The 107441-nt window shown below is 33.3% G+C and overlaps 2 protein-coding genes and 1 long non-coding RNA gene across 3 annotated transcripts; 2 read left to right on the top strand and 1 right to left on the bottom strand.

The window, feature by feature from the left end:
- Nucleotides 1–3292: 3292 nt before the first annotated feature.
- On the top strand, nucleotides 3293–5451 carry LOC135117743 (uncharacterized). The gene is made up of 2 exons (XR_010277109.1): nucleotides 3293–3430; nucleotides 5231–5451. It is a non-coding gene; the product is annotated as an uncharacterized LOC135117743 (long non-coding RNA).
- A 4035-nt stretch (nucleotides 5452–9486) lies between these two features.
- Nucleotides 9487–11882, top strand: LOC110378411 (uncharacterized). Its single transcript, XM_021337646.3, has 2 exons — nucleotides 9487–9587; nucleotides 11590–11882. The coding sequence occupies exons 1-2, from the start codon at nucleotides 9576–9578 to the stop codon at nucleotides 11809–11811; spliced, it is 234 nt and encodes a 77-aa protein (XP_021193321.3). The 5' UTR covers nucleotides 9487–9575; the 3' UTR covers nucleotides 11812–11882.
- An 8315-nt stretch (nucleotides 11883–20197) lies between these two features.
- On the bottom strand, nucleotides 20198–96387 carry LOC110375089 (orexin/Hypocretin receptor type 1). Its single transcript, XM_064037939.1, has 3 exons — nucleotides 95572–96387; nucleotides 20259–20358; nucleotides 20198–20207 (listed from the first exon to the last, which is right to left on the bottom strand). The coding sequence occupies exons 1-3, from the start codon at nucleotides 96116–96118 to the stop codon at nucleotides 20198–20200; spliced, it is 657 nt and encodes a 218-aa protein (XP_063894009.1). The 5' UTR covers nucleotides 96119–96387.
- Nucleotides 96388–107441: the final 11054 nt, after the last annotated feature.

The raw sequence follows: 107441 nt of genomic DNA, 5'->3' as shown, positions 1-107441 counted from the left end.
ATTCTAGTAACCTAATTACCATAAAACAGTTCTATGTTCTTCTATCAGATTCCGTAATTAATTAATACTGCTTCATATTCAGGAAAAACTGTTTGAAGCAAGACTAAAAGAAAATTCAACTCAAAAGAAAATGTGTTATTTCTTTCGCAAAAATATTACTTTGGGGCCGCATTTCTTATTAAAAATCTTTCTTTTTTTTTTGCGAAAATGTAGGTATGTATCTTTTGTAACAATTTTTATAATCTATTTCTACAATGTACACACTATACATATATACAAACTTAAACTACTTATCTTTATAAATTTAAAATCTTTCTTGAATCTAGTTGACATTGAAAAATACATTAAGAAAACAGGAAAAAACAAAATATGAACTTGACGTTTACTTTTCACACCTAAAATAAAAAAAGATTTTAAAACACTGATTCTAAGAATCACTACAAATTCATACTAATAGGAGGGAAAAAAAATTTTTTTTTAATCATTGCAGGGGTTTTGACTACTCTAAAATGTACATACATATCTAAATCGGATATACTTATCGTATTAATAAAATTCACAAAAAAACCCACATTTCCATTAACAAAACTAAAAATATCGAAACAGAACAAAATAGTGTGCTCCAGGCAATTAACAAACGATTAACACTAGAATGATTTATTGTGTTTTCCACGACAATGATTGCTAATCAGATTTGTGTTGAACAAACCGTATTACCGTGGTTTGTATTGTAGTATAATTAGTAGTTGTTGGTAAATATAGGTTACTCATTATACCTATGAGGATGTAACAATTTACATTTGATATTACCTTTGATTTCTTTTCGAGTGCGTGCACAATACAAACTTTTAGTCGGTCATTACAAAATGCATGGCTTTTTGGTAGTTCATATTTTTTAATAGCCCACAGTTTTTTTCTGAAAACAGTAATCATAACTTCTCATTAAAATTAAATGTTTATTATATTAAGCCACAAAAACCAACATTAAAACAAAGTATAATTTAATTTAAAACTTAATTAAAAATTATCCTTAGTTATATAAATAAATGTGGTTAATGAAAACAAATGTAGTCCATCCAGCAGATAGCATGTTGTATAGACATATATGGGCAACACTGCCGCCACCGTGTTAGTACTTGCCATTGGAAGTAATGAGAGGATGAGCTAACATATCAGTATTTACTAATGTTGTAAAGGTAAAGAGTTTGTTTGTTTGTTTGATTGCTTGAATTTGAACTATGGGTACGATTTAAAGAAAAAATTCAGCCTTAGATTGTAAAATAGAGGCTTGGGTTTATCCGGGTGTGCGTAAGCTTGTCTATAATAAAATATATAGCAGGTAAGATATTTTACAACTGCCAAAACTTGAGGATAATATCCTGCCAAATTAAAAATATTTACTTGCACGCATTTCGACGGAACACCATACCTATGTGTATTTTCTGCATCCAGTTCGAGTTAAATAACCTCAACCTCAACTCATTTGCTCATCGCATGACATTATGCGAAACAAAAACAAAACACTAATATAAAAAATAAAAAGGTAATACCAAGAAGCCTAACCCACTCAAATAGATAATCAATACTTAAATATTAATCAACCGAGCTGTGACCGAGTGTACCGATAAATAATTGTCCAATGCTAAGTAAATCGATCGTGACCGCATTAGTCAGCCTTATTAGCCTGACATTGACTTTACTGTGCAGGACATAATGTGAGTCGGATGTAGGTGAAATATACACTAATCGTTATTAGATGGATAGAAAGAATCTAATGAAACGTTGGATGGATTGGAAAATCTCGTTTTGAGTAATCGACACCATCATTTTGACAGATGACCAATCCATCTTTAGATTATGTTAGGTAGGTACTCTAGAACCTAAGTTTTAATCGATATATGTAGGATATTATCTCAAAATTGATTTTACTGTTTTGGCCATATAGGTACGTACCTATAGACGTACTGAGAAAATCTGGTCCCAAAAAATTGCAAACTGATTTGAGAGTTCAAAATTTGAACTAAATACATCTTGGAGTAAGTTTGGATCTAAAACAGAGTGGTTACTGACCGAAAGTCATGGAAAAAATTCTAATTTACTCGTACCTTTCAGTCGAACTTACAATGTCACCCAGTCACCTACTACTCAAATAGTCAATCAAGATTAACTAATACACGTACTTACATTTGAAATAATTAACAGCCTTATCTAAGCAAAGCTTTAATACAGTCACATGTTCCATTGACCTTGGACCAGAAACTATAAGCGTTACGTACTGTGGGATCCCAATTGGTTACGTATTTGATGACGCGATAAAGACCATACATAGAAAATCTGTAGGTACAGTATGATTGTGATATACTTAATAATTACAATAGGTTGATATTGGTATAAGTTTAGGCAGATTGGAGTAGGAGAGCTTAAATGACTATGTTCGCGAAGTGCCGTGGATTCTAGTGAAAAATGTAGAAGAATGTAAAAATATTCTCAAGCTGATTTTATTTACTTTTACATTTTGCTATGTGAACTTGGCATAGTAATACAGTTAACCCAATTCGTCCTAAAAACCAAAATCCTGAAAATATCGCACATATGAAACTTTCTTGGAAGGCAAAGTGCAGACCAATTTATTTCGGTTAACCCCAATAAATAACATTTGTCCTTGATCTGGCAAATGAGGCCGAAAACTAGTCCAATAGACATACAAAGAGACTAGTTTTCAATAAAGGAGATTGTGTAACAAATGCTGTAATTCATCCTGAACAACCTTATTTACATAGATTCCCTTCTAAATGTGTTGGTCAGCCAAAAATATGTGGTATACATATCAAAGGAAGGAAGGAAAAGTAGGACACAAGACAATATCTTCGATTGAAAAAACTTTTGTTGGTTCCTGTGGTTTTATATCACATCCTGAGAAATTACATCTTCTATTAGGTTACGGTCCACTTGTGTAACTGTACAAAAATCTGTGATTATTAGGTAATATTTTAAATTGCTTTTGAAATGCTTATTATCAGACTAATTTACAGGTTCATTACTACGCGTCAAAAAAAAATCCTCCTCATCGCTGTCAACAAGGCGCGTGCCCAAGAGGCTGGCATCACCGCCTCAGGACTGCAATTTTTTAATATCCTTTGTCTAAGGTAATAGCCGGCCTTTTGGAACCGGGAAGCATTAATCAGCTCCTTAGATAGTTACCCATTATCAATTATAAGTTATGAATAATTACATACTATTACACTTCAAGTAAATTGTTAACAAATATAAGGAAGAATGAAAACAATGCAACATAATACTCTATTGGTGTCAGATGTATTGTCATTAGTTAGGTAATCTATTGTTGTTTGTAGAAACACTGCTCATATATAAAGGATAGATCTTAGTTCAGGAGATATAAGGAAACAAGATGGACAAACATATTATCGTGGTAAGTTTATTAAAATTTGTATTAATTCAATAATCTTCTTATTCTGTTAGCTATTAATACTTCTGCAATTACGAATCTTTATCGCTTGCTTTTATTGCAATGACAAGTTCACTATGTCCGTTCATTCACGACCAGTGAGTTTTTGTTCATAAGACTGCATTCCGACCTCAGGCAAGTAAGATTTTCTAGTGTTACTATAACGTAGTAAATATCAATGTCCAAGACTATCGTAGGTAATATTTGATTCATCTTTTTATAACCTCCGAGATAAAAGATAAACCAAAATAAATATAACTCTTCCCACACCAAAAACTTTAATCTTTTAAAAAGTACAACAAAAATAATTTGAAGAACGTCAGAAAAGATAATAAAAGATTGAAAAAGATGTCTGTCTTTTAGCTAAAAAATGTCCAACAGTTTTGAGACCCTGACAACTTGGTAATTTATTGAAGATAACCCACGCTTACAAGTTGACAGAATAAAAATAACTGCCCATGATGTGAAAACTATGAAAATATAATAAAAGTATAGAAAACATTCTATCAGTGTTTACTTTGTAAGAAGGTTAAAGGTGAACATTACACTATAGTTTTTTTAGAAAATTGGTCTAATAACACAATGCCGTAGTTACTAGAAAATAACAATAAAAATATTTGAAATTAGTTTTAGTTAAAAAATACCAATTCGGTTTGTTGAAAACAAATTATTTTCTACTCGGTTTTATATTCATGTTAAACTTTTTAATGAGCTTTTTTAATCGAAATTTTACAAAATTAATAATTATTCATGACGTACTAATTTCAGAGCAACTACAACTGTTTTCTAGTTTAAAATTACAATGCGCCATTATCTCTGTGAATACAATTACTACGACAAGTGTATTCACAAAAATATTTAAAAAATGTTTTATTTAATTACGATATGTATAAAAAATGTAAGTATTAAAATGCTGTCACAAGTTATGAATTTTGTTTCGGATTATTTTTAAAAGGACCTTAATTTCCCTTTAAAAATATCTATAAAATAAAGCTTATAAGTATTCATTCATATTCTATTTTCCTTTTCATGTTCATTCAAAAGCGTGGAAATACATTATGACAAAAACAGTCTTATTTCACAATTCGATATACCTAAAGACAATTTATTTTTCCACTATTTTGTACTGGTTTCTTTGAGTTTTTTGAAGCCTAGGCGTTCTCTTTTATCACAAAGACATAATTTGACCAATAAAACTAAAGTAAATATAGGCACCAGACACTTTTGTTCGCACCTATACCAGACAGTTGATGATCCAGTATATTTTTTCAGTAAATCTATAAATATTATTTATTATTGTGCGTCCGTCTGTGACAACCTGTCATAACAGAATGACATGGATTTGTGGTCGTCTGGCAACAGGTCAAACTTGCTGGTTTTAGAAATGTTTTTACGCGATAGGTATACGTTTATGTTTTACGCTGTTTCGAATGTAAATATTTTTTCGTATAGTATTATTTATTTGCTATCATTTATTGAGCGTGCTTTTGTTTGTGTTTCGAAATTACTCTTTGGAACTAGATTTTTGACGATTTTAGACAATAATGTTTAGGATCAGCGTGACTGAAGATTGAGTTTCTGTGGGATTTATTACAATATTTTTATTTTGTGACAATTACGATGCGAGAATAGGACCTAACATTACCACCAGACATAATTTTACTTCCCCAAGAACAAGACACCTACTTAATAGCCTGCACTCCATCGTCTATTGTCCTTCCAAAGTACCAGGGCACTATAAAACAAAAGAGCTCTTTGTTACAGGTGCTCGCCATACTCGCGGTCGCAGCTGCACTGCCTCCCTACCATGGAGAGGTCATTTCTTACCACGGGAGTCCGCCAGCTCTATACGCAGTATCTGTTGGGCCCTCCGTACATCCCATACCGATGATACAACAGCCGATTGTCAAGTATCGGGTGAAGACGCACTATCAAGTTGTTTGAATAAATAATATTCGTTATTGACTGTTAATGAATTTATTATTTTATTATCTGTGTCTTTTTATGTTCCTTAAAACAATGCCTAAACTGAAAAGGAATCCGCACACTCATACTAGAGAAGTTGGTGCTTTACCCACTTGGCACCTATCTGTGAATCAATTAGTTAAACTAAGTAAAAAAAAATATTTTATCTACAAAAATGCCTGAAAGCAAATAGACAGTACTTATACATAATATTCTATTAATTCTTTTGCAAAAGATATCCAAGACGCAAATAAAACTTGACAAACAAACGTCCAGATATTTTTTCGCGAAAGTCACGTGGCAAAGGTATCTACGTGGTATTCTGATCACGATTTTCAGCCGACTGATATTTCACAAATGACACGTACTGCAAATGATACACTTACTTATACTCTGGAGTATACAGGTAGAATGTAAGACTGTCTATTCAATATGACAGTATCTCTCTTAAATTATAATATTGTATGACTCATATATTTTTAATCTTTTTCCTTCTTCAATGTTAGAATGGATATAAGTCAGTCTTTAAACAGGTTTATCGGAAGTGTTATTTTGTTTCAACGAGCTAATCTTAGGAAGTACTACACTGAATAAAAATATTTCAGAGTTAGAAAGCAAGGCTATAGGATATTTTTATCCAGATGCGCAAAGTAATTCCCAGGGAGCACGGATGAAACCGCTGGCTGAGGTAGGCTGCACCATACAGTAACAACATTTTTCCATTACCAAACAATATCATTAATTAAATCTAACCTTTAAAAACTTACATCTTAACTACCAAAACTTTAAGATTCGAGCTGAAATTCATGATTTACCCTGAAACTTCCCAGAACTCGTTATTTTGGCCTGTCAGCGACAAAAGTGTAATTAAGCCAAGTCTTAGAGGCTGTTACACCTAACTGATAGTTAAGTATGGAGTCAATGAACTAACCAACAGTTTAAATAGATGGTTTAACTTCAATAGCTTGCATAATGTCACTGCGTCTATATTTTGTTTAGAGATTTATTTTCTTAATTGAGAATTTGGTTGATATGGTCTATAGTGAGGTGCTTGAGAAAATTTATAGTTTTTCAAATTGAATGGCTGTGGATTCTAAGGCTATTGTAGCAGTTAATTGTGCAGTTTCATTTTAAATAAGATGCAATTTTATAAAAGGCCGTTTGCGTCTGGTTAAATGGCATTTAATTTCGTGTAAGTAGTTTTAGAACTTCATGAATGTTTCGAGTTGCAAATAAAATAATTTACCTGAACATAGAAAGCAATACTTATTGAAGAGCAATCATCCTCTAATTCATCAAACATTTGCACTAATTGAAAACTTCTCGTTTTTGGAGTCGATCAACAAAAGCCAGACGTATTCTAGACAAGGTTGTCATAAAGTATCCACCAGTAAGCAGGTCTATCACGCTGGAGTGCACACAGTTGCATCGACTTCTCAAACTTGACACGTTAATTGTGTGGGTGTGTGTAGGGTTCAGCGGATCACACACTAGCACACGCGATGGAAGAGCTGTGCCGCGCGTAGTCGCGGTAGTGTGTTGTCGTAAGTATGTTTTGTACGAAAATCAGTCGCAAACTTTTTCAGTGTTACTATCAGTGTAAGGATTTATTCCAATTCAAACAATGAAGACTTCATAGAATCGCAAATGTCTGTTAACAGCTGAAGATGATAACTTACGTATAGCGTATATAGCCCTACATACTACAGAATTTCAAGCAAGTTAGTCGGGTCAACCTAGCACGCACGCATTTTAAGGAGCACAAGATCAATTTAACAGTCACACATAAATGGTATCAAGAAGTCAAGGACACATGTAAGCGCACCTGAATGCGTCACATGGTAGTGTGTGATCCGCTCAAGGGTTGAACCTTTCAAGTTCATTTAATTACCGGAGCTGCATTGTCTTGACTTATGAATAAAATTATAAGAATGGCGAGATAAGGAGATGGTGACTTTGAACCCTGAAAGATATTTTTGGTTGTTCCACACATTTAATTGATTCTAATGACTTTTACTAAAAATACTATTTTAGATGTCATTTAATTTAAAGATATTTGCCTAAATAAACAAATAAACAAAATTTTTGGCATTCAAACATAATATAGTTTACGATAAATCCCTTTAGGTTATGTTTTTAATTGAACTCTATCTTAACAATAAATAAAAATATACATTTGAAAAATTCTGTGTGTTGATGAATTATTCGCATTTTATTTTATTTCAAAGTTTTACTACACAATATAGTGATGGCAAGTAAGTAGGAAATTGTAACATCCGCGTTGGAGACGACAGCAAGCAACCTCCACTTCCCGGTTACAGTAGTTACAAGTTTATTGTTTATTTTATATCTTTTGTTTAAATTACTTTTGGAAAAATAAATATTTTATTTATTAATTATACTATTTGTATCTCAGGGCAATATTTTATGAGTTCTAACTATGGAGTATTCAAGGTAATTACTAGGTATAGGCAAGAAAATTGTGAATTATTAATAAAAAACATTACGGTTCAAGATCAATCAGAAATTCTTTTTTTTTGACACAAGTCTTTTTATATTTGGAAATATGTAAGTCTTTTCTTCTTGAATTTATTCAGATTTTAGTAAATAAATAAAAATAAATCTTTTAGTAATAACAGTAAATATCTCGTGTATCAATTAGAATCGTACACAAGAGTATAGCGATCGGATCGGCGACAACGCAATACTACGTACACACTCACTTACCGTGGTGTACTTGTGTCTGTATAGTTCGCTTGTTGAGGAGTGGCGGTTATTGCTTAATAATGAATTTCGAAATCCCGAAAAAAAAAGAAAGTAATACACCACATTTGCAAAAAGTTAAATTATTTTTTACTATGTAATCTATACTTAACATTGTATTCATAAAACCTCGAAACTACTGAATCGAATAGAAAACATCTTTCACAGTTGATAAGCCGTTTGTGTAAAATTAAATTAATGTTCACCACGCTCTCAAACAGTCAATATTCTTTACGATGTACTACTTATTCACCACAAGATTGAATTATAGTTCATTTTTTGCTACAAAAACTTAAACTAGTACAACATTCAATAACCTCAACGATTTCGTTCATCGTAAGAAATTATAATGTTTCCAAGGAGCGCCCCTAACCTTAATTAGATAATAAATCTTAATTGTTAAGAGGACGATGAAAGACAGATGCTGGGAAATATGCCTATTTTTCTCACTAAACATTCCTTTAAAAGTGGTTCTAACTTTTGATGAAAATTCTTGCAATTAGTCGAATTTTTGTTACTACACTAACTTATTATTGTATAAATGTAATGTTTCTGTAATGTCTAAAGCAATACTTATATGTATTTGTCAAGAAACAGTTAAATCAATCTTAATTAATTAGAATTAAAAGCTAAATTACACGAGACACATTATTATTTGTCTGTTAACTTAATTTTAATTCGTAAAACGAGAAGGCTTTTACAGTCTGAAACATGTTTCATTGAACACAAATGACAGTTGTTTGTAGAAGTTTGAATAAATAAAGCGAATAGCCATTTGTGATTCAAATTACTACAATGATTAAAGCAAATTGTAGTTTATTAACCTGTCTATTTTATTATACCCCATTTTGTCTATTTAGAGTTTCTATTTACTATTTTATACAATACAAATAAAAATACTGTTCAAAGCCTCTCAAATCTAATTTGGATGCTCTTAGAAATTTTATTTTGGTACATTATTGTGGTTACTCTTCCAATACGTTATTTTTTAAATTGCTTGTTTAGTAACCGAAAATGTCAAACGTATTTTTCCATTATAGGTATTTTACTTAATGAAATCGCAAAAAAATATGTATAAACTACTCCTCTATAAAATTCAGCAAAAACTTTTTAGTTTGTTTTCTTATTTTTAATTTTCTAAAAATAAAGAAAATACTAAAAAACATTTTTAATATACGTTACGCCAATCATCCACACACCAAGTATAGAACAGTGCTGCACTCAAGTTGCATATTGCCAAACGGTAAGATTTATTACAGTAGATGCATATAGCCTAGACCGTAGGCCCTAGGACTATAAAAGGACTAAACCTAGGTGATCTAGGTACACAGTCACACAGCATCTACGGATTAACAGACAAGAAATCTCATTGTACTGCAAAATGTTCAAACTGGTAAGATAATTTTATTTAGATCTTAATATTTTAATTATTACCAGTATTAGGTATATTAATATCGTATTTATTTTGCTGTCAGTTTGCATCTTTAAGGTATGTTTATCAATTTCATTTAACTGCATTTCTATTTTTTTTATCGATTTGCGACTGTATTTTGATGTCAACTGAAAAATATATATTTTTTCCATTTAAGTTTTTATAGCTCTGCAATCTGTCTATAATGTTGAAGGGTCGATAAACAAGTTTATTTCGAGGAAAACTTACAAGAGTTTAAAAAAAAAATCAATTCTAAAATAAAAAGTTTTTAATAATGACTTCTTAACTAATTAATTGGAACAAACTTACTGTTTTATTAAAATTGAGTGTTAATTGAAAAGTTAATGCCACATGAATAGTTTTACTAACGAAAGAAGCTTTTATTTCTAATTGAAATTGGATTATTAACAACTTCCATTCACCTGGGGACCTAAACTATGAATTCACAAAGTTAATTTACTTTAAATTATTTCTTAATAATTTAAATTAACAATGTTTTAATTTAACTCGTTTAGACTGTATTATGATTAATTAATGTCAAAGTATTTTTTTTAGTTTCCTCCTGTACAAGTTTATATACAACTACACTATTTTCAATAATATAATCTTCTAAGATTTACGAAAAGGCAGAGTAAACGCGTATCCTATATCTGTTCCCAAGTAGGAAACAGTCGTTATAATCTGGTCCATTTTGAAAAAAGATTTTGTCCCTTTTTTTATAACTATTGACAGTGGTCCCAATAATAGCTTTTCACAAATGATCCACCTACGCAATAACACAGGCTGCTATTTTTGTAACCCCACGCAGGATTGATAACTTTTATACCAATATATACAATATACCTACATATTGTTGTTCAAATAACATCACACACTTTCAATTTCAAAGCACTTATCTGTCACTTAAACTTGTATGAAAACTCTAAGAATAGACACATAGAATTTTCAGCATAGTATATTATATTTGACAACTACGCATATATAAATATGTAGGTCGTTCTATGAATACGTCTTTCTATGCAAAAATGAGGTGATTTTTACAGCCTACACTTCCTGGCAAGTTTTCAACAATGAATTTATACTACGTAGTTATTTTAATCGGCTATTAACAAGATAACGATAATCTTAACTTTATGGTCTAAATGTTACACAAATCAAACTATATAGGTAGGCAATCGGTAACTAATAGGCATGAAATCGTTGTTATTCACATTCTATTCCCGGTTCATTGAACCGCTTTATAATAATCGATTCTAAAATAAATGGAAAGTCGAGAATATCAGGAAAAACTCGTTAAAACTAATTACTGTACCGAATAAGTTTGTAAACGTAACAAATGAACTAAACTTTAGTTCAAAAATTATAGTACTAACTACGTTTCTAGTCATTTTGATACTTGGTATAGGTATGAGTTAAGTACACATTTTTTTTTTAATTTACTAATATTATGTTATCTATTTGCCCGTTCATCAAAAAAGATCATATTTTTAATTGAATACAAAGACTCGTGTCAATTTATCTTGAGCTACATCACTCACAATTCAACGAATTACGCAGACTCCGTCTAAACTATTCCGCCACTCTTGATTGCCTATCTATTCTCCCACAACTTTAAAAGTATTTTGCAAACGATGCTATTAGTGGCTCCGATCGACTAAATACCTCCAAAAGTTTCAGGACATAGGTGTATGAACCTGTAACTTCTAAATCATGTATGAAGTTGTTTGAAACACTGATTAAATTTAGAACTTTATCTAGCTAATTCCCGTAGTCCTGAGGGAACTATTGCACGGCCAAAAATATTTTCTAACTTTTAACTGCAAATATTTAAATGCTATTTTAGCAGTTTTAACTCTGTTGTTCGATCGATCGAATCGAATCGATTCGAATCGATCATAACAATACATAATTTAAGTGGTACAATCTACAAAGTCATTCTAAATACGATACTCATTTGTTTCAGACACTTTTCTTCGCCTTTCTAGCGGTCGCCCACGCAGGCATCATCGCCCCCGTGGTACCAGCTCACCCCGTGGTAGCTCACCACGTGGTAGCCCCAGTCCACGCAGTGTCCCACAGCGCTGTGGTCCATCCCGCCCCTATTGTCCACGCGCCCGTGGTACACGCCGCCCCAATCGTACCAGTAGTCAGACATTCCCCGTTGATTGCCGTCCACCACGGCTAAAGTATCAAGTTGGGCTCGTCCAAATTCAGTGATGTGATTTTGTGAATTTGATTAAATTATTTTTTTATATATTTTGTTTGTTTTCTTTTATTTACCACAATCGCGTTCGACTTTTTTCTACTTTTACGTAATAAAAGACGACTTGAATATCAAAACTGATAAGATATATAATATTTTGTAATGTCATAATGCAAATAACATTTGAAATGCAGCGTTAATTTCTAGAAAGTTTTATTTCATACACTGAAACTATTTATCTGACACAAACAAGTTTACGACCACCGACTAAACTGATTCAAACACTTAAATAAAGATTTTAAATTACGTATTTTACCTATTAAAAAGAGGCTCTCAATAATTTGTATAAGGAAGGAAACGGAAGATTAAACTATTTTTGGACAGCAAAAAATTCCTACACTTCAACGTTCTCATGACAAATACTCAGAACCTTTCTGAAACCCACAGATTTTTTCAGACCATTATGAAAAAGTACAGTTGTACATCAAAGGGTGTAATATAAGAGATTTATGTACCGTTTTATTTCAGTCGAGTAGGTGTCAACGACATGGGATGTAAATAGTCGCGCCGACTCATCTGCAGAACACGCTTAGCATAAACACCTTTGTCATAAGCCCATGGCGTTTTTATGGGAAAATAGGACTATAGAATCATGTGGTACATAAAGTTTATTCAAAAAAATATTTTGAATAGCCTATCTTATCTATAAAATCACATTTTTTTTCAAACTAGAACTATGAGAAAAAGCTAAGTTAAAAGCTACATCGACAATAAAAATCTTGCCAATATTCCAAAATTATGAAGCTATAACTTAACATGGATTTTCATTCCATTAAATCAACTTCATATACACAAAATCTCTGCATGAAAGTCAAGAGATGCAACTCCAGACTATGAGTAACATTACCATCCTTAAATCCCCTTTATTACCCAACCACCACGAACGTCGATCGCAATCACAGCAGGACCTTCAGAAAGATGCATTGTACCCCTCGTCAGAGCTTACTCCCTAATAAAGTGTATCTTCAAGGATAATTACCTACTTAGGGAGCCGGCAGTATTCGCGTTAATCCCCTCTTTGTATAGACTTCTTTATGGACCTCCTTGAAAGTTAATGACCCATAAGGATTCGCTCTGATTTTCTGCATAATACCTCAAACCATTTTGGGGGGCGAAAAGTACCAATTGATCGATTGCTTATTGCTTGTGTCTATTCTGATCAATGCATATTTATGAGGTCATTGACCGTTAAAGCGCACGTTATTGATATCATAAATATCAGGATTCATAATTTATTTCGTCCCCTTTTGTTTTGTGAGTATTTATTTTCCGAGCGGTATCTGTACTTACAGTGATTTAGTACGAGGAGAAATTAATTACTTTTTGTCATTGTGTTTTTGATATAACATCGTATATACGAAATATAGGCCTTTTAGTATTATATACCGATTTAGTGTTATACATAATTGTAATCTGCTTTGCTGAAGGAAGATGGAAAAGCCCTTATTAGCTAACATTTAATGAACTTCATTTTCTTCCACGTTATATTAACGGAAATTTATAATTCCCTTTCGAGGTCCTAATTAACGAGGGCCTTGATTCTATAAAAATAAGAACAACATTAAAATCTTCGGTACTTTTATGAAAAATCTCTGGTTTATTTATATTATCTGAGGAAGTTATAAAACGACCTTTGTTTGGTCAATGAATTAACGAAAATTAACATTTTGAATTGCTTATTTCATTTGCATATAAGTTCCGGCAAAGCGAGCTATGATAATCCAAAAATGTTTATGGTACATTGTATTTCTAACTTCCTTACAATAAAAAAATAAACAGGTATGTAGGTGTGGGTTGAATTTGAAAAACAAATGAATGTAGGAAACTTTTCGGTGCCTACGTTTGATTAAGTTGTTTTCTGTACAAAGTGAACCCTTTACTTTTTCGAATATATTATCTTCCTACGAATGCTTTGATAAGGTAGTTTGTTTTGGAATGTTTTTATTAAGCCGCGTAAATGTCAGATCTGGGTGGATATGAGTTAAAATAAACATAAATACATAATATGAGTTATGATATAACAAACTTCTGTTACATACATAAAACTCCTATAGACTAATATTCACCTTAGCTATATTCCAAGTAAAAGAGCTTATCATTAATTGTGAATACTAATTATGTATTACGGACCCAATTTTTTGTGAGACATCTTGCAATTTCAATTCCACAATTAAGTACATAGTAGCGAAAATTTTATCACACACTTATCATTTAGTTTATACCATAAATGAAGTCCTAGACTATACATACCAGGTTGGCACAAGGCGAACTATAAATACCAATGCCTTGTACAGACTGAGGCGCCATCACGCTATGTCGTGCGCTAAATACTTTAAATTACTTAATATAACGTCATATTACTCATAATTTTAAGGTTAACTTCGGTAGTCAGTAAGCAACTGTTGGTAGTTGGTTGGAATGCTTGCTCTACACAGGTTTTAGGACAAAAAAATCTTTCTTTGATAAATAGTTAAAGTCTCTAGGGATAAAAGAGTGATAACATATTTGAATTGACTTCAAAACGATTAATATCGTAACTGAATTGTTTTAAATAATAATTATAGTTTGAAAAATCACTAACAGCTTATAACCGTATTAAGTAAGATAAACCTATCAAAAGTTACAAAGAATGGCATGGATAAGATAATTGCAGCCAAAAATATTGAACTACAAGAAACCATAACAAGAAATAACCACAAAAACCGTTTTCAAAATTCAACCCAAATAAAATCAACATAAAATAAGAATGACCTTGAAAAAAACTGATAAAACAATTGTTTCCATAATGGAGCATTAAGTTTAACCTTGATTTGACATGGGATCCCCCAGGGCAGTATATTATGCCCACCCATGGATGAAGCAATGATATCGAGAGAAATGGCTTCCGGAATTTAAGGGTTCTTTTGAAGGTCGCGGAATATTGAAAAGAAAATTTATATGCCTTTCATTTATAATGATTTAGAGATATTTGCGGAGGCATTTGAATAAAAATATTGCTTGTAATCAAAGACTTAATAATAAAAAATACATTCAGTTAATCCCTTCAAAATTAGTTTTATGCTTATTCTGAAATATCAATCAATATTAAGATAAATCAAAGGAATAACCATATTTTAAGCTATGTCTCTTATAAAAATAAATCCAAAAATACTCATAATTATTTTTTACGGAACCAAGCTCAATAAACAGTTCATATTGTTAGTTGATCCTACTAAACAAAAACAAATTCGGTACTAGGAAATAGCTACTATCTGTAAAAGATGCTTACCAAACAAATACAACATACTATCTTAATAATAAAAAGGACATAAACAAGGCAATCTAAGGGATAGTGAGCAAATCGAAGGACCATTGCTTCACAATATATCTTGGACTCCAAGGACCAACTCTCTTCCGTAATACAAGATGTTATCTTGTATTGCCTTGTACGCATGTTTTGTTCTAAAAGGCTGTGCTAGCCTTTTGTCATATTGGCAGGATATAAGAAAATACCTTGTACTCTTCTGCAGAAATAAAAGACTTTTTATAAAAGTTTGCAATGACATTACGAAACTTAATCAAACTTCAAAATAGTTTACTATTGCCAGTTTTTATGTCACCCAAATAACCTACTTAAAAACACTGCTTTATCAAAAACTTTGCTTATAAAAGGACCCATATAATAATATATAAAAAATAGCAAAAAAGCTCAAGGCCACAAAATAAATGTAAATACATCTCGCCAAGGTTTCACAGACCACCCCAGTTCCCAGATCTTGGGTGTTAGGGAACATTTTAAATAAGCATCAATCATTAGCGAAAATGGGAAACAAAGTAGTTATGATTTAGTATCTCAAGGTCACAAAGCAGAGAGAAAAGCTGTGGTTACTGAAAATGATCTATTAGATAACGATAGCATTATGAAGATGTATTACGCAGATTCTTAAGTTAAGTAATTGTTGTTTTCGTGTAAATGGATGATATTATCTAATGGTGGTGTTTGATCACAAACCACGGTTGCGTCATTGTAGACAAAAACCATTTATCTATTGCATTGTATGCTTGTCATGCTCTTAGAGATGAATTCGATGATTCATCACTTTCTGTATGTTCTTCTTTCTTCGTAATTAAGATTACAGTGTTTATTATGAAAAATGTTTAATTTAAAAACTAGGTCATTTGTAAGACACTACTGAGCTTCAACGGTTATTCAGAACGTCACGATTAACACTAATTTTAATAGTGTATGTAAAGCAATATTACATTAGCCAATTAACTTCGACATTCCAAACAATATTTTCCTGGAAAGTCTGTACATAAATAATAAAATCCGAAGCCAAAGTTGTCATTATTACGAGCTTAATCATTTAAAATATTTTTAAAATTTAAAATATTTTTGCCTTAAATCTTTGACAAAAATATCTGACATTACTCCTCGGAGAATCAACAAGACTTTATATAGGTATTCTGTAATATTAATCAATACTCTCCCACAATTTCAAAGGACGCTTAATTGAATTAACTTCTAGAATAAATTGGAAATTTCAGTCCGTTTGCAGTGAACGATTTAATTCATACAAGAAGCTTTGGTAACGTCACTTAAGCGTACCCCCACACTACAGAATAAACAGTTGGCCGACAGTTGGCCCAGCAGTTGCAAAAAAATATATTTTTAAGAAAACCGTGAATTTTAACAAAGTTTTTAGTCGGTCTTATACCGGTCAAATGACTGCTCGTTACAACGAACGTACTAGTATTCATCTCCATACTGATTTATGAGCCCAAACAAACTGTTGGCCGATTAAAAGTTTGCAGTTTGCTGGTACGCTAAAACAGATTATATATACCTCTGTAATTTCAATAGTCTTTAGGTCTAGAATCAATGTTTTGGATATACTGGTCAATGGTTAATTGGATAAAGGTGTTGATTCATTCGTGAGCACAGGAATTAAGCGTATTGTTACCTCCGATGAATGGCAAGGTCGGACAATTGTGTAGGGACGTTTATTATAACCCATTTTAATACAGATAAGGAGATAATATAAGCCTCATTAATAAATTAAATTATGTTATGATCTTCAATAAGTTTTTTGGCGAATTTTGCATATGCATGCAGAGACATGTTTACTTTCAGATTTGAGAAGTGTACACAATATTTAAATATCATTTGGGGATTTAGACAAAAACAGTTTCAAGCTGTTCAAAATGCAAATAAGTTCAATGGCTCGTGAATGAAATTGTCAACATGTATGTTGGTTTATAAGCGTTTTTAATATAAGAGAAAAGCAAAAGTAATTGAGCTTTTATATGATTTTTGTATTTTCGGCAGTTATTTATGATTGATGTTTTTAATCTAAGTGTTGCAGTACTTATAGAATCAGTTGAAATTGAATATATGTATTTTAACCTTAAAAAAGTTTTCAAACTCCTACTTTGCGACCACGGCAATGACCGCTTCCATTATTTACTGAAGAAAAAACAATGATTTAAACATTATCTCCTCAATTTTACCTTTCGTTTCCAAAAATAGAGTCCCTCAGAGCATTAAAGTTTTATTGTAAGAAAAAGAAATCCTTCGGGCCGAGACTATCTGTCTTGATCAAGTTAAACATGTTTTCTAAGACAATGATACTGAAGTCAGCTGGGAAAAACGGATCAAATTATTTAGAAATAATGTGTGGGTTTAAACCACCTACAGTTTACAAAATAGCAAGCTTTATTTGTGGTAATTTGTTATTTTAATTAGCAAAGGTTTCCACCCACTAATATTTGCAAACACCTCTGCTTAAATTGTAAACAAAATTGGTATAAGCATTGAATTTCTCGCCTATTAAGGATAATAGAAGAGGGATAAAAACATTACAGTTTTCTACTTCCAGTAGCTATTTCCAATACCGATTTGTACGCCTGAAATTCCTTCTGAATTTTAAAAAGGGCCAATGAACTCTAGAAAAATAACTAAAGGACATTTAACAAAATATTTAGCTAATACGTTAGAACCTGATTATAAGGAGCAAATAATATTTGCCTAATTCTTCGAACGAACAAATTACAACAGAAACCTTTTTGGAAAATAAATTATCTTTAACATGACAAAGTCAATATTTTTCTTCGGCGAAATTTTCAATCGTTTTATCTCTATTTCTCGTGTAATAGTGAAGATTAAGATGTTTTGTATTTAGTTTTAAACAGATTATAAGATAATGTTTAAATTGGTTTAATGGACATTAATTCCTTCAGGGAATCGGCTTCTCAATTTTAGATATCTACTGATTGAATGTTATGTTATAGCATTAAATCTTCGTGTGATGTAATAGTTATAATCTCCATGAGATCAACAGGAAGTAAACCTTATTAATAATAATAATTTTTTTTTTTTTTTTTTCTTTACATAGAGTATATTAAAAACTGCACCTACCACTGCTATTTCCCCACCACCCAAAGGTAGACTGGGAGAAAACGCCTAAGGCGTTAAGTCCGCCATTGTACTGTTTGTGCAAAAAGTTTATATAAATAAATAAATAAATAAATAAATAAATATTAACATTGTATGTAACTTATGAAATGTTGGTTTATCCGTACTTCCCTTTGGGGAAAATCCATGGTAATGTTATCTTGTAACATTATCATGGTGTTAATAATTAATGGAAAATTTCAATAAGACATAAAGCTGTTTCAGGTAGACATTTATTATGTAGTGTAGTATGAGTCATGTTTTTTATTCATATTTAAATATTTAATATTTAATCTGAATATAAAAAAATCTTCCATTCAAAACTCAAGGTTCTTTATCAAAAGAAATGCCCCAAGCTCTATCAGACCTCAGCCCCATCGATCAAAATTCTTGGCGAAATTTTTTGTCAGTTTGGGGTATGTTTGACTAATTTTGGCTCGAAGGACCTTGGAGTTTGGAATTCTGGTCCTTTTGCATTATAGGCCCGATATTATAATAAGGCCTAGTGGGTCAAGGTCCCAGGTATTGTTGGGTCGTCGCGACCCTTTTGGCGCATTCCGGGTAATTTGGAAGCAGCTGCATTTTATGCGGGTAGTGTTTTATTTAGTGGAGCTGAAAAGAGAGGAAATTGAATTTTGTGTTGTGTTGTTGTGAGACACAAAGTGAATCATAAGTGTATGCAACGTCGAGTAAAATAACTTTAACAAATATTAGTTTTTTAGATGTTAAAGGGAAATAATAAGTCTTTCTAAGTTTTAAAGTTCTATTTCAGAGACAGTAAGCTATGACAACCTAAAAATTTTAACTATCCAGATCAAAATCTATACCTACCAGTGAACCAACTTAAAATTTTTGAACAAAATTCTTTAAAAAGTTTTCCAATTTGCTGTTATCTAAACTCGCTTTTAATGGTATTCACAAAAGTTACACTAATATATTGGCTCAACTTATTTAGTGAACGAGCACACTACTTAGGCCCAGGTTCACCGACACCATAAACATAAGTTTTTAAAACAGCTGTTTTTTTTCTTGTTCAGTTTACAAAGTAAATAATAATTGTTTAAAATAAAACGGACGTTCGAGTTGTCGGTGAAAATGGTCCTCAGAACGAAAAAGTTTTTCTTAAATATTTTATAGATTTTTTTATGAATAACAACTGTGCTTTTTTCATCAAGAAGTTTTAAAAATAAATAAAATGTACAAGATTTATTCAGTTTATATTTTCAACTCAGTAACAGAATAAATAAGCATAGAAGGTATGTAGGTTATGTCACACAGTTATATGGGTTAGATAAACTTCAAAGTAAAGAGATATCATTGGTTATTAATGGTATCAGATCGTAATATTATGTATTACGGCGAATGAATCCTATATAAATATCCCGATGAGATCACGTCAAAGAAATATTTTATGTCATAATAAAATTTCAGTTAGTACCAAGTTTTTTGTAGCTATGGTTCTTTAGAAGGATAACATTAATTTAAAATTTTGGTACTATGTAATTTAGGTATATGTTAGGAATTTTATTTTCTTTTAGTACCAAAGTATTAAATAAACCTTTAGAAAAAGAAACCAATTCTTAATTTCGGCTAATGTGGCGGATAATGTAGAAAATATGTATTTAAAAGACGGATAATAACTACTCTCCAAGACGGATACTACGCACATTCTGGATTGATCTAATGCAAATAAAAGTGGCTTAGTAGCTCAACAATTAGGCATGGGAGAGAGACTAGTTTTTCCCAGTTTAGCTACAATAGAACCTAATGAACACAAATATATTGTCAATATGAATAGTTAACTTTTTAGAGGTTATCACACATGAAACAATCATTTAAGATTGCTGTTAAGATTAGCTATTTTTCTTTTCAGCTTCAACAGCACCTGTACAGTAAACATAAAGTCAATAAAAGCCTCTTTTAGCTTATTTCTTACCTGTCAAGTGAGACTGCCACCAGGCTGTAGACTGATGCGGCGACGGAGAGCCCCTGCACGTACGGCACCGTCTTACACATCAGCCAGCCGAGCACCCACGCTGTAACAAACATAAATAAATTGTTACAAGAGATAATTCAGGACAACAGAAGTGTTATGTCGTAAAAATAAACCTTAAGTGCTAATGTTATAAAAGAAAAAGTAACTCTGCAGTCAGGGCAACACTTTTTAACCTTGTGAATGACACATAATCTAGCTAGAGGCAAAGAAACAACATTAAGGCAATTTTTTTGTCCAGGTATAGTTCCCTTGAGACAGGCTTGGAATCGGGGAGAATAACTAGTTGCTAAAATACATCAATAATTCTCCTTCTATTCTGGCATAGCTTTTCGGGAGCTTATTTATTTAAGTGGTAAAAAATCGAAAGTGTAAGAAATCAAGCAAAGATTTTAGTTATTTAAAAATTAAGTAATTTGCTAGAAGAGCTTGCTTAAGCAGCTAAAGCACAGTATAAAATATTTATAATGCTCAATCCTTCTCCGTGTGAGAGGAGGCCTGTGCAAAGCAGTGGGACGATAAAAAGGCTGTAACTATGTTATAGTTATGTTGTGGCTTAAATGTAAGATCAAAGTGTTGAATAATGTTACGTTTGCTCAACTTGAAGAGGGCTTGTCATCTCACCGTCATACAACAATGGGAAGGAATTACACCATCTGTCATATCAAACATTGTATTTACATACACCATAGAACGTATAGACTTTGATGGCCACCATGTTTGTTGCGAAATACTAAGAAGGTCATAGAATTATTAATTAAATTCAATGAACATTATAATAAAATTAATCATTGGTCTATGTAGTATTAATCTTATTTACAGGTAATTTGTAAGTGGGACTTTATCTAAAAGAAGGTAAAATTATGTAACAAAAGTTACTGAGGTTTCCTAAGAAGAATTCTTCATTTTTGGGAAGCAGCACTATCTGTGCTGAATATGGCTATGTAAATTTTTTAAATTTATCTACGAGTGGTCTCAGTTGCCGGAAACCTCTGTTTAACCAGGTACGAAAAGGAGCAGCTAGTATGTGAATTTATGTTCATAACCTTGCCATGGTTATTCCATATTATTTCTATACGCCACACCGATAAAGATAGGCATATAAATTATTTAAAGCATATTTCTAAACTAAAAAAAAGGATCTTTTTTTCACTTCAATAACCTAATGCTCTTTTACCATAAAACGGTTGAAACCCCGTGGAAACGTCTTGGAACATACAGCAACAAGTGGAAAAGGTCACTAAATCAATATTTACACGGCACCCTGCAACCGAATGTAGGTCAGGTCAGTGTACTACCTGCGACCTCTTAGCCTTGCATTCCACCCCACCCCTCCCCACCCCTCGTACACCCGTCTTCTTCCCTCCTAACCTTGTACCCACGCATTACAATACAAAAGTCGGAAATGACTATACACTCTCCAATTAAATGTGAATCGTATTGTTTCGCCCTAAGTCTCAATTTCCTTTAAAACTCTATAGGAAGTTGCATACAGTGGAGATCGATTTGAATAGTAACAACTGATTTGATATTAATGATGCCTTAGTTTTTCTTAACCTATATTCGAGGCCTTGGCCTGGAAACGATTATATTTCGATAATTTTAAACAATGACAATTTGGAAAGCATTACCGTGATTATTTACGAAGGCTGGGGTAATGGAGTTGATTGATAGTCCCACGTGATTTTTGATCGTTAATTTATCAAGGGTCCTTTATCTAATATTATAAATACGATTTTGTCTTCTGTGTACGAAGTTCTCTCTCTACAGTAGATAGTATACTTTTTAGTCAAGTTTTTTTGTTCCACTTTTGGGTATACTTTAACACAATGCTGCCTAACTGGTAATTTACCAATTATAGTACAATATAACCTTACATTAAATGGCGTAAAATCTTAATCTAAGTAATCATAACTTCTGTTAAGTACACAAAGCAATCAATTAAGCCCACGTTAAAGTAACCTTTAGTAAAGTCGTGACTACACGTCGTGATTATATTGTTTGTGTAAATATCTAAACACCTGCGATGAGGTCTGAGGTCAAACGGCCTAGTGAGACCTACGCTTAATAAGGGCTGGTAATACGTGAATGGAGAATTTCAACTAATTAACCAACGCAAAAAATAACGTTTTTGTTTAAATTGAAATTGATGCATGTAGAGTAAGTATAACATTTTTAATAATTTCGTCAATGGAATACAGTTATATACTTCAAAAGAAAATCATTTATCATATTATAAACTAGTTTTAAAAGCAAAACATCAATATTTATAATGTAATTAGAAATTGATCTAATGCACTTGTTTAAATTTCATAAATAAATTTTCTTTGTATAAAATATTACGCTAAGTATCCAGAATTTTCACTAAAGTTTGAATAAACGAAAGAGCACCTGTTTAGTCTAAAGTGATTTTGAGAAACTTGATTGCCAAACAGCTTAATTTAAACACATTATTTTTTACTAAATAAAAAGCACATTTTTACTAATTTACAAAAATGATCCAAGCTTCAATGGTCCTGAAACAAATCGTGCGTACAGATGCGTGTGGCTATGAATAAATACGAACAAATGTAGTGATACCCTTAAATTATGTAATTGGGACGCACGACACCCAATACTGCTGGAGGTTTTATGATGCAACTCAATTTATTGGCTTTGTGCATGTGAGTTTAGTTCCTTATTGATTTTATATCTGAATAGGTAAAGTTCAAACGCCCCTTTTCGACTTAAGTAATAGTTTTCCCAGCTTTATTGCAGAAGAACTTCTTTTAAGAATTACATTACACCTACAATTGAACATACAATATTACAGGATAATAGCAATGAAATAAAACCTAATATTTAAAGCTTATCCTCTCCATTTCAGGGACAATAAAATTAAAGAACGATTTAAACTTAAAATAAAATAAAAAAGAAACCAATTCAACAACCCCACAAAATAATCTAAGTAGAAAATAACAGCTTAAAACACTCCAAACGGTTGTTGGCACTAATTCCCCCTTACCGAGCACAAATTGAGACAAATTGCTGCCCAGCCGTCGCACCAGACAACCAATTACGACCATTTCTAAGACCATGCTTATATCTAAATCTTTTTTCGACTGTGGGACCTTTTTTTTGGTGGGAAATCATCAAATAACTCCTACTGCTTGAAGAGTGTTTTACTGATTAAAACCCACCATGTTCCTTCTGATGGCTTAAGTGGATCTGGGATGCAGTAACTCTTTGAAACAATCTCACAGTCCCGGCAGGCTTTGGCGTTATGGGAACAAGGAGGCTTATTTGGTGGCTGAGTGGCAAATTATCAAGGTCGAGCTTCACTAAGTACGTTCGGTCATTAGGTGGGTGATCAATTAATTATAAATATTATAAAGAAAAGATGGGTCATCCTTGGCCAGCCTCAGTGTTTTATTATACAACAGCCATGTTTTATTATACAACCTCCTAATCATCATCAGCCTAATTTTGAAGAACTGAACCCATGAGAGGCAATGGCATGAGACCAATAGTGGAAGGAACATTACAGTTGGTTGTTTTAAACGTTTAGCAAACCACCTATGCTATATTCTTTCAATGTAAGCCAATTACATAGTAATTTACCTACAATTATAGGTTTGCTAATATGGTTCCTCATTAACAAAACTGTTTGAGCGGACAGTTAACTAATAGCAGCGTAGGTGTTCTCTTTGTCCATCATTGTAAGTAGGCTGGCCGCTTTGATCCAAGATTAATGCCTGGGAAAACAAACACCTGACACGTACAGAAAACTGGTCATAAATCAGCCTGTTCTACTTTCTGGATCTGGTCAAAACCCTCTGGTCAAAATGGATGCCTTCGAAGTCTTGCAAAAACTTATAGCTATGTGGCTGTCGATTAAAAGGCGCAAGAGCTATGAAAAAACTCTGCTTACTAAGAAAGCTGTGTTCACTTTGAAGCTGTTAAAGTCTCGAGCTTTAGCTGCTAGGCAAATATTGATGCAATTCTCTGCAACAATGTTGATAAGAATATGACTAGATAAGTAAATTGAGTTTACCGACTGAAAATTATTAAAGCATAAACCAAAACAATTGCCTGAAACGACAACCAACTAGATCAAACTGCAAACTTAGCCCAACGTACCTTGTTCAAACTTATCAATTGTCCATAACCATCCAAATTGTAGGACTAAGTTTATTTCAATCGCACAAACAGTGGTTATATATTAAATAGCTGAGAATGACCGGGTATCGCGAACAATGCTGTGTATAATGCAAAAGAGGATTGTCCAGCGAAGTGAGAGCTCTCCCGCCGCGGCCTTGAACAACTCATTTTATTGTCTGTATAGCTGTCGCGGATTAAATTTTCCTTTTTTTCCTACTTTAGCTGAAGATTTTAAGAATATTTGAGTGTTGTTTTTAAGTCTTGAATGTTTTTTATGAGATTTTTTATGGTGGTTAAGGAAGCGTTTGTGATTATGTTGTATTTTTCTTGTTTGTAAAGTTCAGTTATGATAATTTATTTGTTCTCTTCAATTTTAACAAAGAAAGAGCTTGAAAGAAAAATGAGAGGAGACAGAGGAAACCGAGATATCAATAAGTCTTCAAACTAAATTTATTGAAAAACTGAAATTCTAGAATCTTTCTGCTTATGAAAAGCAAATTGAAAACGTTACTTAAAGTAATGATACTTACACAACAGTTTAAAAAATGTTTTCATTTCAGAAATACTATCCTATCGACCACTTATGCTACGGTTTTTTGCCTAAAAACAATAACTATAAAAGATACGAGATACGTATTATTTTCACACCATCGACAGCCACTCTGACATCCTACAACTTGCAGACACTATCAACTCCAAGTTTAATGCCAAAACACAGCAGGGGGACCACGTTATCAGTAGACATCGTATAAAAATCGCAAAGACATGGTGGCACGACATGTCTCAAGGCACCTTCCACTTCCTTTTTCATTACGATGGTCCGGGGCCAAGTTACGCTGGTCGTTCGCTGGGTCAGGGAGACGCGGGGCGAAGGGAAATGTAGGTCAGGCCGATGAACTAGGCCGCCGGGTCTCAGACTTGTTGCGATCAGAACAGGTGAGCAGGATCATACGGATTATACACGAGTTTCTTATTAAGCAGATAAGTGTCAGAATTTTTGAGACTCAAGTTTATGGACGAAAAGGCTTAACTTGAGATCCTTTTCAAATTTTGGAGTCCTGCCGCTCCAAGTTATTGTGGCATAACCTTGAATGTCTTCAACAGAGATCAGAGATTTATTATCTGTATTGTGAAGCCTGATCTGAATTCTACAGACTGACTTAAACATTAATTAATTATCGTAGCACGTCATTCAATTGTTGTACGTTACTTTGATTTTCTAAAAACGATAGTACCTAAATATAAGTTTAGAGAAAAGCAAGACTAAATAGCCGTTAAGTTTAAAAGTCACGTAATTAATTAATTAGAGTTTGTTGTTGAAAGGTTTTGTCCAATAATTCACGAAGCCGCAAATCTGATAACAACATAACTCGTTTTGAACTTAAGCAAAGAGTCAAAAGGTTACTCGATGATACAATAACAAGTGCAGTTAGAAACTTTGATAAATAGAAATTTATTTATGTTGAACTCATCGTTAACAAACCACAGCATCAAACAATTTGAAATACGATTATGATTCATTGGGGCTCCTGATAATTGATATTACTTGAATATAATAAACAGTATTACGTGTCAAAGGAAGTCATAATGTGGTTTATAAGCCTTAATATGATTATACCAAAAGTACTTATAGCTCTTGAAAATGAGATGGTTCTTAAAGGGCAAAGGTTAATATGTTTCTGATATAAAATTATTGGAATCAGGAATACATTGTAGAATACATATTGGAAAAAGTTATCTACTTTGAGTTTTCTACTCTAACTATTCAATTTTAATTCCTAGTGGTTTATAAACTTTTTAGTTTTAATACAGATTCATTGATCAAAATAAATGACGAATAGAATCTGTTTTATTGATACTGACATTACCGGATGAATTCATCTAAGATTCCTCGAATGTATAATATATCTGTTGTTCAGAACATTGGTTAGTTTTCAGTGTTAGTCATGAACATAAAGTATACAACTTTTACGTGAAAATTACGAGTGACACTTTTAATCAATTTAGCACCAAAACCAGACCTATTTTCTAGAGCTACCAATTCAATTTCCCTACCAATTCCAATGGCCCCAGATATTCTGTCGTTGGTTAAGTGAGGTCCAACAAATTGGGCACAGGTCTCAAATATTGGAACACTGAATGTCCCACTTCCAGCACCTAGTTTAGGAGCTTAGGCCCCGACGCTAACTGTTTTCGGGGGTCATATAATCCTCTTAGGACCTTTTGGGGGTTTGAGATGTCGTGTGTCAGTGATTTAGTTTATAGACCCTACAACTCAAGAGTGTCTTAAGATATTATATTTTTTTAGGCAGCACTTATAATTTAATTTAATATTTTTTTTTGTAATCATTGTGTTTTACGATATATTTTTTCTCTAAATGACTGTCGTGTTAACCAAATAGAATATATTGAAAGACGACTTTTATTTCAATGTCACCGAAATATCAGTCGATAGTAAGTATTATGTTGAAATGTGTAAGTATGAAATAAATTCGTGAGTAATAAATCCTAAAAAAACCTTTCTATAACAAAGTAATTTTGTTACACGTAACAACTGAGCCGTCATCAAAATCTGAACGTTCCTCACAATTTTCTAGAAGAGTAGGCTTCTTTCTTAATAAGACATTTTTGTCCACACTTCATCGGTTTTATTATATTAATACCTTAAACACAGAGAAGTCACTTTCAGAGCGTACATTTAACCTTTCAAAATGATGAAGCACTGGAATTTTTGGATCATCATTGTACCTCAGAAATAACTAATAGTAAGACCGAGATTTTAATCTAATAGTTTAGAAAACGAATACGCGACTGAGTTGAAGTCATATTAAAAACATCGTATATGACTTACTTATCTCCTGCTAAATGAAATGTAATAAAATTTTAAAATGCATTTCTCTCAGTAATTTTCATTATAAACATTTTTGTGAATGTCAATTTATACTGTTATTTTATGCCATCCCACGCATACATTAGCGTTCATACTCCATTTGTTATTTAATCTGTGTCCGTAATACTGATTCGGTTTTTATGAAAGATTTTAATATTATAGGAACTCAAAGAGTGCTCATATATAGACTCTGTGTGGGACGTAATATTTTCTGTATAAATATTCATTAAGTATATGTTATGATGCTTAAGACATTTCAAGTCAGAAATTATTAGATTTTCAATGTTGCTTATAATTTATAGCTAGTCTGGTATATCTAAAGTAATATGTTTCTGACTTCTGTTTATATAGCCCTCATATCCAACAATGGCTATATTTTTTTCTATTTATAACTTCTGCCAAAGTCACGTCTTGTAAGGAATCGATACATAAAATACAGGAAACTATTTCCATACTATATTCACAACACAACACTATCGTTGCACGTGGCGCTATCTATAGGAATTTTCACGGCATTACACAAATTCCCTTTCTAGTCTTCCATATTCAAGTTCTTTACAATTTTTTCCTTTCAAAGTTTTGCCTTTTTCCTTCAATATTCACAGGTTTTTATTTTCGCACTTTCTCCAATATTATTTGCTATAAAATGGCGCTCATTCATAAAATTATACGTCCTTCGAACACTGAAATCTTTTTCAATTTACGACTGGCACATAAAGTTTTGTAAATATATGTTTTATTTTATGTTCTTTCTTATGGACTTGTTATGCGAGCGTTTAGAGATGTTCACTTATAAAGTGTTTTATTTATAGATTTCGGAATATTATCGTTCAATTCAATTGTTTTGTTGTGAAGATTTTTATTGCTTTTGTCACACGTGTCTGTTTATCGGGTCATTGGACATACCTACAAAGTGAGATATTATGCCTAAATGGATTTTATATAAAATGTTCCAATAGTATTTTCTCATTTTTAACCACAGTTCGATTTAATTGTTCCTATGCTGTTTCAAAATTAATTAGGTACTTCCAATGTTTCCTTTATTTAAACAGAAGCCAATATAATAATGGAAATCTAAACATTATCATTACAAAAAGAATCAATCAGTTGAAAGGCATCCATCATACACAAAATCACAACACAATAAAACGAAAACGAGCAAAAATCAGGAACGAGTCAAACATCTGCTAGAACATACTGACATTACGTCAGGGAATCTCGCGCACATTTCACACAACCTTGAGGGTACGAATACGTAGAGAGGCCAAAATTCCAATATGGCTCGAATAATGCAACCTTCACGACTGTCAGTGAGCTGCACAAGATTAATACCCGGGCCTTGGGAACGATGGGCTCGAGGTCCCACTGACACAAGCCGGAATGTGCCAACATAATGATAAGGATATGCTAAGCGGAGCGTAATGTAAATGTGTTTTTATAATTCGTGAGCTTCACGAATAACGATGCTATCGAAATAATGAACTTGAGAAACTTACTTAAAATAATACAAAAGGGGAATATTTACACAATCTAAGAAGAAGAAGTATTTCAATAGATGTTATTTCAAGATTGTTTCGAAGTTTAGAAAAGTTCGTCATTGGATTGATAGGTTCATTGGTCTCTCAAACTTCGCGTTGACATCTGTCCCATTACTTTTTTAACAAAACGTACTTTAGAAATAATTTCGAGATTTTCAATCATTTTTCCAACTTTCAAACCTAACTGACCGAAGAGACGTTGACCTTTCTATATAATCCTTAAAAAAATATTTTAACTTCAGTTTCGGAGCTGATTATTTTGATTTTAAGAGACAATTCAAAAGTTTCTGGCAGCTTTTCCATAAGGAAACAATTTTCCATTTCAGTATAACCCCAGCCTTACCCTGAAGGATTACAAGCGAAATATGAATCTAATCGAGTGACTACCAATGATAAATGATCCGCATATTCTTCACATATACCCTGGGATGGGGGTCAACCGTGACTGGGCGATTATGTAATGTGATCCCATTATGTACGTGTAGATACTTTTGCTTTCATTAATAGATTACGTATGTTATGTGGGTATTTGGGCCAAATACTAGGGTTATTGTATATTGTTTTTTCATTGTAGATGAGTATGCTTCCTTCTTAGAATTAAGTGGAGGCTTTTGGCTTTTGATTCGGTTTACATGGTAGGGTAATAAGTTTAATTTTAATTACAAAACTAGTTTAAAAGTAGCCTGTAACCTTTCTCGATAAATTGGCTATCTAACAACGAATACATTTTCAAGTTGGACCAGTAGGTAGTTCCTGAGATTATTACGTTCAAACAAACATGCATTTCAACTTCATAATACTAGTAAGATACAAAATTAAAATTGTTATAAGGTTGATATATGGTTTAAAGTATAAAACATCATTATTTTCGCGGCACACAATGCTACTCTCTTCACAAACTTTTCAATTTCGTTGTTAACCAACTTCTCAGAATTCCAAGATGAACTTCAGATTTCGGGTTTACAATATAACGATATTTCTTGTCGTGTAATATTACATTATCTTCAATCATTGTTACAAATAATTGTAAACACAAATCTGTACTTATCAATCTTGTAAATAAACCCTTCAAGATATTATTTCCTAAATATTTTAGGTTCAATAACACTTTGTTTATCTTCATTGAATTTGTGGGGTTCTATTATTAGGTAGTACGTAAATGTTTAAGATCTAATTTTACGAGAACTGTTTTTGGCCTGAAGCAGTATTCATTCAAACAAAAACTTGGAATGAAAAATACCTAACGTTAGTTTTCATCTCACGTAATGACGCACTAATTTCCATTATAGTTAGTAGTCTTTAGTGTAAAAAAAATTAAATGAATGTTTTAGGACACTCTCACACAATAAAATATCATATTTCACCCTATGTTTTAACGGACACTAAAACTTAGGATCATTAACGGCCAGTTTCTTCATCAAAAGTTAAAGTTATGGCTAAAGTAATGTCTAAAGTAAAAGTAACGGTTAAATTCAATTTTTCTATTAGTTTTGCTGTCACTTTAGCCTTGAAAAAACGAATTTGACCGTTACTTTTACTTTAGACATTACTTTAACTTTAACTTTTGATGAAGAAACTGGCCGTAAATAAGATTTATCTAAAATATTACTAAATACAATTTTTTTAATAGTTATCCTTGACAATATACTTATTCATCCAAATCTTCAGGGCCACCAACCGACCTTATCTTCGACCAAAACAACATTAATACCAATCCGTTCGTTCCCACTGAATATGCAATCCCCGATAAAGTGCTGGGCAAAAGTCAAGGGACCCGACTGCTCATCAAACACCTATTTGTCTCCCTTTGTGGCCTTCAGCACAAGGACTGAGAGAATCTTTGACTTATAATTTTGAGCAGTAAAGGAGAATGATGAAAATTGTTCACGTTATTTAGCTATGGTTGTAGTGGAGGAAGGAATTTTCGTTTAATGTGCAACTATGCGGTACCATGTTTGGTAATGTGGTTTAATTTTAGATATGATGATGGCACAAGTACTGCTTAGAAGATGCCTTATATTGAACAAATTTATATTTCGAGGTGAAGTTTGTGAGGCTGTAGGAATCTTTGAATCATTGACAGACTTGAATTTCCTTTCTTTAATAGCTAGCCACGTTTTTTGTGTCATATTTTTTCGGGTTTTCCAGGATGTAGCTGAAACCGTGAGAAATAGCTAGTCAAAATTACTTACAGTGAAAAAAACAGCTTTCTTAACTAAAAACTAACCCAACATGAAAAACAAAGACACAGTCTAACAACTTAACCATATTCAATAATCTATTATCTCCAGTTAGTACTCTCTTGTCATAACTCAGTCGTCAAACTGTGTCCTGGGACCAAAACCTTCTTAATGAAATCTTAGCAGACTGCTGTTAGGTACTTAGTTTGTAAACTTTAATACCGTCTGTATGGCTGGAAGGTGGACAGAAAGCCCCTGGAGTCATTTTGTCTGGGACAATGATAGGGGTGATATTACATTTTAGTTTTGTGTTAGTGTTTGTGTGTCCTATGGACTATTTTTTATGCATGTAAATAGAAGACTACATAGATATTTGGTACTATTATTATTTTGTAATGGTAAGTTGCTAATTTCAACTATTGGATTGAAGATAATTATGGAAACCGAACCTATAGATGAAATTAGATTGACACCATAAGATATAAATCTTATATCACATCATATTTACTCCACATATTTATAACAGCATATCTTTGATAACTCCATATACAAATAAAATAAAGCATTACCATTTAAGAAAATATTTGAGCTTTAGATTAAACAATTTCGATGAAAACAACTTCAAAGTGCGCGGTGCTAAAGTATGTGAAAGGGTTCAGGACCTTACGAGAGGATTTCAAAGGTTTATTAAAAGCACATACTTCTGTATGTTATCGCACACTTTTTATGAAAGGTATTGAAACACTCCGATTGTTATTTGCCAATATTTCAAGGGATAAGGTATGAAAAACCTTGCGAAAGACGTACCTACTTGAAAAATAATGTTTTATTTACAAGCTGTATTTATTGTGGTTTTCTGTTGTATTAAATGCTTAGTTTTTTACTAAAACAAGTGGTAAGAAATATAGGTATCGATGGATATTCGTAATCCATTGAGATTTCATAAACTTTCAGTGGATTCTTTCAGGTTTACAAATTTTTTAAAATGTAAATTATGAACAGTGTCTAGTGGTTAAAATATTCATGTCAGCGATTGAATATCCATAGGTTATAGAATCCATATGAATCTTCTTATATCAAAACTGGCAGCCAAGTCCCAATTTTCATTTTTAGCTCAGTGCTAATACCTAATATTTATCAAACGTCTCCGTCTAAAAAATGATCACACTTAACTTCTGAGAATATTTTGCTCCGAATTCTCCAGTAACCTTCGTTCGACTAATCTTTCTCTTTAATACGAAGATCAGGGGAGCCAATCGAGAGATTTTTAAGCGTCTCGTAATAAGTTTCTCTAATTGAAAAGAATTTTGGAATCCCCGAAGATTCTTTAAAGATATTTGCCAACTTTTGAGTTCCTTGTCTTGTCAGCGGCCTTTCTTTAAATCTCATTATGAAAATCTTTTTCATTTACATTCTTTTATAATTGCTCTAAATTGCGTTGATTGTTTCATAACTTTAAGGAAAATCTTTCTTCTTACTCATCTATGTAATTATATTATTTAAAACATTTTGCGGTTTCTCCTCCATTCTTATGGAGCTATTTTGTACATTTGAAACTTTTCATCATCTCTATAACAAATCAATATTGCGTGTGCTTTGAAATGATACAAGAAGAAGGTGTTTATTTTGTCTCAATCTATGTACATACAAGTACCCTTTTTCATGCTAACATTTTCAATTGTCCCACTCAAAATCCCCTAAAAACCAAATGACCACATCCCAAAAAGCCGGCAGTCTGATTAGTGAACTTGGAGCAATAATTAGATCATTTGGATAGTCGTTTGAGATAAGAAGTGGCCTTACGTAACGCACTGTCAAGGCTCCGCTAGATTAAGGGCAGATCCTCATTGGGAGGTCTCGGTCACTGAGAGGAATTGGAATAAGTATCTACGATGGATTTGGAGATATTAAGTGGAAGATTTGCATTTATTTGTTTCTCTGTCGTATATTTTGGTAGATTGCTTTTGCGAAGTTTGCTTAGGGAATGAAAATTATATGAATTGTCGTAAATATCACAAACTATCTATATCTATCTGTCTTGTATGATTGTGAAAGCACGTGGTCATGTGATGTCTGAAAATTTTGTTCTATATCTTCCCCTATCTTTCTGTTGAAATTGTCCTAAGAGGTCCTATTACTCTAGTACTTTAATTGCTATATTTTCCCTTTTATTTAACAATTAAGAGTCACCTAGATATCGCTAACGTCTACAAAGTTTCCCTAAAGATTTAATGAGCACACTTATAACAGCGACAAAAAGTTTAACAAGAGTGGCAAGTTTGCCACATCCTGCTAACTAGGTCTCGGTTACAAAAGTTCTCATCCGACAAATAGGTTAGCGGGATGACATTTCTTGTTACGCATTATTTGGAACACGACCAATATGTCCGTCTGTCCGTTCGGTTGGACATCGGAACTTTTGCTCTTATGGCTGGTGTGATCGATTTTTGTGGTCTGTGGTTTTGGACGTTATGTTGATGTTGGTTTGTTCATGGGGTTTGTTTGGGTTGGGCTTTGTAGACAGGCAAGTTTGTGTTTTATACTTAATGGGACTGATTTACATTCCTACGTTATTTTTATAGTTGCTACAATAATTGTGTACATTTTATTTTATAGATAAAAATAGAAGTAGATTTTTGTTTTTCGGATACAAATACTTCTTTGATCAGCTACAACTTATGTTACTACTATCAACATTCTTGATAGAGTTCCCAATCACAATCCCGACTCGGAATTAGTTAGCTTTCACTGTATGGTTTATTTAGAAGCTATCACAAGGTATTCTCTCTAAATAAATCTCTTCACAAACTTCTAAATGTCGCCACTTCAACGCGGAACTAAAATCAAGTACAGCAATGATTCTTGTCGATTGACCTTCCTAACTTTTACTGCAAGAGGGTAATAAAACGAAGTGTTTCATCCCAAATACTGTGATATCAAATAAAATAAGCCCACATGGCTCTCAGTCGTCAAGGATACGCTTTATGACGTGCAAGTAGATCAACATTGGTTTTCTTAGTAAATAGTATGGTGGACCCATTCGCACGGGATTTGGTTACAAACGAGAAATATTTTATGGGTTGATAGTGATTATCATGGATAAAGATTAAATTGGACAGAATTGATAAACATTAAAATTGAACGAATGAATGATAATGCTCTTTGAAATTTGAAATATGCTTGTACTTTGAATTTCAGTACTTTGGTGAAAAAGGGTTGAAGTATTATATATTTTACTGCTGATTCTGAAATATAAGGATACAATCCGCATTTCATTTCTTTATTCTAACGATTTATAAGAAAATCTTTGAACCAATATATTTATCATGCTTTTGATTTGGTCTGAAAATTCGCTTGATAAAACTCACACTATTCTTCAGTCTTCAAAGAAAGCTCTTACTTCAAAATAAAAATGGTAGTTGGTTTCTTTGAAATATGAGCAAATATCGTCGACCGAAGAATGATTTTTTGTTCAGCGACGCAATAAGTTAGTATATTGTTTGTAAAGGACGGACAGACAAACAAATATTCGCGCGATATGTATCCAACGTGCGTCACTCATGGCAATAACATATCGAGAGTGATGAGTTCACTAACTCGCCGCCAATAATATTGTGGAAGGGTGTTTACTATTGTATTGTTTTTTTGTACCTAGACAGCAAGCGCTGAAATTGTGTAAGGCGTAAACATTATTCTATATCACGTGAATGACGGAACGACGATGAAATCAACAAACAATCATTATGCGACATACAACAAATAAAACTGCTGCATTAAAAAATATATATTTAAGTTAAGGGATGCATATGCACAAATACCACTAAGTAAAACATGTTTAGGAACCGTAACTCTAGGAAAACTCGCATTCCTATACATTTTCTATGACACGGAAACTCTCCAAACTACACAAACCTCAAACTGAATTCCAAGAAAGAAAAACCAATTATTTGATCCAAAAACACAATTATCCGATCCCCTCTCCCTTCCTCCCCCATTTATCCCGATTTGTCTACCTCAGTATATACTCTGATAACAACTTCCTTATAACCTCGAAAGTAAACAGAAGAATATAGAAGACCTCATAAATATATGAACCAGGAATTTTGGAAGACTAAGGAATATTATTCTGATGAATCGGGTCAAGTTGTGATTGGTTTTGGCTTTGTTGTGGATGATTTGCGATTATCGGTTGAATATGTGGGATATTGTGTAGTATACAAATATGTATGTAGATAAGCATTGAAATCAAGAGCATAACTACTAACTCCATATTGCTTTATCTATTTTATCTTGAGAAATAAAAGTTCTAGCTTGTCGTTTCATGAGGCTATGGACCCAATCAGGCATTTATCTGGCCTTAATGTCATTGACATAAGATTACTAATTTGCATTATTGAAAGTCTGTTTTTCATTCCTTTTTGGACGAAGAAACTTATAAAACAAGCATTGAATAAATATTTGAAAATACTAGATAGGTACAGAAAATACTCAGTCCCAGATCCTTTTTATGACCTAAATATAAGATTTTTACTTATACTCAAGGTAAACACGTAGAAAAGGTAAACATAGCGCGCACCTATACAAAATTACCGTCAATCGTAACCCAGAAAACACTGTTCTGAGCACAGGTCCCCAGCGACACGGCCGTATTAAGTAAAATATCGGGAATAAACTATTTGCAAAGTGTGCCGTACAAATGAGGGGTTGTGCTACTAATATGACCGGGTTTCCCATCAGATGCAACGAACGATATTTGGTCCTGACCACTGGAGAGTGGAAGAGTCACGTCCGCGTTATGGTGAACTTTCGTGGTCCAGATAGGAGTTAAACTGTGGCAAACCAAGAAGTAGGCCTGTCTTTAACAAGATTTTGTATAAGGCATCTTCCTAATCTACCTCTAAAAGTTCCTGTTTTAATACCGCATAACCTAAAATGTTCCTCCAAAATTAAAATTGTAGAGAAAAAGAAAATACTCCGCCAGTTTACAAACGCAACGTTTAACAGTGCAAACCATCCTTTTAAAGAACACATACAAGCTTAAAATTGGTGAAAATATATGTCTTTCGGTCTGATATTGAAATACGCAGTAGGCCGAATGTCGAGCTACTCAACACAAAAGTTTTCTCATTGAAAGAAAATTTTCTTAACAATAATAATCATTTTGCATTTGAATATCCAATGAGGTTACATTTTGGTAAAAGGCAAAACATCTTTGTTCATATAACTTTCTTGTGCTTTTGTGTTTCCAAGTTCAAAACGAAATTAGGGCTTTAGTACAGTTTAGCATTGACGTAATGTAGAGAAATTATGTAACGATAAAATAATACTTGATTGGTTTCAAATTACCATAATTGTATGCCTTTCAAAACGAATATAGGTGAACTAACTTGTTTCTCAGGTATTTAAGTTGAACTGAATTACATAAATTAAGCCTCTTTTGCGAGAAACGAAACATTGATAGAATTTGAAAAACTTTTAACTAACTAATACTTTTCTTTCAGTTAAATCAGATTTTATTAACTACGCTAGAGATATAAAAAATCACATCTCTTTCTACTACATAATATATGTAAGATACTATTACAGAAAAGGTGTGCGTGACTGGTAACAATCTGGGCGGACATGGGTCCTTTAGATATCAAGTTACATCATCAGTTAACACAACCTAAATGTATGTTCGAGTCACGGTTAGTAGGGCCAGTAAAGCAGGTAAGGGGAAAATGAGCATAAAATGTTTTTTTTTGAAGCACCCGACGTTATACAGTATACATTATTTTATCGAATTTAAAAACTGATGATAAAACAAGAAAAGTATAAATAAATGTTTAATATTTAAGTATTTATTAATTTCTAGCAATGAAACAAAATAGCATAAGTCTTTATCTCCCTAGAAAAAGGAACGAGTGGTTAAAAAAACTTGGAGAGAAGCAAGTGGTTCAAAAGCACTATGCGTAAAATGCAGTGACAAAGCTCACAAAAGCTGACAATTAGAAGAAACCCTTACAAACGAACAATAATACTAAATATTGACAATCAAACTAAACAAGAGGTGCTACATATTGTCTCTCTGAAGATAATACATTAATTAGCGGCTTAATGAATCAATACGTCAGAGCCATGTGCGGCCAGATGGAGAAAGGGTGGATATAAATAGTCACGTATCTAGAACTCAGACGACATTGTAAATGTATGGTATCTCCAACTTACATAATACCTAATCTAGAAAATTCTAGAATTACCCAATAGGGTTGATTCTTGGAAAATTATTAATATTCAAAAGAAATTCGAAAAAATGTATTAAACAGAAAATCAGAACTTAAAGACATGCCAGAGACTAGGTTTTTGACTTTGAGACATACTTACATACTTTTGAGGCTTTGTTATAATTTCGCCTAGTTATGCCTTGAATCTTAGTTCAAAGTTCAAGTTGACATAAATACGGATAGAAAAAAATTGTACACGGGTACACAACTAATACTGAAGTTGCTAAATCTACAAATCATAATAGAAATATAACACGATCCTCCAATCTCAAACTACAGCCACATAATAATCTTGCCATGAATAGTTTCATTGTAAAGGTATTACAATAATCCTGTAAAACCATTACCGAATAGATTGGATCCAGTTCAGCAAGGCGACTCGCTAAATGGCAGGGCTGTGCCCCAAATGTTTCGCAGTCAAGTCATTAATTTGATATCTTGGAAAACATCAGGGCGTTTATTTTGGACTGTATAGTTTCTATAGTGGTTGAATTCTAAAGCTTTTCTAAAAAACTAGACAGAAATGTATAAAAAATGAACAAAAAAAATGTTTCATTAGAAGCCTAAAAGAAGTTAATAAGTCGTTATCATTGTCGGATTATTTTTCGGAAAATTCAATACCTAAAAGCATTACCGTTCTGTATGGTCCTGTATATCTCATGAACATAATAGATGCATAAATAAAAAGACCAGAATAGTTACACAGGATGATAAGACATGGCCACGAAAACGTCCAAATTATTCCGTGCTTCCGCTTACATTTGCAAAAAACTTTTTACTTCAAAAAACAGGAAGACAATAAGTCCAAAATAACCAGGATCAGCCGCTCCCGGGATGACCTTTGAAAATACTTTTTTCCACAAAGCTCAAACTTTTGCAACAACTACTATAAAAAACTTTATACAAACTTAGATTAAGCTGGAGCAGATAACTTAGTTCACTTCATAAATTGGGAATCGAATACTAATAAAAGTATGGTACAGTCGTAAAAAAACGTCAAGGCGATTCCACTAAATCTCTTCGCCTTTTATTTGCAAACAATGTGAGTCCCACTTCTAGCAAGGATTCGCATACAAAAGTTGTAGTTTCGCGAACATTTTAAAACGTTTACACGCAATTAGTTACCTAGAGCAAGTTGGCCAGAAGAAACATCCATGTGCGTTACAGTGCCTTATAAAAAAAGGATAAACGCCCGATTTCATATCAAGCAAACAATTCAACCCAAGGTATCAAAAATATTCATTTCTGCTTTCAAACATCGTGGCAGTATTGTAACAGCTAGAATAAGCTTACGTAACCGTGTATCTTTGAAGGTCAAGTTCGTTAAAATAACGAATTTGAGTAAAATTGTGTGACTTGTGACTATTTAACAACCCTGTAAATAAGTCCTAGCAAGAATAGAGGTCTACCAAATTCAAAACCTCTTTATTCATACCCACATAGTCATATTAAAAAACATATCTGTCTCGACTTACCCATTTAAAAAATAAATAACGAATTACCATCTAACTAAATCCAAAAATATTGAGGTCGGAGTCATCTGAATAATTTAGTTAACTGCATCAGACTAGACTAGTTAATTACATTAGTTAGCCACGATAACTGAACCTCAAATAAACCAATTGTTTACAAATTATGCTTAATGCATGCCTGTGCCTAATTTATGCCTTATGCCAAATGTTAGGCACTATGCTTATGTATAATTTATTGAATTATTATTGCAAATTAAGATTTAATGAACCTTTGTTGTGAAAGTAAAATTTATTCTGTAAATACTAATAAAAGTATCTTATTGTAATCTTATACTTATTTTATTTCAGGGTCTTATTGATTAGATTAGTGACAGAAGATTTTTATAACCTTTTCAGGTTTCCTCATTATTTAATCCAACAATAATATTTTTTGTAAACTTAAATAAAAGTAAAAATGATAAAAGTCATATTCAATAAGTACTTTTCAGGTTTCGAATCCAAACAGTAAAATTTGTGATACTAAAAGCATGATATTCGTATCACAATACATGTTTAATAATTTATATTATTACATAACAAATATAACTCTTTGCGATAATACACTCGTAAACCGTTTCAATTTCAAAGCAAAAACCCATTCAAAACTAAAAGGTTGGAACTTCTCATATAAATTGCACACGGTTTTCCCTAAAACCACATTCATTATAACTCTTAACCTTAATATGTAATCCCTAAAACAATTAAAAGGTCTTGCGTAAGTCATTTGAATTTAAACTAAAGTGAACGATAACCTAGTTTTGTATTTAGGGCAGTCCTATTAATTAGGTTATTTAATTCGTGGAAATAAACTATAGTTAGTGTCGTCTGGAGATATTTCAGATAAATTGGTTTTGGTATTTTGTCGTATTTATTTATAAAGGGAATTAAAATGATTAATACTATTACGTGTTCAGTGTTAATTTAAAAGGCAATGAAGTGAAAAAGTTAATATCTAAGAAAAAAAAAACTAAAAAACTAGTAGTCTCTTGTATCTAGGTTCATTGGGAAAATCAGTTGACAGTCACTTGAAAATGATTTTAAATCTGCATCATGCCGTATTTAATTAAAGATTATTCAATTTACTAGGCACCTGGTAATATAATAATGTAAAATATAAGATAGATCTTAGTTGAACTCCCAGTCAATATTGTCTCAACCTTGTAACAACATTTTATCCAAACTATAGATTAAACATACAAACAGTAAAATAACTTATCTTAGTATGAAAACAGTATGTGAATCACTGAAGCAAATGGTTCTGTAGCCTACATTCTAATGAGGGCAACACTGCCTGACTGAATATTTAAAGGATTTACTGGCAACCCTTTGACTCTGCTGCTAATGTGTGTGAGGTTTGTGTACTAATGTGGAATCTAAGTTGGTTTTCTATGTATTCATAAATTATAATAAAGAAACTATACTCTTTAAAGATTGAATATACTGTTCTCATCATTTAAAACGATCAAAAACTAGAAACTATTTTTAGTGACTTACAAAAAAACTACATAAATAATATATACATTCAAACGTAACTTTACCGAAATCTCCAATGGTTTCGGAGTTAGGAAATTGAAACTTGTTTGAAAGTTATGTCGTATTTTAAATCCGTATGTTTAGCCCCTATACTTCTATGTAATATATTGAATTGGTTACTGAAATGAGTTAAACGACAATAAACATCTTGTATTTACTCTCATTGTATCACCTCGTCACGTTACAATTAGACAAAACAGTAACACAGTTCTACTTAACAAACATAATCTCACATTACATAAGATTCTGCACATACCATTACTTGATATTAACTAATTACCTTAACCTTTAGCCTAAGATAATTAGCAGCCGCCCCAATTAACTGAGAGACAAGCGAGCTTACTTAGAACTAACTTGGTTAACTTAACAAAGATGTTACAGCTGTGTTATTGAAGTCACGTTAACTTACTTACGGTTTCACTGAACTTGATGGCTTTATAATCAGAGGGTCGCAGTTAAGTTAGATTTTAATAAAGGGGAGTTAACTTTGACTTCCTTATTCTATAAAAAAATTGAAAACCATGTATTGGTTTGATTTATGAATCAATATAAATAAATGGTCTTATTTTCTTCCTATTTTTGAGGAAAGCAGGAAAGGTAATTCAATAATTTGATCAACTTTTTCAAAGTTAAACTGCTAGAATTTCACAAACGATAAATGATAGTGAAGCCATAATGATATAGGTCGTCTATAAATATCATCAATTTGACTAAGATTGTAGGGGTTTGAACAAAGGTTTTGCATTTAAAAAGACCTTTAGAATTATTATTTTTACTAACCATTGGATATTTTGATAGAAAATAAATGGTTAAAATGGTTTAAATGGTTTAAAATTACTAAATAATAAAAAAATCGCAAGAAGTTGTAGGACTGAACCTACTGGTGATGTCGTAAATTTTTAAATCAGTTCAAGCAAAACCCGTCCTTATTGACACACAAACATCTTAAGCTACTGCTTAGCAACGGGCGAATGATCGAAGGGCCAATCTCCCGTGGCACTTGACACGGTGACCGGGTATCGTGGAGGGCTATCGAGATGACTGCAACTGGGTTATTTTGCTGCTAAGATAGAGACTCGTGCGAGCCTTGTAAGGCGTTTGCTTATTAATAAGATTTTTTCAAAATTCAGTCTTTGGCTAACTTCAAAAGTTTGATTCTGTAAGATAATAAGATTGACTTACTTAGATTAAGTCTGTCTACCTATGTATACTACCTACGTCTTTTCGAAACAGAGGTCTTGCAATTAATTGTTATTTTAAAGGGCAACAATCAAACATTTCTTATTGTAGGTAAATAAAAACATACACCATGTTACCCAATTATATCAAAACTGAAAAAAAAAACTACAGTTTTTATCTAATTTTTCCATTACTTTTTCCTTCACACACTTCATAAATAACCGATCCATAATTTACAAATACCATTTAGGTCACTACAATTTAGACTTCCACTTCAGTATTGACTAAGTAAACCTGATCATTAAGGCTACATTCGAAGCCTCTTAATAAAACGGCGGAAAGTAGGCCAGTCATATGGCTCGTCGATATAACAGCCTATCAGTATTTTATCACCTAGCCTCGATATAAAGGACATTTCCTTTCGAATAGGGAGTGTAAAAAACACACTTTTTGACTTTATGGCTCTGGAAGGGACAGTGGGAGAAAAGATTGGCTGTTTAGAGGATATCTCTTTATTGAATTCTTGGACTACATAGACTAGAAAAGTATTCAAAGGCTATTGAAAACATTCTTCTATTTTAAAGAGTATGTATAATTTATTTTTGTTAGGACTTTGATAAGTTGCACATTTGTAAACAAACCCCATCGAATCATTCTATCAATCTAAGGTTGGCAGTAAAAGAACTCAATACTGAGTTAAGTTCGCAAATGTGTTAGTGTGGAAAAAGTATAAATAAATGAAAATATACATGACAATATCAATCTAACAGATTTAAATATCAAAACTAACAACAAACTGAATCGTTATCTCATTATCTAAAACTCTAGTGATGGGCAAAGGTCGATTGTCACAAGACATCGAGTGTTCGCTCCGAGACACATTGCCGAACCCCCACGGGACCAGTCCCGGGATAACTGGGAATATTGTATAGTGATGTAACGATGATAGTGGTTAGAGCTAATAGTAAGTAGTTTTTCTAAGTTATTAAGTAAGTAAAGGGGTTTTAAAGTAATATGTTTATTGAATGTAATTTTAAGTATACCAGAGACTCACAAAATCATGTTAACATTGTAAACACAATAAGTAAGTAATTATGTAATTTATAGGCAATTGCAGCGCTATCAGTCTACCTTTCTAACATACAGCGAGCGACAAAAACCTGTCGCGCGTTTTCAGGTGTCATCGTCCAAAAAGGTGGGGACAACGCCCGTAAGATCCGCGCGGAAAAATCGAGTGGAAAATCCAATAGTGTGAAAGCATAGTTTTTGTTTTCCTGCCCTGGAATTTTTTGAAATTAAATCTGAGTACTCAAAATATGCACGATTAAATCGACGCCGAACTTAAGTGAACATGCTCATTTATTATTGTCGTAAGTCTGTGAGCATTATCATCGTAATCATTTACTTTTTCTTTTCCAATTAATTCATTACCATACTTTCAACAATACAACCAGTGAAAGTTACTAATACTACTCACTGTTACTAAGTGTAGTGTAGTATCGATCGGGTGCAGCAACCATCGGTGGGAAGCGGGTCACTTGGTCGTTCACCGGCGGCGACCTCGCCGGTAGTGCAGCGCCAACCAACAGCCAATGTTGGGCCAATGTTTGTTGTGGTGGCGGCAGACGGGGCGACTGTGTTACGACTTTTTTTTAAGCTGGGGTAAGTATGAATAGGGAGTCAGGTATTGCCAAGAAATTAACTTAAAAAATTACATCAAATTGCCAATATTTATTTGATTCCAACGTATTCTTGAAATCCGAAAAAAATATCTGCGAGTTATTTTACTATTGTGACAATTTAAAGACACGAGACTCTTAATAACTCAAAATTAATGCCACGTTTAATCATTTCATCAGCTCAATAAAATAGGTGTGAAAATAAACAATATAACTGTTACGAACACTTCTCCAAGAGGTTTTTATTCAATAAAACCTCTATACGCTGGTAACAGTAACAATATTGTTATTCAAGTAACAACCGTTCAGAGCAATTTATCTGGATTACTTTAGATATGTATTCACGAGGTCGCCCAGACCCGAACAAATTGATTTGCCTATCAGACGATGGGATCAAGTCATCTCGCACGAAAATCTTGTGCCAGACAGTAGAAAAATATACAAGATTGATTCATTATCAAGGCGTTGATTGAACCTAGATATTCGATGGGTCTTTAAATATTAAATTAAGAACTATTGCCAGGAAAAAAATGAAAGGACCTGATGGTCTTTAAATGGTGAAAAAGCTCCTTGAAAAATGATCTGAAGTCTATTTGCTTTTATTCGATATTTTTGGTTACTAATCGCTTAGGTATTCATAAGATCCAAACTTATATACCTATATAGCAATCATGAATATTGCTTAGCGCTTTACAAATGTTATAAAACCCTAGAATCAATAAAGCACTGTATAATTCACTTTTTACACACTTAAATTCTTCATTAAGTTACAAAAAACGTATAAGAGCCATTTTTAAAACTTTAAGATAATAATTTGTTCAATAAATCAGCAAAACGTAAACCTGAGACGATTATTCGAAAATTGAACCCGAGATAAAATGCCAATTTGTGATTTTAATCTTTCATTGAACTCAGTTCACTTTCAAATCATTCAATACTTTGAAATATTTCGTCGTCAAAATTGAAAAGCAAATGAATATCGGAATTATCATGATTATTATCCTAATTTCATTAAATTGAAGTTGTTTCAATCTCAGCTGATTTCTATACGGTATGTAACAAATATTGTAGTTTCTGATTCATCTACATATAGGTATCTTCGCGACAGACAGACATTCTGATAGTGTCTGATCGTTGCTCTCACAATAACATCTTGAACATTGATTTTATAGGAAAGTGGTGAGACATCAGGACTTTCTTATTCCTATTATCCGTATAGGATGCTCCTCAAAGTATGGATCAAATGGAACAGAGGAATGGAATGGATCATTTACCAACTTTTTGACTTCAGAATCATTATCTATTATTATTTTCCCAACTACATATGTTGAAGTCAGATTCCAGTGTAACCGTATTTTACAAGGAGCGTTTTAAACTATTTAATTTTTAACTTTTGACTTCAGAATGACTGTCACATATACCCTTATAACAAAGTTAACGTTTTTACGTTTGTCTTATTGGTACCCACCGAATCTGAAATACAGGATTTTGATCTAGATAATACCTAGAATTTAATGTTAGTATTAAGCTTACAATTTATTCGCATGTGGCTCAGACAAGTAGGCGTTCAATATAACGGATGGCTGATCTTATTCCAGACACAACTTAATTATGACAATCGTTGTTCTAGGCCTTGTCTAGAATAAATACTAGAAAAAAAAAAAACAATTTTTACTCCTTGTTAAATGCTCATGATTTCAACAGAAATCCTATTTGATTTATACAGATATTTTAGAATGGGTTTGAGGGTAGAGGGAGATAAATCATACATCGGGATAAAATTGATCCCATGTCCTTTCCCAGGATTCAATCCGACCCCACACATATATCATCTGAAATCTGAAGGATATAGCCGTAGAAGCATTTTAGAGGGACATCTTTACTTCGGAATTAAGAAATCATTCATTGCCAAGCCTTCTATTCGGCTTCCAGTCTATCCGGATGTAGCTGAGTACCAGTATTTTACAAGGAGCGACTGAATATCCGACCTCCCCATTCCAGTTACCCGGGCAACCCAATGCGCCTTGGTAAGTCTGGTTGTCAGACTTACTGGCTTCTGCCTACCCGCAATGACTGCCAAAAATTGTCAATGACAGCCGGGACCTACACCTAATCGTGCCCTCCGTAACACAGTATGGCAGACATGCGACACACAAAAAAATCGCAGGGAAAAAGTCGCACCGTCTATCTTCAACAATAATGCACCAACACTGGTTAACATTCAAGGAAATGGAACAACATAAATTATTACAATAGCATTCTCGCGAGGTCGCTAGAATTACGTCCATGGACAAAATTATAGATAGCATTTCATTTTCAATGTGATTTTGTAATGCCGTGATTTAAAGTGATACCTTTATGAATATTGAAGTTAATCGTGTAGTGAGTGAAGGTAACATTTCTACTGCTAAGGGCACTCATCGTTGTACTGTCGTGTATAATGTCAAGGCATGTGTTATATTCCTACTATTTATAATGAAACATTTGCATATTTTGACTTGAATAATGCATATTTGCATGCCTATTTCGGTACTCGGTATAATTTGATACATAATTGTATTTCCATACAAATCCTCCAAAACCCTTAACTCTCACAAAAGTATCAAGAAAAGGAATCAAATGATTAATATTATATCTCTGTAAGGCTTCATTAGTTTTGGTATATTTTCACGTAGGTAAAGGAAAACCCACACTTAAAGCATACACAGGTAACTTCATTTACTATTCATCGTTATATTTCATTCATCATATAAATTAAAATAATTATTATTATGGTAATGAATCATCTAATAAGACAATGGTCACCTACCTAAATATTAATTAGTATAGTAATTATCTACATAGAATTGAATGAAACCCTTGATTGCTAATCCTAAATGAGATTTCTAGATAAATAGTTGTATTTTACATGATGAAACTAATATTTTGTTTTCAGCTCAAGTCTGGTTATTTGGTTTTAATTAAAGAAACATTTTTGTAAAGGATTATGTCACAGATTCGTTGGTATAAGTGGTTATTTCTTTAGATTTGAACGTAAGAAATGATGACTGATTTTCATCAATCATGCATAAAATTAGACTGTAAACTGAATAATGACTTACAGAAAAACTGAAAAATACTTGCACTTATAAGACATTTAGATAAAGATAGATTAAGTTTCCAATAGCATGTCGCAAAGAAGACGCAAAATTGTTACCTAATGGTGCGTGCAGACAACTGCTAGCAAAAAAATTACAGAAACCCCGGGATTACGTAAAAACTATTGATAAAAGTAACGTTAGTCAGTAGATAATAGTTTTTCAGACTTATATAATAATACATTACAAAAAGTATACGCAATTTTGTTTAAAGATATAAGTTTTTCCTGATCTCTACCAAATTAAATGATAAACCAATGTGTCATGTTTTAAAATAGCAAAAGTAATTACACACGTATGTATATTTCCCTTACAAGTAACATTGGCCCACACGAGCCTGAAAATTCGAAAATTAAGTTTAATTTTAAAAACCGAATTCCAATAAAAAACGAATTAAAAACTGATCAATCATAAGAAGTAATTTATTTTGATGATATAACGACAGATGTCATCTGGTGGTGTGTCCCAATTTTCCTTTTCACGAGTTCATCTTAATCCAGCTCCCGGGCTATGATACTTGATATACACCACAGACTATAGAATTCTACAGAAGGTTCATTTAAAATGCGTCAGTTTTTTATTATTTTATTTTTATTCAAGTGATTTTTATGAAGAGATTACATAATCTTTAACCTAGATAAACAAAATGCTGTTTCACACAATAATGTGTATTTAAGTGATCGATTATATTTTCTTCTAGAAGTAGTAGCTTAAATTAGTAATTTCTTTAATAAGTAAAACTTTTTGCTTATCTCTAGTGAAAACCATCATTAGACAATTGCTCACCCACTTCGCAAATAAAGCTTTATTCTTTTAATATCTTGCCCTTCTCAGCTTTCTGCTTTGTAATACTGGGTGTCTATAAGAGGTATTCTAAAGCAAAAAAATAAAGCGTCTTTTTCTTCAATCTTCTCAGTAATAGATTCAGTTCGTGGTAATGCTGTTGTGTAATATACTTAATGTTTCAACCCTGGTCCTCTTTCAGACCATGTTTTTAAAATAAATGTTTTTCTTGACCATCTTTTCTTTGTAAGTACCTTATCTATTTTTATAAGATTTTAAATTGAGGGGAATTTTCCGTTGCGTAATGTCAGATGGTTAATTTAGTTTCATTAATAGCATTCAATAATTAGATGACAAGATCTGAGTTGTTAATTAGGGTAATTTGTACCACTCGTCTAGATGCAGGGTTATATTGTTTAATCACTGTAATAAGTCTTCGCATCTGTCAGAATTTGTCTTTGAGAATACTTTGGAAAATAGCCCTTATCTTGAGTGTCAGTGAGAAAACTATTTTGGAACGCTCAGTGGAAACGCTCCAGGCGGATTAATTGATAGTGTGTACTTTTGAAGCAACTTGCAACTAAAGTCCTTATGTATGTGTTTTGTGATTTTTTATGTTCCCTAATGATTACGTGTATATTCCAAGTAAGCAAACTCTTCAATAAATACCTATTAGTGATTTTTAAATATTATTTTATGTGTGTAGTGATAATTATATGTTCTCAAATAAATGTTTGTCAAATTAAAAATTCAAGACTTTCGCTATTTAAATACATTTTTTCATGCGATGTTTGTTTTACGTGCGTACGTGATTTTAGTCGTACTTAAACTGTTTTTAGTTGGCAAGTAAAATTCATCTAAGTGGATTTAAAATATGAGTGCATGTATGTCTGTAGGCTGATTGCAAATTCACACACATTAGTGCATGACTTTTGAAGTTAATTTGCTCAATTCTGGAGCTAAGTTAGAGTGCTTTTAGAGCGTCATAACTTAGTTTTTCAAGCACGTTTTGGAGCACATACTTTTGTGAATGCATTTTTTTATAAAGATAAATTATGTACGCACTTATGTGTAGGATTATAAAATATTATTGCCTTTGCGTATAAGTAATGCTGTAATATATTTTATACTAGCTTTTGCCCGCGGCTTGGCTCCCGTCAACTGACTTCTAAAAACCTTCTCCTGACAAAAACAAACACAACAAAAAAAGAATTAGCCAAATCGGTCCAGGCGTTGTTGAGTTATGCGCTTACCAACTCATTTTGCGATTCATTTTTATATTATAGATACCTACTTACACACTTCTTTTATCTGCGTATATAATAATTACTCATTTTCTAACTGATCATTATCATCATCTGACTAGCCTTTTCCCAACTATGTAGGGGAGAGTTAAATTGATAATTCGCAGAAATATATTACCTACATATTTCCAAAAATACGTCACTGAACAGAATGTAATATTTATGTAAGATATTAATATTTATGGAAGTTTTTTTCTCTTGAACCAACCTGAAGCCTATTTGCTCCGAGAGTGATCCGCTCAAACGATTCAAAGGAACTACTTAGTTGCTCAAAGCAAGGTTTAATAACATTTTAGAATAAAATATCTAGTTTTCTGTCATCTTGAGTAGGGATTAGAAGTAGTTATCCTTACTAATATTATAATATGCGAAAGTAGCTTCGGCTGTCCGTCCAGATTTCACAAAAAAACCACTAAACTACAACTAAATAAAAAATAAAAACTCAGTCTGTAGAATTCACGGTTCAATGCACCAACTATGACTGGACACCAATAAACGACACACGTTTAGTAGAACTTTTCCTAGACATAACGACAGAGAGACACTGATATATTCTAGAAGAAATACAATTTATTTGTTTATTCATACTTAGAAGTTATTGACAATTATTTATCTATTAACAATATATATATAGTACTAGCTATTTTCCGCGGTTCCACCCGCGTCCATGGGTAAAGCTCCCATGGTAAAGCTCGAATAAAATATCGACCTTGTCATCCGGGTATAGTTTATTTTTCCAACAGTGAAATAACTTTTCAAATCGGTTCAGTAGTTTCGGAACCTTTAGCGTAGTAAACAAACCGACAAAATGTTTCTTCTTTATAATAATTAGGTACCTAGTAAGAAATTGGTATAAGCATAAAAGATACTCTAGCTATAACATGTACCTTTATCCTGTCCACAGACTTCGATAATTTATTTGTCTTGTATTTTCCTTAATAATATGCAACTGAATATAATTTATAACTAGCCATAAATATTCTCAGGAGCCTTTTGACAGCACTGGTTCCAGAGAAGCTTTTGGTACCAAATAAATTATGATAATATTCGTGTTACCATCGTGATACTTGGAAGTAGATAAGCCTCAAAGAGTTTAATGCAGTTTTCACCAAAATGCATTTCGCAGTAAGCCTTTTGACGTCTCATGAAAGAAGTATTTATCAATACTTTTTAACATTATTGTAAATTGAAAATAATTTATTTCAGGTTTCTCCACATCTATTTAGAGGCCAACTTCAGACATACGAACCTTCCCCGACTTGTCACGAATGAAAAATGCGTGTAGAGTTTAATGACTAACTTCAGAAATGCCAAGTTATTTAATGCTAACTGTGTAATCCTTTATCTCAGATACCTAACTTCTTTGAAAAAATACTCAAAATCTTCATCACAGATTATTCCCTAACAGAACGCCAAAATATTGAACGTCAAATAACCGTACAAAGTGCACGTTTTCACCCCTCAAAGAGTAATCATAGCGACCTTAAACTAACGGCCTCAATCCGAAGCATTCCGAGTGTTTGAAAGTGCTCGCCGAGTCAAAGCCCGCCTTTCTAAAGGTGAAAAAACGGTGGAGATGTGGTGTGGAACGGCTGAGAGTCTGCTATAGAGCTTTGAAGGTATACAGGTGGCTTTGGTATAAATAAAAGAGTAAATTGTCGTCTTGTAAAAATTTGAAGTCTTTTTATAATGTCGTATGAGATGATTGGAAAAATATCTTTGATATAATAATGAGAGCACAACTCGACGGACAATAAGAATAACGAAAAGATCAATTCAGTTTATATGACATGATAGTCATTCGGCGTATAGTTTACAGATGTGACGTGTTTTATTTTTTTAATTTCACTGTCCGAAACCACTCAAATAAAAAAAAATATAAATACAAATCATTCTTTCTCGCAACTTCTATGTAGACAATAGCATGATTCTGAGGATGGTATTGCTTTTATTATAACCTAATAGCGTAGAATAAATGTACTGTCTATACTTTACTAAGTCTGTGACATACATCACCCTGTTTCTTCGCCTTGCATATTCACAGCTTGAGGCACATTTCTTTACTTACGCCACTAAAACAAACTTCCACACTATATATTCACTGTTTCGTGTAACATCACGTTTTAGGGTTCCGTGCCCAAAGAGAAAAACGGGACCCTATTAAAGTCAGTCAGTCTATCCGTGAGTTTGTCACCAGACTATATCTGATTTACCATGATCATAAGACAGTTGAAATTTTCACATATGATACTGAGAGATGAGACTGTATGATTTTGTCGGTATAATAAGAAATATTGAAAACTAGAATAGGATTGATATTTTAGGGGCCGTCCTGACAACAAACGTGTTTTTAGGTGATAAGATAAAAACTTGACTCCCGCCCTTCACCTCTTTCCATGTGGTTTTACTGGAAAGAAGAAATGGTGGAATTCTATTTGTATGAAACCTTTCTGCGCAAGTCCGACTTTGTCTTGGCCGGTTTTTATTTAGTTTTGTACCTACGTAGGCATATTCAGTTATTGCTCGACTTTTTTATGCTAAGTTAAAAGATTGCGCGGGATTTACCTACTGCCTTTTTTAGTATATATCTGCTTTATTTTTTGCTTTTACTAAAAACGTTTGTTCTATTCTTGTATGATAATGATCCTTCAGTTAGATTTCTTCTAGTTATGTCGCCATATTTTCTTGTAAAAGGATCTTATGATTTCAGAATCGTTAATATTAAAAATCTTAGATCAAACTATACCTTAAACTTTTCAGTGCTAAAAATATTGGGGTCTTTTCTACAATTATTTTAACGTAATATCTAAGTACCTATTCTAGATAAAAGCAACGTAAGACTGAATCTTAATGAAATCAAATCCATTTCTTATTTTTGCCGTTCTTTAATCTGTTGTAAGTGGATATGTTGCACGATAGGAGTTTTCTTATACACATCATAGGGTTACCTATCTACTTTCTAAATATAACCGCGTACAATCTAAGACCCACCTTCAGTATTCAAATGAACACAGAGAAGACTTCGAACAACAATTTCAATATCTTGAGCAATTCAACAGAAATGTCAAGTTATCTTGCATAATCTACCAGTTATAGACAGCTTGAGAATACCCCTGATTGCGAGGTAGGCACGTGTAGCGACAGAATGCTGCCTGATCTCCGCTTGTGTACACCGTGCCTGTAGTACTGTTGAAGGTTGAGTCCACTGCCTAATCAAACTTTGTGGGGGTAGGTATAGATGCGTTTACTGATTGCAGGTGGATAATTAAGTTTGCTTTTGTAGGAATTGAAGATAAAGACGTTGAGAGATAATGGTGGGAAGAATAGTCTGCTCATCGCGTAATTTTTAATAATTGTTATTCCTCAATGACACGTTTCATGAAAAATACTTTTATCTAAGTGCCGGCTTTTCAGCCGTACGTAAGTAGAGGGTATTGCTGTAAGAATAGGTATAATGTATGATATAGTAATGCATAAATGAAAAAAAGCAAATTATGCTGACCCTACATTTTTACTAAATCCACTAGCTTGTCACTGCAAAGACTTCGTGAATCAATTTTACTTATAGGTACTCCGATTTTATGAATCGAGAAGTTTATATTTATACTTTAACTGATACAATCTATAGAAAATTGTACCTAAATGGGTAAGTCTTCTTCCTCGTGCCTTCAGTGTTACGGAAATAGCACAGGACAGTCATTAGGCTAGCCAGTATAATTGAACTGAAAAACGACAATAGGAAAACTGGAGGGTAGAATTATTACACGTTGAAATTGAACTTTTATTATTTAATTAATTCGATTTTATTGTCTAAATGAACCAGGAAAGTTACAATAACACTGGTAACACTTTGAAAATATTGAAGTACATATAGTTGTAAGGTATTTTTACAAGCCTATTCTGTATGTCATCTGCACTTCTATATTTATATTACAGAGAAGACATGTTTTTGTTTGTTTGTACCCTAAAGGCTCCGAAACTACAGAACTGATCTCAAAAATTATATTGTGTTTATATTAATTATAGTGTACTATAAGACACCGCGGCAAACAGCTTGTTAAATAATATAATGCTATCATAGAGTTTTTGTCACAGCCTGTCGTCATGTCGCCACAAAGATTTATCTCACAAAAGATAAACTAGTTACATTAGTTTCGGACACTACGCCGTCCATTACCGACTTAGTGAGGAGAGAGGATGCTGTGTAAACACGCAATGGACTTAACTACAATGTTGGAGATACTGTATTTACTTTTGGTGGTTACATTTTAAATGTTTTTATGTGAATTAAGATTGCATCTTCGATATTGATGCTGGGACCTATTTGAAGGATATTTAATATTTTTCTATTATTAGGTAACTACCTATACCCGGGAGTATGATTTTGGGGCCAGGTGATTATCTAAAGGGTGTGTAGGAAAATTAGATCCAAACTACACATAAGCTATAATATAAATACCTACCTACATATTAACCAAACAAATCAAATAACTTTTATATAAATTAGAGCTATCAATCTTAAAAAATATTAAAATGACCTCTTTACATCAAAGAAAATTAAATGTAAAGATAAGAAGAACGCAAAGGCGAATAAAGTTGCCAAAACATTTTAAGAATTTAATTACATTTTAGTGCTTTTTAAACTTTTTCATACAAATTCGTTTGAAGGTTGTTACAAAATAGCGATCGAGGCTTTAGAATTCCGATCTCTGAGAGATCCCAGTGGATGCTGCATCAAGGTTACATACTTGACAAGTTTCAAATTGATAAAATGTCTCTGTGTAATACTGCAAAGTGTCGATAATAAAACTTATGTTTACACATTTATGTAAACGTTTTCGGATCATGCTATGAATGTAATGTAAATATAACTTTTGAGAAAATAGTTTTTATTACGCGTAATTTTTCTTATTTTATGTTTTTTTTTCAGAGGCTACATTGCAAACATTTTTCAATGTAACGTAGATATACTGCAAATTAAAACTCAAATACCTTTTAACTTCTCTTCGCCACATTACATTAAATGTAGCTTACATCGACCCTGGCACGGCCGCACCGGACATACATTTAAGTGTCATACTCGTAGACACAACTTTACTACCTAAAAGGCACTCGATTTTTATGAAATACTTTCATTTTGAAATTCCCACTAAAAACCTTTTATCCATAAAGTTCACGAGTTACGCATTCAATTCCACTTTGGAAGTATTTAAGCTGGATAAAGTTTTTTTGGGATTGTCTGAACGTTATAAACTCTGTGGGCTCTCGGGCGCTCAATAAAATTGATCAGATTTTGTTCCACGTAGATTTTTGGTCACCCTTTTTGTTTCTTGCGAAGTGAAAGCAAATAGTTATAACATCTGTTTTTTATGAGTTTGTTTTTGTTTTCAAACGTATTTATGCAATAAAGTTACATACGCAGACTATATAGGTACTTATTTCACGTTGTTTATTCACCCTGAACTTATATTGTAAATACAGTTGGATATTTAGTAGTTTCGTGTAAAACCTTCATAGGCATTTCTCTACACACAGGCGTAGCTTAAGTAGTTACTGGGAAAAGATGACTAAAGAGCAAATGCTTGTGTTGATATAATAAGAAATTGATAATTCCACATAAAGCAAAATCAACAAACGGACCAACAACCTTAACTAATTTACTATTTTTTAACACAATTGGTATTTCAACTTCTACAGTTTCTAAGAATTGAATTTTCAGAGTCAAGAAAGTTCAGAGTCAAAGCTAAAGTAAAGTATTGTGTATCAAACACTATTTAAGACTAGAAACGACAAGAGACAAAGATGTTTCCATTAAAATAAAATCTTTTCTTGTCTCAATCTACAGTATCAATGCCACTTCCAGATTGTCATCTCAAAGACATACCTTTAAAAAAACTCAATTTCCAAGTAACACTTAGAAAGCTTATTCTTAAGAAAAGTTCAAAAGTTCTAGATTTATATCTGGTTACAACAAAGAAACAGTTGGAAATAATAAATAGAAAAAGTTGATTGTTACCCTTTTGAACTATTTACGTAGGAAAATCAACCTTAGATGCCTTACGTTAAAGTTGATATTCGCTTGTGTTAGTGTCCCTTTTCAGCTGTTAACACATTAAAGTCGCAAATGAACGAGCTAACTGCTTAACTTAAATAAGCGGAACCGAAGTTTTCAGTATTGGAGACGAAATAAAAGGAAAAGTTTTAAGAACATGTTACCTTTAGTTTAGATAGTTTCAAAGGTGTATGACCTGGTACGCATATTGTAAGTACCATGATAAATCTGTCTATGTGTTCCATTTTGACGGCTGAACCGATTATTTAACTAAAATGTAATAACATTTGAGAGATAGATTGCTCCTGAGATAGAATGTAGGACTTTAATACGTCACGTTTTTTTGAAAAATCATCACTTTTAAAAATCACAAACTGTATGTTTATATACATCCACCAATAACTGAATAAAAGCAGCCTATGTCCTTTCTCAAGCTCTGAACTATCTGAGTTCTAATTTTAATAATTTCAATCAGTTGGGCAGCTTTGCCAAAATGGAGATAGACTTTAAATCATTTGATAGTTTACTTTAGAATTTTTGAGCAAAAATGCTGAAAAAATGCACCAAGTATAAAATACACGTCTGGATACATTTTTGATCCCGTAAAATATTGCTCAACTGCAGTTTTTCTGATCTATCCACTTAAGGGATTTAGACTGCATTAAATGGATTTTTGTAAGAAACTCGGAAAACAAAAGAAAAGTAGAAGGGAATCTTATAACGATACCTTAAGGGATTTATCGATAGCCCGTTAGATTACCTGTTTCATGAATCATAAAATGTTAAAATAATATGTCTGCATCGCGGATGAAAAATGTTTTTTTAACGATATCCTTATTAATATTAGTAAGTAACGAAAGTAACTACGACTGTCTGTCGAGCTTTCAAGCTCAGACTAGGTACACAAACGAAAAAAACAGTTTTCAGTATTCGTTGTTATAGCGGCAACAGAAATACATATATCATCTGTGAAAATGTCAACTCTCTAACTATCACGGTTAATGCGATACAGCCTGGTGACAGATGGACAGACGGACGGACGGACAGAGGAGCGAAAACAATAGGGACCCGTTTTACCCTTTAGGTACGGAACCCTAAAAAGAAATAGGCTACTTCTTACTCTCTCACTCTAATGATGGGGGCAACAAAATGAGAAACGTCATTCTTAGAAATAATTTAATGGACATTATTAGCAAAACATAAGCATTAATTCGTGGACAATAGTGTGGGTTACATGTATGTATAATAATACTATTTTCCATGAAATTATGAGTATTTGTGAAGAAAATATGTAAACATAAGGATCTGTTTGTATTTAAGCTAAGCATGTAACTGTTTTTTGTCCCAAATAAATAAAATTTAAAAAGTTAAAAAAAATACGAAATTAGGAAAGTTTCACAACATACACATTTATTATAATGACCTCACATTAAATTCAAAGTAATTCGATATCTTAAGAAACCCATCATTCGAAGGCTACAAACTTTACTGAGATTTGTTGAAAATTGCCAACTCAAAGGATCTTTAGAGGAATCTTCAAAACTTTACGACCTCCATAAAATTGTATTCAGTGAACACGTGTAAACGTTAACATACTTATCTAATATTAATATAGTTGTTTCCTGCAGTTTCATCCACGTATTATCTACGACTATTTCGCCATAGTTAAGTATATAAAACGCAAGATCTTGCATATAGATAACAATTGTACAATAATTAACGGTAGGTATTGGAATACTACCATAGATTAAGTTACTATTTTATCTGTGGTTGTCACCGTCACTATGACAGGAAGTATCTGTCATCCTCCCTTCTTCCGGTGAGCTTTAATAATGGCGTGCGTAGTGGATCATTATAATGTGCAGTAAAATAAGTATAACGCTAATAAACATTCTGTCTGAATTATTGGGGCTTTCATTTAATCAACATTTCTAATAGGTTATGGGCCCAGGCCCATAATTCAGTCAGATGACACAGGATAGCGTAGGAAAGTACCTAATCAACAAGTAAGGTTACGGTCAAACACGTGTAAAAGGGTAAAAGGGGTAGGTTTATTTTTCAGCCAGAAACGAAAAGAAGAAAGCCAAAATAATGACAGCGTCGTGTTCCCATATACCGAAACTGGAAGACAATTTTGAGAATTGGCTCTTTAGAATCGAGATTCTACTAGATGAAAAGGGATTGAGAAAGGTAATAGAAAGCGGGAACGAGAAGAAAGCAAAAGAGGAAGAGTTCATCAAACAAGACTCGAAAGCACGCAATATAATAATACAAGGAATACCAGATAAGTATCTAGACTATGTTAAAAATGCATCAACCGCATATGACATGATTACCAAGCTCAAGAGTACGTTTCAAAGAAAATCTACACTCAGCAGCTTATGTCTCAAAAAACAACTGATAAACTTGAAATGCAGTAAGAATCAAAGTGTTCAGGATCATATAAATAAATTCGAAAAACTAGTTCAAGATATCGCCAATCATGGAATCGTCATAGATGAGAAAGAGAAAGTATGTCAATTTCTATTAAGTATCGAACAAGCTTATCAACCCTTAGTCACAGCTCTTGAAATGTCAAACAGTGAATTAACTTTAGATTTTGTAAAAAGCAAATTACTGGACGCGGAAATGAAAGAGAAATCTAATCAAGGTGTTACGAGAAAAACCAATGAGTATGTTTTTGAAAGCACTTCTCAAATAAAATGCTATAGTTGTGGAGAACCCAACCATTTTGCTCGAAATTGCCCAAAAAGAAATTTTCATCAGAGAGGCCGCGGAAGCTTCAGATCACGAGGCAGAGGCATGAGGCAGACTAGAAAACAAACTGCAAATATTGGAGAAGAGCATACCACTAACAAGGAAGTATCATTTGTAGCAGCGCAGGCCAACTCGGCAGAAAACACACAAAATCACATAAAAGAAGAAATAGAATTTGTGATAGACTCTGGTGCATCACACCATATGATATCTCACAACTTCCAGAAATACATGACAGATATACAGAAGATTCCTCGCATAAATATTAAAGTAGCAGATGGAAATACAATAGGAACAACTCTAAAAGGAAAATTAAAAGGAACTTCAAAAGAAGGACTAGAAATATCAATTCCAGATTGCCTTATTTTGGAGAAATTGTCTCACAACCTATTGTCAGTGAGAAAACTTAATGAAAAAGGTTTACAAGTGACATTTAGAAAAGAAACAGCATTAATAAGCAAAGGTAACATACATGTGCAAGGGCAAAGCAATGGAAAATTATATACAATGAAATTAGATTTGAATGTAAGAAAGACACATGCATTGATATCAGAAGACGAGAATATTTGGCACAGAAGATTAGGACATTTAAACTATGGAGGGTTGAGAGTCCTTGATCTACCACTATCCAAGGTACGATGCAGCATTTGCATGGAAGCTAAAGCTACAAGATGTCCATTCAAGCCAATTTCTTTGCCAAGAACTAGAAAAATTGGTCAGCTAATATACTGTGATATAGGAGGACCTGTCACTCCCATCACTCATAAAGAAGAAAGATATTACTTAACAATCATAGATGACTACTCCCATTTTCTTGAAGTTCATTTACTACATTCCAAAGATGAAGCAAAATACTACATTATGAATTATATAAAAGTTATGAAGAACAATGGAAATAATGTACAGAGAATACGGACTGACAGAGGAACAGAATTTGTAAATGAGGAACTCAAGTCATTTTATGAAGAATATGGCATTAAACAAGAAACATCATGTGCATATACCCCACAACAAGTTTCAGTATGTGAACGCATGAATAGGACACTGGCAGATAAGGTGAGAGCAATGCTTTTGGAAACAAACTTACCTAAATACCTATGGGGTGAAGCTATAAGATGTGCGGCTTATACTATAAATAGGTCACCTACAAAAGCTCTCAAAGGAGACACACCAGCTAAATTGTGGTATGGCAAAAACAATTTGGATAAACTAAGAGTGTTTGGTGCAAAAGCATGGTGTACCATATTACCAAGACCCAACAAGTTGGAACCCAGAGCAAAATCAGTGAGAATGGTAGGATACTGTGGTTCAGGATATAGATTATGGGACCCAAAAACAAATGATATAATTGAATCACGAGATGTACGTTTTGATGAATCAAACTACAAATATGAAGAAAATGAGACAAATACTTACCATTATATAGATGATGAAGAATCAACAGATATGGAAAACAATCAAGAGACAGAAACTGATCAGAATACAGAGGAAATCAGACACACAAGAAGACATGTGAAATTACCGGCAAAGTATGATGACTATGATATGTCAAACATAGCATATGCACTAATGTCTGAAGACCCAGTCAGCTACAATGAGGCCATTAAACAAGAAGAATGGAAAGAAGCAATACAAAAAGAGTCAGAAGCACATAAAAAATTAAAGACATGGGAAGAAAGTGATCTACCAGAAGGACACAAGGCTATCGACACAAAATGGGTATTTCGGACTAAAGCAGACAACACCAAGAAAGCCAGATTAGTCGTAAAAGCAGTTCAGGAGGAATTACCTATCAAACAGCTTGACATACCTACAGCGTTTTTAAATGGAGAATTAAACTCAAACATATATATAAAGTACCCTGAAGGACTACAGAATAAGACAGAAGGAAAAGTTTTAAAGTTAAAGAAAGCTTTATATGGACTGAAAGAAGCTCCACGTTGTTGGAATGAAAAATTAAGCAAGTTCTTAACACAAAATGGACTAAAACAATATCAGAGTGATTTCTGCTTATATACAGGACAAGATGTTTATATACTTATATTTGTGGACGATATATTAATAATTGGAAATGGACAAAATATTATACAGAAGCTAAAAGAACAATTCCAAGCTAAGCATATGGGAAATATAAATAAATTCTTGGGAATGGAAATAACTAAAACCAAAGATGGAATAAAAATAAAACAAACACAAATTATAGAGAAAATTTTATTGAAGTTTCATATGCAAGACTGTAAAGGATGTAATACACCTATGGAAGTTAACTTAAAAATAAATCAAAATGAAGAAGTACTGAATAACATTCCATATAGAGAACTCATCGGGTCACTCATGTATTTGGCTACAATTAGTCGTCCTGACATAGCCTATGCAACAGGATTCCTTAGTAGATATATGAATCATCCAACTTCAACACTGTGGACAGAAGAGAATCTTGAGATACCTGAAACAAACAAAGCACAAAGGATTAGTATACAGAAGAGAAACTAATAATATATTACTAGCCTTTTCAGATTCTGATTGGGGAAGTGAACAAATGGATCGTAAGAGCGTCAGTGGAGTTGCAATATTTCATCGAGGCAGCCTGGTCAGCTGGACTTCAAGAAGCAGACTTCAGTCGCATTGTCAACAGCAGAATCCGAATATATTGCAGCAGCTCTATCTGTAAGTGAAATTGTCTACATTAAAGAAGTGTTAAAAGACTTACATTGTGATAAAGACTTAACCTGTTCTTTGTTTATTGACAATCAAAGTACAATTAAAATGATAGAAAGCTATGAAAACAGTAAAAGATCCAAACATATTGATATAAAAGTTCATTTTATAAAAGACATAGTAAACAAAGGTTTAATTACATTGAAATATGTGTGTACTAATGAAAATAAAGCTGATATACTTACCAAATCATTGTCTCAAGTTAAACATAACTATTTTTGTGAAACACTTGGTTTGTACGAAACGTAGATTATAAGATGTTCAAACATTGTTTGTATTTGTTGTTAATTTAGCATGTTTTGTATTACTTGGATATTTGTAACATGTTTTAGTAAACATTTTCTTTAAATATGGATGTAAGATTTAGAGAGGTTATATTTTTCTGTCAATGTCAAGTTAACCATTTTAAATGTCAAACGTCATAATGACAGATTGTAATGTTGCCATTTTTATAAAATAAGGATGTGTTCAATATCAAGTAAATTTTTATTGTTTTGTATAAGACTGTAAGAAAAATTTAGACTTGATCTTGAGCGGGGGTATTGGAATACTACCATAGATTAAGTTACTATTTTATCTGTGGTTGTCACCGTCACTATGACAGGAAGTATCTGTCATCCTCCCTTCTTCCGGTGAGCTTTAATAATGGCGTGCGTAGTGGATCATTATAATGTGCAGTAAAATAAGTATAACGCTAATAAACATTCTGTCTGAATTATTGGGGCTTTCATTTAATCAACATTTCTAATAGTAGGTAAAGATAAAAAAGAAAAGCCAAATCTTACGAAGAACTTGGAGATTTTTACATCATACCTAAGATTTCCTCGAGTAAATAACTGGTACTCAGCTGCATCTTGCTAGACTGTAAGCAAACCCTTATACAGCTAGGAAAAGGTTAGGCAGATGATTTAACCAATTACATAGAGCTACATATTGATATAATTACTAGCAGTTTTAATATAAGTTACTATCCTAACTAGAATGTTTCTGAGAAAGTGACTACTACAAAACAAATGTCAGAGCTACGCAATATTTCATACAATGTAATAAGAGCGTTCTTAATGGACTTGAGTTCCTCGTGATGTTATATTTAAGAGGTACTAATGAGAATATTCCGGTTATTTCGGAAATGGCTGGGAAACGACTGGTTAATCTTTTTTGTTACTTGAAAATAAATATACTTAGTTTTTCCTTATTATTTTGCAGACTTTCTTAGAATTTATCGGGATTTGAGGTTGGTTGTCGATTCGACTAGTAGGCCTCTATTATAAACGTTCGTAAATGATAGTATTAACTAAAGGTAGGTAGGGCTATGGCTAATTTATTTGGTTAATTTATCATATGCAAGGCAAAAATTAATTTTGAACATTAAGCTGGCTGGGTCTGGTTGGAAGGTATTCGCTGCTCATCGAAAGTTATTAATGAATTTTTGTTCTCTCTCAAAACAAAGCATCAAACATCTCAAAAGTCACGCAAAAAAAACAAAAGCCAATAACAAATTGAGTTGTCTACAATATAAAATTTTCAGATCGACAAGATAAACTACCCCACTCACATCAAATGCAATCTCCTAAAACCATATTGCGTCCTAGACTATATTAACAATGAATACGAAAATTCGAGCTGACTCATTTTTATCGTTTCCAAGCAATTTTTTTCGCGCCATAAATCCAGATTTTCAACAGTCAGCATAAATTAGAACACATTTCCCCCTGAAAGTGCGGTGCAGCGGGGTCGTTGACCTGCTCGCTCGATACCGACGCAGTGTATGCACACACACTAGTGCAAATGTTCCGATGTTTACGCACACAGAGGTGGGTAACCCTTTCGATACGATTATGATCGATTGGCTGTCAGTATTTGATCGACGTGCGATATTAGTACCTATCGTAATAGAGATAGTTTGAATGTCTCTTAAATTGGATAAGCTAATATATTGAATAGAATAATGCCCTGAGGGTTACTGGATAATATTGTTTTTTTTTCTTATGCTTGGTCCTTCACTGCGAAAATGATTTTCTTCACCCTTTTCAGCCAGTCGTTTTCTCTGTCAAACAGTAGCAAATAACTTATAATATTTTTTTACTTGTTAAAGGTTTCACCCGCCTTTCGTATCAACTATGTTATACACACCCTTATTAAAAGTATTCTTTAGCTTTTTGCTATAAATGAGTTATCTGATACTGAAAGATTTTTTGACTGGACCATTGGTTTCTGAGATTAACTCATTTAAGCAACTCTCCAGCTTTACTATCATGTACATTAGACGAACTATATGTTCTAAAGGTTTTATCTACGAATCAAAACTCATTTTATTATGATAATTGAGACCATCAAACCGTATAGAATATTCCAGACCTCTTCATAGAAATACGGCTTAAGACATAAATCTGTATAACGCGCAGAAGATTGTCTTAGCGCATAAATATGATCTATCTCACAAGATTTGGACGGGCACGCAAAAACTGAGGCGGGCTTTTCTTTTAATCCTATTGTGAATCTTATAAATCCATTTTTCTATAATCATGATATAAGTTTAATAGAAAAAATGGACTAATGGAATCTTAATGAATTATGTTATAAAAATAGCATGATCAACTAATCGAGCAGAACTAACAATCGTATAAGGGTACCGAAAGTTTTGGGCAGGTGACAGCTTTCAGGTTTCAAGGGACAATACCGTTGTTTTAACTGACTGATAGAAACTATCAAGTCCACCAAAAAACAGTTTTACTGTACACAAAAATGTGTACTCTATAGACAAAATACAAACCCAACAGTGCCTACTACTAACACAACAAGTTTCATTAATCAAAACGATACGAGGAAATGATCCGTCAAATATATAGGACGACGATAAACTTTCATGCTGAAAAACTGACCCAGTTATGAGTGACGAAATTCTTAACAAAAACACACTTGATCTAACATTATCTGGGTCCCCTTGTGAACCCCAATACTTTGGAAATTGAATAACAGAACCGGGTGACCGCGAAACCTGGTAGCTTGTGGTGAATAAAAAATGCGAATTCATTCCTTATATTAGGGCTTAAAGTAGGTAAGCTTTACAGGGCTATGATATGTGTGGGGTTTCATGTATTTTGTATGGAGTGGGTTTTGCTGGTCCTAAGTGTAAAATACATTTAAGTAACGCTAAATAATAAATGTTAATTAGCATGTTTAAGCAATTTTATTTCAGCGTTGGAACCCTCAGATACCATATTAGATTTTCGAGTTTATGTTCTCACAAAAAATTAACTCAGGGATAAATAACTCTATAGTGCACAATTACTGAATCGCCAAAAATAAGGTTTTTAGTTCGTATGTTGCTAATTAATAAAACAGATCGTGTCAGAAATCACATATAAAATGTACGTTTAACTTCACAATAACAGAAACTCATTAATGATTCCGCGTCCGAATATGTAAATTGTATGAATAATAATATTATTTAGATTTTCTGCGTAGGTGTTGATTAAATTGATTACTGTTTCCAACGTATACAGTTTTGATTTCCAGCACATGAGCATAATTACCCAATAGAAAAAGAATGTAGGTCCTTTATTACACGCTTTTTTTTCAAGCAATCATTATTCATCCTCCAAGCCTTTTTCCCAACTATGTTGGGGTCGGCTTCCAGTCTAACCGGATGTAACTGAGTATCAGTGCCTTACAAGGAGTGACTGTCCTATCTGACCCCCTCAACCCAGTTACCCGGGAAACCCCTTGATTAGACTTTTGTCAGACTTACTGGCTTCTGACTACCCGTTACGACTTCCACGATACCGATGTTCAATGGCTAATATGATGACGAAGATAGATGATATATTTTTGCAAAACACACAATAACAATCTTACTACTAGCTATTTAATTTACGTTACACTTTCACATACATCCTTTCAATTATACCACCATGTTTTTCACTGACTTTTACACCGCTAACTTATGTTGTGCCGAATAAACCTCCATCTTTTCTCATGTTAATATCCCCCGAAGCTCCATTCTAGGGCGCTTGTTCCTGCGTCCATTATACGGAACTAACCTCAAAAGGTAACGTATAGTAAATTAATTCTGTGAGGTGAATACACGGCGTCTAGGACAGTGGAACAATCACGATAGGACAGGCTGTATATTAATTATTACTAAATAGGCGGATAGCCTAAATAATGGTATAAATGGTTTTTGTATGGACTCATGTATTTCGGTTATTTCGATATAATAGGTACATTATGTTACATAAGCGAGGATAAGAAGTGCAGATATGACATTCATTTATGCAAGACTGTTGTAAAATGTTTGTAAAATTACTTTGATAAATGTTTCAAAGCTGTAATTTTATTTGGTATTGTGGATGTACACATAGTAAATATTTTAAAAATAGTGTGGTAGGTACCAATGCTTTATGATAATTACTTATTTCATGGTGATGAAAAAGACAATCCTTATACTTAGCTAATTTATATTTCTATTTTATTAATTTGTACAATAAAATAAACAAATCTTACCTAACAAATAAACATTGCTGCTACGATAAGCAATTACTTGTAAATCAAAAGTCAAAGGATCAAAGTGCAACTTCTGAAGTATCTTAAATCAATTGAGAAACTTTAGAAATCCTTTGAGAATTTGTTGCTATAACTTATTTCAAATTAGAACTATAAGTTTGGAATTGCTCAGACTGACAGCAAAAACAATTGGAGTTTTATAGTCAATAATAAAAAGAATATTTCTTTCAGTGTTTCTGTCTATTGGTCAGTCTGCCCGTCTTTTACGCCAAAACTGTTGTACTGACTAAAATGTTTTGTATACAAATAGCCTCGAGCCCGAGCTTACTTTGACATGGTCTCCCAAGAAAAGGACTATTTTGTGAAAATTTAGAATTTTGACGACCTCGATGGCGCAATGGTCCCATGCCGGACTGCCGAACCTGAGGTCCCGGGTTCGATTCCCGGTTCGGTCGACATGTGTGTGATGAGCATGTTTGTTGGGCGTGGTCAGGGTGTTACAATATGTATTTATCAATCCCACCAAAAACATTAAATCCCACCCAAAACAAAAATGTGAAAGACTGCCAAGTTCGATAATATGGGAATGCTTCGCCTATAAAAGAAGTGAGATCTGAATAAGTACCAAGTTCCATACACATACCTCAGTTAAAAATAGTTACTTTTTAATGATGTTACTTGGCAAGTTTTCATACACCTACTAAACGCAATGAATCAAGTATTTAATTTTCTATTAAAACTTGCCAAGTAATCATCATTAAAAAGTAACTATTTTTAAACTGAGGTATGTGTATGGAACTTGGTACTTATTCAGATCTCACTTCTTTTATAGGCGAAGCATTCCCATATTATCGAACTTGGCAGTCTTTCACATTTTTGTTTTGGGTGGGATTTCATTTATTTTTGTAAGGCTGTTTATTTTATTTTTTTCTTATGACTAAGTTAGTTAAGTAAATGTCTCATTTATACTATCTTTTAGATTTTTAAATATGCACTATGCTTCTTACAAAGAAATGAACTAGATTAACTAAATGGACTAGATTTACCAACTGACTGACATGACATGTTATCATTTAATATGTTCGTGGATCAAAGTTACACATTCGTTATTTTCGAAAGTGACTCACACTTGGCTGTTTTCAGATTTTTACTTTGACTAAATACAAACCTTTGTAACGAATTTCAGATCGGTACGACCATTCGAAGATATATTATATAAAATAAATTTAGTTCGTTTTAGTTCCTTAGGGGTATAAATTTACACCTTCATTATTTTGAAACCGACTCACACTTGGCCATTTTCAGATTTTTTCCTTTACCTTGACATAAAGACCTACCTCCATGCCAAATTTCAAGTCAATACGACCATTGGAAGTGGTCTAGGTTTTTGATGAGTGAGTCAGTGAATCAGTGAATCAGTGAGTAAGTGAATCAGTCAGTGAGTGTATAGTAAAAATAGCGATTTTCTGACGTCAATATCTCAAGACCTACAATAGGTATATTAATGAAATTTTGTATTTTAGATAAGTGAGGGGGTCTCAACAGATACTAGAAATTTGATATGCGTAAATAAAATAGATTTTGAGTTACAGGGGGGTCGAATTTGGCCCGAAATGGTTCGTGTAATATAACCCACGGCCGGTGTGTCGCTTTTTTTGCTCGAACTTGGCGGACACACTGCCGTGTGTCTAGATGTAAAAAAAGCCAATCCTCTACGCAATTACTCCACCGTAAAAAGTTTTGAGATCGCATAGAAGCCAAGTCCTGTTCAACTTTATTTGTAATAATAAATCAATATTTTGTGACCATATCAATAGTTTCGTTCACTTTACAATAATATTGACTTGGCCATGAGCACAATAAACTACAAATATAATACAGCATATCTTGGAGAGGTGAAAGTCAATCATGAAGTTTAATATCACAGAATTAAATACTTTTAGTTTTTCAATTGTTACTAAATGACCGACAGTCAGAATCATCCAAAATCATGAACTGCACATTTACTATGGCGCATGTTTGGTCCATGGTGATCTCAAATTCCAATCAGTCCAATCGTAAAATCATATCAATTCAATGGTATTTACACATTATTTCAGGGAGCGACTATTAACTTGTGCTCATGGCCAAGACAATATTATTGTAATGTGAACAAAACTATTGATATGGTCACAAAATATTGATTTATTATTACAAATAAAGTTGAACAGGACTTGGCTTCTATGCGATCTCAAAACTTTTTACGGTGGAGTAATTGCGTAGAGGATTGGCTTTTTTTACATTTAATGTTTTTGGTGGGATCTAATTTATTTTTTGTAGGTCTCCTTCTTCTCTAAGTATATAATAAATTAAATTAACTTACATGCAACTAACTAAATATATAACAAACTAAATATGTAGACCTAAACTAGCACGTAAACAACATTTTCGAAATTGTCGAATTTTTTAATCGAATATCTTTTAGAATAAAAGAGATTTATTTCAGAGGTAGATGGCGCTATCACATGAAATTGTTTTTTTTTAACTAAAAACCGTAGCTCGATTTAGACCAGGACAACGCCATCTATCGAGCGAGCATGCAGTATTTATCGCACTGCATTATGAAAGATTTTATCATTATTCATTTTAATTTAACCTAGCTTTTTTATTCATATGTATGTATATTTAATACATAATAACAATATACCACACTACGTAATAATAAAACAAATAGTAACATTTTGTACATAAATAAATAACAAAGTTATCAATGCAGTCAAAATTCATACACAATGTTCTTGAAAAACCGCAAATATAAATTTGTTTCCTATTTTTTTATTAAGTTTTAAGGTTTTTATAATTTTCCCTTTATATGTAGCTAATAACCTATCTTGGTGCCAAATTTGAAGGTTCTAGGTTTGCTAGAAGTACCTTAGACTTTTGATGATCGGTCAGTGAGTGAGTCAGTGACAAAATGGTGTAACTTTGATCGCTCATAACTCGTAAACTATTTATTCAAATTTCTTGTAATTTTGGGACTGAGCTTGTTCTAATACTTACTCTTGGTCATCGAAAACCTAAACTCCTAGCTTTGTTCACATGGAAGATACAGGGGGCTGAAATAGCCGCGAAACGCTTCGAGAAAAGATGGTACGGCCGTGCCCGCTTTGCTCGAGTCTTGGCTGGGGCACTGCCGTGCCCTCAGATATGTATATGTGTAGCTATATGTAGTTTATCAGTTGTGTTAGCACCCATATCACAAGTTAACTAATAACTTACCATGAGGCTAACCGAACGTGTGTGAAAATGTGTCCAGACATTATTATTATTATTAAAAAAAGAATCCAATCCGACGTTGTCTGCACTACAGTCGCACTCACAACCAGTAGACCAACGTGACAACATGTAGCTCATGAAATATACTCCATAAATCTTAAACTATCTCTTCTATACATTAAGCACCTATTATATCAGGTGTAACACATTATACAAGGTGCTCTAAACAAGAGAGGCAAGTCAACATTATCTCAGGTCTGTTTACTGTGCGTAGGCGATGGGTAGCGACCGGCAATTGTTTCGGCTACTTGGAGCCTATCATGTTGCTCTAGGTAACAGGCTGGCATTTTATGTAGGGGTTATGAAACATAACTTTTGTTAAGTTGTAATATATACTAATATAATAAAGAGGAAATATTTTTTGTTTGTTTGAACTCGAAATGCTCCTGAACTACTGAACGGGAAAATTCTACAGTATCCCAGAATAACATAGGCTCTGTAGGTATATTTTATGCACTACGGGAAAAAAAACACCAGAACGTGGGTGATACCACAGTTCACTACATGACTCTATTAAAAGCTAATACTGAATTATATTTTATTAGTTATCTGTTCTTATAACTAACCCACTAATAAATTAGAAATCAAAGACACGACAAACTCCCTAACAAAACTATTAAAACAAATCTTTGCAATAAGTTCTGAATGTCAAGAAGTAATACCGCCTACGATTCACTAGAACTTTATGTGTCCTCGTAGAAGTACATAATTTTATATGTCTTCGCACAAGTACGCACATCTATGTACTCGTTTGAGTACATAAATATTTCCACGTAATTAAGTTGAACGTAACGTCTTGCGATGATATTATTTTATGCGTTGCTCAAGCACTTAATAACTTAGTATATAAGGTTATGTAGGAATTTAATCTGCTTACGTATTAATACTTTTCTTTCTTTCATGTTTTATTTTTGTGTGGGCTTATAATATATGCCTTTGGATATTAGGTAAGTCATATCATATGATATAGCTTCTATGATGTCTGGAACTAAAATATAAACGGGTTTTGTATTTTTCTGTTTATTTATAAGCTTGTTATATTTTAATGTTAAGGTAATGTTGCTTATTACGTATGTACTGTAAGGCTAAATATACCAAAAACGTGAGTTATATACGTGAATAATATACAGTTAAGTTCTAGCATAACTTAACAATATGTATACACGAAATAATTAAACCTGTAAGAGTTCAATATCACCTTATTCGTTATCTACAGACTTTTAATTATACATGATAATATAAACACGCATATCAGGGTTAAAAAACCTTCACAGGTGTTATTATCCTTAAATATACATACGTACTTTGGCTTTATAGTCTTACTTTTCATAAAGATTAAAGTAGGAACATAAAATTATTTTGTGGCGTTCAAGAATGCGCTTGCCTCGAATTAAACTTTTCGACATTTTTCATGTAGGCAATTTAAGTTTTATTAAATAAATAAATTGTTCTCTATAGTTTATTTATAATCATAATCATCATCACAAAACATATCCTCAATTTTTTTTTTGGTTCAGTGTATTTTAAAATCTCAGTATTTTTTTTCGCATCTACACAATTTTATGGTAATTTCCAGCTTCAGCACTCTAAGAAACAGCTTGCCTTTCAAAGAACATCGAAACTAAAAATATCGTCGGGACCACATTCCTCAGAAGCCTTCACGGATAAAAGCTATAATCCCCGAACCGTTAATTGAAAAACCTTGTAGTTTCGTTTTACACAAAAGAACGAAAAATCGTTCGTAGTAAAAAAGAGCGATTTTCAGTGAAATCCGATTTATTGATGAAGTCTGGCTTATTCTCCGATGTACAAGAATTCTGTAATTGGCAGGAGCGAAATAATTAGCTTCATGAAATTACTTGGAGTACCTAATCACTCAAGACCTTTTTTTCTGAATCCATCCATTTTGGTTAATTGTGGTCTTATTAGTGAACACCATTTTAGAAAGCAAGTCATCATAAAGTAAGTTGAATTAATTAAGTACTCAACAGTCATAAAAATCAAGGTTAAAAAATATACACCATTACAAGTTACATTGAATTTACATTGACGGTCAAAAAAACAGACGCAACTTCGTATCAATAAATCGATGTCAACCAAATGTCAACTATGAAATTCGAGGATGCATTTCAAACTAAATTGGCACCTGACAACGTTGCATCCTCAAGTGCTCTACAGCCAGTTACCAACTCGACATGGCTTCCGATATTCCTGAGGACTTTACTACGAGTATATTCACAAAAATGTTTTGGATTTTTGTGAAAAATACTTGTGAAATACGTCGAAACTAAAAATAAGAAGGCATATCTATAGATACAGGCTATTTATTTTTAGCTCTGTCATTAAACTTGCTACCAATTAATTTGGTGTCACTAAATTAATGTTCTTAGAAAAAGGTCTAATTCAGTATTTTGCGAAACATTTGTATGTTATCAAAACAACCAGTTTCATTATGAAACCAATTTAGTACAGCAAATACTATTTTCGTATCAAATTACCTGAGATACTGAATTTAAAAGTAAATTAAGCAGCATATTACACCAATATAAACCTATATTAACTTGTTATTACCAAAATTAAGATTTTTCTACTGACTTGGTTTCATTGGCCACCAGTGTACAGTTAGGTTCATAACACACATGACAGGTACTCCCAGCGGCTGAACTTTGGCAGTCAAATATGAACAAACCTATGGAAACTAATAAACGTAGTTATTATGCCCCCTGGCGTTTCTCGTGAAACGCATCTGGCTCAATATGAATTTTGTTTTTTATGAGAAAGACTAGCTGTGTTTCGCAGTTTCATCCACATTGTTTTAGAGATATCATTTCATTATCAGCCTATCGCAGTCCACTGCTGGACATAGGCCTCTCTTATCTTATCTCTCTCTATCTTCTTTAGAGATATCATACACTCGTTAAAAGTAACACCAATATTTTATATACTATTTATCCAAATAATAATATTAATTTCACACGCTCCACCGCGCTCCGCCACGGTAGACGGTGAAACAAATCTCATGAACAACCGCCTGACCGCGCGGTCCAGCGGCTTTCACACAGTGTGGTGGGTCATGTGTGAATCGTCTAGTATAGATTGAACTTAAATTAGTACATCTAGTTAATATTTACAATGTTTTTAATTAAGTCTCATTTTGGAACACGTGGGATTCCAATGAAAAATAGATTTTGTTTTCGTGTTTATTGATGAGATTCCCAGTAAATAAAAATTCCAAGAATATTGTTTGTTTTTATTCTGTTGTGAAATATTTTATTTTTATTTTATTGTGTAGTATTGACAGTTCAAAACAAAACTTCGATAAAATTGAGAATTTCAATATCGGAGCTGTGTTTTTAATTGAACTTTTTATACCTATAGACATAAAAGCGTTATGCAGGATTTCTCTCACTTAAGTAACTATAACAACAAGGTGATTCTATTATATTTTTCCCCAGACAATTATACTTAATAATCCAATTTTTTGCTACATCAAAAATAACTATCATTCATTCCAAAAGATGCAAATACATTAAAACGTTTTCGCACATAATTTAGAATAGACCCATTTACACTCCAATTCCTTGTAATGTAGGCATTGCTTTGTATATACATTTATACACTGTAAAACCTTTTTATTTCTACAGAATGATTATCTACGGTATGTCAAGCATCTCAGAATCGATGTCTAATTTTGACCTTTTTGTATTGTAACGTATAGGTTAGGAACATATTGTCGATGATTTCAGTACTCCGTGTTCCAGTCAATGGAATAATGTAATAAGTAATTTGATATAGGTACTTAAATGTCAGAGTGTAGGTTTGGGTATAAAGCAATCAAATGCGGTGTCGATAATACTCGTAGCAAAATCGTAGCGCTACGACAATCTCGTAGCAATGGCGTAGACATGATAGGTACATATAACGTTGGGGCTTTTCCTTCACAAAGGTTTTTGAACTTGAAAATTATAACAAATTAAACGTACCCGGTTGTTAGTCTTACTTACTTAGTGTTATTGAATTAAAGCAGTTATTCTCACAAGTCATTGTTCCTGAAATGTAAGTCGCAAGTCATTATTAAATAATTCATAAATTGCAATTAAGAAGTGTCAACGACCCCCATCACCGTGACGGCAGACAATCCTGTAACACTTACATTAATTAATACCTACGTGAATCTGTGACGTCAGTAGGCTTAATGGCTCGTTTTATTGGCTCGACAGTGTAACCAATATGATTGATATTCTAGATTTAATAGCTATCTTTGGATGTTTGTGGATTCCCTTTATAAAATGATGACGTATTTATACATAGGGCTTCACTTGATATCGAATTTTTAGAGGAGAAATATAACTGGAACATCTATTTTTAGGTGGAAAAGGATTGTCTTCATAACCAAGCATCCGACCACATCGATTTTTTTACATTTAAAACTTCCCTTACCTTCACAAGGACGACATGCCAAAAATAATTTAGTTACTATTAAACTGTAAACAAAACTTAAAAGGACTACCCTAAAACCAGTTTTGGCACTTAAAATAATACACAGATAATGTGATCAACAAAAAAAATATCACCACGTATACAACACACACACTCATTCACCCTCACAAATTAATAGATTACTCGTACAAAGGGTATCGTAAAAGAATCTTTTCCATATTTACTCAGCACCGTATCTCTCAGGTCGATGACACTCTGAACAAACTTCCTTCATCTTCATCCTAACGAGTTTTATCGTCTCGTTAAACCGACGAACCTGAAGATAACCGCCATATTTTAAAGATAAAAATTTAACTCCCCACTAATTCATGTTAATTAGACGGGTTTAAGATGGACTGTTTACTGTCTTTGCGGCTTCAAGGGTCAAGTTTTAACGGCTGTGGAAAATTTTGTTTCGTAAAAAGTAATAGCACACTGCAGATTAAACAATCGGCCAACAGTTGACGCGATAGTGGGCCATTTTTTTTTAAGGAAAACTTGATTCATAACAACGTCTTGAGTTGGTCTGATACCGCCTAAATACCTGACTTTTGTGATGTGCGTCCTACCATTTATCTTCATACAGATTTATGAGCCCAGACTATCGACGGACAAAAAGTTTGCAGTATGAGTGTAGGTACTCTAAAAGTTAAAAAAAAAAAAAATATCAATCTCGTCATTCAAATAAACATTAATTTAATCTCCAAATATTTTTTAAGAAAAGTAAAACAAACATTGTGATTAAACAAATAAAAGTTACATTGGGCAATTCTGCAATAAGAATTTAATATTATATATTTTTCTTTAAATATTTAAGTGCAAATCGCAGGTGCTTCAGAATTATCAAAAAATTTCAAGCAGCTGCTCGGTAAACAAGTAAACATCAATTAGAAAACTAATAACATTATTAGTCAATTTCGTAAATAATTTCATAATCCTCAATCAAATAATTATTATGAGTATTAGAGTAAAGTTTGCTTTGAGTGATCAGTTGATCAAACTAAATTAAAAGTTGTGTCAACAATCATTTAGTCGCAATCAAATCTTATGAAATTGGTTTCTTGCATAATTTTCGAACAGTAGATTAAGACGCTCAAGTAAATATGTCTTCAATTTCTTCGGTAATATGTATATTCATAATAAATGCAAATTAATATTGATATTAAAATACAAACTGACGATTTTATTCTTGATACAAGAAAAAAGTACATATCGAGTTATAAGTCGGTTTAGCCCACATAAAATAAAAAAAATATTACCTACAAGCATGAACTGAGTTAAGCTGGATCGAGAGCGATTAGTTCCATCGGTAAAATCGGCTCTTAGCTAACTCATAAAGTGTGCTTTAGCCTAAAAGATTAACTTGGCTGGAAAATTCTATTGAACAATTGTAACAAATATATAAAAGAAGGTTTTCGGCGTAATGTTGCGATTTTGTATTATTCCTATTACGCGGTTCAAATGGAAACCCATAGAAAATACATTAAAAATAATTCAAAGACGCTTTTGCGATGTTTTTATTCTTGTGAAAGAAACAATAATTGTTGTTGTAATAGTAACTTGCTTTGAAATTTAGAACAAATGGTTATTTTTTGCCAGGTATGGCATTCTTAGTTATTATGTTAAATGGATAATTCTCATTTATTTTAAGAAGGGAATTTATGATAAAGTGTACTCTCAACCAAAATCAAGAACATAAATATTATTTTTAGCAAATTGTATGTAGTAAGTGAACATTCAGATTTATCTTATTACAAGATACTTCTAAGCTCATTATTATTATTGCTTGATATGAAAAACCTCCTCCTGAGTGCGGGAGATATTTTAAAATTTGTCAGTTTATGCGTTTCCATTTATTTCTTGGAGACTTGCTCGATTAACTTGCCTTAATGGCTAAACGGATTTTGGTTTTAATTAACTTTATGGTGGGTAATAAATTTCTATCTTGGCTGCCATTTCAGACGCATAGAATAACATGCAATAGTTTAATATTATAATCTTCAAATTGTATCTAAATTGATCGGCAGTCCATTGGTCTTTGCCAATAGAAATTGCATTGTCCACAGTACGGCTGCAGAGGGCAAATCAAAGTCAACATTAAAAGCGTTGTTGAATTTGTACATTTGTACAGACAAAACATGTGAAACTTAAAGGACAGATCTGTCTAACATTTTACTACAAAACTAGTTAAGTGAACAGCTGTTTGTAACTTTGAATAATGTTAGAGCATTCGTCTTCAGTTTCAATCGTTGAAAGGTACTTAGAATATTTTAAGTAAGATGCTTGTGCCTAAAAATGTAACTTATCTGGTAATATCAAATCATTTGGATGCTTGATTACAGTCAATCTCTAAACTATTGAGAGGCTTTTAAAATTTAGAGTTTTTCTCAATGCTACATTAATTTCAATCTTTTAAATTATACCTAGAGATATTCATCTTTTGATACATGTAATTTTTTCTCGTTATAGGTAATATTTTTTATGTTTTTCTTTTTATAAACTTTCTAATGCCTTAAAAGTCTTTAAATAACACTTATTAATACATCAAAGAAATCTACAACTCCATTGAAGTACTTCACACAATTCACCATAAACTTAAATGGTTACACCAAAAACCACCAAAATAATTTCCTTTTTAACACAAATACCTATTGTTATGACTAAACAATTATTTCAAAAGCCCACTTTATACGTGGGTAGGTTAAAAATAGTATATAATTGGGTCTTTGCCTTCATTTAGGTGCGATAGAAAATAAATTCTGAATGAGAAATTTTCCACAAAGACGGTATTGTGGGTAACATAATCGTTTGGGAATAACCCTCCATTCAGTTGGTGGCAAACGATATGATTATGAAAGGGATTGAAAGAATTGGTTTTGAAAATCGGAGAGAAGATATATTATGATTATTGTATGGATTAGTGTGATTTTCATCAATTATTAGAATTTCATATTTGGATATTTTTCGCTTATAGGAATTTAAAATTGTGCATAGAAAACAACAATTTCAGGAAAAATGTTGTGAGATACATATTTTCTTTAATTTTTTATTCAAACAAATCGTGGCATAAACAAAAGCAAGTCGAGGGAAAACACTAGTTTTTATAAACTTGCAAATATCACGTTATGTAAAACAATCCACATATATAACTACTACGATACTAAGTGAAAATGTCATGTCGTGAAAAACGACAATTAATCATTTACGCTTTTTAATTCCTTTACAAATAACTTGATCGTATATCGATGATATAGCTCAATGGCTCTTCAAAATAACCATTAATCTCTGTTCAGATACATTTCAAAGTTATCCAGTATTTTTTCTATGTAGGTATTGTGTAATTTCAATGTGGTGAACATTCAACTCAACATCGAGAATACCACTGTTTTATCAATTTTGAGTAAATGAAAAAAAAGTTATTATTTCCAATTAAGAATTTTTCAAGTCAAATAAATGTACCTAATATCGGTTCTATTTTTATTAAAACATCAAATTCAAAAGTATGCTTTATCGTTATATCTTTTGTAAACTTAGTAACAAACTCTATTCATAAAACTACGCAAAAGTTATTAAACGTCTAACCTTTTAAACCCTTTCTCTTTTATTTCCGTTTGATTGATTAAGCTGCTTTGTTTTCACTACATCATTAATTAATAACTTTTCAATTTTATCAAACAATACTACCGATACAGAGGTCATTGGACCTTATTATTATCAATGTACTCATAAATCCAAAAACGACTTTTCATTTTGAATACAAGATTTATTTCGGCAGTATATCAATGAAAATACGTGGTAAGTAAATCGAAACGTAATTTATGTTTAACATTTTAAATTAAGTCAGTAGAATAAAAAATGGCAGCAGCCTTTTGGGAAACGTTGTATTTATTAATCTTTATCAAACGATATACAAGCTTCTATTATATAGTTACACCCTTACTTAGTAGTCAAAACAATCATTTGGGAGCATTTATCACTGAGAAATAGCCGAAAAATCAAACAATTCAAGTCAAACCCAACAAACCGTACTTAAGACCAACATTCCACCAACATAAACACAGAGCTACATAAAACAAAAACTGCCACTTCAACTTCATCGATCCACTAACTCCCCAGTGCTCCACAGAAGTCGGTTCCAGTAAATTTTCACTTTTGATTCAATTTGCCGACACAATACCACTCGAGCTGTCAAAGTATGACTGTGACCTCAGGCGGAGATCTCGGGAAATTCAATAAACAACCGCGGCTCTATTTCCCTGAGTTTTCTCGAGAAAGACTATGGAATATTGTTTAAGAACATCAAAGTCTTATGTTTTGGGGTGGTCGTTGATTTTTGAGATTATCCCTCAGAGGAATAGCAGATGAATTTCAAGGTCGGAATTCTGTCATTTTTGTGCTTTTCAGATTCCAAGCGAAGCAATGAAAAAATACATATTTACAGGTGAGGTACGTGGAAGCATACCTTCATTAAAATAAAAACATTTTGACCCCAAAAATGTACCCTTACTTAACACATAACCCTTTCAATTCCAACAGTAAAATAACACATATTTGCGGCACAAACATTAACACAAAAATGGCAGTCTCAGGTTTATTGTCCGAAAAAATAGGTTCATTGTTGAAGGGTTCACCTGAAAACCCGAAAAGCTCTCGTTAATCCAGAAAGAAATATGTCAGACCAACTGTTATGATAAGACATTACTTATTTATGGACCGTAATCTGTAAGCCATAATTGGTAGAACGTATGACCACTAAATGTTACTGAGCGTCTTTTGAGTCCAGCTTCACAATTTTCAGTGCAAGTTTATTGCAAGGTAATGATTATAGCATTGTTTTTTTTTTTTCGTGGCGAACGATAGGCGTTGTAGAATTTAAGCCACAATTCTTTTACACGATCGCTGAAAGCAACATGATACTCAAACAAAATCTTTGCAAAGAGACTTAGCCTAAGAAAAGCAACTATTATGGACATCAGAGTGGAGATACTAACTGTAAGGATGTCCAAAATTTCAAAATATAAAAACATAGTAGGTACTATCACATTTCGAAACTATCCATGGTTACATATTTTTATTTATTCTTCTACTTTAATTTAAGAGCCCAGCTCTATGCAACTTTATTTTAAAATAGCCTTGCCAATAAAAATAAACTACAAGGAGCGAACAGCCTTCAAATATAAACTTGATAAATAATCATGTAGATTTTACCCACGCTCTATTTCCCTTTAATCTAATTTACATCTACAACGATATACAATAAAGCTTTGTGGTGTTACGTAAAACCTAAGTTTCGTATGTACTTCTTAAATACTGGTAAAATAGTTATACTGTATGAAAGTACGATTGAGCATACCCGGGGCACCAAACAACTGGAGCTACAAAGTAGTATTTGAACCAAAAACTAATAAAAGTTGGAAAGGTCATAGAAAAACTTTTTGTGCTGTACTGAAAGGTTAAAACGGGACCCTGTTACTAAAACTTCGCTGTCCGTCTGTCACCAGGTGTATCGCATGAAACGTGATAGGTAAATAGTTGAAATTTTTATCATTGATGTATTTTGTTGCTCCTATAAAAACAAAGAAGATTAAAATAAATATTTTAGTTTATAGGCTTCCAGTTTTTATACAGAAATACGGGATATTTCGACCTTTTAATAGATGACTGGTACGAAACACTTCAGCCGTTATTTGTGACGCGTGTAGGTTTAACTGCAATTGGTACCTTTATGATAACTACCCAGCTATTCGTATTGACTGTTTATTACCTACAATATACTCTGAAATATACACATAAATCCCGTGAAGCCAACATGTTTCTATGTATATTTATCTGTCTTTACAAGAAAAGTGAATGATCGCGTAGTTGTACTAAACAAACGTAGTTCCAGAAAATCATTTCACCCTCTTGAACATACCCAATTCATAAGCATTCATGGTGCCATGCAAATCAGTTCTTGCAAGTCGTCACGTCCCATTTTCCATGTCTCTCATAGTACAATGTGATATTTGATGGGGTATTATACTTAATATTATTATAGTACATCTCGAGCTAACACGAGCGAGATTCATGGCTGTGAGAGCATATTTGTGGGCGATAAAACGCACTCCGACAATTCTTTGATATGGTAATTGGGTGTGATGAAAGTATGGTTGGCAAAACTCGGTATAACAAAATAGTTTTATTAGTTTTTTGTGTAATTTGTTGAGTTGTATTTTTGTTATTTTGTGTTAAGTAAGGTAATCTTCTTAAAATTACTGAAAACTTAATGTTTATGAAAAAAATTTTTAGAACAACGAACGCATGGAAAAAAATGTTGCTTATTTAAATATTTCAGGTAATTAAACTAGGTTTCATAAACGCGTGTACTGCAATTCAAATTAGAGCAAACTGGGGTTTGGCCTCTCTGATGCTTTTACCTACATGTTTGACTTTCTAGGCAAATATTTGAGATTTACTGTTTGGTCGCTAACTACTAGCCAAGTCAACAATATCGGGTCATTCACGTGAACTATGTGCGTCACGTGACTCCACCCATGTACAAGATAATGAAGTTTGTGAGGTTGCTACTAAACAGTTTCTTAGAGAATCTCATGATGTTATTTCATGTCGATAATGGCTTATTCTGTCAGTTGGATTACCTCATTCTAGTTTTAAAAAATACATAAAACCATAAATAATTTTGTTCTATTAATTAATATAATTGATAATTATTGTATGTCTTTGTACCTGTTTTTTTTATTTTTTTAAATCATTTTATTTTCTCCGTTCCACTTCACGTTGTTGTAGATTGGGCCTTATGCTCAAGTTAATTTAAATAACAATAAAACTGTGCCGTATAAAAACAATGTTTTTTAAACACCGCCGGGATTCTGTACAATGAACGTCAAAAATCTCTTGACAGCTGCGTTTGTCTCTCTTTTGAATTTCCTGAGAGAAATGTGATATAATTAAGAAAATACTTGAAAGGTATTTTAATGCGATACGACACAAAAAGTAGAAAGAAAAAAAATACCTTACCACGGCCTATGAAAGAAAAATATCTTTGGGGTATACGAGTATGATAAGAACACATACATGAAACATCATTGTTTTTTGTTTCTGAATAAATGAACTTTACTTATATTTTCCAAATAATTTTGTATTGCACCAACCATCAGTGCCATTTTTATAATATGCTTTTTCACTTGATTATTTTAAAGTGCACTAACTTATCATTTCCATTTCTTACAATGCTATTTCACTTATGTTCTGCGTAAGTCTTTTTTTCGGCCAGTTTTTATTGCATAAGCCATTTCTGACGATTTATTATACTACTTTAAAGCGTGCCTCCATTGCATTTTGGCATACCACATTTATCTTCTTAATACTATTTTGGTGAGAAAAAAATGTTTGTAAAATTCATTATAGAGCAACAAAACTTATTGTGCGTAAGAAAATAATGTGGAATAACAAGCTAAGTCTCTGTACGTGAGTAAATGCAAGTTCAAACGCTTGAAGGTTAAGTTCAAGTCATATTGTAGACGTACGACATTTTACGGGTGCATTCACACAAATATAAACAATTGTTAAAAAAGCTTATGTCAAAGTATGAACAATTTTTAAGCGTAAAATAAGTGCCTCTACTTTATATATGAACTAGCTCCCAACAGGGGTATCACATAGATCTCGTGGAAACTAATTCACGCACCTGAATAAAAAGTAGCCTATTCGGTAAATGGATTATCTAACAATGAAAAAATTTTAAAATGAATGAAATAGGTCTTAAAATTGGCGCGTTCGAAACAAACTAAGTATTCAGCTACCTATTTTACTGCAGATAAGTTTTATTACAAAAACATGACATACCCAAGTAAAAAAAGGACAATTAATAATTGTCATCCTATCTTTGATAATGCCTATAACAGTGAGAAAATTTCGAAGAATATGTTTTTGCTGAATTTCTTTTCATTGACGGGCTGGCGGTAGACTATCTTTAGGCATGTCACACACTACGTGTCGTGTACAAACGTCTGTTTATTTTTATCAAAAAATGAACTGAGGGTAAAAGTGCGTTTAAAATGTTCGCAGTAGCACGTATTGACTTTTTTTCTATAATGCGTAACGAATATGCAATCTACATTACTATTGCATGGGGTGCGGGACAGCGATGAACATCCTTTATGTATTGAGTCAGCTCCATATACACTACGAATATACTGCTGACACACAGTTTGTATCCAAACAAACTTGCCTACAAAATATTCTTACAAAATCTTTATACAGTACAGAAAAGAACTGTTCAGTTGAATAATAAAATGCTACACAATAACTCAGCCTTTCACGGAATAATTGGGGATCCAGTAAAGTGCTTTACAAAAATATTTCTTCAATATGAAAAGGTTTGCAAAGGAACGATAGGCCTAATAACTGACCCTAGAAATATTCTAAGGTATACGCGTAGCTTAGTTCTTCAATTTAATTTCATCGCGAGCCTTGAATACTCAACCAGGCCGAAATCCAGACTTGAGAATTCCTAGATTGAAAGACCTAACAATACTGCCTAACTTGGTGAACCGTAGGTACTTAGATGTGGTTCTAAGTCGAGATTTCAACGGAATGCTCTAGAAAATTGCGTGCTATCATTTCTAACCGCGAAATTGCCACTTTTGGGCGCCGACGCGCGCTCATTTTTTATTTGCAAACAATTTTGGCGTAATCTCAGCATTACATGATCTAAACGAACTACCTAGAAAATATTTAGTTACAAAAGTTATTGATGACAAAAGTCATGCGGTCAAGTGAGTACATACATATTTATAAGGTCCTAGGTGTTACTATTACGTCTAGACTCTGCAGTATAACTGAACTTTAAGTTTTAATAAAACGTGAGAGTGCAGTCGTAGTTATAATGCTCTGTCAGAACATTAAGGGTTAGGGCACTTTGAAGTTTTCTATTGCTGGTGGCTCGACACTTTGCGCAGAATAAAAGGGACTGACCACGTTTGTAGAAGTTTTATGCCGTTTAAAACAATTTTGAAATTAAATGGGTTGGTGAAATTGTGACCTTCAAAAAGCATGTACGTACATTTTCAGTCTGGGATAGTCTCTTATAAATAACGTTTGAATAGAAAAACTTGTTTCTTAGTAAGAAATACATATAATTAACACAGCTAAGTTATTTTCAAGAAATAAAAATTATGTTTTATATCTTGTATATTACATTAATTATCGCACACCTAGCCCAGTAGCATACTAATTACCAATATTTTCTTAGTCACCTTATCCCATACGACGCTACAAGAATGAAAAATCACACACACCACACAAGACACAACAGTATGTAATGTCTTACCAACTCCCATTACTGCCCATAACTTCCTTTTCCACACAATAAAGCACCAATAACAAACCAGCAACTAAAGGCTAGGCAGATGATGAATAAGCTACCAACTATACAATAACTTATACCTCTATCAGTTCATCTGTCACTGTAACAAAGCGAACTGAAGTTGTGCACAACTATTGAAACCCGTCGAAGTTGCTGCGTGAAATGGAACGAATTGCGCCTTTGTAAGTTTCACTTCTCGTTCCTCCGCGGGTATTGGTGATTTGTCTGCTGTCTATATTCTATAATAGAGATGGTTAATAAGAAAACTGATTGTTTTGTCAACTGTTTGTTACTAATGTTTTGACTGTGAAAGTTTGTAAGGATATTGGATGTGTGTGCGTTACTCTTGCACTCAAAAACTGTTCAATCAATTTTCATAAAACTTTGTAATATATCAGTTAATATATCAGAATAACTATGGTTTTCGTATGATGGAAGGCGACCAAGAGGAAGACCAAGGAAACGCTGGAGAGAAGATTTAGACAACTTCCTCATGGCCCACAAATAGCGACCGATAGGGAAATATGGAAGGTTATGGGGGAGGCCTTTGCCCAGCAGTGGGACAGCATAGACTAAATAAAAACACATGTATGCTAAGAATTTCCCTCATAACACTAGATTTATATTATGCTCTGACAACCCACTTCCATTCTTAAAGATCAAACTCTAGGTAACAAGACTGCGTTTGTAATACTGTCTAGACTTTTCCACAGCCACTAAAGGTCGCGTGTAGGCTGAAAACAGTACAATAATAAACTAGGTAATCAGCAAACTGGTTGTTTACATTATTTCGCTTCAGCACATTCTCATTTAAATCAAAAATTCTTGGTAAATAGCTGTAAAAGTAAATGGTAAGCCCACGATGTTATATCTAGGTGACTGATTGTATTACTAATTGGAAAATATAAAAAGTGAATAGTTTTGTTATTTTATGCCATGATGTTGTCAATCAGTAAATTAATTTTACAGTTTTTTACTTTTGACAAATTATTTTTTTCAAAAGCATCCTACAGTCCAAAGGGAGAATGTGAATTGAGAAATAGAAACTGAAAATAAACAGTGATATTACAAAAATTTTGACTGTTTACAATAACACTGAAAGGTTTCAATAACCATTTTAAATTAATGTGTACCTATTCAATTAAACAGTAAAGATATATGTTTATATGGTTATTTTCATGAGTGACAGTTAATGTAGGCGGGAGTATATTATAACGCCTCTGCATTGCACGTGGACGAATAAATTAGCTTATATTGGGATTACATTTTGCAATATTGCAATCACAAGTCATTAACTGATATGTATATGGGTATAGTAAAATGGTTAAGTAATTATATTGCCCCCTAAAAGCCCTCTCAGTCGTAATTCTATCAAACGGTTGTATCATTTAATTGTAAGATGTTTTAATTGTGCCATTAGGATTGTGTTTCTGTTTTTATACAAAGACTTAAGAAATCAAACCTTTTTCTAAACGGTTACCAACATATACAATACCCAGCTACATAAGTTGTACATGTGTTATAGGTACCCGTACAAGCTTGCTCTCACAAACTTGTTTTTCTTTTAGGTACGAGTGTAGCTTTACCACTTCACTGTCCACGATGCAGACACAATAGTTAAACAATCGGTGTGTGTCACATATGACTCATGGGACAGGGAAGTTATTAATCTATAAAGGACCATGGGCAAAAATGTATGAAGCCTGGGCTCATCCACCAACAGAGATGAGACCACTTTGAATTTACTTGTAAAGCACTAAATATAAAGATTTTAACTAATTTTTGCGAAGAATCCATGGGGTTATTTTGCTATAAATATTTTTCTCCAACCATAAATAAACTAATATTCTGCAAAAAGTAGTGCTGTTACGGCATTGTAGGTTTTGTTATTGAACACCTTTTACTAGTTTTAATTCCAGGTTTAATGTATACATAAAAAATAAAAATAAATAACTGTTAGCAGCTGCAGTTAAAATTGTTTTTGTAAACATTTCAATCAATAATAATGTCGTCTAAATATCCTGCCGGTGGATTAAATTGTGTGTGCCTGCTTAACCCTAGATACCATATTATTGAAATGATATGAGCACAACTTCCTACTGTGCGTCTACCTGTTAGACACGAGCAGTAATACTGAGCGATGGCATATCGACCCATTTCGTTTCTAGCAGAAACCAGAATGTATACGTAATATGTACGTGCACGAACATGTCTTGACTGTATCCTTCTTCTTAATAGCCACACATTTTGGTGATGGATATTGCAATTATCAATCAAAAAGTTCCAATTGTCGTTACCCATCAGAATATGTTCTTGGCAAACTCTGAAAAGCAAAAAAAAACTATTCTTAGGTGCATTGGCCTAGAAGTCAGTGTCTAATGGATGTTCCTGAGTTTATACGCCACCGACTTCTATGCCGATGCACCTAAGAATAGTTTTTTTTTGCTTTTCAGTGTTTTTGGGAGTCGGTTTTATTGTTTGTAAAAAGTATTTTTTTTATTTTTGGCTTTTCAGTGACAAGCATAGTTGTCACTATCCGCATTTGTGGAAAGTTCCCATCAATACGAATAATATAAGCCCAAACACGAAGTAGTTTAATATGTAAGTTGTCGAGTTCCCTCGACCTTCTCCGGTCTCCATCATCAGGTCAGCTCCAAACCTTCACTGTTGCATAGTGTTTTTAGACGTACACCTCACTGTCAAGTTTTTAACCTATGCACGCCTACAATTTTCGAAAGTTGCGATCGATTTCTCAGGGGTTCCATCATCAGATCCTGACCTGGTGATTATGAGGTGGTCCCATAATCCTAGCATAATCAAATCCTGCGAATTAGGTTTTATGTCAGGAACAACCAAGCGCACTACGACTCCTAACAATTGTCCTTTTCTACAAAACCTATTTAAGTGTATATTTTTTTTTTGCCATATAATTGAAGGTAGTGCCCATAGTAACAATTTTAGTACAAACAAAAACCTTCACAACGGCATATGCTACAACTCTGTTGGACAATGAGCCCAACTTGACTCATGGTCCTTTTGTCTTAACATTTTTGCCTAACATTTGATTTTACATCGAATCTAGAAACAAATATATTTTCCAAAAGGCAATTCCGCATCGAATTTAATAAAAATATCTTAAAATTTGTTTCAGGTGTTTCTATTAAGAGCAATGCAATTAACTTTTTACCACCACAATTTCATTAAATTTCCTTCTAAGAAAACCATCTCTTCTGATTTCACATAACAAGAGTAACCTACATCGAACAATGCACTGTATTGTCACAGAGTTATATATCTCTGGATGTGTCGCAGTTATTTTAAAACGAGACGGTCTCGTTAGGCTGCGTATTGATCTTTCTATTTCTATATTTGAAGATCAAGGTCTTGTCTATGGGATTAGAAGATCTACCTCAATGATGTAGATATACTCAGTCTTACTTTTACAATCTAAATTGTTATATGTAGAGGTAGGCCCGTTTTATCGACTTATCGTTAATAGGGCTAATGCTGTCTTAAAATTTTATTACTCGTATCGATTCGATAAAGTTGATAATCTCTTAATTTTGCCGACTATTTTAGGAAAGTAATTCTATCTGTCAATCTGTCAGGATAAAAGTACTGAACTGATTCAAATTTTGGAACATACCTAGTCTGAGAAAGGACATAGGCTACTTTTTGTCCGGGTTGGGGAGGCAGTTCTCTCGGTAAATGGGTGGAACCGCGGGAAACAACTCGTAAATATATATTTTTATACACTTATTAAACTTAACCTGACCCCATATAATGCAGAGATGGGAAACTAAATAAAGCCTTGTTTAACAAACTTGTCACGAGCAGACAACTTTGAGCACCATGGCTCATGTTAATTGTGAGAGAATCGCTAAACGAAGCCGATTCACGAACACTGCCGAAGTTACCCGAAGTTTGCTGACTCTGAGTTAGTTCTAACAAGGTACTGTGGCTTAGAAAATGCTTTAATGTTAATTAGATTTCTTTTGTGGAAACCAATTAGGTGCAGTAATTTTTAAAACATTTTGCAAAGACTTTTGTAATCTAAACAATTACTGGACGGAGACATAGTTACGAAAACAGACTTTTCACAAAATCTAGACACACGGCAGTGTGTCCTCCAAGTTCGTCTAGACACACGGCAGTGTGTCCTCCAAGTTCGAGCAAAAAAAGCGACACACCGGCCGTGGGTTATATTACACGAACCATTTCGGGACAAATTCGACCCCCCTGTAACTCAAAATCTATTTTATTTACGCAATTCAAATTTCTAGTATCTGTTGAAACCCCCTCACTTATCTCAAATACAAAATTTCATTAATATACCTATTGTAGGTCTTGAGATATGGACGTCAGAAAATCGCTATTTTTACTATACACTCACTGACTGACTGATTCACTGACTCACTCATCAAAAACCTAGACCACTTCCAATGGTCGTATTGACTTGAAATTTGGCATGGAGGTAGGTCTTTATGTCAAGGTATAGGGAAAAATCTGAAAATGGTCAAGTGTGAGTCGGTTTCAAAATAATGAAGGTGTTTTATACCCGGTGTAAATTTATACCCCTAAGGAACTAAAACGAACTAAATTTATCTATATTTATATAATATATCTTCGCATGGTACAAAGGTTTGTATTTAATCAGAGTAAAGTAAAAATCTGAAAACGGCCAAGTCTGAATCACTTTCGAAAATAACGAATGTGTAACTTTGATCCACGAACATAATATATGATAACATGTCATGTCAGTCAGTTAGTAAATCTTGTCCATTTAGTTAAGCTAGTTCATTTCTTTGTAAGAAACATAGTGCATATTAAAAAAATCTAAAAGATAGTATAAATGAAACATTTCTTTAACTAACTTCATCATAAGAAAAAAATAAAATAAACAACCTTACAAAAATAAATGAAATCCCACCCAAAACAAAAATGTGAAAGACTGCCAAGTTCGATAATATGGGAATGCTTCGCCTATAAAAGAAGTGAGATCTGAATAAGTACCAAGTTCCATACACATACCTCAGTTAAAAATAGTTACTTTTTAATGATGTTACTTGGCAAGTTTTAATAGAAAATTAAATACTTGATTCATTGTTTAGTAGGTTTATAACAAGGTGTATGAAAACTTGCCAAGTAACATCATTGAAAAGTAATTATTTTTAACTGAGGTATGTGTATGGAACTTGGTACTTATTCAGATCTCACTTCTTTTATAGGCGAAGCATTCCCATATTATCGAACTTGGCAGTCTTTCACATTTTTGTTTTGGGTGGCTATATATAAATAAGCAGATGATGGTAAATATACCAAAAGTAACCTACGTAAGCCTAGCCAGTTTTAATGATAAAAATTCGTCACATAAAAATACAGCTTTTTTCCAGCGAGCCATCTGGGATTACCGCAGAGAGTTCAACTCGGCCTATGTTCGAAAACGTAGCATATAGTACATAAAACTATTCGGACTAGTTGACGCAAAACATGGCACGTCGGTATTGCTAAAAACTTCTCTCTAAATATTCCACGACGAAACGTAACGACGTACAGTCGGGGACTCAAGTACTTTAAATTAACTTCAGCACAGTTTTAGCAAAAAAAAAAATCGGCAATTTCTTTAATGGTATCCGTTCTACCGAATATTTAAATCTGTTGTGATTGTTATGTAACTGTGTAGTAGATTTGAAAGCAGTATAATTTTAAATATTTAAAGCTAGAAATTTTAGGTCCCAAGGGAGGATATTGTAATTTTATAATTGATTGATATGACTAGAGTTACTTGGGGACCCAAAAGTAGTGTAAAGTGCTCGATGGTAAGATGGAGTGACGAAAAAAGGGTTTCAGGCAGATTTAAGTGCATTAAGACGATGTCTGCTTAATATAATATGTTCAAATCACTCTCTCGCCGTGAGGAACGCAAAATTGATAGAATTACTGAACGAAGCCTCTTTAATATCCTAAAGAAAATGTAGAGCTTGATATAACTTTTCAGAAGTCAGACTTATTATTGAAGACGTAATGAGTTCGGATCTCGATATTTGCTATCGATAGGTACTAAGATTGTCGAATAATGATATGCCTAAAGTTTGTAAGTTTAAAGCTAACACTAGGTGAAATTATTGAGAAAGTTTTCATTCTAGAAGTATGTGAACAGAACTTGAGAATGAAGTATGTATAGGTTATTCAATGAGATAGATAGAATTACTTAACTTAGGGCTGATATTTCAATCGCCAGATAACTTTTATCTGAGGAATATGTTTGACGTTTTGACAGTTTTTGTATGGAAAATATGTCAAACCTACTACTAGCTACCGAAAGGATAAAGATGAAGTACGAATGAACGTCTAATTTGCCAATTAGCATAAACTAGATAATAATTGCTTTTTATCAATCAATACACTGCATTCAATCGTCATTATCAGCCTTTTTCTCATCCCAATGCTGGGCACAGGCCTCCTCTCACACAGAGAAGGATTGAGCTTTAATCGCCACGCTTGCTCAATGAGGATTATTGGTTATTTATTCCTCAAAAAAAAAAAATACTGGAATTATCTCAAAAACAACCCAATATTCTAACACCACTGCCACCGACTGTACATAAAACGGACATAGTTGTCCGTACACTCGCGTTCACTCCGCTGAACATTTCCGCAGTCACCGCATACTTTGATATCAGACGTGTTCCCGGCTGTATGCAAGGATGTGTAATTACACTGCTTATGCGAAATATGGAACCCTTTGAGTTTATGCTTGGTTAAGATGGTTATAATTTTCTTGGTAAATCTGTTACGTTGACTGCATTTTGAGTTATGAAGATTTGTATAGCTTGAATATCATCATCATATGCCTAGCCATTTTATAGTACTGTTTTTCAAGAAGCGACTGCCTATCTAACCTCCTCAACCCAGTTACCCGGGCAAGGGGTAGCTTAAATAACTGTTTCTTTTTTTTCAGTTTTAAATTATCTTTTAAACAAACTTTGCTTAAGCGGTTGAAGTATATATAAATAAATAAAAAATATTAAGTAAATATTAGCATTAATTAAAATGGGGTCAAAGATCAACAGTTATACTCGCTTAAACAACCCACTTTTGCAAAATTATTTAGAATTCGTTTCAAAACGATTTCGACCAACTTTGCTTGAATAAAAACAAATAGCATCCAATCACGAGATTCCACTGCAAAGTTCCAATTCTGTATCCGTTTGAAGTCGATGCTTCGTTCAGAGCTAGGTACTCTACTATTGAAACAGAATATGTTTTACACCAAAAATGTATTAAAATAAAAGAACAGTAACGTCTATATATTATTAAGCCAAAGAGTTTGTTTTTTGTTTGGTTGAACGTGCTTATTTCAGAAACTTTGTGGTCGGAAAATCTTTTACTATTAAACAGCCCATATTGTAACGAGGTATTAACGCCACTTTTAAAAAATACTGCCTAATCATTAATTCCCTTACAAAGTTTCAGTTACCAACATAAAATTCGGAATCCGAATACATTCAAAATCGATGCTCCGTTCAAACCACTCGACCGTAAATCTTATTTTATTTTCTATCGAACGAAGTTTTACAAAGTTTCATTTTCAAGACTAGATTTATATAATAGAGAGTATAAACTAGCCATTTTACTGCAAGGTCCGTGTAACTAGCTGCTAATTGAGAGAGTTAGCTAGTTAGGACCGAGTTTTAATTCATTCTGAACATAACTATATGTTGAGTTTGGGTACGTAATTGTATTTAGACTTACGCCCAAGGTCAAGGGCAAAATCTAGATAATTAAACAGAATTCTGCATATGACAGACTAAAGACATTATTATGCTTCGAAAGCATTATATTGAAATTACAAACGTCCATAAAATTATTTCACCTATGTCGCCTACATTTTGAAAGCAAAAACCTAATGTCAGATAATATTGAGTATGTTCAGTGTCGAATGTTCAAACGCATTTCAACTTTGTCATATCTGATCGTTTAATGCTTGAAAAGGTTAGGACCCATAATCAGATTTCTCTTTTACCCTAGCATGTGTAAATTGATTCCAAATTCATCAGCCTACATTTTGACAAAATGTTGCAAGCTGCGACAAATTACAAAAATAACAAAACTGAACCAGCATCAGAACGTTTTTAAAATGTCTGCGAAACCTTTGTGCACGAACACACAATTCAATGGAAACACATGCACATACCAATGGAAATGCGGAAATAATTTTTGGTCACGAACAATTTTGATAAAATCTCACTACAGATCCATAGCATTTAAAACAACTGAAAGCACTAACCCAGCAAAGTAAATAAGTTTGCTAAAGTTATTAAAAGCCTCTGTCCATTGTTAAAATAATTCACATGACAAGTAATATTATTATGCGAGACAAGTGTTGGTCTTATATCATCTCAAGTTAAACCCTTTTCGCACTTGACTTTGTGGCTGTGAAAACGTATAACCAAAGTATTATAGCACTCATCATTTTAATTCTGTACTCAATATGTTAAATGAATTTACCTAATATCTTTGTAAAATGAATTAATTTTATAACGAAAAGTAGCATACAGCTTTCCTTCATAATTGGGCTAACGGATCAGTAGTTTCTGGGATATTTCGCGTTTGAGCAAGCAAACAAACAAAGTATTCAGCTTCATAAAATAAGTGCAGACTAAATCAAAAATACCTGTAAAAAGACTTAAAAGGTGACTCAACTTTTCAATCAATCAAGTCGCTTCTTGATTATTTCAGTATATTCTTGATTATTCCATCCTCTTAAGTGTATCAATAGATTTAGAACTTAATAATATGAAGCCATACACAAAGATAAAAATTAAAAATTAAATTATAAATTTAAAAAAACCCCCGACCCAAAAAAAGTACGCAATAATTATGACAAAAGGTTAAAAACGCTAAACCCTATAAAAAGCAAAAAATAACTTTTAACACTACGTAAACTAAATTTTGTCGTGTCGGGGGACCGCTCTAATTCATTACTTTAGATACGTGTTTTTTTTTTTAAACGAATGTTGTAATTAGGTAGGTATCATTTGATTTATGTAAGCATTTATGAAGGTAAAAAGCGGTCCCCCGACACGTCAAAATTTAGTTTACGTAGTGTTAAAAGTTATTTTTTGCTTTTTATAGGGTTTAGCGTTTTAACCTTTGTCATAATTATTGCGTACTTTTTTTGGGTCGGGGGTTTTTTTAAATTTATAATTTAATTTTATTTCATGCTTTTTAAAGGAGCTCCTTAATTTTTCCTTCTTTCATTTAATTTATTTTATCTTAAGATGGGGTCGCTATTTGCGATCTCGGCCAAAGGAAGCTGTTTAACAATCCTCATGACAAACTGGCTCTGGGAGAATTGCACAGATTGAGAAACAATAAAGATTCACCTTTGGACATTCTAGATTTTCAGCAAAAAAATAAATCGGTTTATCCGTTTAATTCCGGCATTCCAGGGTTTCATCTGCCACATCCCATTTCCAGCATCAGGTTCTCATCAATCAGAAACATGAAGAGAACTCGTCAAGACAAATTCAACGAGCCCAAACTCGATGGGTTTAGTAAAAGGCAGTTCAGGGTTACGTCTCCTACCTTCGTGCCCTAACAGCAGACCAGCTCAGTGGTTCCAAAAGACATTAGTGTTTCAAATTTCAGATCCCACATATACGTGCAAGTAAACTGAGCGTGTAACATTCCTATCACATCTAGCAATCGAGCTGATGACCTTGAAGACCTGAACCGATTTCCACCAAACATAGCTAAGAACACTCCCGACTGACATACCTTTCAAACAAAAAAAACCGCATTACAATCGGATCATCCGTTTGGGAGCTACGATGCCACATACACACACACACACACACACACACACACACACACACACACACAGACACGTCAAACTTATAACACCCCGTCGTTTTTGCGTCGGGGGTTAAAAATGTCGGCGGGTAATTATGCCAGTCTCCACACAAAAGTTCCATCTCCACTATTCAATATATTGATGTTCAATTTCAATTAAGTATTATAAAGACCTACAACTTTGTTGACGTAATCGGCTATGCAATCATCTCTATAATATTATATCGTACAAAGTGTTTGATACTGAAAACTGCACTAACTATAGAAGATAGATACTAGCTTCATTTAAGTTACGAAAATGTAAATCGATTCTCGTAGGACTCAATTCACTGAAGGCATTGTTTGCATCGCCCCAAGCTCTGAAATTCTATCTGAAATACAAACGTATTATTTTATTTTGTAACCCAGCCATCCACATATAAGAAGTAGCTGAACAATCAAGCAAACACCTTCAAGCAAAAAAATGACTGTATCTTTGTAAGATGTTTTATCTTACTAAAGCGATTGATCCTTACATGTGTATGTAAATGTACATGCACATTGTCTTTGTATGCGTAAGCTCAGAAACGATCAGGAGTGGTCAAGTCGCCGAGTCACACAAACACAACGTACACATACATTCACACACACATGTATGTTTCACCCGCTTTTGTGAGACAAAACATCTGTACTTGTTTGACTTAAGAGATGCAGACAATAGCCCAAGTGCAGTCGATTGAACAAGTCCCTTTTAATGGGAATTCAAATATTAGCCCATTGTGGTACGTTTTTGTTTTTCATATTTGTTCTTGCATTATTTTATTTGTATTCTCAGGACTTGCAGTGTATTGACTTAATGCTCGAGGGGATTGTAAATAACTGAACGAAATCGTTTTTGGTTGTAAATGGCATCTATATTTTGTGGGAATGCAGGCGTGGAATAAATATTATGAACTGAGTGGAAATTAAGGTTCAAGGTTTTTGTTTTAGCTGTGAATTTAATAATGTATTTTATTTACAGTAATTGTTTCATACGATATTGTTTATTTGTAAATCGAAGGCGAAAGCCAAATAGCTGAATGTCTGTAACGACGCGCGTCGATTCTTGTTAGTTTGTCGCCCTCAACATGTTTAATAAACAAACGCGAAAACTATGTTCCTAGAAGAACGTAGCGAGTGACCACTACCAAGCAAAGGCCTAGGAGTATGACTGTAAATTAAATAAGATTTTTCTTGTCATATAGATTGGATATCAGCTCAAGACAGATTGTGTTACGATTTGTACGATATTTTTAAATGGTATCCATATTCTAAGACTAAGCCAATGCTAGGAAGAAGGAAAATATATTCAATGACATCCAAGAAAAGAAAATGGATTGTAAAAAAAAATTGCGCCAAATGCTGATCCCGTGCTCGTTTACCAACCCCTAAACCAGTGCAATTCGTCTAAGAACTCTAAGTATACCCACCAGGCATACTAAATGAGTCCACTATTCAAGGACTGTCTAGACGGGAAGTCGATCCCACTGACTATAGCCCACTAGGCTACCCTCTACGTAAACCTACCCCAGACGAGATAAGGTTTCCTAGGAACCATTAAATAAACTCCCTTTCCCCCCTCCTCCCCCTCTGAAACTATTACTAAATCGAGGCTTAACTGTAGAAGTGATTTAATGTTAATGTTTGTTGTAGTTGTTCAATAGACTATAGACTCTAACTGAGTTTATTATTCAAGTGTGCTACGTAATTTTTATTTAAACATTTATTAATGTGAAAGTTCGGTTACGCTAACACGGTAAAACTGTTGAATGAGTGCGTATAAAATTGTAGTAAGGAAATGGGCTGCCTTAATTGTTATCCAAGGTCGGGAAGTAGTATCTTCAAAACGCAGGTGAACTCCCAGTAATCAGATAAAAAATAACATTAACACCATAAAAGAAATGATCACTTAATAATATATTTCTGCCTATACCCACCTCAAAAACTTCAACTCGTATGTTTAATTTTGTACTCGAGCACTTTATAAAATGCCACAAAATTATAACCTTCTATATACCATTCAACATAAATTCTTAAAACAATGAAAAAGATATTGCAAATTGCGGTTTAATATCTAAATCTAACGTCATCTGTTATCTCGACACTTCAATGATTTTACGAAGCAATTCTTTTCAGAAAGTGTCTGAAATTAAACTCATATATTTACTGGCCAAGGTTTCACATGACAAGTAGTCTTTTTATTCCACCAATGCCATAATATACCATGGTTAAAATAACATACTAATATTATAAATACTGAACTAGTTATTTTTTCTAATTATAAATCATCAAATTCTAATGGAATTCATTTATTCTCATTTATTCAGGATCAGCAACATAAACTCTGGGAGAGTTCATAAAAAACATAATTATGAATGCTCATCACTCAATTAGCTAAATTACCCAGCTGGTTTTATTAATTTAATAAAAATAGTAACAGTAATTTTTTACTGAAAGTAAAATTCTTAACCAAAATGACATTGGGCGCTGTTGTGCGTCGAAGTACTGAAAATTGTATTTTGAAACAAAAAAAAAATTGTAGATAAGACCTCGCAAGTACTTACAATATTCGATAAGTAAAAGATATCATTTTAATCAAATCAAAATTAAGAAAATATTCGACACCTTCATTTATTCAACTGGGTATATATAGTTATGTAGCTTATATCTTATAACACAGGAACTTACCATCTGTTAAATTTACAGCACTCACCTTCGCCGACAAACTCGGAACACATAATTAAATCAACGACGTAATTCTCCTTCGCAATACAATAAACGATTCAAATCAATAACAGGTAATACAATCATCTTTTGTTCTTTGTCATTTGTAAAGAAATTGCCTATTTTATACTTACTGCGTACTTAAATAAAGCTCTTTGAGGAAAAGTTAAAAGAAATTGAAAAACAATCTGCGATATTTTCAAGCACCTTCTACCATCGATATAAAACTAAATAATTTGGTACGTCATTTTACTATGAATAAGTAGCTATAAGAATAATATGGAAACCTCCCAGTCAAAGTCCACTATCCATTAAAAATAATAAAGTACCTAAAAAAATCAACCCATAAAAATATGATTTCTGGAAAAACAATACCACTTCATGTAATATCATTAACACTTGAACTACTTCTTTACAAACTTCAAAAGACTAAAACGTTTCAAGGTCAAGATTTTAAATCGATATCCTGAATAAAAAAACTATCTGTATTATATTCTATAGTGTCAATGTCATAAGTACACTCCTTCAAAATAAAATATCTTTTCGTAAAAAGAGCAAACACTTGAAAATAATTTTTAAAATTGGCAATAGCTTCAAAACTATAAAAAATATTCTGCTAAGTATCAAAGATGGGAAATCCTAGACTAGTTCAGATAATATTTGGTAAGGAAGTAAAAATGACCTTGGGAATCATTATAGGCAACCCTTTTTCCGGGTATATAAAAATCCTCTCTGAGCATATGGCAGAAACCACAGAGAAAAATTTTGGTGGGCATAAAATAAAAATTAAAAGAGAAAAGCTTTGTGATTTCATGTGAAAAAAAATATCTGGAACACAATGTAACTCAGGCAATTAGGCGTGTTCACACCGTGACGTATGTTAGCTAAATTAATTAATTACGCACAATAAAAGTAGCAACTTTTTGTTTCACATAAAGGACTATATGGTTGATTTACGAGCTTGTGTGTTCCAGTCGATTCGTTTTCATTCTTGCTAATCATACGCCTGTTTTGTTTTATTTATTTTTAAAGGCCACGTTATATAAGCTGGAATGGATTAATCAGACAACAATGTTGTTCAAAAATTATTATTTAAAAGTTATGGATTTTAAAAACATAAAAAAAACTATTTACCATGATATACATAATGTAATTAAATGGAAAAAATACGAATCTATCTTCTATTTTGAAGGAGAACTACAACATAAATAACCATCGTATATAAAACATTTAGTTTTCCATTCAATTAACGCCCAATCTCTTGAAGTTTTGCCAAATCGTTTAGCAATTCAGCATAAAATACAATATATAAGCTAGGTACTCACGGACAAATATGTTGGACATCAGCGTGGCCGGGAGACAAAACACGATCACCAGAATGTCCGCCACAGCAAGGTTCACGATAAAGAAGTTGGTCACAGTCCTCATTCGCGGAGAGCGGTAGACGACCGCGATCACGAAGCAGTTCCCCACCAGCCCCACGAGGAACACCAGCAGGTAGGCGGCGCAGTACACCGCGGTCATGGCGCCGCCGTGACGGTACATGAACTCATCAGGGATGGGCCCCAGGTCGGACCGGTTCAGCGTGACGTTCATCCGCAGCGGGTGCCGCTCCAGCATCGCGCCCTCCATGTGCGTGGACAGCGGCTCCAGGTCAGGAAGCACACTGTTATCAGGCACGAATTTACTGTTCATCGCCTCCATGATGGAGTTGGACAGCATATCCACCATGTTGTGTCTGTGAGCCTCCCTCATGTGCGAGTGGTTGTGGTGCCGCCAGTGGTGCCGCACCTCCTGGCTCCCCTGCGTCGAGTAGTTGTAATAACCATCTTCACTCATAAAATCACCCGAAGGAATCCTTAAAGGTGCCATCTCTCAATATGACATTTCCGCAAAATAACACTTTAAAAACTGTCAACAACTACTTCAAATTCGTACCAAATTAATTCACACAACACTAAGTTAATTCTTATCTATTTAACATTCGTTTCACACACCAAAAGTTAGCAAATCAAATTAAACAAATATTTATTCACAGCACACGAAAACGTAAACTCCTAATGTTCCATTAGAAAAGTATGAAAAGTTCCGTGGGTTGGGCGCGCCGGTTCGTAGCAGGTCTACGCGCGGTTGGTTTGGCGTTCGCGCGCCGTCTGCCCGTCGTAGCGCTACGAGCTACGGCGGCGTAGGCCCGCGCGACGCATGTGCATTTTGAGGAACGCACAGACATGCGATATACTGCACTTCCGATAAACTTTATTGCTTTAGACATAAGATTTAATTTGCTTTGTTTAACGATTTTAATGAAGAATAGTTTGTAGGCAAATTGGAAGGTTATCGAAAATGCAGGCCAAGTAAAAGAATTAACGTTTCATACATATTAATCGTATCGGAGTGTGAAATAAAGTGTTCAAGGGCAATTAATATTTAAATCAGTGTGTATGAACAAAGTGGGAGCGTTATTTGATGTTACAAACTAAAATGTGTTAATGAATCATACCCACCAACTACAGTACATAGTAGCGATTGCGAAATAGATATTATTGTTTTTGAACTTTGAAGGTCAGAACTTTAGAAGGACTAGCATGAATGGACAAAATGATTTTTTGTACCATAAAACAGCGATGTTTCAAAAATAAGAATTTATATAGTCCAGTTTTAAGTTGTTTTATATGAAATGTGTTTTAGTATTTAATTTTATGTTATAATATTTATCTATAACATTATGTATCTAGGGGCTTTAGATCCAGTAGGGCTGTTATTTAACCACGAGAACTTTTAAGAATAGATACACAAGCTTGAACTTTAAACCAAGACTAGTTAGACCACATTTCGTAATTAAGAGTGTCGCTCCAGTATGGGTTCGGTTTCGATATCTTAATTAGTCTGTGAGCTAATAAGATGTTTCCTAGCGACGGGAAGGTCAGGGTTCGCAGCCGGTGAACTGTTACAGCATTCTTGATTATAGTGTTGGGTAACTAGAAGTGTGAAGTGTGATATTTGTGAATTAAATGCAGTTGTATGTTGTGTGATATTACACTGTAACCCTAGATATGAACTACCCAGGTTAGATGTTTTACTATAAATTCGAATAGTACCTTTCACATACTCAAAAAAATCTGAAAACCTTAACTTTGACCTATATTTAGCTGGTTTGTCTTTTCCTGTACAACTATTTTCCTTGGATCCTTGAATATCAACTATGAAAAACATCGGAATTGATAACCTCCTCTTTTTTCAGAAGTCGAATAAAATGCCCTTTAAATGTGACTAGTGTATTTGATAACAACTAAAATAATAGTTTGTTTAGTAAACAAAACGTGAGTACCTACAGTATAAACTAGAATTGTATCTAAGGACAAGGTCATACCTTGTAAGATCGTTTTGACTGCAAACGACAGGATACAGTCTGGATTCACGTGTCCGTTTTTGTGTATTGAAGCGAAATAATTGCGTTTATACTAGAGTTAATACTAGATTATGCCCGTGACTTCACTCGCGTAGCGTATTTACTTTCTACGTATAGGTAAATGTATGTGGGCTTATTATTTCCTTATACTGCCTTACCTTTTTGACTTCATATTAGTTAATTTTGTATTTCGTAGCGATTTCCTGCAGTTTTAACTGCCTTCTGAAGAAACGATTTCCAATACCGGGATAGAAGCCTCCATCTGACTCCAGAGTATCATATTATTTATATCACTATGTTTGTAAAATTTCGTCTTAATCTGTGTGTCTATTTTACCGTGAAAGCGTAACAAATAAACTGAAATTCGCATTTAAGACATTAGTAAGGATAAGAGACAATATTCTGTAGGGTATTGTGTTAATTAGTTGTTCTCAATTGTTATGTCTTCTTATGAAAGGAAGCTTTAGAAGTAATTAGGACTTGTATAATTGGTGAATAGGCTTATATTTTGTCTGGTTTGAATAGCTTGCAGAACTTACACACTGGGGGATTTTCCGCTCGGTTCTTCCACTTAGCATCGTTCGGTGTCGCTCTTATAATTGACAACTACCGCTCGTTACAAAATATTAAGGAGCGAATACGCGCGACAAAATGAGCGAGCGACATACCCATGGTGAAACCGCTCTAAGCAACAAGTTATTTGACAGGAATGTTTTATTCGCATAAAAATCTTTTTTCATGCCTTATTTTTCTTCCTTCTTTCCGAGAAATGAATTTCTAATATTTTACTATATACTTCATGAAATTATTACAAAACAATATTATTCAGTATTCTGTACATTTTTTATTGTTTCCCCGAAATCACGAAGGAACATTTTCGTTTGAGTGCACATCAAAGAACAATTTCATTATTCCACAGAATTTTTAAAATTAATCAAAAAACTTCTTTTTGACTTTTCTGCTCGGAAAACTTGTCCTAGAAACAATACCTGACTCTTTATTCCACAATATACTAACAATAACAACTCGGTTAATATTGCGAGCAATTTGAAAAATCTAGTTCAAATTACCTCAATTACGGCTATCGACAATGTAAAAGTACAAAGGTAATGGTTTGACACATATTCGACGGATCGATCGGACATCGAGTCTTCGAATCCGTTAATATTTTATGAAACACATTCTTAGATCATTTGACCAACTGGACACGCCATTGCCAATACTAAACTTACTGGGGTCTCAAGGAATTGTCGGTCTTAGCGGCTGTTCTTATACAAGGAGATCAACCAGCTCCGCAGAACATATTATAGTGCACAAGCATGTTCGCAGACACAGCTACACTCTCATAGCCCGATGATACGGTAATCCGACACGACCGGAGAGAGATCAGGCGTAGAACCGACATTAACATGCTCTTTAATGTGCGAGTGTATCAGTCACCAACTTTAAAACTCGGGGTTGCTTTGTGCTTTACTTCTTACTGCAAATTATTATGTTCATTAGACTTAAATATGCTCATTAAGCATTCCTTTTTTTGTAAAGCCATTTGTCTACCTACGTACATACATAACAATAGATCTATTTCCATCTAACTTTAGAACTATGTAGCCGATTGAAGGAAAGCAGTTTGTCTGCAGAACTTCAATTGCGAACCAACGTTAGTCCAACGTTTGAATACACGGTATGCACTGATTGTGTAAACTGTAAACTGTTCAATGATTGACTACATCAAAGTACTATTGGGTATTTCGGATTTCTCCGTAGCTATGTTTTGTTTTAAACTATGTGTATGAAACCTACGGCATTTTGGCTTGCTTGATTTGACAGAGGTACCTAAAGTGCAATGTACTTTGCATACATGTGGGCGCCATTTTAGCACATCTTAAAATTATAAACTTCAGATATAGTATTTACAAGCTTTTGCTCATAGTTTTGACACCATTTCTTGCATCCGGATAGTCTATCTATGTATATGTTTAATCAAAAGATAGGCTAAGTATCTAACAATGAATTACCTTGTAAATCTGACAGAATTTCCTGGAACGAGCTAGTTTATATAAGCCTAATGAAATAAACTATTCACCTTTACAATATTATTAGAAACTAACTATAATAAATGAGATATTACTCCCTCAAATCTGACATCCAAAAGGTCATAGACAATAATTTGTTTATGTTACGTTAAAATGAAATTCTAATACTGGCCAAAAATCCGGAATTATCCAAACCAGCCCGAGTTTTCTGAGTTCAATGCCTTACAAAAGGGCAATATAGGGTCACTATAATTTTAAAAAAGGACCCCTAAATAAAACCTCGATTACAAACTGTTATCTATGAAATTGTAATAAAACGGTTGATAGCGGAAGTCTATAATAAAGTGCTGGTATTTTTGTGAGGGGTGCTGCAATAAAGTGTGACTTGAAATACAACCTTAATATCGTATTGTTGGCAGTACACCGACCTGTGGTTTTGGGGTCCCGTGGTACTGTTAAAAACAGACCATTAACGTAGATAGAAATTGTGAAATAAAAAATATTACGGTCGCTAATTCAAATTACCTGTAGAACATTTTAAAAACTTGCTTAAATTATGCCAGTGTTCTCATCTCTTTTCCGTGTAAATAACTTCATGGTCTTTCAAAAAAGGGCCTTCATTGAAATAATATTCCACACCTGATCAGTAGTTTCTGAGAATAGCACTTTCAAGCAAACATACAAACTAACTCTTCAGCTCCATAATATATTATTAAATCAGATGCATCTAACAACATAATTTGTTAACCGTCGGTCCAAAAACTAATTAAAAGAATGTTGACTCTATAGATAAATTAAGGCTTAGATAACTACAGAACCACAAGCGACCACAAACAATTTATTCAGTTTTTATTACGAAAAAATTACCTAGGTTCCATTCAAAATCGTTGGTCCCGATCATTCGATAAGATTTATGATGGCCGCCGAAATATCTGTGTTTTACGACATGTTATTATATTTTCTATGTGTAAACATTCATATAATAACACCTTTCAGTGGATTTGTTCAGTTCAATGGGCACTGAATTAAATCTTCTTCAGCGGAGGTGAATGACCTCGGATTTCATTAGAGTTACATTTCCTTTGGAAGAATTCTACGGTTCTTTTTGTACGTTTCTTTGAAAAAGGCTTTAGAATACTTGGGTAATGATTAGGGAATATTTATTTTTACTTGAAAACCATTATGTCCTGAAAGGTTTCATGATAAGCATAACAGTGGTTAGGTACTAAGTGCTAATAGCCCAAATGTATTATTGACAGGTAGTGGGTAGAAGCCTCCTTAAAGAAAGGTTTGGAAAAGTTCAGAATTAATTATTGAAAACATTTTTTTTTTTCACAAATTGTACCTTTTATAACTATGGTGCAAACTTTTTGTACAAACTTTATACTAGGTTTTAAATAAAAAAGCTTTTGAAAGTTTGCACAATGATGATTTTCTATTTATCTGCCTCCAGTGGTATTAAAAGGCTAATCCTTAAAGTTTCAACTTTATTCACCCACAACGAATTCCAAACACTAAGCTATCTAGATTCACTGAAAGCCTTTTAAACAGATTTAAATTTATCAAATCCGTTATCAGACTTCCACCCCGATGTTAAGTGAAAAAAGTGCTTGATTACCAACAAAGGGTCGTTGACCTGGCTTCGCGATAACGTCTGGTAAAACTGACAATCTTAACTGGTTGTAACAGGCTCCTATCTTGGACTACACCCAGTGAACATTTAGCGCGTACGGGCTAAACTTAGTGATCGTTCGTCAGTAAGCAGAAATAACAAAAGAAATACAATTTTTTATGTAGGTTGTTTTATGTAGATTAGTTTATGTAATTGAATATATGATAATAATATCTCACCTATTTGCTGTCTTATTTTAATTAAACCGGCTGATTTAAATTATCAATGCACTTAGTGAAAACTACAATTACTACTGACATTGTCATCTGCCCATAAAGCCTTTTCTCAACTTTATTGGGGGTGGCTTCCTGTCTAACCAAATAGAGCTGAGTTCCAGTGTTCCACATGGAGCTAACCTGGGCAACCCAACCGCCGTAACCCCTTGAAAGTTGACAAAATCTGTGACTGGTCATCAGAGTTAACTTTAAATGGTTAACTTCAGTATTGCAGAGCTACTTAATTACAGAGTTGTTCTTACTTGATCTTCTGATATATCTTGCTTGACGCGATAACTGTCTGGTTGGGGTCGCTTGACCTTTCTTTCCGAGTCACGATTTATATCAGAGAGGCGTTGTGCCGCGAACAGAGACCCACAATTACAAACGCACTGCTAATTCCAACATGAGGTATTAACTTCTTGGTGTACCTATTTATAGCGCAAAACTATAGAAAATACTCGTTTACATCCGCGTCCTGAGGGAACTACTTTTCATGCATGGATGAGCCTATTTCTTGTTGCTTGAAAGTTGCATGAAAATCCATCCAGTAGTTTTCGGTGAAAGAATAATAAACATACTTACATACAAACTTTCGGGTACATAATATTAGTTAAATAAATGGAACCTAAACTAAACTGTGGCCAGTTAAGTTTTATGGTGTTCTTAAGGTAAAAAGGGTTAAATTGTCGGTATCTCGATACCTAAAATCCGATGGCGCCTGAAAAACCTTAACAGCACTTTTTCGATATGCTTACTTATGTAAGGATTGCCTGTTATCCAGGATAGGACAAATAAATATTAATGGGGTTTCGGAAAAGCCTATCGTTGGCTCACAGGCATAGCTTACATAATAACGCGGCATTGGAAAATTCATATCAGCTTATAACAGTTTCCTTTGTAAGAAGCTTTTTAATCGCTTTAGTTTTAATGTCTTTGTAGATGCTGGATAACTGTTATAAGGCACACATCTACATATCTTTATATAGATCATATCATCTTAATACATAACAAATAGTCAACTATTTACTTCAATCAGGATTTAGGGAAGTGCCTAACAGTGTTTTACATGAATTGAACTTTCTCAAAAAAAGTCAAATAATTTAGTAATACACTCATTGTTTACCACTGTATAAGAAAGCATTGTTGAAAGGTTCCTGTAAACTGCAGACCGACATTTGTTGCTGAAGAGTTTGTTGCGCCTCTTCTTCTTCCCAGCAAAAATACATAGAAATTATGGGCGTTTTGCGTCTTTTATAAATGTTGATGTTCAAAAAGCGCTGTTTTGCAGCTAAGTTTCAGTAATAGTGTAAAGACTTTTGACCTTCATAGGCTTTTCACATTATTTTTTGTATCTAAAAGTTGGCTTTAAATTATACATTGAAATAACAAAATCACCTCCTGAGTCAAATCTAAGGTCACCACGAATCGTACATAACCGCGGAATGTTTTTAATTTAATGGCATTCCGCCATAAAAGCGGTCTCAATCTACTTTTATTATAATTGTATGTTTTCTTTGACGAGACTGTCGCAATAAAATTATTCAAAAACGCACTTTTTAGGAATGTATTGAAATTGTTTGCACACTGAAAAGGTTGTAAAATACCTTATTTTTGTTTATGTACAACAGCAACAGGTGATTTTTTTTTTCATTTAGTTGAGTGTTTCGTTTAAAAAATGCAAATGTTTTCTTTGTAGAATTTATTTGTGTGTTTTGAACGACATGGTTTAGTGACCTTTAAAAAAACCTGTGACTTCGAAGTTAAGCTTTCATCAACAGGCAGGAGTCTCTTTGTAAGCCAAAGGCAATAAAAATAAGTTTTATAAAGAGGTGTATTTTATATATGTTACATATAGGGTAAACTCGTTAGAGTTGGCCATAGTTTTATCTAGACATAATAAAAAAAAGAAAAAGTGTTGTTACAATCAGTCTTTTATTCTTATCATAATTAACAGTTATTAGTCTTGTAAAAATCAACGACAAATATTTTTTTATAATTCAAAAACATAATAAAAAACAATTTCTAAAAAAAAATAGAATTGGCCATCTCTCCCGGGGCATCAGGGTAAGTTGGCCAAAGCTATACGGGATAGATGACCAGTACTTGACTTCCCTTTTCCCTTTCCCTTGTCCTGAAATTCGGCTCCTTTAGCTTCTTTTTTCTTCTTCTGTCCACATTTGGAGCACATATCATCAAACTCGGTACAGTTTTCATGATGACCTGTCACAAATAAGACACTGGAGCCAATCTTCCACAAGACGAGTCTTATAATAATTTTCTCCGCATCCAGCGCAGTTATCTGCTTCGTTTTCTTTATCTTCTTCGTCAGATGTATCACACAATACTGGTTCACTGAGATCAGAACTGCTTTCGCTAATACGCCTTACAGCTTTCCGTTTTCTATTCTTATGGTTCTTTTCGTATCAGTCTTCTTATCTTTGGGTTTAACCATATTTTTTTTGTGAATCTTCACTCCAACAACCACGAGTGGCTATGGCTTTTCTCTCATAATTATTTGGCATATGTAACAAAACACAAAACGCATTAATATCACTTCACATAACAAGAATAATATGGCCATCTCAACCTGAATTTATGTGGTCATCTCTCCTCTTTGTGCGGGTGAGATGGCCATATCAAATTTTTGATTTAATTAAACATTAGCAGGCGCCATTTTGAGGTGAGAATAGACGTTAACATTTGATAAACATAATAAACTAAGCAAACATTTAAAAAATGCAATAAAAAGTAGTACCACATGATAAAATATGACCACACTGTACAATTTTTGCAATAGCCTGTGAAATAAAAGTTTATTTACTTACTTTTTAACATAAATACGCGCAGCAGCATCGTCGCACTGTGTTCCCGAGCATGGCTTGCGGTGTACTGACTGCATTGTAGAGCCATCTAGCTATGCATGCCAAAAATAATTCGATTGGCCATCTCTCCCGTATGGCCATCTCTAACGAGTTTACCCTAGAGGTATCGAAAAATAGTTTTAATAGTCAGTAGTTGTAGCTTGAAACATTGGGGGTAGTTTATGAAATAATTATTATCAAACCTTTCTATATTTGTATTGTTCTCTGCCTTGAAAAGAGTTAGTAAAACTATGCCCATTAAAAACTCCCTTTTAATAATAGCAATCTGTATCTACAAAGTGAAAGAGCTGAATCAATTGTACCGATATCTAACTTGCGTGGTAGACTGTAGACTGTAGGTAGACTATGTAGTTATTTGATATTTATATAATGTTAGTTTGTTAGTTGTTGCGTAAGAGGTGACAGAGCGTGTTCTGACGCGTGACATTAAAGGGCATACTGTCTCCGTGAAATATGAAACTGTTTTCAATTTCAGGGATATTTTGTTTAATAAAATATGTTTTTTTGTGGATTTAAGTTATGAGAATAAGCTGATTAAGCGTTTTTGGAAGGCATGCCTAAATTAGTTGGTTTAATTCATTTTACTCAACCAATTGTTACGTCTTCGGTGCTGCTTGGTAAAAGTAGATCAGTAGATGTATATTTTGAACAGCTGACAATTAAGTTAGTAAAAAATACGAAAAATATAGACGTGGGAGTTTTCGTATTTAAATTTTTGGTAGTTTTATTTTTGTAAATTACGACTTCTTTATCTCGGAACCCAATGTGGGTTTGAAAAGAAAATTCAATTTCTAATTTTTACCTTAACGAAACCATAAAATATGTCAAAGTTTTCCTTGAACAATACGAGATGACCTATCGGTTTCAATTTGAAATATCAATCACGTTTTTATCAGATCGCTCACCTTTTACCTACTGAAAAGTGGCCGTGCCCTGTGGTTTCACTCGTGGTTCTTAATTAACCACCTCTGTACAGTCATATGACTCATGGTTATCGCCATCCTTTATCCGCCGGCCTTTATCCCAATTTAATTTTTCTGGTCGGCACTGCACGACGTATGTAAGACGTAATCTCACAAAAAAAAACAAATACGTCTACTATTTCAAGACGCATATAGCACGTAAAAACAAACGCACAAATTAACTAGCTTTTCAAATCAGTAGGTAAAAATATCGGAAGCTATAAAAACCGGCGTGGTTTCAGGAGATCACGCGCCTGGCCATGCTTCTGAAAATGTAATCAACTTCATTCTTTAACTGTAGGTATTTCAGTGACCTATCAAGTATTACAATTGTCTTTATAAAAACTAAATTGAGTCCATTCCTCCGTTGAATATTCTTTCCTGATTTCCACGAAGAAACAAATGATAATATCATGTTATTTCCGCTAAAAAATAAACTTAAACTTAATATATACCTAATGAAATTCAGGGCAATGAACTATACAGTTAAAATTATGCAAATGGAGTGTTAAATAACATCTAAATATAAAGCAAGTACTCCTTAACATTTGAGGTCTAACCGCGTCGTGTTTTGCAGCTAATAAAACGTCTAATTCCCCACATTCGCGGTTGTAAGAGGCGTCTGAATTCAGTGTAAGAAGTTCAATAACCTGCGCTGAAGTAATCGGAGGTGGTATAGGATTTAAATGACAGTTTTAAAGAGTTACCAACTTATTTTCGCAAATAATCGTCATCTATTATTCGCAATTATATCGTAGCTTCTTATGTATTACCTAGTCTTTACTTTATCCATCTTTACTAACACACTGGTTTGTTACCTACTCTCATGCTAAAACGGCTGAACTGATTCAGATAAATAGTGCATACAGATACCTAAGTATTACCATGGAAACGGAGACAGGTTACTTTTTATTTGAGGACTTTATTCCCTCAATAACAGACGAATTCACGCGATATATCTCGTCTAGTGAACCGTAATGATCATGTTACAAAACCTATGAAACACTAGCCCAATTTAATCCAAACACAGATACAATCTAAACACTCTGTGTAACCGCTGCCAGTGTTGCCAGCGCAGACAAATATTTACCCACGCTGACAGATGGGGAGTATTGCCCTCCGACTCGTTATATTTATCACGTCACAACCCTTCCGTGCGTGGTATTCGGTTGATATTATGATAGAATACCAGTTTAGTGGTAATGACCTTGGTTTGTTGAGGGTTCAAGACTTCTCAGGTTCTCTGTTTACACAAATAAGTAAAGATGAAACTGGCCCATCTATATAGTTGACCCGATGGTTAATCGATACTCATGGTAAAAAATGTCTTGGGTACTTTCGTCATATCAAGTCATATTTATAAACCTTAGTACTAGGGTTTATAAAGAGAAAAAAGCTGTATAATTTATCAACTGAATAAACATGTTAAAACCTATGTATTTCGTAATTTTGAAATTCGCATACAAAACCGCCTTAGAGCCTTTCTAATGCAAAATCGCAGAGTTGGTACAAAATGTGGTCTGTACGAATTACTTTTCCATGTTAGGGTGACGAGATGTCGAAAACGCACGCTAGTGTAAACTCAGGCTTGTGGTTAAATGCAAAACGGGGCTTAAAGTTTGTCCTACATCTTGATTTTGCAACTTAATTGTAGATAGACGTAATTCGTTAGAAAATATTAATTTAATTTAAAAGTATTTCTACAGCAAAAGCAAATACATACAAAATGAATCTTTCCGATTTTTTGTATTGGTTTCACACACCTGGATTAAAAGTACACTATAGCGTTAGCTATGTAACACTGAAATACCTATTGGTTCAAAACGGTCCATTATTTCCTGAGATAGGTATTGGTATTATAGAGCGTTCAAAACAAATCAACAAAAACTTTTGGTTTGTAATATTACAGTAGGTTTTTTGCATATAGGCACAAGCATATTTTTGCTGAATATTTTAGGCAAGAACTTGGTCTAATTTAATGACAATACATACATAGGTGTAATAAAATGGTGGTATGTT

This window comes from Helicoverpa armigera, chromosome 14, assembly GCF_030705265.1.
Source record: "Helicoverpa armigera isolate CAAS_96S chromosome 14, ASM3070526v1, whole genome shotgun sequence".
NCBI classification, from domain to species: domain Eukaryota; kingdom Metazoa; phylum Arthropoda; class Insecta; order Lepidoptera; family Noctuidae; genus Helicoverpa; species Helicoverpa armigera.
Note: the sequence above shows the minus strand (reverse complement) of the source record. Positions and strands in the feature narration are given on the sequence as shown.

Coding starts and splice junctions, on each gene's coding strand:
- LOC110375089 (XM_064037939.1), bottom strand. CDS start 96,118: ATGGCACCTTTAAGGATTCCTTCGGGTGATTTTATGAGTGAAGATGGT. Junction 20,359..95,571: donor GATGTCCAACATATTTGTCC/GTGAGTACCTAG, acceptor TGTTTGTTACAG/CGTGGGTGCTCGGCTGGCTG.